Source organism: Meriones unguiculatus, chromosome 4, assembly GCF_030254825.1.
Source record: "Meriones unguiculatus strain TT.TT164.6M chromosome 4, Bangor_MerUng_6.1, whole genome shotgun sequence".
Classification (NCBI taxonomy): domain Eukaryota; kingdom Metazoa; phylum Chordata; class Mammalia; order Rodentia; family Muridae; genus Meriones; species Meriones unguiculatus.
Window position 1 is genome coordinate 17,909,564 of NC_083352.1, and position 111,992 is coordinate 18,021,555.

The following is a 111,992-nucleotide window of genomic DNA, read 5'->3' on the forward strand; positions in this document are numbered from 1 at the left end:
CTTGAAACAAACAAATAAATGTGGGGATCAGATCATTGATTAGTTACTTTTCTGATGCTATGAGAAAACGCCATGCAAAGATAACTTAAAACAAGAGGGGGAGTTTATTTTGATTGAGAGGTTCAGAGGGATAAGGGTCCACGATGATGGAGGAGAGAAATGGCAGCATGAGGCAGGCGTGGTGACTAGAATACAAGGCTGAGCTCACAGTCTTTTTTTTTTTTTTAATTTTAACTTTTATTAATTACACTTTATTTACTTTGTATCCTCCCATAAGCCCCTTCCTCCTCCCCTCCTAATCTTATCTTCCCTCCCCCTTCTTCACGCATGCCCCTCCCCAAGTCCACTGATAGGGAAGGTCTTCCTTTCCTTCCTTTTGATCCTAGTCTATCAGATCTCCTCAGGAGTGGCTGCACTGTCATCTTCTGTGGCCTGGTAAGGCTGCTCCCCCCTCAGGGGGAGGTGATGAAAGAGCAGGCCAATCAGTTTATGTCAGTCAGTCCCCAGAAGCAGAAAGACACACACGGTATATACTCACGCATATAGACATAATATAGGATAAACCTACTAAAATCTGTACACCTAAAGAAACTAATCAAGAGGGAGGACTCGCTAAAATGCTCAATCCCCACCCGGAAAGACAAAGAGGATGGACATCAGAAGAAAAAGAAAACAGGAAACAAGTTAGGAACCTGCCACAGAGGGCCTTTGAAAGGCTCTGCCCTGCAGACTATCAAAGCAGATGCTGAGACTTATGGCCAACTGTTGGGCAGAATGCATGGAATCTTATGAAAGAAGTGAAAAATAGTAAGATCTGGAGAGGACAGGAGCTCCACAAGGAGAGCAACAGAACAAAAAAATTTGAACACAGGGGTCTTTCCAGAGACTCATACTCCAACCAAGTACCAGGCATGGAGATAACCTAGAACTCCTGCACAGATGTAGCCCATGGCAGTTCAGTGTCCAAGTGGGTTACATAGTAATGGGAGCTCACAATCTTAACCAGAATCACCAGGCTCAGAGTAATCAGCTTCACTTTTCTCTTGTAAGCTTGGCCCCAAGGACATACCTCCTTCAGCAAAGGTGCACTTCCTAATCTTCCCAAAATGTCACACCAGCTGGGGATCAAGTGTTCAGATCCCCAAGACTATGAGGACATTTCTCATTCAAACTACCGTAGATCATATACTCCTTCAACAGTGAACTTTCTCTAAAGGTAGCTAGTGTGGGCTAGGAATGTAGCCTAGCGTGCAGAAGCCCAACATGACATAAACTGGGCATGGGAGCTTATGTCTGTAATCTCAGAACTGCCGAAGCGGAGGTAGGAAACCACAAATTCAAGATCATCTTTAACCACATAAAAGAGTTTACAAGGTCTAGGAAACATAAGATTTTTGTGTCAGAACCCCCTTTCCCTCAAAAAAAAGTTTACTATAATTTCTACTGATGAAAACCAAAGAGGGTAACTTGAAAGCAAAAATAAGGGAGCCATAACAGATCCTGCAACGGCTTAGTGGCAGAGTACTTGACTGGTATGCTTGAGGCTCTGGGTTCCATCCTCACCTCTGAAAACCAACCGCATATGGTGGCATAAGGTGAACGGTCACTAAATAGCTCCGTATACACATCTTGAGGCACTGGTTAATTTTAAGTGATGGTCCCAAAGTGATAGTACATTCTGTCAACAAAGAGATGCTTACCCCCCCTCATGAAACATTTTTTTCCTGTAAGTCACAACCATCTTCAGCCTTGAGTTTGAGCTCATTTAGTCTTTCACTACTGTGTGAATGGGGGCCTAGGTATTTTTTTTTAAGAATTTTTAAAATGTTGACTAAAATATAGTTATATTATTTCTTCCTTTTCCTCCCTCCAACTCCCCCATGCCTACAGCTTACCCTCTCTCAAATTCATAACTTCTTCTTATTATGTGCATATAATATGTACATAAAATGTGCATGAAATATATAATATAAACACACGATGTACATGTGTTACATGTTCATATTATATGTCCATATTATATGATGTATATGTAGGATACATTATATATAAATAACGTACATAAATATATATTTATATGTGTGTACATCTCTACATTATAGGTACATAAAATGTGCATAAAATGTATACATATAATATGTTGAGTCTATTTAGTGTCGTTTGCATATGATTTCAGGGCTGACCACTTGATATTCTATAACCATTAGGGGGTTTATCCCTAAGGAAGACTACTTTTCCTTCTCTTGCTAGTTATTAGCTCTCTGTAGTTGTTTAGAGCAGTGGTCCTTGAGATTTCCCCACTCCATGTTACATGTCTGTTAGACTTGCCATTGTTCGGGTCTTGTTTAGGCAGCTGTGTCGTGCTATCTTGGGACATTCCTAGTAGCCACAATCTCACAGCAAACTTCCCAGTCCTCTGGCTTTTACAGTCTCTCTGTGCCCCTCCCCCTCAATGTTCTCTGAGTCTTAAGTAGAGGAGCTGTGTTTTAGATATATCCACTGGGGCTGGGCACCCCCAATTAACCAATCTCTGCATTTGACTAGTTAAAACCTTCCCTAAAATATCTGAAAACTGAATACAGACATCCATAGAAGAGACTACCATGGCCAAGTAAATGGGCTTTATCCAAGAGATGCCAGGGTGGTTCAATATATGGAGTCAATAAATGGGATAAATCACATGACTGGCCGTAAAGACTGAAATCATACAACCATCTCAATAGATGCAGAAAAGTCCTTTGATGAAATCCATCCTGGGAAAGCAAGAGAGCGAGAGCGAGCCAGAGAAAGAGGCTGAGTTCAGGGAGAAGTGTAGTGTGCTTGTGGCATCAAGTGGGTAATGATCGTGCGGTTGCCAACCATCCTGCAGCACACAGAACCGCTCCCCCACAGTGTTAGTCTACTCAAAGTGCCAATAGGGCCTAGAGGGAGGAGCCCTGATCAACAAATGGGCTGTGCCCAGAGCATGGACAACTTACCAGTGACTACATCACTGAAAAAATTGCTTGCCTTATCACATTAATTGTATAACCATTAATTGTCAGTACTCCCAAGGAAGGGGAGGGCCTCACGAGCCCTTCCGCCACCCACGATTAAATGCTGACACGGCCCGATCTTGTGCAAGTAACCACAGCTACTGTGAGATTATGAGTTCAATGGCCATTCCGTGAGCAGAGGACACTGGGGACGCACGGGTGGTGGGAGGTGGGTATGTTATATAGCCCTTCTCCATTCAGAAAAGGGCTACAGTGCTTACTGGCATTTTTTTAAAAAGTAAATTAAATTTTAAATGAAGGTTGTGTGTGTGTGTGTGTGTGTGTGTGTGTGTGTGTAGGCAAATATGGAGGTCAGAGAACAATGTTTAGGAGTTGGTCTTCTTCCAACATGAGCCCTCGGGTATTGAACTCAGGTACTCAGGCTTTCTGGCAGGTCTTTTACTATCACATTCATGTTTTGTGCATGTGGGGGACAGTGCAAATGTGGGGGGCAGAGGACAATTTTCAGTACTTGGTTCTCTCTTTCTATTGTATGGAAATATGGATCCAGCAGTTAAAATTCAAGTTGTCAGTCTTGACATCAAAGCTCACTGGCTCTCTCTTCTGTTTACTTTCTCTATTTTCTTTTCTCTTTTCCTCTCCTGTCCTCCGCCTTCTGCCTTCTGCCTCCTTCCTTTTCAAACAGGCTTCACTATGTAGCTCATGATCCTCCTGGACCATACAGTGCTACCATACTTAACATAACCTCTTTTCTTATGTTTAGTTTTAAATATGCTCTTTAAAACATAGTGTGCCGGCAATAATTCTATCAAGTAATCATGTTTGACGTAAAATAAGACTGAAGTTAAAGTAGCTCGTTAGATCTTGCACAGTGACTCGACAGAAGGGCCGGGGCTGGAGCTCGGAGCTCCTAACACTTAGACGAGGGTGGTGACTGTGCCACAGCCCAAAGGCGGGTTTTCTAGAAATGACGGAAAAGCTGAGAGGAAGAACATAGAATGGTGGCAGCACTCCAGGAAATGCCTCCCTCTTCTCTTAGAAATAGTGTGCTATGGTAAACCAGTCAGGATGGGGAGCACATGTATCCCTAATTCTCATCACCTCATGTCAGACTGTCTTGGACTAGGGTGAGACAGGCTCACCACTGGAAACTAAATCCCACCTGTCACTCATACAAATGGGAAGGCAGCACATTTTTTATAGCCTTGAAATAGAGACAGTAAAGGGATTCGTCTCCTTCTGAGCTTTTTCTGTTGGACCAGAGGTTTTACTGACAGGGCAGAGATAAAAACAAGGAAGAAGAGGATTTAACAAAGATTAGCTGAGGGACTGGTTTGATGGTCTTGTGTCAAGAGACCAATGGCGTTACTAGAAGAAGCACTTTATATAATACTTATAATTTGCCACGAGCCATTCTTCTTTAACTATTTATACACATTTAAATGGTCAACTGTTATCAAACAACACACTTATCATTTCATTACAGTTACTGTGTGTGTAGGTGTGTGCATGTGGCAATGGATGTATGTCCAGAACACCCAGAATCTACTCTTTCACTGTTTTGGCAAAAATTTACAAATATATTTTAATATAACTAACCAGTCTTCATATAGCACCTTAGACATTTAGATGAATTTACTTTGTTTACCCACAACTTTTTAAAAGAATAAACAAAATCAGAATTTTGAGGATTTTTTTTTTCTTCTGAAGTTATTGAGAATGTAATATTGTCTCAAAAAGGTAGAGAACCAGTTTTGAGATCACCGGATATATTTCACCACAAACAAAACTTAAAGTTGTTTGGCCAAATAAACCAATTGAAATGGGTAAACAGCTACTATTCTGTGTCCCAGAGATTCCTCAAGATAATGGAATTCCTTACAGATAACGGAACAGTGAGTTCTAGCCCTCTCATCTACTGACTACCCTGATAGGTCCTACCATTTTCTATAGGCTGACAGCAGTCCGTGTGTTTTGCTATAGTTGTTGGAGGATTCTTGTTCCTTGAACTTCTCATTGGCTTTCACGTCAGATCCGAAGATGATGCAATACAAGGAAGCATACTTCCTGGAACTGTTGCCAGGTGACCATGACATCATTGACCAGACGAATAGTGTGGTCTCAAGATGTTTGATATATTGATAGAAAAATTAAATAGGAAAGAGCCGTCGAAAACGTCATGCACAATCGAGATCCAAGCAGCATTTATTTTCTCCTCCTTGGCAACTTTTGTGGTGGGATACGTCATCATAATGATTTTCAGAATAATCTTGGCTGTCTTAAACAAATGCCAAAGCATCAAGAGAGCAGAGAAAATCTTGGTCAGTTTCCTTCCCCGGGAGACCTGTATGTGATCAGTTCTACGTTTGGCATATGTCTGTGTTTAGCAAGAAGTTCAAGCCTTATTTGATTTTCTTCAGGCTGATGAATGAGCTTATGATGCTTCATAAAGGGCAGGAAACTGGGCCCAAGCCCAGTGCGAAGTTTGTTGACCATGGACAGTGATGAATGTACCAGAGTCTCTGTTCTGAAAAACAAAACAAAAAAAAAAATTCTATAAACGTCGACAACGTTCCTGTTTCTTAAAAAGACAGTCAAATGTGGTACTTTATGGATTAATCCCAGTACTTGAGGCAGGAAGATTGCTGTAAGTTTGAGGTCAGCCTAGGCTACTTGGATAAATGAGACCCTGTTCCAGAGAAAGAGAGAGAAAGTATATATATATGTAGATATAGATATATACTATATATATGTGTGTGTGTAGATATAGATATATGTAGATATATATACATATTTTAAAGAAGAACATAATGGTCTACATAGTGAGTTTCAGGCCACCCAGAGCTTCATTGTGAGACTGTATCTATTATGTGAGCTTAAGATCAGCCTGAACTACAGGAGACCCTGTTTTAGAGAGAGAGTTTTGTTAAATACTGTAAGGGACCCACAAAGGCAAGATATTAACTTAGCCTTACTTTTGAATATCTTTTGTGCATGATTCATATGTGTCCATATGTATACATTACTTTTATGTGCTATCTACACCAGCCACAAACACAGGCATTTTTTTTTTGTAGCCTAACTAGCTTTGCATAGGTTGATGTTGTGAGTAACTGCTGGCAAATGATGACAGTGGGAACAAATGGGGCTTTATGAAGATGACATATTAGTAATTTTGAAATTTCTTCAATTCTACATGACTGTTCTGTTTTGTTGTTGTTGTTGTTGTTTGCTTGCTTTGAGTCAGGGTGTCACTATGTAGCCCTGCATGGCCTGGAACTTGCTATACAGCCAGGCTGGCCTTTAACACGTTTGTCTCTGCCTCCTGAGTGCTGGGATTAAAGGCATGTGCAACCACAATTGACTCAACAGAAGAATTTTATCAAGCCCTCTGTATTTAGTTTTAATTCATTTAGACTTTGTTTCTTACTGAAATAGATTATAGTAGGTTTTTGTAATAGAATACTTTTTGCTTGTGTATCATAATTAAGATGCAAACTTTCCTTAAATATGTCTACTACTGTTAAAGTGGCATAAGGTGACATGACTTGAAATAAGAGCAAAAAGTTAAGGTTATTAGTAATATGGACTTTATATTTCTGTATTTGAGAGTATCTAGTATTGAAGTTCATTGCTTTTATTGATAAGTTAGTTTACTCTGTAATTGTTTCTACTTTAAAGACTTCAAACAGGGTTGGAGGAATGGCTCAGTGGTTAAGAACACTGTCTGCTCTTCCAGAGGACCTGGGTTCAATTCCCAGAACCCACATGGTGACTCACAGCTTATCTGCACTTCCAGGTCTGATGCCCTCTTCTGGCTTCCCTGGGCACCAGGCACACACACAGTGCACAAACATGCCATTCAGGCAAACCAGCAATTTACATAGAATAAAAATAAACAAAAGTTTGAGATCAAGACTTTAAACGTCATAGAACTATTGGGGAAAGATTTATAAGACTGTGGATTATTGGGGATGATGAACATGAGCTTTCTCTCTCTCTCATGTGTGTGTGTGCGTTTGTATCATTTAGAGATCTCTTTAGTTGACTGCTTTGGTCTTCACAATGATTGTTTCCTGGGTTGAGCAGGGCAGAATGATTTCTGGCTAATATTATGACAAGAGCCTCCCTCAACCTGAAGTGGACTTCTTCTTTAGCTGCTGCTCACTCTGTCAATCCTTTTTGTTTATTTGTTTTTCACAGGACTTATGTTCATCAAGCAAAATAAAGATTAATCCTTTAAGAAGATTTAACTTTCACGGGGAATTTCGTGAGCGTGTTGAAATGTTGCTCTCTGCACAGACCATTGTGGGGCAAGTGCTGGTGAGTGGGCGTTCACGGCTCTCTCACGCTGAGGAGCTGTGGCCATGAACATGGTCGTGGTCTCCTCCTGTACTTTACTCACACAAGCAGGCGTACTCATTTCGTGGTGCTCTTCGCGACATCAAGCCCTGTATGTAGGGCTTTCTAGTTGTCATGCTGCGTTATTTATCCCTAAGTGAGCAAGATTACTTAGATTTTATACTTACTGTTGGCTACTCTGCCACAAGGAAAGCTTTGTGAGTACAGAGTTGTGTAAATTTTGTGCTTCACGGATATATGAGTGCCTGCCTGGAATACACATACCAGAAAAGCATGTATTTAGAGAGCATTGTATGCTTTGATTTCCTGTGGAGGAGAGGGGTTTAGATTAGATGGCTAATTTTTCAGAAAGAAAGCCATGATCCAGTGATTGCTGTTTTTACCACTGCAACTGTTGGTATTTATTTACTTATTTATTTATACTTTATTGGGGTTTCTTATGCCTCTGCCTCCTTCTTTACCCCAATCCCTTCCAATACCCTAATAAAAAATAGGAGAGAAAAAAGGTTAGTGGGGAGAAGAGGCATAGTTCTCTTTAGCTACTTCCTGTTGGTTAGGGTTGCTGGATTCCTTGGGGCAAGTCCAATCTTCCTTTCAGGATATCTCCAGCTTCTTCTTGGCAAACTGCATCAACAGGAACCAGCAGCAGGGGGGGAAGCAGCAGTAGCCTTCTTTCCTAGGAACCCCCTTCCCTCTCTCAGCTCTGGTATTTATTTTCTCTCAGAGTCCTCAGAATTAAACTATGCAGCTGGCAAAGATCATGCCCATTTCAGAGCCTGCATGAGGCAAATAGTCTGCTGCTGTTGAATAATCTAAAGTAGCCCTATATCCCACACCTAGGACTAAAAGAAAAACCTGTTTACATAACATAACTGAGTTTTTACAGAAACCAAAACTCCCACTACAGACACTTCGTAGAATACATGAGAAATATATGTCATTACCTAGCACACAATCACCTTCCACTGCCATTTCATAGATTTTGAAAGAACAGTGTTGTCTGATACCCAGGCAATACTGTGTTATGTGTATCTTCCTCCTCTTCTACTTTTTATTGGTTCTTTGTGAATTTCACATCATGCATCCCAATCCCACTCACTTCCTCCTATCCTTGTATCCACCCTCCACCCTTGCAACCTTCCCCACAACAAAGAAAAAAAACTTGCTGTGGAAGCTGTAGTGTGTCCATGTGTCCCACAATATACCCCTTTGTCCACACTTCTTTACTTGCAGATGTTCATTGCAGTAACTTGTTGGTCTGGTATGAGGCCTCTGGCTTCTGCTCCCTCTATCAGTAGTGGACCCTCCCTGGGACTCCTCTCAGATATCCTGTTGTTGCCCTGTGTCATGGAAATCCTGTAGTTTTGGATCTGTAGGACCAGCCCTTTCATTCAGTCCAGCATTTATTGATGGAGTAGATGTTGGGGTGAGCCAATTCAAAGCCCTGGGTCCGGGTCTGAGGGGTGTCTCAGCTGGTGAGCCTTCCAGCTCACTCTCCTGCTCTCACACCCTCGGGGCTGCTCACCAGTAACCCCCACAAACAGGGCCAGCTCCACCCTGTAGCCCAGGCAACACGCAGGGCCCGCTCTCCTGAGTGTTGCAGCTGGTAAGGGACAGGGCCAGCTCTCCCACCTGCCTATAGGTGGCAAAGGTTTCATATGTGTTTTCAGTCTTCTAAGTTATTGCCGAATGACTGAAAGAGACGTGTCAAAACATTCATTTATGTTTTCTTGACTGTCTTGCATTCCCAACAGAGTTTGAATGATATATTCTTACTTGCAAAGAGTCACTTATTAAACGATCTTGTAGTGAGACAGCACTTCAGAGCAGATGGATCTCTGTGAGTTGAGGCCAGCCTGGTCTACAGAGAGAGAGAGAGAGAGTTCCAGGACAGCAAAAAACTACACACAGAGAAACCTGGTCTCGAAAAACCAAAACCAAAAAACAACAAAACAAAACAACAACAACAAAAAATAACACAACACAACAAAACAAAAACCCTGTCTTGTTAGTGTCCTTATCCAATATGGAATATGTGTTCTTCTGGCATACCTTACAATATAGTATCAGCATAATAAGAATTCTGTTTTTGTTTCCTTTCATCGCTTCTGTCCCCTTTTCTGAACCGTGGAAACGTCATAGCGCTGGATTCCTGTTCTTATCTTCATTAGAGCACACACTTTTTCAGTGGATGCTCACAGGCCCAAGAGGACCATAAGCCAATCCTGGCCAATCCATAGCATCTAAGTGGTAGTCAGTCACCTGTTGTTGCTTGGTTCCCATAGTCTTCTCAGCTGTCTTCAGTGCCACAGCCTACATGTGCTGATCCTCTTTCAGTCTCTTTTGGGTTAAGCCCGATCTGGCAGGTCAGTGCTCTCAGGCCTTCGAGGGATACAGGGCAGAGAGCAGAGCTGGGGAGGCAGCTTGGGCCAGAAAATGTTAGCTGGGAAGAGGCCATAGATGGCAGGGGTGGTTCTTGCCCCAACCTTGAGGAGCAAGGGGTTCGTGTAGGCTTGGGATTCGCTCTCCACATTCAGCCTACTGATTTTTGTTTTGTTTTTCAAGACAGGTTTACTCTGCGTAACAAGAGCCCTGGATGACTTGGACTCACTTTGTAGACCAGGCTGGCCTTGAACTCACGGAGATCCACCTGCCCCCGCCTCCTGAGTGCTGGGATTAAAGGCCTGAATCACTATGCCCAGCTGCTTGCTGACTTTTTTTTTAATGAATTTTTTATATTAATTACAGTTTATTCATTTTGTATCCCAGCTGTAGCCCCCTCCCTCATTCCATCCTAATCCTATTCTCCCTCCCTCCTCTTCTTCTCCCATGCCCCTCTCCAAGTCCACTGATAGGGGGAGGTCCTCTTCCCTTTCCATCTGACCGTAGCTTATCAGGTCTCATTTGGATTGGCTGCATTGTCCTCCTCTGTGGCCTGGGAAGGATGTTCCTCCATCAGGGGATGGTGGTCAAGAGCCTGCCACTGAGTTCATGTCAGAGACAGTACCTGTTCCCATTGCTAGGGAACCCATTTGAACACTGAGTTGCCATGGGCTACATCTGAGCAGGGGTTCTAGGTTATATCCGTGAATGGTCCTTTGTTGGAGTATCAGTCTCAGAAAAGACTCCTGGGCCCAGATTTTTTGGTTCTGTTGCTCTCCTTGTGGAGCTCCTGTCCTCTCCAGGTCTTACTATCTCCCCCTTCTTTCATAAGATTCCCTGAACTCTGCCCAAAGTTTGGTTATGAGTCTCAGCATCTGCTTTTATACACTGCTGGTTAGAGTCTTTCAGAGGCCCTCTGTGGTAGGCTCCTGTCCTGTTCCCTGTTTTTTCCTTCTTCCAATGTCCATCCCATTTGTCTTTCTGAGTGAGGACTGATCATCTTACCCAGGGTCGTCCTCCTTGCTTAGCTTCTTTATGTGTATAGATTTTAGTATGTTTATCCTATATTATATGTCTAATATCCACTTATAAGTGAGTATATACCATGTGTGTCTTTCTGTTTCTGGGATACCTCACTCAGGATGATCTTTTCTAGATCCCACCATTTACCTGCAAATTTCATGATTTCCTTGTTTTTAATTGCTGAGTAGTATTTCATTGTGTAAATGTACCACAGTTTCTATATCCATTCCTCCATTGAGGGACATCTGAGTTGTTTCCCGCTTCTGACTATTATTACGAATAAAGCTGCTATGAACATAGTTGAGAAATGTTCTTGTTGTATACTTGAGCATATTTTGGATATATGCCTGGGAGTGGTATAGCTGGATCTTGAGGAAGCGCTATTCCTAATTGTTTGAGAAAGCGCCAGATTGATTTCCAAAGTGGTTGTACAAGTTTACATTCCCACCAGCAATGGAGAAGGGTTCCCCTTTCTCCACATCCTTTCCAGCATATATTGTCACTTGAGTTTTTGATCTTAGCCATTCTGATGGGTATAAGGTAAAATCTCAGGGTCATTTTGATTTGCATCTACATGATGACTAAGGACATTGAGCATTTCTTTTATATATATATATATATTTACTTTTATTAATTACAGTTTATTCACTTTTTATCCCCCTGTACCTCCCTCCCTCCTCCCCTCCCAATCCCACCCTCCTTCTTCCCCACCCGTGTCCCTCTCCCAGTCCACTGAAAAGGGAGGTCCTCCTCCCGCTTTCTCTGATCCTAGTCTGTTAGGTCTCATCAGGAGTGGCTGCGTTGTCTTTTTCTGTGGTCTGGTAAGGCTGCTTCCCCCTCATGGGGAGGTGATCAAAGAGCAGGCCAATCAGTTCATGTCAGAGACAGTCCCTGTCCCCATTACTATGGAGCCCACTTTGATACTGAACTGCCATAGGCTACCTCTGTGCAGTGATTCCAGGCCATCTCCATGAGTGGTCCTTGGCTGGAGTATCAGTTTCAGAAAAGACCCCTGTGCCCAGACTTTTAGGATCTGTTGCTGTCCTTGTGGAGCTCCTGTCCTCTCCAGGTCTTACTATCTCCCACTTCTTTCATAAGATTCCCTGTACTCTGCCCAAAGTCTGGCTATGAGTCTCAGCATCTGCCTTGATACCCTACAGGGTAGAGCCTTTCAGAGGCCCTCTGTGATAGGCTCCTGTCCTGTTCCCTGTTTTCTCCCTCCTCTGATGTCCATCCTCTTTGCCTTTCTGAATGGGGATTGAGCATCTTAGCCAGAGTCCTCCTTCCTGATTAGCTTCCTTAGGTGTACATATTTTATTATGTTTATCCTATATTATATGTCTAGTATCCACTTATGAGTGAGTTATATACCATGTGTGTCTTTCTGCTTCTGGGATACCTCACTCAGTATGATCTTTTCCAGTTCCCACCATTTACCTGCAAATTTCATGATTTTCTTGCTTTTTTATTGCTGAGTAATATTCCATTGTGTAGCTGTACCACACTTTCTGTATCCATTCCTCAACTGAGGGGCATCTGGGCTATTTCCAACTTCTGGATATTACAAATAAAGCTGCTACAAACATGGTTGAACAGATGTCCTTGTTGTATACTTGAGCATCTTTTGGATATATGCTTAGCAGTGATACAGCTGGATCTTGAGGAAGCACTATTCCTAATTGTCTGAGAAGGCACCAGATTGATTTCCAGAGTGGTTGTACAAGTTTACATTCCCACCAGCAGTGGAGAAGGGTTCCCCTTTCTCCACAACCTCTCCAGCATGTGTTGTCACTTGAGTTTTTTATCTTGGCCATTCTCATGGGTGTAAGGTGAAATCTCAGGGTTGTTTTGATTTGCATTTCCCTAATGGCTAATGAGGTTGAGCATTTCTTTAAGTGTTTCTCTGCCATTCGATACTGCTCTGTTGAGAATTCTCTGTTTAGCTCTGTTCCCCATTTTTTAAGTGGATTACTTGGTTTGCTGCTTTTCAGCTTCTTTAGTTCTTTATATACACTGGATATGAGTCCTCTGTCAGATAAAGGGTTGGTGAAGACTCTTTCCCAATCTGTAGGCAGGCGTTTTGTTTTGATGACAGTATCCTTTGCTTTACAGAAGCTTTTCAGTTTCATGAGGTCCCATTTATTGATTGTTGCTCTTAGAGCCTGTGCTGTTGGTGTTCTGTTCAGGAAGTTGTCTCCTGTGCCAATGAGTTCAAGGGTATTCCCCACTTTTTCTTCTAAGCGGTTTGGTGTGTCTGGTTTTATGTTGAGGTCTTTGATGCACTTGGACTTCAGTTTTGTGCAGGGTGATAAGTATGGATCTATTTTCATTTTTCAACATGTAGACATCCAGTTAGACCAGCACCATTTGTTGAAGATGCTGTCTTTTTTCCATTGAACGGTTTTGGCTTCTTTGTTGAAAATCAAGTATCCATAGGTATGTGGATTTATTTCTGGGTCTTCTATTTGGTTCCCTTGATCCACCATTCTATTTCTATGCCACTATCATGCAGTTTTTATTACTATTGCTCTGTAAAACAGCTTGAGATCAGGGATGGAGATATCTCCAGGTGATCTGTTGTTGTATAGGATCGTTTTTGGCAATTATGGTTTTTTTTGTTTTTCCATATGAAGTTAAGAATTGTTCTTTCCGGGTCTGATGCTCTTTGGGTGGATGACACCTAAATGAACATCTGTACAAAGTCCCAATTTATTTCTAATATCAGAGATCAGACCTCTACTCTTGCCTGATGCGTCTAAAACAAAAAGGGGGAACTGTAGAGAGCTGCGGAATGCTATGCCTTAAAGATGGAGCTGGTTTCTGCCTTCCACCTTCCCGATGGTGAGTGCTCTCTGTCACGAACAACTCCACATTTGGCTAAGGCCGAGGATCTGGCTTGCTTCCATGTATGTGGACCTATCTGCATTGCCCCCGTGGCAAGCCTGGGTTGGCTACCCAGAGGCTATTTAAGCTGTGGGCTGGCTTTCCCCAGGGTCCGAGGATTGTTCATTGTTCCTGAATAAACTGCATTGAAAAAAAAAAAAAAAAGAATTGTTCTTTCAAGGCCTGTAAAGAACTGTGTCGGTAATTTGATGGGAATTGCATTGAATCTGTAGATTGCTTTTGGCAGGATGGCCATTTTCACTATGTTAATCCTACCGATCCATGAAAGCGAGAGATCTTTCCATCCTTCTGATATCTTCTTCAGTTTCTTTCTTCAGAGACTTGAAGTTTTTTTTTTTTTTTTTTTTTTTTTGAACAGGTCTTTCACTTGCTTGGTTAGAGTCATACCAAGGTACTTTAAGTTATTAGTGGCTATTGTGAAGGGTGTTGTTTTCCTAATTTCTTTCTCAGCCCTTTGGTATACAGGAGGGCTTCTCTCTCTTTTTTTTTTTTTTGAGTTAATTTTGTATCCAGCCACTTTGCTGAAGGTGCTTATCAGTTGAAGGAGTTCTCTGGTTGAATTTTTGAGGTCACGTATACTATCATATCATCTGTGAATAGTGACACTTTGACCTCTTCCTTTCTGATTTGTACCCCCTGATCTCCTTCAGTTGTCTTATTGCTCTAGCTAGGACTTCAAGCACTATGTTGAAGAGATACGGAGAGAGTGGGCAGCCTTGCCTTATACCTGATTTCAGTGGGATTGATTTAAGTTTCTCTCTGTTTAGTTTGATGTTGGCTATAGGCTTGCTGTATATTGCCTTTACTATGTTCAGGTATGTGCCTTGTATCCCTGCTCTCTCCAAGACTTTAAACATGAATGGGTGTTGGATTTTGTCAAATGCTTTTTCAGCATCTGAGGAGATGATTCTGTGGTTTTTCTCCTTCAGTTTGTTTATATGGTGGATTACATTGATGGATTTTTGTATATTGAACCACCCCTGCATGCTTGGGATGAAGCCTACTTGATTATGGTGGATGATATCTTTTCTGTGTTCTTGGATTTGGTTTGCAAGTATTTTATTGAGTATTTTTGCATCAGTGTTCATAAGAAAGATAGGTCTGAAGTTCTCTTTTTTTTGTTGGATCTTTGTGTGGTTTAGGTATCAAGGTGACTGTGGCTTCATAGAATGAGTTTGGTAATGTTCCTTCTGTTTCTATTTTGTGGAATAGTTTGAAGAGAATTGGAGTTAGCTCTTCTTTGAAGGTCTGGTAGAATTCTACGTTGAAACCATCTAGCCGTGGGCTTTTTTTTTTTTTTTTTTTGGAAGGGAGACTTTTGATGACTGCTTCTATTTCCTTACGGGATATAGGACTATTTAATCTATTTACCTGATCTTGATTTAATTTCGGGAAATGAAATCTATCAAGAAAATTGTCCATTTCATTTAGATTTTCAAATTTTGTGGCATATACAGACCTACTGAGTGTTTGGATTTCCTCAGTGTCTGTAGTTATGTCCTCTTTTCATTTCTGATTTTGCTGATTTAGATAGTTTCTCTCTGCCTTTTAGTTAGTTTGGCTAAGTGTTTGTCTATCTTGTTGATTTTTCTCAAAGAGCCAGCCCTTGGTTTCATTGATTCTTTGAATTATTTTATTTGTTTCTAATTTATTGATTTCAGCCCCAAGATTGATTGTTTCCAGCCATCCACTCCTCTTGGGAATGTCTGCTTCTTTTTTTCCCCTAGGGCTTTCAGGTGAGCCATTAAGTTGCTTGAAGAGATTTTCTTTTTTTGGGGGGGGGGGTTCACCTTTTGTAATACCTTCTCAATTGTTTATTTATTTTTGTGAGTAGTTTCCTGGCATGAGTTATATTACATTCACATTATATGTAACTTATATTTTAGTTTTATTTCCTTAGATTTTCAAAAATTATTTTGATATATTGTCTCTTAACTTGGCTTTAAGTATCACTGATTAATTTTTCTTTTTTTTTGCCTTTAAGATTTTTTTAATATTAATTACACTTTATTAATTTTGTATCCCCCCATAAGCCTCTCCCTCCTCCCCTCCCGATCCCACCCTTCCTCCCATTTCTGCATGCATGCCCCTCCCCAAGTCCACTGATAGGAGAGGTTCTCCTCTCCTTTCTGATCTTAGTCTATCAGTTCTCGTCAAAAGTGGCTGCATTGTCCTCTTCTGTGGCCTGGTAGGGCTGCTCCCCCCTCAGGGGGAGGTGATCAAAGAGCAGACCAATCAGATTATGTCAGAGGCAGTCCCTCTTCCCATTACTAGGTAACCCACCTGGACACCGACCTGCCATGGGCTACATCTGTGCAGGGGTTCCAGGTCATCTCCATGAATAGTCCTTGGTTGGAGTATGAGTCTCTGGGAAATTCCCTGTGTTCAAATTTTCTTGTTCTGTTGCTCTCCTTGTGGAGACCCCGTCCTCTCCAGCTTCCACTATTTTCCACTTCCTACACAAAATTCCATTCACTCTGCCCGAGAGTTGGCCATCAGGCTCAGCATCTGCTTTGATAGTCTGCAGGGCAGAGGCTTTCAGAGGCCCTCTGTGGTATGTTCCTAGTTTGTTTCCTGATTTCTTCTTCTGGCTTTCAGAGGCCCTCTGTAGCAGGTTTCTAGGTTGTTTCCTGTTTTCTTCTTCATCTGATGTCCATCCTCCCTGCCCCTCAGGATGGGGATCGAAAACTCTAGCCAGGGTCTTCTCTCCTGCTCGGCCTCTCTAGATGCACAGATTCTGGTGGGTCCGTCCTACGTTGCATGTCTATATGAGTTGAGCATATACCGTGTGTGTCTTTTTGCTTCTGGGACAACTCACTCAGGATGATCCTTTCCAGGTCCCACCATTTACCTGCAAATTTCATGATTTCCTTGTTTTTTATTGCTGAGTAGTATTCCATAGTATAGATGTACCACAATTTCTGCATCCATTCTTCAGTTGAGGGGCATCTGGGCTGTTTCCAGCTTCTGGATATTACAAATAAAGCTGCTACAAACATGGTTGAGCAAATGTCCTTTTTGTGTACTTGAGCCTCTTTTGGATATATGCCTAGGAGCGGTATGGCTGGATCTTGAGGAAGCGCTATTCCTAGTTGTCTGAGAAAGCGCCAGATTGCTTTCCAGAGTGGTTGTACAAGTTTACATTCCCACCAGCAGTGGAGAAGGGTTCCCCTTTCTCCACAACCTCTCCAGCATGTGTTGTCACTTGAGTTTTTTATCTTGGCCATTCTCATGGGTGTAAGGTGAAATCTCAGGGTTGTTTTGATTTGCATTTCCCTAATGGCTAATGAGGTTGAGCATTTCTTTAAGTGTTTCTCTGCCATTCGATATTGCTCTGTTGAGAATTCTCTGTTTAGCTCTGTTCCCCATTTTTTAAGTGGATTACTTGGTTTGCTGCTTTTCAGCTTGTTTAGTTCTTTAGATATACTGGGTATGAGTCCTCTGTCAGATAAAGGGTTGGTGAAGACTCTTTCCCAATCTGTAGGCAGGCGTTTTGTTTTGATGACAGTATCCTTTGCTTTACAGAAGCTTTTCAGTTTCATGAGGTCCCATTTATTGATTGTTGCTTTTAGAGCCTGTGCTGTTGGTGTTCTGTTCAGGAAGTTTTCTCCTGTACCAATGAGTTCTAGGGTATTCCCCACTTTTTTTTCTAGCCGATTTAATGTGTCTGGTTTTATGTTGAGGTCTTTGATCCACTTGGACTTCAGTTTTGTGCAGGGTGATAAGTATGGATCTATTTTCATTTTTCTACATGTAGACATCCAGTTGGACCAGCACCATTTGTTGAAGATGCTATCTTTTTTCCATTGTATGGTTTTGGCATCTTTGTCAAAGATCAGGTTCCATAAGTGTGTGGGTTTATTTCTGGGTCCTCTGTTCGGTTCCATTGATCCACCATTCTGTTTCTATGCCAGTACCATGCAGTTTTTAAAACTGTTGCTCTATAGTACAACTTAAGATCAGGAATAGAGATACCTCCAGAAGATCTTTTATTGTTGAGGATTGTTTTAGCAATTCTGGGTTTCTTGTTATTCCATATGAACTTGAGAATTTTTCTTTCCAGGTCTGTAAAGAATTGTGTTGGTAATTTGATGGGAATTGCATTGAATCTATAGATTGCTTTTGGTAAGATGGCCATTTTTACTATGTTAATCCTGCCAAGCCATGAGCATGGGAGATCTTTCTATCTTCTGATATCTTCTTCTAATTCTTTCTTCAGAGACTTGAAATTTTTTTCATACAAGTCTTTGACTTCCTTGGTTAGGGTTACTCCGAGGTACCTTATGTCATTTGTGGCTATTGTGAAGGGTGCTGTTTCCCTAATTTCTTTCTCAGCCCTTTTGTCTTTTGTATACAGGAATGCTCCTGATTTTTTTGAGTTAATTTTGTATCTGGCCACTTTGCTGAAGGTGTTTATCAGCTGTAGGAGTTCCCTGGTGGAGTTTTTGGGGTCACTCACGTATACTATCATATCATCTGCAAATAGTGATAATTTGACTTCTTTTTCAATCTGTATCCCCTTGATCTTCTTCAACTGTCTTATTGCTCTAGCAAGGACTTCCAGCACTATGTTGAAGAGATATGGAGAGAGTGGGCAGCCTTGCCTTGTCCCTGATTTTAGTGGGATTGCTTTAAGTTTCTCTCCGTTTAGTTTGATGTTGGCTATAGGCTTGCTGTATATCACCTTTACTATGTTTAGATATGTGCCATGTATCCCTGTTCTCTCCAATACTTTAAACATGAATGGATGTTGGATTTTGTCAAATGCTTTTTCAGCATCTAGGGAGATTATCATGTGGTATTTTTCTTTCAGTTTGTTAATATGGTGGATCACATTGATGGATTTCCGTATATTGAACCACCCGTGCATACCTGGGATGAAGCCAACTTGGTCATAATGGATAATATCTTTGATGTGTTCTTGGATTCGGTTTGCAAGTATTTTGTTAAGTATTTTTGCATCAGTGTTCATAAGGGAGATTGGCCTGAAATTCTCTTTCTTTGTTGAGTCTTTGTGAGGTTTAGGTACCAAGGTGACTGTGGCTTCATAGAATGCGTTTGGTAATGTTCCTTCTGTTTCTATTTTGTGGAATAGTTTGAAGAGAATTGGAGTTAGCTCTTCTTTGAAGGTCTGGTAGAATTCTGCGCTGAAGCCATCTGGTCCTGGGCTTTTTTTGGATGGGAGACTTTTGATGACCGCTTCTATTTCTTTGGGGGATATAGGACTATTTAGTTGATTTACCTGGTCCTGGTTTAGCTTTGGTAAGTCAAATCGATCAAGAAAATTGTCCATTTCATTTAGATTTTCAAATTTTGTGGCATATAGACTTTTGAAGTAAGTCCTGATGATTGTTTGGATTTCCTCAGTGTCTGTAGTTATGTCCCCCTTTTCATTTCTGATTTTGTTGATTTGGGTGGTGTCTCTCTGCCTTTTAGTTAGCTTGGCTAAGGGTTTGTCAATCTTGTTGATTTTCTCAAAGAACCAGCTCTTGGTTTCATTGATTCTTTGAATTGTTTTATTTGTTTCCAATTGATTGATTTCAGCCCTGAGTTTGATTATTTCCAGCCATCTACTCCTTCTTGGTGTGTCTGCTTCTTCTTTTTCTAGGGTTTTTAAGTGAGCCATTAAGTTGCTTGCATGAGCTGTCTCGAATTTCTTCTTGAAGGCACTTAGTGCTATGAACTTTCCTCTTAGCACTGCTTTCATTGTGTCCCACAAGTTTGGGTATGTTGTGTTTTCATTTTCATTGATTTCTAGAAAGACTTTACTTTCTTTCTTTATTTCTTCCCTGACCCAGCTGTCATTTAGTAACAAGTTGTTCAGTTTCCATGTGTGTGTAGGCTTTTTGCTATTTCTATTATTGTTGAGGTCCAGCTTTATTCCATGGTGATCAGACAAGATACAAGGGATTATTTCAATCATCTTGAATCTCTTGAGGCTTGCTTTGTGACCAACTATATGGTCTATTTTGGAGAAGGTTCCATGAGGTGCTGAGAAGAAGGTAAATTCTTCTGTGTTTGGGTGTAAAGTTCTGTAAATGTCTGTTAGGTCCATTTGATTCATGACCTCTGTCAGAGACATTGTTTCTTTGTTTAATTTCTGTTTTGTTGACCTGTCCTGGGGTATTGAAGTCTCCCACTATTAATATGTGGGGATCTATATGTAGTTTAAATTTTATCAATGTTTCTTTAACAAATGTGGGTGCTCTTGTATTTGGGGCATAGATGTTCAGGATTGTGATGTCTTCCTGGTGGAATTTTCCTTTGATGAGTATGTAGTGTCCTTCCCCATCTCTTTTTATTAATTTTGGTTGAAAGTCTATTTTATCAGATATTAGAATGGCTACTCTTGCTTGCTTCTTGGGTCTGTTTGCTTGGAAAGTTGTCTTCCAACCCTTTACCCTCAGGTAATGTCTATCTTTGTGTCTTAAGTGTGTTTCTTGTATGCAACAGATTGCTGGGTTTTGTTTACGTATCCATTCTGTTAATCTGTGTCTTTTTATTGGAGAGTTGAGTCCATTGATGTTGAGAGAGATTAATGAGCAGTGGCTGTTAGATCCCTTGATTTTGATGTTGGCTGTGGTCATCAGGTTGTGTGCTTGGTTGCTTTTTGTTTTACTGTAGTAAGGTTATTTATTTCCTGTGTTTTCTTGAAAGAAGATATTTTTTTGGCATTGTATTTTCCCTTCTAGTGTCTTCTGTAATGCTGGATTTGTTTGTAGGTATTGTTGAAATTTGTTTTTGTCATTGAATATCTTGCTTTCTCCGTCTATGAGGACTGAGAGTTTGGCGGGGTATAGTAGCCTGGGCTGACATCTGTGTTCTCTTAGGGTCTGCATGATATCCGTCCAGGCCCTTCTGGCTTTCATAGTCTCTGTTGAAAAGTCAGGTGTTTTTCTAATGGGTTTGCCATTATATGTTACTTGGCCTTTTTCCCTTGCAGCTTTTAGTATTTTTTCTTTGTTCTGTATACTTACTGTTTTGATTATTATGTGGCGGGAGGATTTTCTTTTCTGGTCAAATTTGTTGGGTATTCTGTAGGCTTCATGTATTCTTATTGGCCTCTCCTTTAACTTGGGGAAATTTTCTTCAATGATTTTGTTGAAAATATTTTCTGGGCCTTGGAGAAGGGAGTCTTCTTTTTCCTCTATACCTATTATTCTTAGGTTTTGTCTTTTCATATTGTCTTGGATTTCTTGGACAGTCTGTGTCAGGAATTTTTTGGATTTAACATTTTCTTTGACAGATACATCGATTTCTTCCATTGTATCTTCTACACCTGAGATTCTTTCTTCCATCTCTTGTAGTCTGTTGGTTATGCTTACCTCTGTAGTTCCTGTTTTCTTTCCTAGATTCTTCCTCTCCATTATTTCCTCCATTTGTGTTTTCTTTAATTTTTCCAATTCTATCTTCAGGTCTTGAGTTGTTTTGTTTACTTCCTTCACCTGTCTGATTGTACTTTCCTGTTTTTCTTTTAGTTCCTTCAACTCTGTTTCTTTTATTTCATTCAGTGCTTTAAGCATTTCCTTTCTAAAGGCCATAAACTGTTTGGCTGCAGCTTCCTCTATTTCTTTACGGATGGCAATATTCTGTTTCAGTTTATCTTCCTCTATGTCTTTACGTATCTTATTTGTTTCCTCTGTTATCATCTTCATGAGCATAGTTGTTAGGTCATCTTCTTGGATTTCAGTTATGCTGGGGTGTCCAGGGCTACTTGCCCCTGGGTAACTGGGTTCTGGAGATGCCATATTGCTCTGCCTTTTGTTGCTTGAGCTTTTACGCTGGCCTCTACCCATTGTGCTATCTTAGGTGTTTGGGGTTATTTTCTGGTGGTTCCTGGGGATCCTGTGGTGGAGAGAATCCCCTTTGCAGAAAGCTGGTTTTTCCTGAAGGATGTCTTCTCAGCTTTTTGGGTATAGTCCCTGGAAGGCTGGCGTTTTTTCAGGGGTTGCTGCTGCTCACCTCAGGGATAGAGACCTGAGTGGTAACTGTGGTCTTTGTTAGTCGAGAGGGTTCTCCTCTCACCCAGGGAAGTTCTGAGGACAGCTGCCCTGTTTCTGGGTTTCTTGCTGTAAATTTAATGATCAGCTGCTGTGACCCAGTTGGAATCTGGCGCACAGCAACTGTTTGTGCCTGTGTCTAGAGCACAGCTGAGTGAGTGATGGCGGCTCGGCCCCGCTGGTCTTTGCTAGACTTTTTCCAGGGAAGGATTGGTGATTTAAGTCAGTACAGTTTCCTTCCTTCCTTGTGGATTCTCTGGAGAAAGGGACTCTCATTCTCTCTTTTTTTTTTTTTCCCCTGGTATGCACTGCTCCTGCTCGGTCTCTGTCAGCTGGCTGGCCGCAGAAACTGCCTGAGTCTGGAGCACAGCTGAGTGATGGCGGCTCAGTCTCCGCCTTTCCGGCCTTTGGGAACCTGGGTGTTTGCCTAAACTGGGTAATTTTCCCGAGACTTTTTCGGGGTGGGGGTGTCGGCTGAGTGCTCTGAGATCAGACCAGCCGTTTCCCTCCCTGTGTGTTTGCACCGGACAGTGAAACTCATTCGCTGGTGCCCTGGTGCCCACAGTTCTAACTCAGGCGGCGAATCAGGCTCAGGCGGCGAATCAGGCGCGCAGGCAGGCAGGGCTTTGTGCCGGAGCCTGGATCCCCGGCTCTGGCTCCGGGCTGGCTCCTGAGGCGCCCGTGGAACCCGAGTACTTGAAGAGATTTTCAAATTTCTTCTTGAAAGCACTCAGTGCTATGAATTTTCCTCTTAGCACTGCTTTTATTGTGTCCTATAAGTTTGGGTATGTTTGTGCCTTCATTTTCATTGACTTCTAGGAAGTCTTTAATTTTTTCTTTATTTCTTCCCTAACCTAGTTTTCATTGAGTAGTAAGTTGTTCAGTTTCCATATGTGTGTAGGCTTTTTGCTATTACTGTTGTTGAGGTCTAGCTTTTATAGTCCATGGTGGTCAGATAGGATACAAGGGATTATTTCAATCTTCTTGTATCTGCTGAGGCTAGCTCTGTGACCAACAATATGGTCTATTTTGGAGAAGGTTCCATGAGAGCTGAAAAGAAGGTATACTCTTGAATTTGGGTGAAAATTTCTGTAGACATCTATTAGGTCCATTTGATTTAGGCCCTCTGAAAGTGCCATTATTTTCCTATTTAGCTTCTGTCTGGATGATCTGTCCCTTGGTGAGAGTGGAGTGTTGAAGTCTCCAATTATTAAGGTGTTGGGATTAATGTGTGATTTCAGCTTTAATAATGTTTCATTTAAAAATGTAGGTGCTCTTGTATTTGGGGCATAGATATTCAGAATTGTGATGTCCTCCTGGTGAATTTTTCCTTTTAGAATGAAGTGCTCCTCCTCATCTTTTTTGATTAATTTTGGTTGAAGGTCTATTCTATTAGATATTAGGATAGCTACCCCAGCTTGTTTTCTGGGTCCATTTGCTTGAAAAACATTTTTCCAGCCCTTTATTCTGAGGTAGTGTTTATCTTTGTTGCAAAGGTGTGTTTCTTGGATGCAGCAGAATGTTGGATCCTGTTTCTACAACCATTCTGTTAGTCTGTGTCTTTTTATTGGAGAGTTGAGTCTATTGATGTTGATAGATAATACTGACCAATGAATGTTAGTTCCTTTTATTGTGAAGTTGGTGGTGTTACTGTGATTCATTGCCTGTTTTCTTTTAATTTTTTTGTGCAGTTATCTGTATCCTATGTTTTCTTGGGTGTAGTTGTTTTCTTTGGATTGGAGTTTTCCTTCTAGTGTCTTCTGTAGGGCTAGGTTGCTATGTAGATATTGTTTAAATTTTGTTTTGTCATGGAATATTTTGTTTTCTCCATCTATGTTGATTAAAAGCTTTGCTGGTATGGTAGTCTGGGTTGGCATCTGTGGTCCCTTAAAGTCTGTGTGTCATCTGCCCAGGCCCTTCTGGCTTTCATAGTTTCTGTGGAGAAATCTGGTGTGATTCTGATAGGTCTACCTTTATATGTTACTTGGCCTTTTTCCCTTGCTGCTTTTAATATCTTTTCTTTGTTCTGTAGATTTAGTATTTTGACTATGATGTGACTTGAGGAGTTTCTTTTCTAGTCTAGTCTATTTGGTGTTCTGTAGGCCTCTTGTATGTTTATGGACATCTCTTTCTTTAAGTTGGGAAAATTTTCTTCTATGATTTTCTTGAAAATATTTTCTGGACCTTGGAGCTTGGAATCTTCTTTTTCATCTATTCCTATTATTTTTAAATTTCATCTTTTAATGGTATCTTTGATTTCTTGGATGTTTTGTGTTTGGAACTTTTCTGATTTTTCTTTTACTTGAGGGAAGTATGAATTTCTGCAAGTGTATCTTCAGCACCTGAGATTCTCTTTTCCATCTCTTGTATTCTATTGGTGATGCTTACCTTTGTGGTTCCTGATCTTTTCTCTAAGTCCTCCAGCTCCAGGGTTTTCTCTGTTTGTGTTTTCTTTATTGATTCTAATTCTGTTTTCATGCCTTGCACCATTTTCTTCATCTGTTTGAATGTGGTTTCCTGTCTTTCTATGATGGTCTCTTTTTTTTGTTTGTTTCCTCTCTATATGCCACTAGTTGTGCCCCTACTTGTGCCTCTATTTGTTTGGCTGTATTTGTCTGTATTTCTTTGAGAGCTTTGTTTGTTTCCTCTTTATTTGCCTCCATTTGTGTGGCCCTTTCTTTGAGAGATTTGTTCCTTTCCTCTTTATGTCCCTCTAATAACTGGATAAGCATAGCTTTAAAATAATTTTCCTGTTTCTGATGAATTGGAGCAATTGTTGATTTTGGGGGTTGCTGGTGAAGCCAGAATATCCTGATTTTCGTTGGATGTATTCTTATGCCGACCTCTGGCATAAGAACCTGTAACCTTCACTGTTTGTTCCTGGAGTCTGTACTTCAGACTGGGTCTGTCTTTTGCTGGTGTCTGGAGTATTCTTCAGGAATATTAGAGAGGTCCACTACTTTGAGAGTATGTGTTGGAGTTTCAGCTGTACCAATTTTGGTGTTTTAGATCCTCTGCTTCTCAGATACAGTGTGTGCTGGTCGCTGCCATCTTGGATCCCCCACTCGCTTGCTTTTTATCAGTTGATTTTTTAATTTTTCTTATATTTTTTATTTTTTGAATTTATTTATTTTTTCTTTCTTTTTCTTTCTTTCTTTCTTGCTTGCTTTCTTGCTTTCTCATCCCAAGGGTCCCTCTTCCTCCCTTTTCCTCTCCCTTTCCCCCCCAGAAAAGGAGAGCCCCCCCCCATTCTCCATATCAACCTTCTCCAGCACATCAAGGATGGGAGCATATCCTCATCCCTTGATGCCAGACAAGGCAGCTCTGCCAGGGAGAAGTCAGCTAAAAGCAGGCAGCAGAGGGCATGTTAGAAACAACCCCCTCCCCTTGCTAGGCAACCCATCTGAAGACCAAGCCACCCATCAGCTACATGTGTGCAGGGGGCCTAGTTTCAGATCACTCATGCTCCTGGTTGATGTCTCAGTCTCTGAAAGCCCCCTGGGACTAGGTTATCAGTTGATTTTTGTAAATTGAATTTCAATCGTATTCTATGACTATAAAGGAGATTTGTAACTCCTCTTGGAGAATATTGTAATTATATAATAATATGTGTAAACCACTCAGGGCATATTAAACATTGAAAATTAGCTGATATGTGCATTTTTAATTATTATTTATTGTCTTTTTGCTATCTTCTAACATGAATAATTCTTTTTCAACAGAAATATATATATATGTATACATATATATATGTGTGTGTCCTGTTTTATTAGAGAATATACTTAGTCTGTGGACATTTTCTTTTTCTTTTCTTTTTTCCCCCCTTTGGTTTTTAGAGATAGGGTTCCTCCGTGTACCCTTGGCTGTCCTGGGCTTATTTTGTAGACAAGGCTGGCCTCCAACTCACAGCAGTTTACCTGCCTCTGCCTCCCAGAGTGCTGGGATTACAGGCATGCACCACCACACCGGGCTTTTTGTTTGTTTGTTTTTAAGATTGAATTTTAATTACAAAATTTCTCTTTATTTTTAATTAAAAAAATTCCCTCTCCAACCTCCAAACTTCTCATTGCTCTTCTTCAAATTCATGGCCTCTCTTTTCATCAGTTGTTAGCATTTTCCTGATTAATGATTGATGTGAGAGGGCCCAGCCCACTAAGGGTGGGGCCACCCCCGGAAAGATGGTCCTGGGGTGTATTAGAAAGATAGCTTTTCTTTAGACAATTCAATGCATGCATGCAATGTATTTCTTATAAACATGCTCCTCTCCATTACCCTCTCTATCCCCCCAACTCCTGCTGACCCCATTCTTCTTCCCCACTACTCCCTTCCTACTTCCATGCCATTTTTGTGTGCAGGTAGCCACAGGTGCTGGGTGCTCACGATTGTATTGGCTAAAACATAGATTAAAAAAATATTTGAGGCAAGGTCTTCACTGTGTACCCTGGCTGCCCTAGATCTCTGTATATAGACCTGGCTAGACTTGAACTCACTGAGATCCACCCCTATCTACTTCCCAAGTAGAATTAAAAACATGACACCAAACCCTTCTTAAATTATTATTCATGTGTCTGTGGGTATCCCAAATGAAGGGGCTATTGGATCCCTTGGGCCTGGAACTCGTGTAGTTGTGAAGCTGCCTGGGTGCTGGGTGCTGGGTGCTGGGTGCTGGGAACTGAGCTTGGGTCCTCAAGTACTCTTGAGCAGCAAGTACTCTTAGTTGCCAACCCATCTCTAGACTGTAAGGGAGATATTTTGTTTTTGCCCACTGATGAACTAAATAGTGTGTGGGGGAGTCAACAGAAGATCTAGAGATATATTTGGTGAATACCAGTAGAACTTGACTGAAATCTCCAAACATCAAAGAAAACTATACATGAGGGTGTTGATTCAAAATGCAGCTCTTGTGGAAGGGGAATAAAAGAGTGTTTGTAAAGGAGCCTAGTAGAGGGGTTGTAAAGATAACATCTTTAATTTCAGTCACGGGAGGTAAAATCTGTCTGCCACCAAGATTTATATTCTGGGAAAATTATTTCTGATCTTTATTCTGAACATAAGAATAAATTTAACTGAAGACAGTAAGAAATAATTTTTGTTGAGCCATTAAAATTTTTTTAAATTAAAAAATGAGAAAAAGGTGTTTATTTTGAGCCAAATGTAAGTACAGCCTGGGAAATGGATTCTGGGTTCAGAATGATGTGTTCCATCATGGAAATAGTTACATGAATTAAAATTTTTTTCTCAATTCTTTTTTTAATTGAAAATAAAAATTTCATACCGCATATTCTGCTCACAGTTTCTTCTCCCCCAACTCCTTCCAGATACTTCTTCCTACCTCTCACCCATCCAACTCCAAACCTTCTTTTTCTTTAGAAAGCAGTTAAATAAAAACAAATAAACCAGAATTTAAAAAGTAACTAAAACACTGCATGTGTTTTATTTATTTTTTGTTTTTTGTTTGTTTGTTTGTTTTGAGACAGGGTCAGCTAGCCAGGCGTGGTGGTGCACAACTCTAATCCCAGTGCTAGGGAGGAAAAGGCAGGCAGACCTCTGTGAGTTTGAGGCCGGCCTGGTCTATATAGTGATTTCCAGGACATCCAGGGCTATGTAGAGACATCTTGTCTCAAAGAACCAAAAACAAAACAAAATTAATTTAGATAGGGTCAATTGTCTTGGAGCACCCTGTGTAGACCAGACTGACCTTGAACTCAGAGATTCTCCTGCTTCTGCCTCCTGAGTGCTGGGGTTAAAGACATATGGTAATAAGGATCTTTACCTAGATGGCCTTACATGAACTTCTGATAGTCACAGAACAACAACAAAAAAGTCATATGAAAGCTTTTCCAAAAACAGCTGGGAAGGTCAGGTAGGCGGGTTATAGCAAAGTGGGAAAATCCTCTCTGTTAGGTTGATTTCAGTTCACATCTCAGCTATAGTTGATGAAAGCAAGTTATCTGCTAAGTAAATATATTAAAAAAGCTTTACTTGAGTCAAAAGGATGTTAGGTTGGGTATAGAGGCTGGTGCCTAAGATAATTTTGGCTCTGGATTTCAAGCCTCTGCTATGGCAGGGCTCTAATTAGCTTTATATGATTCCCCCTGACTCTGTTCACCGCCCTCCACCTCAGACCCTCAGTTCACAGGAGTAAACACTAAATACCTTATGCTCTGAAGAAGAGCTCCTGGGCTGGGTGTCATGCTCTAACACCAGTCTGGTTAAGAGTGCTCTCATCCCACACCTGTAATCCCAGCACTCAGGGAGGCAGAGGCAGGTGGATCTCTGTGAGTTCAAGGTCAGCCTGGTCTACAAAGTGAGTCTAGGACAGCCAAGGCTACCCAGAGAAACTCTGTCTTGAAAAACAAAACAAAACAAAAAAGTGTGCTCTCCTGAGGACCTCTTCGTCCTTAAGGCAGCAGAGAGAGGAGTCCCAGAAGGCAAGATGGCAGTTCCTCTCATCACAACTCAGTAGCCCCGGTTGGCTCAAACTTCAAGAGTCTGACCCCAGGTGGTTTATTTTAGGTGTATGTAAGCACAGAACAGTTAGGTGACATGTGTACAACAAAGCTCACATAAATCGTCTTGAGGAATAAAGTAAGCCAACACAGGTCAGATGTTCATAAAGATGGACAGGCGCTATAAATTGACTGATTGGTCTGGGAAAGGATCTGGTGCAGGAAAAGCCTCTGGCTACACAGAGCAAAGGTCACCAGACTAGTAAACCGCCTTCTGGGTGGATAACAGGCATTGCATTTCTTCACTTGACGGAACAACCGGGTGTGCTATTTTCCCAGGTTCCCCAGTGCTTGTCTGTGAGCACAAAGCAAAGACCCGCATGCCTTCTACAGGAAGACCACGATGAGCCTAGCTAGTGAGAAAGTAAAAATAGCCATCAGTACTAACACAAATGGATAAGAGAAAAGAATATGAGAGGCCTACCCAAACAATATCTGAGCCAGAGGGGAGCGGAAATTTCATTGTAAATAAAACTCTGAATGTTGTCATTACAACTATATTGAACTAACCATGCCGAAAATCTATTTGTTGAGACAGGATCTCCCTGAGTAGCCAGCCCTGCCTCTCCTCAGACCTGCAGAGATCCACCTGCCTCTGCCTTCTGAGTGCTGGGATTAGAGGTGTGCATCACCATGCCAGACAAAAACCTGGTGGTTTGCAAATTAGAAATTGCCAGAGGAATGCTTAATTATCTAGAGCCAACCTAAGAAAAATGATGGCGCTGACAGCGATCTCCTCCAGCTCCACTAGGGGCTTTGCGTTTGGCAGCTTCTTGGCTGTGTTTCACTGGATAGCTTTGCTTCAATACCCGATAAACTGCCATAGGAAGAGCACTCACTTTCTTCTCACATAACACTTTCCCATGTGGGGAAATGTGCCTATGGACACACCACAGGCAGTTCAAGTCCAAGACTGTTATTTAGTAGCCCTTATTTCTGTCATGGAACAGAGCATGTGAGACATGCCAAGCACTTGGTAAACATTCGCTAACCTCTAGGAGGAGCAGGAAGGGTACTCTGCTTATTCTAAAGTGTGTTAGAGTTAAACCTAGGTAAGTAAAAATGGCGAGTTAGTGTGTAGTCTGCTTTTTGTCAATGACCAAGTGAACAAACACAGGCATAGATGAACGTGTGAATGTGTGTGCATAGGTAAGGGAAAACCCCTCCCGCCTGTACACAGTAATAAAAATACACAAGAATATTCACTTCATTTTAAATAGAAGACAGTTTTGTGGGCTTAGTTATTCTATGTCAATAAAATGGATTTGCATTTTGTCTCTGTCCCTCTCTGTTCTTAGGCGATCCTCGTCTTTGTGCTAAGCATCGGGTCTCTTATAATCTATTTCATCAATTCAACAGAGTGAGTAAAAACCCCAGTCATGCTTGGCTGCTTTATCAGTAACGTAACTGCTTTAGAATTTCCTCTTCAGGGATGCCAAATAGAGTTTTGCTCACATGCATGCACCCTCCCACCCCCCTACACACATACATTCACACACACACACACACACACACACACACACACACACACACACACACAGCTAATCAAAACGGAAACCATATAGCTGCCCCCCCACCCCAGTGCACACTAACTCCAATTCTGTGATGAATGCATGTGTTTGTCCTGTATCTTGCCACCTCCAATGCTAGTGTTGGGGTGGGGTGTACAGCTGTACCGCAGACCTCCAGCTTTTGCTTCCTCACACAGGACCACTTACGAAGGCTTCTGAATTTCTCTGGTGTTGACACAGAGGTCCTGCGGTCTGTCAGAGCCTCTCATGCTTCTTTGTGAGACTTCAGCCTTGGATGGCTTCTCTGAAGCCATCCCCTTCTTATGTAGCTCAAGGCTAGGACAGTATTTTAAAAAAACTAAACCCAGTGTGATTTAAACCTCATGCCACACTGTATAGCCAGTTGGGGTAAAATTAAGAATTCCTAACACATCTTTTAGGAAATACCTTTGAGTTTGTTTCAAATCCATTCATTTGATCTGGAGTAGTGGTGTCTCAAAGGGGTAGATGAGCTGAAAGATCTTATCTAGATTTTTTTTTTCACCCACAAAGGACTAATCTCTGAGGCTCTGGACCCCCACTTAACAAAACTGAAGTGGAACCCAGGGATCCTGTAACAGAGTGGTGGGCCATTCTCCCATTGTTCTCCACGCCATTGATGCCCTAGTAGCTTCATTCGTGGTTCCATCCCCAGCAGGAAGGGAATTCTCTCCAGATTCGACCATGAGGCTTGAATGGACCACTCTCATTGAATGTGTACATTGCCTGCCCTGCCTTCATCTCTCTGTAGACACCGGTTTTTAAAAATGTTTATCTTTGCAAAATGTTCCCATTTCTTTCCAGCCCCGTTGGAAAATGTTCTTCACACAGAGACAACACTCTTCATGTGGATTTGAGTTTCAATACTTTCTTTACTTTCTATTTTGGGTTGAGGGTAAGTACCTAGGTGAAATGGTAATAACTACTGTCCCCCCCCATCCACAAACAGAAGCAAAATAAAGAGACCTGTGTGCTCCTCAGCTCCTCAATCTCCCTTGCTTCTCAGGCTCTAAAGGTAGAAGACCACCTGTGCCCCAAGCTGTTAAATACTTAATGAGACCTAAACCCGCATCTCCTGTGCTTGAAAGTGCAAGCCGGGTCCAGAAACCCAACCAATGATCCCATTATCAGACACCCTGTCGGCAACCCTTACTGGCTTCTGGCCTTCCATTGGGGAAGCTTCACTGCTTAGAAACCAGAAGCTGGCAGAACTTGAGTGTCAGTGTTCCATGAGTGACGCATGTACCATCCTACTTTTTGAATTTTTTATTTGCTTTTCGAGCGTTTTCCTGTTAAAGTTCTATTTCTTTTATTTCATGTGTACGGGTGTTGTGTCTTCATGTGTGTCTGTGCACTAGCTTATGGTGCCACAGATGCTGGAGGAGGGTGTCAGAGCCCTTGGAACTGGAGTTACGGATGGTTGTGAGTCACCATGTGTGTGCTGGGAACTGAACCTGGATCCCTGCAAGAGCAGCCAGTGCTTGTAAACACGGAGCCATATCTCCAGCCCCAAACTGAGTGTACTTGAACTAAATTAGGAAGCTCAATACACAATGGCCTGACAAGCTTTCTGCAAGCTGTAGATTTTTCACTGGACACTGTCCTATATCATATATCTTCACCAATCACATATAATAAGCTCTATGTATATGACAGTTATACACATAGATGTATAAAAGGAAATATACACATAGAAGAATTGTATCTTGTATTAATGTATATTTTATATATAGATATAACAAAAAACTCTAGGAGCAATGAAAGCTCAAAGTATTTAAACGTGAAAGCTAGGGTCTGGGAAGTAAAATGATTTATTTGCTCATTGGTAGAACACTCATTAAAATTATGATTTCTCTCTCTTGCTTTAGTTTGGTTGCTTGGCTGGTTTTGACACACCACACTATATCGCTCTGGCTGACCTGGAACTCTCTTTGTAGACCCGGCTGGCCTCAAACTCACCGAGATCTGCCTGCCTCTGCCTCCCGAGTGCTGGGATTAAAGGTGTGTATCACTATGCTCAACCCAAGTACAATCTCTTTATGTAATATGTATGCATTTGTCTATTTTTCTAAGTGTCTGTGTGTTAAATAACATGTAATTAAAATGTCAGTTAATGAATGAGATATAGCAGAACAGTAATCATCCTTCAGAGTCATTTCAAAATTCTAAGTGGTAGGTAGGGGGATGGAGAAGTAGCTCATCAGTTAAGACCACTTGATGCTTTGATAGAGGACCTGCATTTAGTTCCCTGTTCCTATACCACAGCTCACAGCTGTTGTAATTCTAGTTCCAGAGGATCTGACACCCTCTTCTGTCCTCTGGTTTGCACATGGCACACACACATACAGGCTAATATACATATAAAACACTTATATACATAAAATAATTTAAAATCTTTTTCTAAAAAATCACAAGGGCAATATAATTTGGGGGTTTTGTTTCTATTTCAGTTTTGGGCAGCTGATGACAAGATCAAGTTCTGGTTGGAGATGAATTCAATTGTAGACATTTTTACCATCCCACCAACCTTTGTTTCTTATTATTTGAAGAGTAATTGGCTAGGTAAGTGTGCTGTGGCAATACATAATCAGTACCAATGTTGTTTTAACCCCAAACTTCTCAACATAATTTAGAATATTTAATACCTTTTAAAATACCTCACGGTCATTTCAAAGGCTCCTCTCTTGACTGTAGAGTTTTGTATTATATTTACAGAAACATTTTGTTTTAAGATTGGATCTCAGTGTGTAGCTCTGGCTGGCCTTGAACTCATGGAGATCCACCTGCCTCTGCCTGGGAGGTGTCACCACCAGAATGACCAGAATCATTTCTTGATCCCAGCATGTAGCAATGTACCTGGTTCACGGCAGGTGTCCAGTAGTTGTTGATGGAATACCTGTGGACCCTTACACTAGGATCTCATATGAACTCAAAGAATGGCCTCCCTTGGTTTCTCAAGGCCCATCATCAGGTTTAGATATGCTGGAACTGGGAATTTTTCATTACTCATTTTATCTTTAAGGTGGCCATATTGACAGTGCATGGGCTTTTTAAAGTCAGTTTTTATAAAATTCTGTCTTCTATTTATTGTTTATAAGATACACACCAATTCTATTTCTTGCTGTTGTTAACAAAAAAGTAAAACTCAGATTATTGAAAAGTTATAACCAGGAAGCTTAACGGACCCATGTAAAATTTTCTATACATTCTAAAGGAGAGTTAGAGTAAAATGAATAGTGCTTATTACACAGGTCAGGATCTACATGCTTGAGATTCCATCTACACGCTGTAAGATGGATCCTATTATAACTGTCATTTTCTGGATGAGGAACTATGGAAGTGGGTACCCTAGGTCATGGTAGTTGACTTTCAGGACCAGGGTTTATGCTTCATGTCCTTAAACCTGTGACATTACAACACATTAACTTTAAGTGGCTCAGTGCGTGCATCCCAATCCTGTTATGTTTCAGGCTATCTTCTCCTGGTTTCTTTGTAGGTTTGAGGTTTCTGAGAGCCCTGCGGTTGCTTGAACTCCCCAAAATTTTACAGATCCTCCACATCATCCAGACCAGGTAACTGCAGGACTCCCTGACATGCCCGCTTGGCAGTTTGGATCAGGAGATGAAAACATTAACTGGTCCTCAAGCAGCCCACATCTCATGGGAATTGCAGTGTAAAAAAATCAGGCAATCTGTCAGCATCTGTGATGTCACCCTCTCACCCCCTCCATGTATTATGTAGCAGTTTGGCCAGAAACCTTTCAGTCCTTGTACAGAGATTGCTTAGTCCTTGTTTTACAGAACGACAGAGTATGTAAGTCCACTTTGATTTTAATTCCAGATCTCCCTTTCCAAAACAAAAACAAAACAAAGCAAAAAAACAAAAACAAAAACAAAAAACAACAACAACAAAAAAACCCAGCCAATACAGAGGCTTTGGTTTTGTACATTTGTTCTTGAGAATTGTCTCTCTTTGCATGGCTGGATGAAGCTGCTTGTAGAAGCTGTGGATTGCTAAACCCCAGTGCCAGACTTGGGGTACCTTCTATAGGCCCCCAAACAATACCAGCCACTTGTCACTTCTCTCACTCCTTATTTATTACCCACAAGTAATAAATGATAAACCCAGTTGCTGACGACATCACATACCTTAGTTGTATAATATGGAGAAACCTATCCAGAAGTAAGCTGACGGCTTCCTGCCTGCTGTGTAGCTTTCATGGTCCCTCCCTGAAGATGCTCTGCCTGCTGCTGGGGTAGAAAAAGGCATCAATGGTCTCAAGTTGTGAACCCTACAAGACCAACTTACCAGACAAGAGGTGCCCATTTGTTGTAACAATGGCACTACTGTCATGGGCCTAACCAACTGCTCTCTGCTTGGACTGGAGACCTGTTCCATAGGAGGGAACCATGCCTGGTACTGTGAACCTGGTTAAAACCCCATGCCAGGCACCAGGCAAAGTCATAGGCACTAGGGGAGGGCAAAGGGCACATGGATGGAATACTATTGTTTACCTCTATTTCATAGTGTAAAACTGTCTTCTAAATACTTACGTTTATACCCATAGACAAATGCTACTCTCAGCCCTAATCAGAGACACTGTCTTTTCTAGTGATTGGTGGTGAATGCAGAGACTCAAAGTGCTCATAATAAGTGACATATGAGTGTTCAGCCCTAAACAAGACATGTATTCCATCCCCTCTAAGGTTCAGGGAATGCTACAAGAAGAGGAGGCAAAAAGAATGTAAGAGCCAGATGTAGGGAGATGGGCTGCAAAAGCTGTCTTCTGGGCAAGACGCAGCCATTGCAGTTTTGAAGTCACGGTGGCTGTGGATGTCCGCTGTGGGGTGGCACCAGAATGTGCCCATTGACAACCAGGCACAGAGGGAGGGAGGGCCTCAGAGGGCACAGACTCTCACTAATGCACTACTGGGTACTGATAGATTCAGGGAGACCCCACTGGGTTCCAGTGGATAGTTCCAATCCACTGCTCAGAAGGTGGTTCTGGTTAAAGCAGGTAGGGTGCAAGACAAAACCAAGAGTCACGAGTCTGGGAAAGGGACTGGTAGGGACTGACAGGATGGTGAACGAGGCTTGCAGGGGAGGGCAATCAAAGTGCATTGAATAACATGTATGCAACCTGGCATGGTGGCACACACCTGTAATTCCAGCATCAGGGAGGCAGATGCGGGCAGATCTCTGTGAGTTCAAGGACAGCCTGCTCTACAAAGTGAGTCCAGGACAGCCATGGTTACACAGGGAAACCCTGTCTCAAAAACCAACCAACCAACCAAACAAACAAACAAAATACATGTATACAATTATGAAAGAACAAAAACAATCAATTAAAGAAAGAATCACTTCTGTTGGTTAGTAAAATAAGAAACATTTCTTCAGGGTAAGAGATATAACAGTTCCCCAGAGCATGAGAAATGTCCAGCAGCAGCAGTGAACTATTATTGCTTAGAGAAGTAGAGCCATGAGCTCAGTGGGAGAGTACTTACCTAGCATATGCAAGGTCCTGGGTTCAAACTCCAGCATTACAAAAATTACAAAAACCCTGGCATTATAAAAATAGTGCAACTTAAATATCTCCAAAGGATAATAATTCAAGTCCAAACTATTTTTCCCCTTCGACACTCTTCTTAGAGATATCAGTATTATGGTCTAGGTGCAACTCAGCAGTTAAGTATGCATTGTGAAGAAGTCAAGGATGGAAATACTATTTGTGCATGACAAATGGCCAGGCCAGAAACTGAAGCTACTTCAGCTAAACTCTAAGGCTTTCCTTGATAGACATCAGCCTCTTTGATACTTTGCCTCAATGACCCTGGTATGAGTTCAGAGTATGACAAACACTACTTCCCTGTAATACACTCACATCTTATTTTACAAGTCCATACCTGACTCCTGCCATTTTGGTATACTACCTGAGCTATAACCTTACAACTTGATTGAGTGTTGATCCACATGTATACCTCCAAAAACACCAGGCTGATGGACAACACAGTAAAATCTAAACCATTTGAAGAAACACATGACACTGGGTGAGTTTCCAGCCATGTTTCTCAGGCTCTTAACGCATACGTGAAGGATATAGAGGCCCTGTAGCCACTCAGACTGGAAGGTGAGGGCAGAGCTCCAGGTAACGCTGTACGTTCCAACCTATGGGCCACACAGGGAGCAGAAAACTGGGCCCCAGAGGACTGTGTCTGTGTTGATTCAGAACCTGCCTGCAGAGACCTAACAGCTCTTTGTCCTGTCCTTTTAGCAGTTCACTGAAGCTCTCCAAACTGTTGTCAATAGTTCTCAGTACCTGGTTCACAGCTGCAGGATTACTTCACCTGGTAAGCAAGTCATCTCCCCAATGGCGTCTGCCAGTGTGAGCGTCCTTGCAGTCCCCAGTGGCATCCACAGGTGTGAGCATCCTTGCAGTCCCCAGTGGCATCCACAGGTGTGAGCATCCTTGCAGTCCCCAGTGGCCTCCACAGGTGTGAGCATCCTTTCTTTGAAACTGGAGAGAGACCAGACCAGAGATTTATCTTTTTATTTCTACCTTTTTGGTTTTCCTTTTTAATTCCCACCCTCATAATTATCATAAATTTTGCATCTCCTGCCATCAAGATAACTTTGTATCCTCTTCCAATATTTTGAAATCTGGTCTTAGTGAAAATCTTATTAGGTTTAAAAGTGTAAGACATATACGACATGAGATTTATTGATAAATCCTCATGGAGGTTTGAGGATGCTTAAATTTTAAATAAATATGTAAAGGTGAAGAATGAAGCTAGGATTAGAGTGTAGTTCAGTGGCCAAGTACTTGCCTGGGGGTGGGGTTAGGAGTCAATTAAAGAATTCCAGACTTACTAAAGCTGGATAGTTGCTGGGGAGGGATTGAGCTGCTATCACAGAAGGGAGATTGGGGCCACCTACTGTCTTACGTTTTCTATCGCTGCGATGAAACACCATGACCAACAAGCAAGTTGAGGAGCAAAAGGCTTAAGCTTCCACAGCACAGTTCATCACCAATGGAAGTCAGGGCAGGAACTCACACAGGGCAGGAACCTGGAGCAGGAGCTGATGCAGAGGCCATGGAGGGTGCTGTTTACTGGCTTGCTCTCCCAGCTGTTCAGCCTGCTTTCTTACAGCAACGGGACTACCAGGGCACACATAATGGGCCAGGCCCTCTAACATCAATCACTAATTCAGAAAATGCTCTACAGACTTGCGGACAGCCAGATTTTCCAGAGGCATTTTCTCAATCGAGTCTCCCTTTTCTCAGATGACTCTAGCTTGTGTCAAGTTAACATAAAACTAGTCAGCACAACTGACCCTTTGTCACCTTGACACACAAGCCCATCCCTTTTCAGTTAGAACCTTTTCTTTCTCATTTATCCCTAAGAGGGCACATTATTAATATTAACATCACAATATAAAACACTAGTAACTTTAAAAGCCCCACTGCCCTTACAAATTTAAACACATTAAAACTTAAGTTTCCTTAAAATACCCAATCTCTAAAAATCCAAAATCTCTTTTAAAAATTCAAAGTCTTTCAGCTGTGTGCCACTGTAAAAATAAAAATTAAACACTCTTTTCACATCAAGAGGGAAGAACGGGGCACAGTCACCATCAGTTCAAAACAAAACTAAACTCTAACCGTGTAAATAACTCAGTTTCCAATGTCTGGGATTCACTCACAACTTTCTGGCTCCTCCAAATGGCTTGGGTCACTTCACTGATTCTCCCCTCTGCAGCACACACAGCTTGTCTTCTGAGCTCAGGCAGGCTCCACTCCACTGCTGCTGTTCTTGGCGGTCATCTCATGGTCTTCTGTAGCAGCTGGGCTGAACTTTTGCCTCTCCTGGGATCTCTCAGGGTGCCAAGCCTCAGCTGCTCTCCATGATCCCTTCATGCCTTCAAAATCTGCAACACCTGGGTGACTCTTATATGACTTACGGTTCAGCTGCCAGTCCGAGGTACAACTTTGTCTACAGAAGCTGGAATACAGTTTCTGTGTGCTGACTCTCAAAAAAACAAAACAAAACACACAAAAGAACCAAACAACAACAACAAAAGACTTCCCAGAAGCTTCACCTCAGTGATGCTGGTCTCTCCTTAATCACTGCTAATTTCTCAGCTCCAACTGACCAACAACAATTGTTCTGGTCTCATGTCAGTCACAGCCAATTCTTTAGCCCCAGCTGACCAGACACCAGACTTCACACAAAAGGCCCTGGAGAGTCTGTGCTTCCCTCTGAAAGTCACAGGCCAGGCCTCCATCTTCTGCGCTGCTCTCAACATTCTTACCTTCCAAGCTCCTCCAGAACAGCTCACTGAACTCACAGCACTCAGTGGATTTTCCAGCCCAAAGTTCCAAAGTCCTTTCACAATATCACATCATCCTACAAAATAGTATGGTCAGCATACTGTCAAAGCAATGCCCTACTCCTAGTACCAATTTGTTTTAGGGTTTCTATTGTTATGATGAAATACCATGACCAAAAAGCAAGGTGGGGAGAAAAGGGCTTATTTGGCTTACACCTCACCATCATAGTTCATTACCAAAGGAAGTTAGGACAGGAACTCACACAGGACAGGAACCTGGAGCAGGAGCTGATGCAGAGGCCATGGAAGAGTTCTGCTCACTGACTTGCTCGGCCTGTTGTGTTTTTTTTTTTTTTTTTTTAATATTATCCAGGACCACAAGCCCAGGGATGGCCTTCCCCCGTCAATCACCACTAAAGACAATGCCCTACAGGCTTGCCTACAGCTGGATCTTATGGAGGCATTTTCTTAGCAGAGGTTCCCTCCCCTCAGATGACTAGCTTGTGCCAACTTGACATAAAACTATTTGGTTACACCCCACATGTAAACATAACTGCCAGACTTTTGTCGTTGTCACAAAGTACATGGACAAAACAGGTTAAGAGCAGAAGGATTTATTTTAGCTCATAGTTCCAGGAGTTTCAGTCCACCAGGATGGAGGGGTCATGGCAGGGCCAAACAAAGCAACCAAGAAGCTGAGAGACAGAGTAAAAGAGAGGGTGAGATGGAGAAAAGGACCATGCGTTTGTTAGTGGACTCTGTCTTTTTTTGGCCTTTATTCCACTGGACAACCCTCACATTTGTAATGGCTATTTTCCCTTAGCTGTCTCTGGTCATGCTTTCACAGACATAGGTAGAAGTTTATCTCACTTACTTCATAGGCACTTCTCAGTCCAATCATCTTAGCAACCAAGATCAGCTCTCACAATAACTAATGTAAATGTTGTTGAGGAGATGGATGCCCTTGCATCTGTCTCCTTCCTAGTATATCCTGTCTGAAGTTGTAACGTTAACTTTGAAAACGTTTAAGTTCAGTTTGAACTATGGAGGTGAAGTAGATTAAAAACTGTATGGGCACTTGTCTATAATTCTTTATCATAAATTCAGCTTACTCCACCTCGACTGATGGCTTGGTGCTACCATGGTAAGCAGAGGAGCAGAATAAACATGGAGACCAGTCCAAGGCTGTAGACTCTCTCTCTCCCTGTCAACCTGAGGGCAGCTCAGAGAGAGGCTGAGCCAGTGAAAAGGGGTTTGAAATGCTGAGCTAATACTCTCAAAAACAACAAGTTAAACTCTCTAAGGTTATTTAAATTGTTGCGAGGCTCTCAGGATTGGAGTTAGTTTAATTTCAGCCTGTATGTCCTGTTAGTCAAGGACACTACTGATTTCTGTGTTGACATGTTTCCAAAGATGCTATGGGACTTAAGCTTCAATGCACTGTCTCAAAATATGAGAGCCAGGCAGTGGTGGCGCACACTAATCCTAGCACTTGGGAGGCAGAGGCAGGCAGGTCTTGGTGAGTTTGAGGCAGGCCTGGTCTACAGAGAAAGTTCCAGGACAGCAAGGGCTACAAGGAGAAGCTCTGTCTTGAAAACCCATATATATTATATATTATGCTATATATATATATATATATATATATATATATATATATGAGATATCTGTGGTTTGCTGGTTACTTTGTTTCGTTTTGGTCTTTTTCATAATTTTACCATTTATTTTATTTTTTCCTCAGAGTAACAAACCCATAATATCGTCCTTGTTGGCAAGTGCTAAAGCCACAACCCCTCAGTTTAAACAAGGTTTAAACTTGTTTATTTTTAGATGTACACAAGCCTTAAAAATGAGTGATGACGCTGGTCTCACCGTGTTAGCCCGGTGCATAGAGCGCTTACCCAGCATTCACAAAGCTCTGGATCCGAGTCCCCAGCACCATACACACTATGTGTAGTGACACATGCCTGTAATTCTCCTGCTGGGGAGACGGATGCAGGAGGAGTAGAAATTCAACACCCTCCTTGTCTGTAGGGAGTTTGGGGCCATCCTGAGCTACATGAGACCCTGTGTTAACAACGCTCAAGACTCATGGAGATTGGGAAAGGGCACACCACCTATACAGTGATGAAGCACCTGAGAAATGATGCAGTTTCTATCTTCCATTCCAGTCCTTTACAAGTTTCTTATTTTCTTTATTTTTAATGTATAGTGTTTTACATACATGTATGTGTGCACCACATAGACAGAAGATGGCATCAGAGCCCCTGGAACTGGAGTTATAGAAAGTTGTGAGCCACCATGTTTGTGAGCCTGGTCCTCTGTAAGAGCAACAAATGCTCTTAACTGCTGAACCAACTCAACTCTCCAGCTCCCTCCATACCTGTTCTGAACTGGAAAACAGAGTAAATTAATTTCCCCCGATAATAGCCAACAGTAAATTGTTGATAAGTAGAAATAAATATATACACTATGGGGGAAACATGTAAATATGGACAAAAGAAAGTTAACTCTAAATATACACCTGTAAATTATGCATTACTATGAACATACAAACAGAAGTCTGTACATAGGTAATCACTTTCTCATTGCTGTGGCAAACGCACTGACTGGGATCACTTAAGGAAGGTTGATTTTGGCTCGTATTTAAGGATCTATAGATGCTTTCACGGTGGGGAAGTCATGGAGAGTGAGGCAGCTGGTTATGTTAGAGAGATAAAGGTTTCTGCTTAGCTTGCTTTCACCTTTCACTCTGTGTGGGACTCCACCCCATGAGATGGTCTGGCCACATTCGAGTCAGTTTGGGAATTTTGTTTTTCTTAGACACCGAGGTCACGTGCTTATGCCTCACTGAAACCCACACTTGCTTTCTTAGTGATTTCCCCCATCTTCTTAGAAAATGAAAATGAATGGTTGTTGCTGGAGACTCCTGGCTCCAGCATGTAGTTTTGGGCCTTAAGAGAAGCAGGAAGCCCCCCTCTATAGGGTGTTCCAAATCTATGTGTTCCAAATGTGGCACATGCCACATTCCCCCACGGATGTCAGTGACAATCATAATTGTGGCGATAAGACTTTCTGATCACCATCTGCAATAGTAGGGCCTTCTCAGCAGCTGCAGTCATTTGCTCTTGTCTTTGGATTGAACTGGGGGAAATTGATGCACTGTTTGCCTTCTTCTTCTCTTGTCTTCTATTCACAGACCTTTCCTTTGCCATCTTTCTTTGGACAGGTGGAAAATACTGGTGATCCCTGGTCTGATGGTGACAATAAACAGAGTATGACATATTTTGAGGCTATTTATCTGGTCATGGCAACAATGTCGACTGTTGGCTTTGGGGATGTGGTGGCCAAGACATCCCTAGGACGGGTTTTCATCGTTTTCTTCACCCTTGGAAGTTTGGTGAGGAATATTTTTATTATCTTTTGAGTATTTAAAACAAAGTCTGGCATTGTGGTGAATGCCTGTAATCCCAGAACTTGGAGAGGCAGAGGCAAGCACATCTCTGTGAGTTTGAGGCCAGCCTTGTCTACAAAGTGAGTCCAGGATAGCCAAGGCTACACAAAGAAACCCTGTCTCGAAAAAACAAACAGAAAAACAGAAACAAAAGCATTTAGTTAATGGTGAGAAAACAATATCAATTTGAAAGTGAAGTGAATGTTGCTTTATTCAGTGTGTGTGAAAATGAAATGATGCACAGACCCCATATTCTACAAACCATTTACTCTAGAACCTGGTGCTTGGTTCCCAGGGATGAAGAGAGGTAGATTCTACATTGAATCAAGCAAGCCCTTCTTCCTCCATATTTGCCCACGAGACTAAAATCTTCCTCTAAAGAGGAAGAACACTTGAGATGTGGTTATGTGCCATCATATATCTTGCAACCACTCACCACACTACACTACAGTTCGAGGTAAGCTACAGATAAGTTAGTATTTATGCTTGGTTCAGGAGAGCAAAGGAAGCCTCGTTTTTTTCTTCCCTTCTCTCTCTCTCTCTCTCTCTCTCTCTCTCTCTCTCTCTCTCATTTTTCTTTTTCTGAGACTGGGTTTCTTTGTGTTGCTTTGGAACTAGCTCTGTAGACCAGGCTGGCCTCAAACTCACTGAAATCCAGCTGCCTCTGCCTCCCAAGTGCTGGGATTAAAGGCAGGGGCCACCACCACCTGGCTCTTATTTTGATCTCTTAAAAACATTGTTCTTCATAACATTGTTCTCCACTCCACCATTTTAAATTCCCTACAACCAATGCCACCTTCTGACATTTCAGTCATCACGTCTAGTCCCCTTGGTGGCATATGAAAGGGCTTGTTTGTCTCTTTTGTTTTGTTTGATTTTTTTTTTTTTAAGATAGGGTTTCTTTCTGTAGTCCTGGCCATTCTGAAATTTAGAGATTCGCCTGCCTCAGCCTCCTGATTGCTGGATCAAGGTTATATATCAGGTGTACCATCGTGCCCCCACTGCCAGGCTTTCTTTTTTAATTTTTTTTAATTGCAGTCTAAACAATGTGAAGTCATAATAAAAAAGAAGTTAGAAGTCATAGAGTGAAAACTTTGTAGAGAAGCTAATATTTGTGTTTATCATTTTGAAAGCTTGTCAATTTTAATCAAAATCTGGACTCTTTAAAAAACTCATAAAAATATGGTCTCTGTTTAAAACTGCAGTTCACTGTTAGAACCTTCTGCTAGTTCTGTGGTTCTCAACCTGGAGGTCATGACCCCGTTGACAAACCTCCATCTCAAAAAAAAAAAAAAAAAAAAAAAAAAAAAAAAAAAAAGAATTACATTATGGGTGGAGAAATGGCTCAGCGGGTAAGAACACTGACTGTTCCTCCAGAGGACCTGGGTTCAATTCCCAGCGGCATCTACATGGTGCCACACAGCTGTCTGTAACTCCAAGATCTGACACCCTCACACAGACATACATGCAGGTAAAACACTAACGCACATAAAATTGAAAAAGTTTTCATTACGGTTCATAACAGCGGCAAAATCACAGTTATGAAGTAGTGACAAAAAATTAACGTTATGGTTTGGGGTCACCACAACATGAGGAACTATGCTAAAGGGTCGCAGCATTAGGAAAGTTGAGATCCGCCATACTAGATGAAAGGCATGTATGTATGTAGTTGTCTTTTTCTTTATAGTCTTGTAATTTGGGAATATCTGTCAAAATGATGAGCCGTGGGTAATTTTTTTTTTTTTTACTTATTATTTTAGGTACTATTTGCAAACTACGTCCCAGAAATTGTTGAACTTTTTAGCAACAGGAAGAAATACACCAAGGCCTATGAAGCAGTAAAAGGAAAGAGGTAGGGAGCTTTGCTGGCACAGTCTCTACCATGTAAGACATTCTTGTGATCACGTGTCTCGCTTTGGCACGTGCTGCTGCCATTGTTACGGGCCTCGGGAATGCACTGCCGGAGTTCTCCATTTACTGGAGAAAGCAGTGTTAGCAAGAATGCCAAACAGGATGTTCACTGCTTGACACACATTATCATATCAATCTGTTCATACAAGTACTTAATCTACTTATGTCAACCTAAATAAGAGAGAGGAGAGGAAGAGAGAGAGAGAGAGAATAATGACACGTGTGAACAGCAGAGTTTTGCAAACATAGTAGGTAAGTCTATTATAAGTGATAAATAACCATGATGACTGTAACAATAACTTTTCTATAAATCTCTGTAGAGTACAACTGTTTGGAGATGTGAGATGAGGCAAAAGACTTCAGAACTGGATGCTTCCTTTCTGCTTTGGAGTCCTTTGTGTTTATATTGCTGAAAATCTAAAGGATTCAAAGACAAAATTTATTCAAAACAAGTTTAGGCTAATTTCCCTTCTCTATGTTTGACAGGAAGATATAGCCAGATGCCTCAGATTCTGGGGGTCCACCTAGCCTCAGAGAGAAAATATTTAAAAACAAATTGCACAGTGCTGAACCTGCGAAGACCGTTTTTCCATATCACTATTTCGCAAACACCACACACGGTGACCGCTGTACACATCACATTTCCATTGCATTAGCCTTCACAAGTAATCTAGATGTGACTTAAGTTGCCAGGAGGTTCATGTGTAAGTTCCACAAAAGCTTAGGCTGTTTAGCTGAGGACACTGAGCACCTATAGGTTTTGATGTTTCGGGGGCTTTGGGGGTCCCTCGGACACCATGGGAGAGCTGTTCTTTTGTTCCTCAGATGATCCGCTTCCTCGTTCTTGCTGCCCAGGTTCATCGTGGTCTGTGGAAACATTACAGTTGACAGCGTGACTGCCTTCCTGAGGAACTTTCTCCGCCGTAAGCGAGGAGAGATCAACACTGAGATTGTGTTCCTGGGAGAGTAAGTGTGTCAGTGTTGCTCAGTGTGCCGTAAATTAGTAGTTGAAGTATGTGTGAGGGTTTTTTTTTTTTAAATGTGTGAGTTTTTAATGGAGGGAAATTTGTAACATTTATAGAAATGTTAGGAAACAATAATAAGCAAAATAGTAAAAGAATTACTTTGCCTTTCCAGTAAGACCAGCTGCAGAAAAAGAACAGTACCAGACCTAACCAGTGCAAATATTTTGGAATCTACCTTTCCAGATGTTTTTCTGTACATCTGCCTGCATTATTTAAGTGACACTTAGGCACTATGAAAGCTAGCTGGTAGGGATGAAGCTGCCAGGTCAAAACCAGCTTGATTTTTCCATGTCCTATGGCATAAGAATGTGGTGTCTTTAGCAATAGGGTCTTACCTTCAGGTTCTGGTGGGTAATCAAAAAAATGATATTTGCCTGTTTTGTTTTGTTTTGTTTTGTTTTTAAATCTGTGAGACCCTTTTGATCAGTGATTCAAAGACAGGAAGCCCATACCTGGATACCAGTGTTTTGTTTTTTGTTTGTTTGTTTGTTTGTTTTCCTTTTTTTCATTACCACTATAGCTCTATAATATAACTTGAAATCAGGTATAGTAAAACTTCTGACTGGGTGGTGGTGGCACACACCTTTATTCCCAGCACTCAGGGAGCAGAGGCAGGGGAACCTCTGTAAGTTCAAGGCTAGACTGGTCTACAGAGCGAGTTCCGGGACAGCCAGAGTTGCAGAGAAAAACAAACAAAACAAAACAAAACAAAACAAAAACTTCTGTCATTATTTTTGTTCAGGGTTACTTTGGCTATCTAGAGTCTTTTGTGTTTTCCTAAGAAATATAAGATTCTTTGTTGTTGTTGTTGTTGTTGTTGTTAGGAATGATGCTGGAATTTTGAAGATTGTATTAAATCTGTAAATTGCTTTTGGTGGGGTAGCCATTTTATTTACATATTTGTTTGTTTATTTTATTGAGACAGGACATCTCTATGTAGCCCTGGTTGTCCTGGAACTATGTAGTCCAGGCTGGCCTTTAACTCACAAGAGATACACCTGCCTCTGCCTCCCAAGTGCCAGGATCAAAGTTGTGCACCACCATGGGTAGCCTAGGAGGCGTGGGATATACCAGTCTTTTTGTTTGGTTAGTATTTTTATTTGTTTGTTTGTTTGGGGATATTGTGGAATGAGTTGTTTCTCTGATTCCTTTTTCAGTGTGTTTGTCCTTGAGGCTACTGAGGGTTTTTTTGTATGTGAATCTCATGCCCTGCCATGTTGCTGAAAGAGCTTTATCGGTTCTAGGGATTTTCTGGTGGGGTCTTAAGGGCCTTTCATACAGCATTATACTGTCTGCTCCTTTTTCGGTTTGGATTCTTTTTGGTTCCTCTCCTGTTTTATTGTTCTAGGTAAATCTTTACACAGGAGTGGAAAGAGCGGGCATCCGAGTCAGCATTTAGTGGTACCACTTCGGGCATTTCTCTGATTATTAGCAAGATGTTGACTGCAGGCTTGTTGTGTCCGGCTTTCATTGTATTGAGATAGTTGTCCTCATCCCCAGTCTCCCCAAGATTTCTGTCATAAAAGGATACTGGATTTTGTCAAATTCTGTGATTTCTGCAATTGAGTCTGTTGGTGTACTTAATTAAGCTTATTGATTCCATACATTGGTCCATTCCTACATCTCTGCAGTGAAGTCATCTTGATCATGGTAAGCAGTCTATTTTGATGTTTCCTTGAGTTAGGTTTATAAGTATTTTATTAAGAATTTTGTTTCAGGGCTGGAGAGATGGCTCAGAGGTTAAGAGCGCTGCCTGCTCTTCCAGAGGTCCTGAGTTCAATTCCCAGCAACCACATGGTAGCTCACAACCATCTATAATAAGATCTAGTGTCTTCTTCTGGTGTGTAGGTGTATATGCAGATAGAACCTTGTATACATAATAAGTAAATAAAAGAAATAAAAATAAATTAAAAAAAGAATTTTGTTTCTCTTTTCACCAGGGAGGTATATAGCTTTTATTGTTGTGTTTTATGTGATTTTGCTATCAGTGTAATACTGGCTTCATAAAGTAATTTTGGAAATCAGTTTTCTATTTGCTGGAATAATTCTGGAAGGATTAGTGTTAGAGTTCTTCTTTTAGAGTGTAGTTAAGTTTTGCATTCAAATCTGATTCATTCTGGCTTTTTTTTTCTCCATTGGAAGATTTAAACTAATGCTTCAGTTTCATTGCTTGTTGTGTATTTGTTTAAGTGGTTCATTTCACTTTGACTTAACTTCAGTAGGTCATGTAAGTTTAGAATTCATCCATTTCTTTTAAACTTTCAGGTTTAGTAGAATACAAAGTTATGTCCTTAAGAATTTCTGAATTCCCTTGGTTTCTGTTATAATTCCTTCTGATCCCTGTTTTATTAATCTGATTTTCTCACTTTTTATTTTAGATATTTTGGCTAAGGGCTTATTGATTTGATTTATCTTTTAAAAAAACTGTTCATTTTATATAGATTATTTGTAGTTTCTGTTTCAATTTCATTAATTTATATCCTGATCTTTAAAAATAATTATTTATTATGATTGTGTGTGTGTATGAGCGCGAATCATGCTATGGCATACATGCAGATGTCAGAGGTCAAGTTGGAGAAATTACTGGGTACAAAGAGAAGTATTTAGAAAACAGTTAGAAATTGTATTGACTTAGGAATGGCAGTAGGAGGCTTTCCCACAGGGTCTGTGATCTTCGTCCTTTTTGAATTCCATTTCCACCCCTGCATCCTGTTCATTATTTTATACATCTGTGTTGTGTTTTCTTAGAAGTGATTCAGTCATTTAGTTAGGTCCCCATTCATTTTCCCAAAAATTTTTGTCATTATTCTTTTGTTCTAATTTTCTAACTTATCAGTCTGTCATTGATCTAGTTTGTACTCTGTTGCTATGACAAACAGCGCAACCAAAAGCTACACGGAGAGAAGCAGGACCTCGAGGCAAGACCTTGAAGCAAAAATCAGGGAGTAACCATAGCTTACTGGCTTGCTTTCTTAAAAGAAAAGGTGCATTTAAATATACTTTAATCAGAATAACAGAGCCCTGGACCTAGGTTGGACTGCAGAGGCTGATGCATCAACCGAAGACCATGCATAGAAATGACCTAGACCCCCTGCTCAGATGTAGCCCACAGACAGCTCAGTCTCCATGTAGGTTCCCTAGTAAGGGGAGAAGAAACAGTCTCTGACATGAACTCGGTTGTCTGCTCCTTGATCATTTCTCCCTGGTGGGGTTACCTAGCCAGCCCACAGAGGAAGAGGATCCAGGCAGTTCTGATGGGACATGGTAGGCTAGGGTCAGCCTGTAGGGGAGGAGAGCTTCCCCTATCAGTGGGCTAGGGAAGAGGGATAGGGGAGAAAGAGTGACAGAGGGTGGGACATGGAGGAGATGAGGGAGGATGGGATACAAAACGAATTAACAATAATAATAATAATAATAATAATAATGGAGCTAAGTGTGGTAGTGCATGCACACCTTTAATCCCAGCACTGGGAAGGCAGAAGCAGGTGGATCTCTGTAAGTTCAAGGCCAGTCTGGTCTACAAAGTGAGTCCAGGACAGCCAGGGCTATACAGAGAAACCCTGTGTTGAGTCCTCCCCCCCAAAAAAAAAAACCCAAAACAAACAAATGAAGCAAAAAAAAGAATAACTAAACCCAGACTCCAGGACTTGGAAGAATAGTAAATTCTCTTAATTCCTGAATTGTCTCTCCAGTCCTGTTTTTCAAATAATGACTTTTAACCTTGTAGAGAATATCATCTCTGAGTTTATCCTAATAATATTAGTATACAAAGCTATAAATTTCACCTTAAGCACATCTGTTGTGGTATCCAAAAGCATGTATATATTTAATGTTTTTTAACATACCATAATTTATTTCTAAAAATAATTATAAGGAACTATTGTCATATTTTCAGTCCCATAATACCTTTATGAGTCTTGTCTTTTAATATTAAATATTTACGAGCATGGGATGTTTTATGGATGTTCGTGTCACCTTTGAGTACATTTTATGCTAACTTCCTCTTATTATTCCAGTTTTAGCACGTCTTGCTGCAGTGAGCAACACAGTACAGTTTTTACTTATTTTTGGTTTTTAACTTTTACCTTAATTGTAGGTCATAATATGTGCTACAACTATTTTGTTTTGCAATATGAAATGTTTTCGGAAGTTGGGTAACTTGCTATTTTGCTAAATATTGTCTGCCCTCTTCGAACACTTGCCAGTCATCATTTACAGGTGTGTGGAAGTTTCTCATACTAGGGACAGGTTTGAGTCTCACGTTCTGCCTACATTGACTCCATATATTTAGAGCCCATCTTGTTAAATCATAGCTTGCGAATGTTGTACCTTTTTCTATTTAGGATTTTATTTTACATTATGTGTATCTGTATATGTGCACTGGAGTGTAGGTGCCTGTGGAAGACAGAGGAGGGTGTTGTCTCCCCTGTAGCTGTAATTTGCAGATGATTGTGAGCCACCTTATGCAGGTCAGAGGAACTAAAATCAGGTCCTCACTGAGAGCAAGTCAGTACTCTTTACCATGCCATCTTTCCAGCCCTAGAGCGCTCTATCTCTCTGAGTGCTTGAATTGTTTTCTTTACATAGTGATTCCTTTTTGCACAGCATTATTTGATTCATGGGTTTTGTTTGGTTTTGGTTTTATGTTACTATGATTGCTCAGGTCTAATCTACAGACCCATTTATGGATGGGATTAGTTGTGTCAACATCCTCTAGCTATATGGACTCATAATGGAATACAGATGTCTTCTGACGGAATTAGGGATTTATTAAATGCACTGTCAGCTAACAATCATCAAACAAGGCCAGCCCCTGTGTTCCCACCTCTGCCACTGAACTCTTTTTCCCTAGGGCTCCTCCTTGCTTGGAACTGGAGACCTTATTGAAGTTCTACTCCTCCTATACAACGTTTGTGTGTGGCTCTGCGCTGAGGTTCCAGGACCTAAAACGAGTTGCAGTAAGATCTAACTCTTTCTCTCTCAGTCCCTTCCCTAAGCCAAGAGAGAAAGCCATGGCCTGTGTTGCTGTGTCAGAAGCTACTAGCCTGATTCCTTTGACTGGAGGAAAACTCAGCTTTGATTTTAAACACTGATCAGGAAAATAATATAACAAATCCTTGATGCGTAGCAAGTCGACCTCAGTGCTGAGCTATACTTCTTTAAAACTTTTCTTCCATCGAAATTCTCTATACAATTTTATTTTATTACTTAAGAGGTCTGGGGAAAGTTATAGAAAACAGGAATGTGTGTACTTTTACCTCTTTTCTTGTTTAAAATTTAATTTAAAAACATTTGTTTGCACAGCATATGATTCAATCTCCTCCACCTTTTATTTTTATTTATCCTTTGAGAGTTTGGTATATGCATAGCATGGTTTTACTTTTAGTCACTCCTCTCTCCTTCCAGTTCTTTCTGGATTCCCCTATGATCCTCCCAACTTGATATTGTTCTCTCTCTCTCTCTCTCCCTCTCTCTTATTTTTTATAACCCGCTGAGCCCAATTAGTGCTGCTCATATCCCCACGGACATGGGCCCCTTGATCTGAGCATGGTCACCCTACCAAGAACCCCACCGCTAAGAAAAACTGACGCCCTCCCCTAGTAGCCATAACTTTCAACAGCTCCTCAGCTTTTGGCTTACATGCCCCTCCCCAGTCCACACTGGAATGCTGACTGGCTTCATGTAGTATAGGTCTTATGCAGGCAAGAAAAGCCACTGTGAGTTCATAGGTGCAACAGTCCCATCATGTCCAGAAAATACTGTTTTGTCCCAGAACTCAACTTTTGGCTCTATGAGTCTATGTCCCCTGAGCTTTAGAGGGAAGAGATGTGATACAGATGTCCACTTTGTGTCTAATCATTTAATGGACACCTAATTACATAAAGAAGCTTCTCTGGTGAGAGGCTACACTTAACTATCGGTATCATTTATTCAGAAGGTGGTTTGATGGTGTTTCCGTTTAGCAAAATAAAAGTAGTAGGTTCTCCCCTAGTGCCTATGAGCGTCCCAGCCATGGGTTTGGGTTTACAGTTCCAGGCATGAGTTTCTTCTATTCTCAGGTCTTAAAATCTAATCAGAGTTGGTAATTTCTTTAGCATTCATGCTGCTATTACATCCATGGGCATAGTTTACTAGGCCAGTTGTTACTGTACCTTGAAAAGTTCACAGCTGGGTAAGACTTCTGCTGATGACTTTCCTCCCCCAGCAACACAGATATAGCCAGACATGGTCTTGACCATGGGTCCATCGACTCACCAACTTCCCTTCTTAAATATTCGTATGCCTTTGATAAGATAAACATTAAGACAAATAACAGGAATCACATCAAGGCTCAGGCTATAAATAATGACCAATGGCCAAGTGGGTGTTAGATCAAAACTGGCTTCCTGGTATCTAAGTAAGGAACCTGAATATTTCAATTTAAAGCAAAGGTCTAAAATAGTGCTTCTCAACCTGTGGCTTGCGGCCTCTTTCACAGGGGCCACCTATGACCATCAGAAAACATATATTTACATGATGGTTTGTAACAGTAGCAAAATTACAGTTATGGAATAGTAATAAAAATAATTTCATGGTTTGGGTCATCATACATGAGGTACTGTATTAAAGGCTCACAGTGTTGGGAAGGTGAGGGCCGCTGGTCTAAAGAACTAATGTAAAGACTCCAGGCAAAAAATGACAGACTCAGCGTAATCTTTCTTTGCCTTATAATTTGGTACTGCAGGAGTATTTTCAATAAATTTCTGGCACTTTAAGATTCAGAACCCAAGTGTCGAGTTGATTCTTCACTATAGGCACGTGTGTTCCCAGTTCTCCCGTTGTTTGGGTCCTTGAGGTGGACAAATGTACTGGCAGCTGCTGACAAAGGTCTTATTGCTCCTTAGCAGACGTAGACTAATGGGCAGCATGGGAAAGTAGAACTTTAAACTGTACCCCTATAAAGCAACTTTAGATTTCTGAGGAAGTCCCTGGCCTGGCCCTCAACTGCAGCCCTCAGAGCATTTGCAGGAATGTGGTCCTGACATGAAGATGTCTGGCTCGTAACTCACTTCCTGCGTGTGCTCTTTTGGTTGGTGGTAGTCTGATGAAACTATAAAAAAAGCCCTAAAGAGGAAACATGAAAGTATTTCCCACGTAATTAGCCTGACAGCTGCTGTTTAATCTGAAGAATAGGTGGAGAACGCGGAAGCCTGCCTGATTCTAGCCAACCCCTTGTGCAGTGACTTGCATGCTGAAGACAATTCAAACATTATGAGGTAAGAGGCTGGCATTGTTTTGCTTTGTGTGTTCCTTTTGTCATTTTTCTCGATACACTAAAATGAAGCTCTTCACACAGGACTGAAGGAGGGGAGATGGTATCTCTAGTTCACTGGGCTCATCACAGCAGAGCAGGTTTCTGCCTATTTTTCCCAAAACAGTGAATGCAAAGGGAAGTGAAAACAAGCATCCTAACTGTGTATGACTTCCTTCATATTTCCCCCTGACGTTTCCTGTAGAACAGAACAATACACATCTGAAAAGCAAGCATACCAGTTCCATTTGTAAGTAAGACCCGCTTCAGTCAGAGATGATGATGGTATTTGTGAATACAAAGATGGTATTTGTGAATCCTATTTGCATTCTTTATTTATCTGAATTTATCTTTGGTAGTCCTAGGGAAAACTTACGCATGGTTGGGTGTGACATGTCTGTGCGTCCTGGCAAGCGTTCTCAAGTGAATAGAGTTAGTGTTCCCAATTACTTATTAAAAATCTGTGAGTAGGAACCTTTCTTGTGGTAACAGAAACTCAAAATATGATTTTCGTGGCTCGGTTCCTAGAGCAAAACAAATATGTACATTTGAAGATGACTCTACACAGAGCCAGAAACAGCTGAGAAATCACACCATGCATGTCACATCGAATAGGACATATGTTCTAAGCTCTTCAACTATAAGCTGAGAAAACTGAATTAGACACTCTATTAGCCACTTTAAGCTACACGGCACAAGCCTGTTTATTTCTTCTTTGTCGTGGATTCCAGTTCTCTAACACTAAACCCTGGCCTGTCCCTAGATTTGGTTACTTGGTGGCTTAAGCTGTTTGCTTTTCTGTGCTTGTCAGAAACCAATATGTGGGGCTGGAGAGGTGGCTCAGCAATTAGGAGCACTCACTGTTCTTTTTCAGTACTCAGGTTCAGAGCCTGGGACTCCCATTCCAGGGGCTCTGGCATCTTCTTCTGGCCTTGTGGTACACACACATATGTTTGAGCAGAACATTCATATGTACAAAATAGAAATAAATACATCTAAAAAACCCCCGAAAACCTATAACTATAAAACAGAATGTTTGTAGAAACAAGCTAACAATTTTGTAATGTGCTGAGTCCCTCCACACCTACTGACAAAGCAACTTAAAACTCTGAATTGGATTCCATTACAAAGCCAATGTGATGCATGACCACTGAGCACACTGTCGGTTTTTTGTTTTTTGTTTTTTTCAGGGTGCTGTCTATCAAGAACTATTACTCGAAGACAAGGGTCATCATCCAGATCCTCCAATCCCACAACAAGGTATCGGGGCAGCTCAGAAAAGCTGCTTTTCTCATCTTTAGATCTCTTCGTGGATCTACAAATGAAATTAAATTTGTGGTCTCTTTAAAATGGTGGATCACTTAGGGACACAAACAGGGGACAGAATTAGTGAGTTCAGCCATTTGAACTGATTTTTTACAACTCCAGCTCTTTGTTTATTTGTTTGTTTATTTGTTTGTTTCAAAAGTGAAGCTGGAGGCAGGCTGACCACTTTCAAATGCTGACTTATTCCAGCCATGTCCGTTGACCTTGTTGCTACCTGTATTCTCAGGATCGAAGAGGAAATTAATTAAAGAAAATGTACACCAAGAAGAGGTTTCTTGGGGTGTCTACATTTTTAATGCCTGACTCACTTTCTACCATAAAATAGATTTTCCTGTCAAAAATCCCCAACTGGAACTGGAGTTCTGGAGACAATATCATCTGCTTTGCAGAGCTGAAGCTTGGATTCATGGCCCAAGGCTGCCTGGTGCCAGGACTGTGTACCTTTCTCACGACTCTGTTCATCGAACAAAACCAAAAGGTAACTTTACAAGCTGATCTTGGTTCTTGGCTCTTAGTCCACATTCCCATAATGGGATCCAAAGTAGAAAAAAAAAAAACCTGAAGAATGCAAAGTCTCCAAGAAATGGGATTTGCCTCTTGGGTAGGGAAGGATTGAAAGATCCGGATTTAAGTTCCTGGTGCCTTGAAGAAGCATTTGCAGCACCCATACGCAAAAGAGAAACTAATTCTGCTTCCTCCCTACATTCCAGCATGCTGTGATATAAATGTTTTCATAAATTCAGAAGTGCTTTGAGTTACTGAGAGTAGAAATGTAAATAGTTTTCTTCTTAACAGAGAAGTAATAGTTAAATGTAAATAAATAGGAAGAAATCAGTACAATGATCATATTAATCAAATGGAAATGATATAAATAATAATTAAAATCTAACCAACTTGTAGGTTACTTTAGGGAAAATCCACTCAGTAATAGAAGTAGAGGTCATAAGACTTACTGTGCTCTAATTGCTTTTCAGTGGTGTTTCCAGGAAGTACCCAGCAGGGGCTGGAATAGCTAACCAACCAAGTTGTATAGTAAGCCGGTGGGGAGCACAGAGGGGTCAATCTTTCCACCTGGGAATCAGCCCATCGCTTCCCACCTTAGGCCATAAATCCTTTTCTGGAACAAAATAAGAGCCAAGGAGGGACTGCGTTTTTTTTGTAATCCTACTGGAGTGGTCATCAAATATGTTTTCCATGAAATGTTCCTGGGGTTAGGTGGCAGGGTTTGTTGTCCTTTACTGAAGATCCTGCAGAGAGTGGCAGACGCTGTCTGAGAAACTGAGGAAGAGCTAGAGATTCACGTGGCTCTCAGGATGGGGGAAATGAATGCAAAGGGCGCAAACTATCAGAAGTAGGTGACCGGCTTTAGCAGGGCAATGTTCAAACCACAAGATGACCATCAGGAGAATGTGTGAGTTCACCATTTCTCTGCATAGCAAGGGCTGCTGTAACTAATCTAGAAATTTCTGTCTTTATCTATGGCTTCTGTCATGCTCTGTGGACACAGCACTGTAGGGCTGTAGGGAGATAGGAACTGCCTTACACGAGCCTCCCCCAGGTGGCCTTCAGCCTTGTTAAGAACATGCCAGAGCTATGGGGTAGCTTAAGGGGAGGGTGCCGCACATGCAAGGTAGCGCTAGAGAAAAGCCATCTTTTGTCTCTCTCACTTCTCTAGACACTTCTGCTGGCCTTGGTTTTTGTATTATTATCAAACCTGATTGATCAACTGCATCTTGGATTCCTAGGAACCTGTAAGCGGTTCTCACTCTTAGCAGAAGTCACAGCTATTTTTTTTCCTTTGGTGTATGTGATTTTTCAGTAGAAAGTAATTTAGTTAGTCAAAGTCGATCCTAAGCCTTCATAGTCACAGAGGGACACCTTGGATTCCACATTGTCCCTCCCACATTTCTGTTACTGTTAAAGTCTCAACAAAACAAAACAGTAAATCTACTGTGCTAAAGTTAGGAATGGGCCAGAGAAAATAATTCTAATTCTGACATGGAAACTTAGATGCTGTTAGCTTTAAAATGTAGCTCTTATCTCAAAGGAAATAAAGAATAGTTTATTCTGTAGCCAAATTTGAGTGCCTAGGGCATGGAAACGCAGATTTCGGTTACCCCTAAATCTCATGTTCCCGCATGGAAGCAGTTTTCTGAAGTTTTCATAGTAATAGAACAAGGGAAGTCATAAATCAAGACACCTTCAAAACTCATCAATAGACCCATCTGAGAGTCAGAGCGATCTCCGCTATATGCCTTAGCTTCTATCTGATAGCATTCCGAGCCCCTTGATGGATGGAGAACAGGGCTCTATTAAGTTAATACATTCCGAAGGTTATTTATTTATCAGGAAGTTAGGAAGTAAGGCATGGCTCTTTCAGTAGTGTGAGCTACTGTATATAGGCTGTGGACCTACAAGCTTCCAGACCCTCCACGGGTGCTGAATTTTTAGGCAATCAGCCTTTGCAGACACAACTTCTTTCCAGTTCTTGACAATGCCTTCTGGGAGGAAACTGAATGGGGAGGTGTCCGGATCATCTTGGGATCCACTGAAAACAGATGAGTCCCTTTTTTAACTTTGCTCCCCATGAACACTAGGATATACCTCCTCCCTGTGCTCCTCCCGCCGTGGAAACTGACTCCCGCCGTGGAAACTGACTTGGCAATTAGCAGTCTAGGAGCGTGAGTTTCCCTTAGTAACATACTCTATTTGGTATGATTGTATTTTCTAGGTTTTTCCTAAACATCCTTGGCAGAAATATTTCTTGAATAGCTTGAAGAATAAAATTGTGACCCAGCGCCTCTCTAATGACTTCGTTGGGATGACATTTCCTCAGGTCTCAAGGTATGTTGACTGAAGTCCTTCCCCCATTCTCCATGCCCTCATCCCACCCTGTTGATGGAAGGTTCCCTGAGATGGGCTTCAGTACCAACCCTAGAGAGGAAAGACAGTTAACTCAGAACTCTAGAGCAGGCATTCTCAACCTTCCTAATGCTGTGACCCTTTCCCACAGCCCCTCATGTTGTGGTGACCCCCAAGCATAAAATTACTTCGTTGCTACTTCATAACTGTAATTTTGCTACTGTTATGAATCGTAATGTAAATATCTGACATGCAGGATATCTGATGTGTGACCCCCATGAAAGGGTCACTTGGCCCCCAAAGGGGTCATGACCCACAGGTTGAGAAACACTGCTCTCTACACTAGCACTTTCCATTGCGTATGGGCCAGTTTCACCTCCATCCCACCTGGCATTCTTGCTAACATTTATGCCAGGTGGACTCCAAGTGGAAATCTACAGTTAGGCACTCCTTCCTCTGCTAAGCCACTGGTTTTCTCCCCAAATAAAGGGTTGGTTCTGTTCATAGAGACCAGCCTCCTGCTTGTCTCTCTCCTCATAACTCCTTTGTTTTCCTTCCTAGGCTCTGCTTTGTAAAGATGAATCTCATGCTGATAGCCATCCAACACAAGTCACTCTTTCACAGTTGTTGGTATTGATAAAGCTTTCCATTCCTTCTGTTTCTTCTTCTTCTTCTTCTTCTTCTTCTTCTTTTTTGGGGGGGTTATGTTGTTGTTGTTGTTGAGGGGAGTTTAACTGTTGTTGATAGAGCAGATGGAGTAGAGAAGGGATATTATCAGACCACTGGCATTTCGTAAGAACTTGTAAGTTCCATGTTTATAGCTGACTATGGTATCATTGACTTATAACCCAAGCACCCAAAAGGTTGAGGCAGGAGGATCACTGATGGTTTGAGGCCAGGCTAGGCTATATAGCAAGATCCCACCTCAAATTACAGAAGCGAAAAACAAGACAACAAAACAAAACGAACAAACCCAAGACAAAATAACTTTGAATTCTTGCAAATACAGTCAGGTACATTATTGTTATTTTTGTACCGCTTTTCAATTTTTGGTTAGGGCCAAGTATCTATCTATTCTGTGACAGTTATCTTTATAACTAGATAGTTACATTTGACCTTTGCCAAAAGGCCAAGAAGAAATAAACAGACGTCTAACATGAATCAGAGATCTTCTTTCGTCTCCACTCCCCCAGAAAAAGGAGCTGAAAAGCCCGAGACACATTAGACAAATGCGGATAATGGTGACATTTAGAGGCCACAAATCCATGTTCTTCTCTTCGAGAGTCAAAACCAGCCACACCCCTCATTAATAGTCTCAGTAAACAGCACCAAATGCCCTAACACCATTTCAGGTAGAGATCACTAAGACAGTGCTCTGCCTGTCTTGCAGAAGTGAAAAGCTTTTGTTTTGATTCATAAGGATTCTCTCACACTCCCAGTTTACTTGAACTGTCCCAACCACAGAATAAGCCAGAATTAAATTTGACTTCATTCTAAAGTGAACAGAAGAAAAGTAAATTTGTTTATTTATTTGTTTTCATTTTTTTTTGAGATAGATTTTTAGGTGTTTTTTTTTGTTTTTTTTTTTGTTTGTTTGTTTGTTTGTTTTTTCCCCCCAAGACAGAATTTCTCTGTGTAGCTTTGGCTGTTCTGAACTCAATTTGTAGACCTGGCTGGTCTCGAAGTCACAGCAATCCACCTGCCTTTGCTTTCCTGAATGCCGGGATTAAAAGTGTGCTCCACCACGTCTGGCCTGAAACTTGTAAGGTAGACCAGGAGGGCCTTGAGCTCACAGAGAGTCACCTGCCTCTGCCTCATGAGTGCTGGGATTAAAGGTACACACCAGCAAGCCTGGCAAAGGTAAATTTTAAAGAAAATTTTAAAGAAGGAGAGAGATACATTATCAGAAATGAAAGAATTTAGGTGAGTTAGAAAGTTAAGGGTTTCAGCATACCGTATGCCTCCATGAAAAAAATTAAAGACGGCATTCTGATAAACAGGGAACACTGTGGGAAAGTGAGTGTTCTTAGTTTGAGTTTCTGTTGCTGTGAAGAGACACCATGGCCACAACAACTTTTATGCAGGAAAAGACTTCATTGGGGCTGGCTTACACAGTTCAGAGGCTTAGTCCAGTATTGTCATGGTGGGGAGCACGACAGTGTGCAGGCAGACCTGGTAGAAAAGGGGCTGAGAGTTCTACACCCAGATTGGCAGACAGCAGGAAGAGAAATGACACTTGGCCCCCAAAGGGGTCATGACCCACAGGTTGAGAAACACTGCTCTCTACACTAGCACTTTCCATTGCGTATGGGCCAGTTTCACCTCCATCCCACCTGGCTCTTCCCTGGCTCCTCGGGGTTAATTTAGTAGCAATCAAACAACAGCTTAAGTGTGGTCAAATTCACTTTGCCACTGTGTTTGGCAGTAAAATAGCTGTAAGTCTATTAATGTGGTAACTTGGGGAACCCCTTGTTAATGACAGCATGAAACATGGAATACAGATCTCAACGGGAAAGCGTACTGTCTTTATTCTTTCATTTCTAGTAGTCTGATACTAAATCCGTCGGCACAAGTGAGGCTGCACAGAGACACGTTAGGGTTCTTTATTGCGGAATCCTCACAAATTGTCAAAAGGTATGGCGTTCCAATTCACGTGTGGGAGGGAGACAGAGTAGAGCTCAACGGGAGACAGACAACGAGACCATCATGTCTTCTTACTGCCATTCTTTATTTACTCTCACCGTTCAGAGCCTTCTTCTACTGTGCCAACTGTCACAGTGACGTGTGGACTCCCGAGCTAATTTCAAAATGTGGCTGCAAAAACAGGAATCAACATGTTGAAGGTAATTACATTTTATGCCTGTCATCAGCCTCTCTTCTGGGGGTCTGGTCAAGGAGGGGAAAGAGGCTCCCCTCCCTGAGGAGATAGGAGCGGGAAAACGTGCTGTCTTTATTCTTCCACTTCTAGTAGTCTAGTGGCCAAGATAAGGCGTGTGCTTCCTACGGAGGAATCCAAGACCTGATAACTGATCTTTTAAAGCTGGAAAATAAAACAAACAAAAAATATGTAGTTGTCCAGTTCAACTCCTTTACAGGTTAGGAGAATAAAGTCCAGTCACATAGCCAGCAAATAGCATCATCAAACTCCACCCCAGCTGTGCTGACTTCCAGCCCACTGCTCCTTCCTGGCAGCACACCATTTTCCTAACATCAGCCCAAATGTTCTGCCATATTTGCTAGACTGTCCATGAAGGTACCACCTTCTGACTATTCCTTTTGCGTTCGTTTCCCTTGTGTTTGGTGGGAGATTTAAACTTTATCTGTCCTTACACAGTGATGCAAGAAGGCCACTCTGCTTGGACTCAGTGGCTCACTAGCAACTCTTTCCACTTTGATGCAGGAAGAGAAAATTTACCCCTAAGTATTCATGATAAGTTAGTCCCTTCTACTTTAAAAATGTCTCTTCCAGGTGCGTTCATTGTCTTTGGATAAAACTCTAGTGTCTTAAAACATAAGCTCCATCAATGGCAGAAAATACACTTCATAGACTAAACTTCCATATCTCTTTTTCAATCTGGTGCTTTCCCTTTATTTTATTTACCTACGCAATTCTTGAGTCAAAACAATTACATACCAAGCGAAACACCACAAGCTGGATAGTTTTATGTCAACTTGACACAAGCTTGAATCATCTGAGAGGAGCGAATCACCACTGAGAAATGCCTTCCTAAGACTGACCTGTTGGCAGGTCTGTGCATCTCTGTCATTGATTGATGAGGGAGGGCCCAACCCTCAGGAGGTGATGCTGCTCCTGGTGATGAGTTAAACATGCTAAACCTGGAAGCACAGAGATAAGGTATTATACCAGATATATTATACAAGGGAAGTTGTATTTATAATGTAATTAACAAACTATAAATCTCAAGATGTATTCATATATCTTTAAGCAAGTTGATATTTTTAGAAGTATTCTAATTTTTATTTATGTGCATGTGTCTGTATGAGTGTATGCCATGCCTGTGTAGGCCAGGAGAGAGTGTGAGATCCCCTGGGAGATGGGGTTACAGATAGTTGTGAGTTGCTTAATGTGGGTGCTGGGAACCAAACTCAGATCCTCTGAAGAGCAGCAAGTGCTCTTAACCATGGAACTGCCTCTCCAGCCTCCTGATCTCTTTTTTCCCAACAATCATTCTGGCCCTGGAAACAAACAAACAAACAAACAAACAAAATAAAAAAATCCATAATGTTTAGCAGCCAAAAATTACATCTTCAACACTTGTTTTTAGTGGTCTAGTTTTTCTTTTTTCTTTCTTTCTTTTTTTTTTTCACAAATGTGCTACTGTTTTATTACCCAGTCCTAATTATCTAAAACACACATTGCAAACATACAAATATCTAGTCTCTCCACATGTTGCCCATTCTTTATGGCTCTGGAAATGAGGAGAATAGATTTCTCCTTAAATTGCAAGTCAGTAGGTGTTTCTTTAGCAAAATTCATACAAAATAGTAATTAACAATGATCTTCTTTACTTGTTAACTCACAAGGAAACACCTTCAAAACTGCACTTTGTTAAAGTTTCCGTACTAAAATGTAGAAAAACTGAACTACACAAATCCTGAAAAGTTTAAAATTTCTTAATTTTTTATTCCTGCTACCACTACTACAATTTACAGGGCACTATACCTGATGTAATAAAAAGAAAAAGAAAAATCTACAACAGATAAAAGACCCCAGGAATGTGCATCTAATTGACACTACATTGCAATAATCAATAGCTGCACTTTTTGCAAACTGTGGCTATGGCAGTCCTGACAAGAAGGGTTTCCTGTTTTAGCTGCAGTAACTTTTCTGGCTATGGATCGTTGTTCCTCCTATGGCAGATTTTCACAGTTCCTCTAATGATTTTGGGATGACTGTCTCAAAGTAACCTGCAGCTTTCCTGACAACTCCTCTCTCTCTCCTGCTAAGAACTGTTGCCTTTTCTGCTATTTAAAAAAAAAAATCTTCTGCTGCCATATCCACCACTTCCTCCAGCACATCCATAGCCATCACCATTGGGATTGCCTGAGCTTCTGCCACCAAAACTTCCCCCCTTCATGGGCCCAGAACTTGATTGCTGTTGTCCACTATAGTTTCTAAACTCATTATAGTTCCCACCACCATAGTTACCTCCTCCAAAATTACCTCCTTCACTGTAACCATCATATCCTCCTCCACCATATCCAACACCTTGGTTTCCATATCCTGGTCCAGCACCACCATAGTCTCCTCCACTACTGTAACCAGGGCCACCATCCTAGTTGCTACCATCACCTCCAAATCCATTATATTCACCATCACCACCTCCTCATACATCTCTTCCGCCAAAGTTTCCACCACGACTAAAGTTACCACCACCACCTCCAAAGTTTCCACAACGACCCATAACGTTGCCAGATCCACCTCCATGACCTCTCTGTGATTCAGCAGACTGCATCTCTTGTTAGAAAGGGCCCTTTTCACCTCACAGTTCTGCCCATAAATGCTGTGGTATTTCTGAACAACAATTTTATCAACTGTGTCATGATCATCAAAAGTTACAAAAGCAAATCCTCTCTTTGTCCCACTCTGCCTGTCTTCCATAACTTCTGTGGTTTCTTTTCAGAGTAGTCTTTCAGATTATATTCTTCTGTATCTTCTTTAATACCAACCGACAAAAACTTTCTTCAAGGTTAAATGTGCACCAGGCTTCACAGAATCCTCTCTAGAAACGGCTCTCTTTGGTTCCACCACACGCCCACCCTCCTTGTGGGCCCGGCACACATTGCAGCTTCCACCTCTTCAACACCAGAGTAGGTCACAAACCAAAGCACCTGGAAAGTTTTGTTTGGGGATCTCTCATTACCACACAGTCTGTTAGTGTGCCCCATTTCTCAGAATGTTCTCTTAAACTATCACCTGTGATTTCAAAGCTCAGACCACCAATAAACAGCTTCCTCAGCTGTTCTGGTTCCTATGGATAATCCCCCTCCCCTGTGACAGCGGCGGCGGTGGTGGTGGTGGCGGCTGCAGCGGCCACCAGGCGGCGGTTCTACCCAGGTTTTATCTTATAAACGTTTGTGTATATACACATGCCTATCTATACATGTACATATATCTTAAAATTAGGTACATTTTAACAACACTGATCAATAACTCGTGGTGAACTGTAATTTTTGGCTGTGGGCTTGGTGAGGCAGCTGGCTACATGTTTGTAATGAGGACCCGGAGAAGTGATGGATGCTTACATTCAGCTTGCTTTCTCCTTTTTAATAATCAGTCCACAGCCCCAGCCCACAGCAGGAGGCCACCCATAGTTAAGGTGGCTCTCCCCATCTCAATTCTCCTAATCTATATGACTGCTCACAGCTCTGTCCACAGCCTTGGTGAGCTGAGATTCTGTTAAGTTGACAATATTAAGCATTATGCATGTATTTTAGGAAACTCAAAATTTCTCTATTGAAACCTTTTAGAAAATAATTTCTCAACCAAGAAAAAGAAAGATACTAAAATGTTGGTCATGAATGGTAGGCCTTTGATTTCTTTCAGTCTTCACAGGTCTTCGACCTATTTCACACACCCACCTACCCCCACACACACCTTTTTGGTGTTTAATTATTGTCTTGGGGTTTTTATTGCTGTGAAGAGACACCAAGACCACAGCAACTTGTATAAAGGAAAGCATTTAATTGGGGTTGGCTTACATAGTGGGGAGCCTGGCGGCACACAGGCAGACATGGTGACGAAGAGGTAGTTGAGAGTTCTGCATCTGGATTTACAGGCAACAGGAAGAGAGTGTGACACGGGGCCTGGCTTGAGCATCCAAAGCATCAAAGCCCATCCCCAATGACACGTTTCCTCCAATAAAGCCACACCTAGTAACAGTGCCACTCCAGGGTGACCGAGCATTCAAATCTTTGAGTCTATGGGGGCAGTTCTTATTCAAAACAAAACAATGGTTTATATAGAAACCTTCCTAAGGTATCCACTGCAACCCCCTAGCAAACTGTGTCATGACATTAGCAATTTACCTTGAGAACATGAAGTCATTCCACTGCTTCTGTCCTAAAATATGGGAAAATAATTAATTGTACTATCAGCCATAGAAAGGAAGATAGATGGATGGACAGAAAGATAAATAATATAAATTAATAAGGTTGGATGGAATTTCAGAAGGAGATTGGCATAGTTGAGTGGAAGCATGTGGGTGCAAGAAGACTGTGTCTTATGTATCATTTTCCTCATCTTACAGCATCTTAATACTGTTCATTTAATCTACTGCTTTCAACTATTCTTGCATTTATCCTCATGAACATCCTTAAAAGCCATAAGGTGTTCCTTCTCATTTTTTGCAGAAGAGAAAATTATTAGTTTTTTGTTGTTGTTATTTCAATATGTGGAAATTCCCAAGTGGTTTGAGACCTATCCTTGGAAGATCAAGACTCTTCAAAAGTCTAAATTAATCCTGATGGTGGTGGTGCACACCTTTAATCCCAGCACTCAGGAGGCAGAGGCAGGTGGATCTCTCTCTATGAGTTCAAGGCTAGCCTGGTCTACAAAGGTAGTTCCAGGACAGGCAAGGCTACACAGAAACCGCATCTGGAAAAACTAAAAATAAAAGAAACCAACTGACAAACCAAAGGTTTAAGCTAGTAATAAAAGGAAACCCGAAGGGAAGATCAAATATGAACTAGTGATGCCTGACCAGTATGTGCATGTGTGCGTGTGGGGGGGTGTTGTGTAGTTAAGCTCTCTGGGTAACGTCAGACTCTGCCCCTTGGAAGACATGCTGAGGTACAGGAGTACCTCAGAGATACTTAGTCTCCCTTGCCAGATGGATTTGCAGCCTGTGCAGTCTGAGTCTGTAGAGCAGTGGTCCTCAACCCGGGGGTTGCCATCTCTTTGGGGGTTGAAGGACCATTTCTCAGGTGAGTCACCTGAGACCATTTGCATATCAGATATTTACATTATGATTTCTAACAGTAACAAAATTAACAGTTATGAAGTAGCAACAACAATAATGTTAGGGTTGGGGGTCCCCACAACATGAGGAATTGAATTAAAGGGTCGCAGCATTAGAGAACCTGCTCTAGATGGAAACCAAAGACTTTGCCATAATTTATCCTTTTCAGACTAGCTAAGGCTTCCCAGATTCTGCCTAGGCAGGATCCTGGAAATGACTCAGTCAATGGAAAGTAGTCATGAAGCCCCTGGTAAGGAGGTGACAGATGGCTGACTTACTGAGGTTGCTGTGCTCTTGCAGGACCAACCATCAGGGTGATGAAAGACAACGCTGATGAATTCCCCTGCAGTTCAGAATTTATGGAAAATATTTTAAGAGAACAGGTGAACTCCACTGTCATAAACTTTGCCAACAGGTAAAAACCACGGACCATGATATCTTATGCCTCTCAGCAATACAAATTCAACTTGGATTAAAATGCTTGCTTTATTACTTCCTCTATAGACCAAATAAATTCGTGTGGACTTCCGCCCCATATCACATACTTCTTCCTACCATTGCTCAGATTTCTATGCCAGTAATAACTCAATGCTGTGCACCCAATTTTCTCTCAGGTCATCTTTCAGGTACTCTATAAGTGAAAGTTAGAGCTAAGTTTTAGCTAGCTCCAAATAGCGATTTTGTTATTAATCCAAATAATAGGAGATTTGTCTAATCTGAAAAATGGGACCAAAGAATTCTCCCTCTTCTGCTTTCTTTCCTCTCTAGCTTTTTAGCGTGTTAAAATCACTCCCTGGAGATGCATCTAAGGTTGAGCTATGCATCTCTAGTTCAAATCCCCAGGCTTGGTTTCCAGCACCACATAAAACTGGACATGTTGGCATTCGCTTGTAATCCCAGCATTTGGAAAGATCAGGAGTTGAGGTCAGCTCATTCTTGCCTACACAGTGAGTTTGAGGTCAGTCAGACTACACAAGACCCTATCTCAAGGACAAAGAAAAAATTTACTAACCAGAAATCAAGGTGGCAGGAGATTTGTTTAGTTGATTAAAAAGCAAAACAAAACAAAACAGGTCAATCTAAAAGATTTATCATTCCTAACATTAATGAAAACAGCTCTGTATTATGTGAGCAACCTTTCATTTACCAAGAACAATAATCTAGGAAGATATTTAATGATAAGGAATTGTGATCACCTAAAGGTAAACATCATATTATCAATGGAACATAAACTATTATGATGACATTATGTAATATGACCACCATGATAAATTTTTAAATGGTTGAATGACATTAAGTACACAAGTACTTCATTAGTAAAGCCTTGATATAAAACAGTATGAAAGTTTCTCAAAAAATATACATGTGATCCAATAATCTAATTTCTGAATATTTAGCTAAAGTGAATGAAATTGGAATCTCAAAATGATTCCTAAACTCTCCTTTTGGTTGTAGCCTTCATTATAGTAAGCAAGCTGTGGGAAATGTGGTAAAATATGAAAGGATGAAAAAAGCGACACGTATTTTCATATATTCCCACAGGTGGCCAAAGATGTGTGCCACCTCACCCAAAGCGATCCACATCCTATAAAGAAGACAGTCCTACCCTCTGGGAGAAAATGAATGTACCTCAAGGATGTGTAAATGCTTACGTACATAAAAAATCTAAATCAGAACTCAGAGAAAACCAGAAGGTGATAGCCAGCTATGGTGGCATAAGTGAGTGGTGGCCGTGTGTGGAACAATAAGAAGAAAACAGCGTACAAGCACAATTCTCACTAGATAGTCTTGTTTGTTTTGTTTTAAGACAGGGTTTCTCTGTGTAGCCCTGGCTGTTCTGGACTCACCTTGTAGACCAGGCTGGCCTTGAACTCACAGAGATCTGCCTGCCTCTGCCTTCCAGAATGCTGGGATTACAGGCGTGCACCACTGTTCCCTAAATATTCTTTAGTGTTGTAATACATTTTCTCCAGGGATTGAAGTCTGGGTCTTGCATATTCTAGACAAATGCTCTACCTTTTAGCTATATTCCTGGCCCCTTTTAAAGAAGTACTTTTTTTCTGGTCCCCTCCCCCCCACCATTTCTCCATTATTATTTTTTTTTCACATTCCTACTTCAATTTCCCCTCTCCTCCCTACCCTTTTCCCAACCCACCCTTTATCCCCACACCCACCCCAACCCATTTTTCCTCCATTTAAGGAGACACTTTTTATTTGAGACAGTGTCTCACTGTTCCCCTGCCTGGCCTTGGAATTATAGTCCTACTGCCTCACTCAGCCTCCCAAGGAGCTAGGATTACAGACCTGTATCATCAGGCCTGGTGTAGCAGTCAGTTTTATACTTGGGAAAATATGTTAAAGGGATCTGAATTAATAATAATGTGTGTCAGGTTTCACATACCTCAGACACCAAAGAGATCATCTTCTCAGAGGAATGCAAAGCTGTGGGAACTTTCTTGCCTTCTATTCTAGGAATTTTCTAAAACTGGATGAGATAGTCAGTGAGGAAGGACCAAGGATTAGATGAAGGAAAGGTGCTGTGTCATTGTAGGCACTCAGGTTTCCAACAACCCAACAGCTACGGAATTATCCCATTGGGAAGTGGATAGTTCAAGTGGGGATTTCACTCTTTAGGAATAGTTGTTATGCAGGTGTTTGTTGAGTACCATCTGTGCCAAGTAGCCTTGTGTCTGGTGCTTTCTGGACATAGAAAGCACACTGTAAGCAACCCTGTTGGATTAACAAGATGTAGGTATAAGTTAAAGGATAAGTAAAGAAGTATATGTTCAGGCACCACACCGAAGGGTCCAGCAGAAAGTTATAGGAAGAGGCCGTGCTCCGTAGACTTTTCCAGAAAGTCCCATATGAGAGAGGGGGTTTGAAGAGGTGGGAAGAGTGTGAAATGGACAAGCCTTGGGGGAAGGAGGTGCCTCTGTGTGCAGCTAGCCATTCCAGCGGAGTGCTGGGGAAAACAGCATCTCTGAGGGGGCCAAAGCACATTCCTGGCTACTGGTATTATGCACAGCGTGCATGCACCATGAGCACACCTGCAAAGCTGCTGGAAAGCGCGACTCAAGCTTGAGGCTGTGGTTATGAGGGCAGCATACGGGACAGTGCCCAAAGATCTGTGAAAACAAATAACTCCACTGCTCTATTGTCCTTAATTCTTTCTTTCTTTCTTTTCTTTTTATTGATTCTTTTTGAATTCTACATCATGCACCCCAATCCTATTCATCTTCCCCTCCCTCCATATCCACCCTCTGCCCTTGCACCCTCCTCCCCAAGAGAAAACAAATGGACAAACAAATCTCGATGTGGAAGCTATGGCATATCACGATATGCAGCATGGGATATTTTTGTGCCCAAGTAGCTTCACTTGCAAATGTTCTTTGCAATGAATTTTTGGTCTGGTTTGAGGCCTCTGGCTTCTGGACACTGTCACTACTAGAGCCTCACCAGGACTTTTTCTCTGATGTCCCGTCATTGCCTTGTGTTGTGGAGATTTTGCAGCTTTCGTTCTTCATGTGCTCCAGCAATTTATTGATTGGGTATTGGGGTGGACCAACTCAAAGCCCACAAAGATCTGGGCCTTAGTGGTAGCTTAGCTGGTCAGCCTTCCAGCCCTCCTGCATCCGGGGCACCAGGGCCAGCTCTCCTGCTTTGCTGAAGCAAGGAGTGGGGCCAGCCAGCTCTCCTGCCTGATACAGGGGTCAAGGGGCAGGTAAAGGGCCGAATGCTACCACACAGCTGGTGAGGGCTGGGGCCAACTCTCTGGCTTTCATGCCCTCAAGGCCAGTTCTCACTGCCCAAGTGAGCAGCAGGGCCAGCTCTCTTATGCTCAAGCCCTGGGGGTGGCTTACCAAGGCCAGTGGTATAGTACTGTGGGCCACTCTCCCGAGTGCTTCAGCAAGGAAGGAAGGGGGCCAGCTCTCCCATGCTGCCCAGGTGAAGGGCAGGGCCAGCTCTGCGTAGCCCTCAGCATCGACACAGCCCCATGTGACAGCCCAGACCAGGATGTCCACGTGGTCTTTGGTGGCAGCATGGACCTGGACATCACTATGGCCTCAGGTGGCAGCAGAGGCCACTCCCATCAGGCTGTTCCTCCTTATGCTCACTTTTTCAGTTCCGCCCCCTTCACTGTGCACCCACCAGTCCACTTCTCTTTCTCTCTCATCCCTCCACCGCTTACTTGTTCGTCTTAGTGACACCTGGGTCTCTGGGTGACTTCCACCTGATCCATGCTGTATGCCAATGGGCAGGAGTCCTCTATCCTTAATTTTTCCTTTCTATGTGATGAACAAGGAAATAGTCCAAGGCACACATGCAAGAGGAGGTTTGGTGGAAGTGTCCTTATCCATCTGTTCTGTATCATATGTCCTGAATATATCTAACTCTCTGCTCCAGAGAGATCCACAGGCCTGATACTTGTTTTGTTTGTTGTGTTTTTTGAAACAAAGTCTCACTGTGTTGACCAGGCTGGCCTTGAACTCACAGAGATCTCCCTGCCTCTGCCTCCCAAGTGCATCACTATGCTTGGAAAAGGACAGATTATGTTTAAAGTTGATATTTAGTTCATTTTTGTTTATGAACTTTAAAGCAAGATATGATCATATGAAATGCAGAGCTTAAGCATGAAAATGACCCTGAGATTTCACCTTACACCTGTCAGAATGGCTAAGATCAAAAGCTCAAGTGACAACACATGCTGGAGAGGATTTGGAGAAAGGGGAACCCTACTCCATTGCTGGTGGGAATGTGAACTTGTACAATCACTCTGGAAATCCACCTGGTGCTTTCTCAGACAATTAGGAATAGCGCTACCTCAAGATCCAGCTATACCACTCCTAGGCATATACCCAAATGCTCAAGTACACAACAAGGACATTTGCTCAACAAATGTTCATCGCTTTATTCCTAATAGCCAGAAGGTGGAAACAACCCAGATGTCCCCCAATGGAGGAATGGATACAGAAAGGAATAAATACTCAGCAATAAAAACAAGAAAATCATGAAATTTGCATGTACATGGTAGGAAACTAGAAAAGATCATCCTGAGTGAGGTATCCCAAAAGCAGAAAAGACACACATGGTATATACTCACTTATAAGTGGATATTAGACATATAATATAGGATAATCATACTAAAATAAATTACACCTAAAGAAACTAATTGAGAAGGAGGACCCTGGGTAAGATGATCAATCCTCATTCAGAAAGGCAAACAGGATGGACATCGGAAGAGGGAGAAGACAGAGAACAGGACAGGAGCCTACCACAGAGGGCCTCTGAAAGACTACCCTTCAGGGTATCAAAGCAGATGCTAAGACTCATAGCCAAACTTTGGGCAGAGTGAAAGGAATCTTATGAAAGAAGGGGGACAGGAGCTCTACAAGGAGAGAAAAACAAGCAAGCAAGCAAACAAACAAACAAAAACCAAAACCTGGGCCCAGGGATCTTTTCGGAGACTGATACTCCAACCAAGGACCATTCATGGAGATAACCTAGAACCCTTACACAGATGTAGCCCATGGCAGCTCAGTGTCCAAGTGGGTTCCCTAGTAATGGGAACAGGGACTATCTGTGACATGAACTCAGTGGCTGGCTTTTTGATCACCTTCCCCTGAGGGGGAACAGCCTTACCAGGCCACAGAGGAAGACAATGCAGCCAGTCCTGATGAGACTTGATAGACTAGGATCAGATGGAAGGGGAGAAGGACCTCCCCTCTCTGTGGACTGGGGGAAGACCACGGGTGGAGAAGAAGGAGAAAGGGTGAGATTGGGAGGGGATGAGGGAGGGGGCTACAGCTGGGATACAAAGTGAATAAAGTGTAATTAGTAAACACTTAATAAAAAACAATAAATAAATTTAAAAAAAAGAAGTATCCTAGCCTGGTGCGTATCTCTGGATGTCGTAGATAATGGTATAGAAGCGCACTTCTGCTGCTAGTCCCAGCATGTGCTGTACACCCTGTGCCCCGCGCTCTCCCCTCGGTCCTGACGCCTTGTACATCTTGGACGTGGTGGGGTAGCAACGGTGGGGAGCACTGCCGACCTCATAGCGTCAAGCTTCTGTTCTCGCTTCCTGGCATCACCACCACTCTCCTCACTGGTGCACTGAGTTCAGTCTTTACCCCTCAGCCGCCTCCTCTGTGTGCTCCCCGCAGTTAATACTTGCCTGGGCATGGCAGGGCTGGGGAGATAATGAGCAATGCAGATGACCTGTCCACATCAAGGTCCTGTGGCTCTCTTTTGTTGTAACATCCGTAGGTTGCTGCGCCTGCTCGCTCCTCTCTCGACTGCTGGGTTCTGTCTCTGCTGCATCCAGTCCCTGCGGGGCTCTTCAGGTCCAGACTCCCCATCTCCTCCGTTCCTAGTGCTGGGATCATGGCTTGCTGAGTTCCACTCTCTGCTCTAGGTACTGAATTCAGCCTTGACTGTGGTTCCAGCAGTGCAAACTCCCACAGGGGCATCTCACTACCTCAGTCCTCGCTTCTCACATTCTGTTGAACTTAACTTGCTGTGTCCCACTGGTCCTTACATGGGAGGGAAGGAAAGCTGGGTATTTCACGCAAGAGTACCCTCAAACTAAGCCTTAACTAGAGGCTTTACAGTTTGCTAGCTGTTGCCTTCCGACCATAAAACACAGGAAAAGGCCTTCAAAGTCTCTGGGAGAGATGGAAATGTTATGTACCTTAAGGGTTCTACTTTTGGGTTGGTAACTTGTGTTTCTCATTGGAAATACAGCAGTATTTCCCCAGCTCCTTGAGTGGTAGCAGGAACTGTGTGAATGATCCAGGCCAATGAGCTATGGGCTGTGACCTCAGTGTTAGATTATTAAAAAAAGATGATGCTGTCAACCTATCTTCTATGCAAGAGGTTTATTAGGTGGGTATGGAGGGAAGGGGGGAACAGAACATGATGGGGAGAGAGAGAGAGAAAGGGGGAGGGGCGCCCCGAGAGAGAGAGAGAGAGAAGCAAGAGTAAGAGACCACGTGTCAGAATGTCCCTTTAAGGGGCAAGGTAACCACACCTTCCAGGTGTGGCCACCTGGCCAGTGACTCATGATGACATAATAGGTTGCTAGGTAACCCAGAAGGAGGTTGTGTTCCAAAATACTAATATTCCTCCCTTTTTCTATGATTAAAAAAATGAGGAACTTGGGCTGCTTTTTATAAGGTAAGTTAAAGTATATAAATTTAGGTTCATTGGAAGCAGCTTTTGGTTGTCATTGCAAAGGGTTAAGAGAGAGAAGAATTATAGCAACAAAATGGTCAGATTACAAGGTCAAGAGTAAGGGAAGCCTCTGCCCTGGAAAATTTAGGGTAGAGGGTTGTCAATAGAGAGTTGCCAGCCATGGCAAGGCAGCAGGTAGGGACTGGGGAACGCTGGGAGAACCTGGAGCTGCTTGTCCTGGTCCTGAAGCACATCACTTCAGCCTTTTGTTAATGAAAAGTGAATAAGGGGCGTAGATTCTCTTCTGGCTACTTCCTGCTGACACTGGGGGCGCTGTAGGGAGGTCAAAAGGCTGAAATGTTGGCCAAGTCCAGGACGAACAGGCTGCCTTGATGCTTTCCAGGGTCTGTGAGAACATCCATGGCTGGGAGGGAAGGTGCAGGTCCAGCTTGTTGGAAGTCTGTGAGGTCAGAGTTGAACATTTGTAGCTGCTTTGGCACTGTTGTGGCTATAGGAAACATCTGTGTCTGGCAGGACACTGAAACACATATATAGGCAAAAGATAAAGTTGAGTAGGTTATGGAGAAAATCCTTTAGGTATACATTGAAAACTTTTGGAGAGCAAACAGAAGTAGAAGGTTTGAATTGATGAGACTTGAACATGGGAACCTCTGTCTACCTGGGGGGACCTTTATTTACCCAATCACTGGCAGTATTTAAAGAAGGCTTTGTTTTGGATCTGTCATTGAGGTGAGGTTTGGTTACAGAAGTGTTTAAACTTAGAGTCCCTGGTGCTAGCTGGCACTAGGTGTAGAAACTTAAAATTCTCCAGAGGATATCCTATCTGGAGGGATGGGTGTCTGGACGTCTCCCATTGGGGGCAGAAGTCAGCAACCTTCCAGAGGTGTCCCAGTGGCAAGGTGTGACTTGAGTGAGAGGTGCTACCTGGTCCAATAGCTCATCAGCTTTTGGCCAGGGACTGGGGTGCAGATGCCCAGTGGGGCATGGCCAAGGGCACGATGCTTTGCCTAGTGCTAGGTCTTCCCACAAGCGAGCAAGTGAGAGGGAGAGAAGGAACTGTGTGTGAGTGGGGACGTACCACCCAAGGGAGAGTGGGGCCCTAAAATGGAGGTCAGCATAGAGGGTCAACTCTAGACAGTTAAGGCTATGGCTGAGGGGGGGGGGGAAATCCCTCCATCTCAAAAGATAGTACGAAGTTGCTGGAGATCTGTGGTCAAGCTTCCCCTACCAAGAGAGGCATTTTATACTGAAAAAATGGAGTGAACTCACCAATCTAGTGGCTGGTCAATAAGGAGAACTCACCAATCCAGCCAGTGTTGCATGCAGTAAATAGCAGTCTGGTAGCCAGGAAAGGAAGTCCCAAAACCAGGGAAAGGGGAGGAGTCCCACCTTTTGAGATAGGCAATAAGTTCAATTATCTGGAGTCCAATTGACCTGAGAGGTGGATTTAGGTGGACTTTCTGCAGCTTACAAGAATTACTTTTAAGTTTTAAGAAGGAGGTAAAACTTTAGACATGTTAGTATCACAATTGTACTCTGCATTGGAGAAAAAGGCAGTAGACATACACATTTGTGTTAATAGCATAAGTATTTTTTAAGGTGAGCTCTGAAAAGGCAAAAGCCTTTTATGAAGTAAAAGGAAAACTTACTTGATCTTAACTTTTAGTATAAGCATACATATTATGGAGGCTTACAAACTTGAGCTTAGAACCATAATAGTATGTGGTATAGTGGAATGTTTTTGTATCAGAGTCGGATTAATAAATTAGAGCCCTATTGATAAAGGTTAAAACTCTGGACAGTCAATACAACAGTAGCATAGCAACAGGAGGAAATATTAAGCTTTTTTACCTATTTAAGATACCTTAACTCACCTTAGACCTCGTAACCTTTATAACTTGCACTTACCAACCTTAAAACACTTTCTTATACCCTCAAACATTTATAAGCTGCATTACCAACCTTAAGACACATTTTTAGACTCTCAAACATGTATAACTTGTATTAACCTTAAGACACCTTTTTAGACTCTCAAACATGTATAGCTTACATTTATCAACCTTAAGACATCTCTCAAATATGTTTTTTGAGAGGGACCTTTGTATTTAGTTATTTACCATGAGACATAGTTGAAACTGCTCTGAACATTTATTGTCCTTTAGCTAAAGAGATGGTAAAAGGTTTTATTTAAGCCTGTTTTTGAGTCTAGCAACAAGGCATATTGTGTCTAGGCCTGAAAATAGCAGCTCTAGGACTTAAGCTTAAGGCCTGGTCTCCTGCATATGAAGAGAACTGGGAAGGTATCTGAAGTCTCCCAACACAGAAGTTGGCAATATGTCCGTGGGACCTCATTGTGATGTCAAAAACAGACCTGTGATATTGCTCAGGGCTAGGCAAGAGTTGTGGAGGTTGCTGGGTCAAGGAGCCATTTGTCCTCTGCCAGGCCAAAGAGCTAGAAGGCTGGAAGTGTCTGTGGCTCTTGTGCTGGTTGAACCTCCATGGCTGGGCACAGAGGACAAGCCTGCTTGGGAGCATTTTGACTTCCAGAGGCCAGTCTGCCAGCAGCCAGCTTTGGCATGTTGCATCAGCAGCGGGACCAGCATCCATTTGGCTGCATTTGAACACGTCACCTGGCGGAACTGACTTTTGGCTATGCAAACCTCTTGCCTTTTTTACAGGAATGCTAGCAGCCTCAGAGGTCTGGAGCCAGTCGAGATGGCTCACTGTAGACCTCCTGTCTTTTGTACGGAAATGCCAGTAGCCTCAGCACAGCCAAGGTCTGGAGCCAGTCGGGATGACTCTTACTATTTTTACCAATTCCTATATGGTGACTCAAGGACCATCCTCAGCTGTTTATTAAAAATTGCAGTGAGACCATGTTTGCAATTGTAGGACTATAAATATGTATCTATGAAATGACCATTAACTTGCATTTGTTAACCATTAAATATTAGGACTTTAGGTTTTGTCCCTGCTAGGTTGGAACCTTAAAAGTCATGAATAAAATTTATTGGAGAGCACAAGAGTTTTTGTATGGTTTCGTATATAAATGTTTATAGCTTATAATAGTCTAAGGCTATACTATAGATTAAGAGAACAAGACCAAGCATATTTTAACTTTTTGATAGTAGAGGTACATCAAATTGACCCAGTTTTAACATAAATATATATATATTTTAAAATTAATAGATCTTAATTTAGAATAATGGTAAACAACTTGTACATAATAATGAACCCTTGAGCTATAAGTTTAAAGCCAACAATTTAGCAGAACAGTATAAAGCAATCTTAAAACTAACCACGCATATTTTAACCTTTTGATAGTAGAGATACAGCAAATTGACCCAGTTTTAACATAAAGAAATACCTCTAAAATTAATAGATCTTAATTTACAATATTGGTAAACAATTAGTATGTAATAATGAACCCCTGAGCTATAAGTTTAAAACCAACAATATAGTAGAACAGTATAAAGCAATTTTAAAATTATATTTGAGCAACATATAGCAGGAGACAGTAACAGCCTTTATTAGTTTAGGAACTGAAAAGACATAGGTGTTTAGATTTATATTTTAAACCAACTTAATTTGAATAAATATTTATAACTTTGAAATTTTGTTATTATATAAAATTTATTTTGAAGCAGGATTGAATCATAAGATAGTAAAATGTAACTTTGAATTTTTATAAAAGTCCATACCAGTTTGAAATGAGGCTCATTGTTGTGGCCTAGTGTAAAAGATAAAATAAACAGTTAATTATGGTTAAGACTTATAAATGTAAACCCAATGAGAAAATTATATCAAGCATTAGATAAGGAATTTAAAGTATAAGAGTAAAGTATACAGAAATCAGGGAGAAAAGATTTTTTTAAAGTTTGGAAATAGCCTCTTAGTCAGATGAAAGCACGGAGCTAGAAGTGAAATGAAAACAGCTTAGTGGGGGAGAGGGAGCGCACAGCAAGGCGGAGCCCATTTGCCTGAATTCAAAATGGTGCCACAACCACGTGAAAGTCTATGGTGAGGCTATGGTTCTGCCCACTTCCTCCCAAAATCAACATGGCACCGGAGGTATCACGGGAAACTTTAAAATCTCCGCGGCTATGTTGGGTTTTTAGAAATACCTTATCTAAAGCAGTGCGCCAAATTTTCCAAAAGTTGATTTTTGCGTTGTGTGAGTCTCCGCGACTTGGAGCACTGGCCAGGGCAGAGTGTCGCTGTCAGCTGCCAGCTGGAGCTGCCAGGCGCAGTAGCAGGAGTGGACCATGGGCAAGTTTTCCAAAGTTGACTTTTGCATTGGGGCTCGCAGCACTTGCTGGTAGGCGGGCGCCATTGTGGGAGTGGAGTGCAGGTACCGCAGTGCTGCCAGAGCAAGTGTTTGCATGAGAGCAGTGAAAGTAGGGTTTTTTAGGTATAGAGCAGAGAAAATCGGTTGAAACCATCCTATTAGATTACAGGAGTTCGAAAGGGGTCCTAGCAAAGCCAGGAGAGACCCTTTCCCAGCCACATGCACAAATGTTAGTTAGCGTTGGTGGTATAGTGGTGAGCATAGCTGCCTTCCAAGCAGTTGACCTGGGTTCGATTCCCGGCCAATGCACCAATGTTAGATCATTAAAAAAAGATGAGGCTGTCAACCGATCTTCTATGCAAAAGGTTTATTAGGTGGGTATGGAGGAAAGGGGGGAACAGGACATGATGTGGAGAGAGAGAGAAAAGGGGGAGGGGCGCCCTGAGAGAGAGAGAAGCAAGAGTAAGAGACCACATGTTGGAATGTCCCTTTAAGGGGCAAGGTAACCACACCTTCTAGTGTGGTTACACATGATGACATCATAAGTTTCTAGGTAACCCAGAATACTAACACTCAGTTTTGCTACACCTGTTCCCTGACTGACTCTCCATTCTCTCTGTTCAGGAACATAACAAATGAAGCAGATGATTTTGACCTGCTGGACAGCAGTGGTATGTTTCACTGGTGCAGATCGACACCCTTGGACAAGGTGGTTCTGGTAGGTGACTGCACCTTAGAGTTCCAGTGACAGAAGTGGTTTGGAGGGTGAAGGATGATGTGTAAATCACAGGAAGCACCCAGCTCTTTTGTAAACCAAGGATCTGACAGAAGGATACAATAGCCCCACACATCACTGACCATGAGCCATGTGGCACATCAGGAAAACTTTGGGTAGCGTGCTGGAATTTAAAATGCCGGTCACTTCACCTATGAGGTCCCTCTTGACCATTGAATCTGAAATAACTTTCCAACAATGCTTTCTTAGAACCTAGCAAATCTAAAGGTGCCAGATAAACATATTTACATATGTACAACCCAACACATTAACTAAAAGAAATGTAACTGTTAAATGCTGCCTCCCCTGACTCCCAGCCTTGTAGACATTGTAGTTTTGTCCCTCTCTCTGCTCTCAAGCAGAAGATTTTCTCCCCATCTAGGACTATTCAATAATTATAAATGGGCTGGAGAGATGGTTCAGAGGTTAAGAGCACTGGCTGATCTTCCAGAGGTCCTGACTTCAATTCCCAGCAACCACATGGTGGCTCACAACTGTCTATAATGAAATCTGGTGCCCTCTTCTGTTTTGTAGGCACACATGCAGGCAAAACATTGTACATGTAATAAGTAAATAAATCTTTAAAAAAAGAGAACAATTATAACTATTTTCCTGCTTTTCAAAGCATTTTAGTACACATACCTTTCCTCCTATACCCTGCCTTTATGGTTCAATGCCAGTCTCCTGACAGAATATGTTCCAGTATTTGTAAAACATGACCACTCATTTGCTCAGAATCATTAATTTCTTAGAGCTGTCATATCAGCTGGAAGACATGCCCAGCTGCCAAAGCACTGTTTCAGCACTTCTCTCCACGCTAAGTAAGTATCTGCTGACCAGAAGCCTGGTGTGTTTTCAGCGGGAGGCCAGTCTTTAGTGGCTACACTTTCAGTGAGAAGCTAGACCCGGAGTGACACACTGAAGTGCTGCAAGGAGTTAGGTGGGAGAGAGGAGTTTTATTAGATCATATTTGTTAAGCATGCAAACAAGTCTTTGTACCACTCTTAAAATACCAGTTATAGAATAAAATATTAGTTATGCAAAAAGAGCAGGCCTCAACATCTCCTAGATCCAGTCTGCCATGGATCGTAATTGTTCAGTTCTTCTCAACAAAGCAACTGCTAGACTTCAGACATGCTGCATGAGATTTCCTCAGAGGCTTCGTTATTCGAGTTAAAACTAATTAGATTAAACAATCATTTAATGATTTAGTTAGCATTTGTATCACTCTCTAGGCAGCTATACAGAAAAGTAGTTTTATATCACTCAGAAAGCAATCCCTGCAGAAAGTGAGTGTACCCAATATACTTTAGATATATTTAACTTGGCCTTTGTCAACATCTAAGGGTCCTCTAAAATTTTCTGAGCTTTGAGCAGTGAGTGGTGGCGCACATCTTTACCTCCAGCACTTAGGAGCTGAAGTTAGATGGGTCTCTGTGAGTTGGAGGCCAGCCAAGGCTACACCCCAAGATCCTATCTCTGCACACACACACAGAGTTTAGAAAGGTAACTTAGCAGTTAAGGACACTGGCTGCTCCTCCAGAGGACACAAGTTGGATTCCTAGCACATGTCTGGTATCTCACAACTGTCCAGAGGATCTACTACCCTGTCCTGGCCTCTGTGGGTCTAAGTCACATTATGCAGCCAATATACCCGTACACATAAAGTAATAAAATAAGTTTATAAATGTTTTAAATAAACAAAATACTAATAAACCATCCCCAAACAACCAAATAAAAACAGTCTAGGAGCTCAAGAAAAATGAAAATTGATTAACACTGTTGAATAGCACTCTACTTTCAATATTATTCATTTTCCACAGAAAAGATTTTGAACATTTAAACATAAAGAAACTGAAAGTTATGAGTTGGGTGTGGTGGTGCATGCCTGTAATCCCAGCACTCTGGGAGGCAGAGGCAGGCAGATCTCTGTGAGGCCAGCCAGGTCTACAAAAAGAGTCCAGGTCAGCCAAGGCTACACCAAGAAACCCTGTCTCAAAAAAACAAACAAACAAACAAAAAAAAACAACATAAAAACTAAAGAAAAACATAACAGAAAACAAAACAAGAAAGAAATTGAAGGCTATAAAACTTAAAATAGTTAACTCATTTACACAGCTAAGACAAAGTCAGGATACAAAATGGAGCCTGCTGCTGCACCATCACCAGCTCTCTGTCATTCCCACTGCTGCAAGAGATGCCGGTTCTCTGGAAGAAAGTATCTTTGTTGTTCTTATGTGTGTCTGTGACTATGGGAAAAATTCTATCTAATGTGTTTCTTACACGTCCTTTTGTTTCCCATTTAGAGATATAGAGAGCTTGACTGCTGATAATAGCATGAAATATATTAAATGTTTGGGATCAAATGGAGTTTTAAAATAAGATTTATTTGTGTGTGTGAGAAACAGACAGACAGACAGAGCATGTACTATATGTGTGTGGGTACCCATGGCAGCCATGGGCATCAGAAGAATTGGGCATCAGATTCCCTGGATCTGGAGTTACAGGCAGTTAGTTACGAGCAACCCAAGGTGGCTCTGAACTCTGATCCTGAAAACATCCAGTGGTTTTAACTTCACAATGAATTCCCTCAACTTGGTAAGCAATTTCTCAAGTCAGTTCAGTGTGTCACATGCAATCATATGAACTTGCCAATAGTCAACCATTCTTGATACATGAAAAGGAAATTTCACTGGTTCCAAAACTGTATGAGAATCCGCTGAATACCACAACACAATGTACAACAATGTAATTTTCAGGACTCTCTTGAAAAGGTAAGTTTAGCGATGGTACTTGGAAGCCTCCATTTTTTATTTAATCATACTATATTATATGGTATGTGTTACATACACACACATATATATGTGCCATAACTGCGCCATTTTGCGTGAGCAGTTGAAAGAGTCTATTGGGCTATAAAAGTGCAGCTCTGAGTGCTTCTAGAGACTCAGGGTCAGAAAGAGGTGGGGGTACCGCGGAACTCCTGCCTGACTCTGGCGTGTGTCTCCTTAGAAAAAAGGCGACAAGTCGAAACATGAGTTTCGGAACCACATTGTAGCCTGCGTGTTTGGAGACTCCCAGTCTGCCCTGGTGGGGCTTAGGAACTTTGTGATGCCCCTGAGAGCCAGCAACTACACCCGGCATGAGCTGAAAGACATCGTGTTTATTGGGGCTCTGGAGTACCTACAGAGAGAATGGCGATTTCTCCGCAACTTTCCCAGGATATACATCATGCCTGTAAGAAACACGTGAGGATAATGATGATAAGCTATATTATAGTGATATATATAGTTTATAGTTATATAGCATCTATTGTGTGACAGAGACCAGTTTATCTATATTACTTCATTTAATCTTCTAAATAATCTTGTGAGGTAGTGTATAAATACACTGAACCTTTGGTGTGGGAACAGTAGGTTTCCAAATAGACAGCTTATCCAAGATCACAGAGCAGCTGAGTGGAAAGAGTGGGATTTTTTTTTTCAAGAGAGGGTTTCTCTGTGTAGCCTTGGGCTGTCTTGGACCCGTTTGGCAGACCAGGCTGGCCTTGAACTCACAGAGATCCACCTGCCTCTGCCTCCCAGAGTGCTAGCATTACAGGATACACCACTACAGCCCTCAAGAGTGAGATTTAAATCTAGATGTTACAGCTCCTGACCTTGGTTCAGACCACCATGTTTTATGGGCTGTGTACAAAGTAGAATTTTTCCATGTTTTTGAGTCTGCTTCTCCTTTATTGGTTAAATCTGAGCTGGTGCTGCCTGGGCCTTCGGGCTCTAGCTTTCTCATCTTTTCTGGTCACATCTTAATGGAACACAGCTTCACGTGGGCACTCACAGGGAGGATATGCAGAGGAGGGGCCGGGTCTACCTATTGAAATGGACCTGTGGATGGGATGCCATTTTGCCATTGTGACTCTGCTGAGAGGTGGGACCTAAAGGAAGTGATCAGGCATGAGGACTCTTCCTCATGTGTTAATGGTGTGACCACGAGAATGGGGCTAGTTGCTCAGGGAGTGGGTTCCTGATGTAATGGGAAGTTGGCCTCATGCTTTGTCCTGTGTGTGTCAAGTATCCCCTCCCCTGCCACACTAAGATGCAGCAGAAAGGCCTTCATAAGACTGATCCTTCAATCGTGGATTTCCTAGACTGCAGAATTATGAGAACTGAATTTCTCTTCTTTATAAATTACTCAGTCTGTGGCATTCTGTTACAGAAGCAGAAGGATGGGCTAAGGGGGAAGACTCTGTGTGTGCGTCCGTGCACACATGTAGTATTCTAGATGATATTTTATTTGTCTCTAACTTTCATAGATTTCTATCCCAAGCTATGCCATTATTTCTCTGGATAAAAAGCCCATTATATACACTGCAAAATGCACCAAAGCATTTGAATTTTGGTGAAATAATACTGGCAATATGTGAGAAATGTTGATTCTCAAAAAAAAGCGTATTGGATTTTCTGTTTTTAAAAAAGCCACCATAAAGTTCCCTGCTCCTGTCTGCTTCTACACGACAGGAGAGAAGGGGCCTAGAGGTCTCCAGCTTTAGCTAGTGTTGTGAATGCTCAGTGTTAGATGCCATCACAGGGTGTTTCTGTGACAGACCTGATTTGGGGGGGAGTGAGGAAGGACCTTGGAACTTTGGGCTAGAGAGCCATTGAGTGTTTAGAGCTTAATGAACATTGGTTGAACTTCGAGGATAATGCTGAGAGCAGCGTAGAAAATGAAGGCTTAGTTGGGCCAGGCCTGTAATCCCAGCACTCCAGGAGGCAGAGGCAGGCAGATCTCTGTGAGTTCAAGACCAGCTTGGCCTTCAAAGTGAGTCTAGGACAGCCAAGGTTACACAGAGAAACCCTGTCTTGAAAAACCAAAAGCCAAAAACAAGGAAAGAAAGAAAGAAAGAAAGAAAGAAAGAAAGAAAGAAAGAAAGACAGAAAGAAAGAGAAAGAGAAAAGGAAAAAAAAGAAAAAACCCACAAAGGCTTGTAGAGTTTCAGAAGGAATTTGGAGAGTCCATTAAAGACTCCATCAGTGCTGTTCAATATTTTGACCTTTAAGGTAGATGGGGTTGAAGAATTGGCTGTGGTTAAGAAGAGTACAGAACCACTAAGGTAAATGTCTGCTTTACTGGGTCAATTGACCCTGGTTTGCTGGAACTGAGAAATAAGTGTTGATTAAGAAGAGAGCAGAATCACTGAGGATCATAAATTTGGGGGCATTTTCTCAGGCTAATCACTTACCAGGGCTCCACCTTATGCTAGCAATTGAACTTGGTAATATGTAAGATTCTTCTTCATGATATCAGTTTGGAGGCATGGAGGAGTCATAGGGAGCAGCTGAGACTTGTCATTGTGAGAGGCCAGGAAAGGCCACTGGTGAAGGTGCAGCCTCAGCTGAAGTAGAAGTCCCAGGACTGAAGGGGTCATAGAGAGAAGTTGAGGCTTGGCACCGTGTAGCAGGGTTAGTGCCCCCAAAGAGAGCCTAGGAGGGGATATTGGCAGAACTACGGCCCAGTGGCAGGAGGAGGAGAACCCACGTTGGAAATTCTACCACCTGAGACAACCACCAAGGACAGCAGCAGCTGTGGAGTGGAACTGGTCTGAGCCTATGACATAAGCTATGTATTCTATAGGCCTCTTGGAGCCTAGATTGGGTTTGGACCCCAGAATTCTGAGACCGAACAAGATACTGTTGGGGTTTGCTTTACTCCACTTTGATTCAGACTCTGACCTGATTCTTCCTGGAGTAAGAAAGTATTTAACTTTTTTTTTAATTTTATAGGATCTCATGATTAAGAGACATTGGAGAGTTTAGAAAGATTGGATATTTTGGGGAGGCTTTGAACATTGACAGAGACTATGGCTGTTTTAGAGAGACTGAATTTTTAGAGACTGTGGGACTTTTTAAAAAGTATTTGTTTTATGTTGTGATGTATGAGTTTGTGGGGATGAACAAGAAAGGAAAGGTCATGGATTAGCAAGTGACAAACTGTGTGTCAAATTGATGGGTGGTCAATTGTGCTGGCTAGTGCTATATCAGCTTATCACAAGCTAGAGTCATTTGGGAAGAAGGAACATCAGTTGAGAAAATGCTCCCAGAAGACTGGCTTGTGGGAAAGCCTGTGGTACATTTTCTTGGTTGTTGTTTGATGTGGGGGGAACCACCTCTGGGCTGGTGGTCTTTGGTGCTGTAAGAAAGTAGACTGAGCAAACCTTGAGGAGTAAAGTAGTAGGAATCATTCCTGTTGGCATACTTTTTAAACTATTTTATTTATGCTTCTTACACTCCTAGCCCCTTCTCCACCCAATCCCTTCCAAAACTTTAGTACCAAGTAGGACAAAAAGGAGGTTAGTGGGGAGAGGAGACATAGTTCTATTAGACTATTTCCTGCTGGTTAGGGTTGTTGGGTTCCTTGGGGGCAAGTCCAATCTTCATTTCAGGATATCTCCAGCTTCTTCTTAGCAAACTTCCTCAACAGCAACCAGGAGCAGTAGGGGGAAAGCACCAGCAGCCTTCTTTCTTTGAGCCCCCCCGTCACTCTCTGGGCTCTGGCATTTATTCCCTCTCCAGAGTCCTCAGAATTAAACAATCTGCTGCTGATGAAGAGAGCCTCTCAGAGCCTGCATGAGGCAAACAGTTTGCTGCTGTGGACAATTTGAATCAGTGCCATATACTACACACCGGGATCAAAACAAAAACATGTTTACATCCACAACACATTCCTCCATGGTTTCTTGCTTCTGTGTTTCTGCCCTGCTTGAGTTCCTACCTTGACCTCCTTTTGTGATGGACTGTGATGTGTTACTATAAGCTGAACTAAAGATAACCCTTCCCTCCACAAGTTGCTTTTGGTCATGGTGTTTCATCACAGCAATAGAAATGCTAAGACAAGCCTCCAGGCAACTAAAGATGGGGCTGCACTGATAGCTATTTGGAGAAGAGGAGTGAGGAGGGCTACTTGCAAGAGTGGGTGATATAGAATTCACTTTTAGCTCCATGATGTCTTCTTCCTTTAACTTTTTCTCATCATGTCACCTTTTGCTTTCTTTTCTCGTACTTGAGTTGTCAAATGGATTTTTGTTTGTTTGTTGAGATAAGGTTTCACTGTGTATCCCTGGTTGTCCTGGAACTAACTCTGTAGACCATTTGGCCTTGAAATTAGAGATCTGCCTGTCACTGCCTCCCGAGTGCTGTGTTTAAAGGCCTGTGCCATCACCCCTATTACTAAAATGGGTTTTAGCTCCCCCTGACTCCCCTTCATCTCATCCAAAGTTGTCTTCTGAGAGGGGTGTAGTAGGGCATGTGTTTTTCCTCCCAGCCTGAAACTCCTGGAATAATGACTCATGAGACTCAAAATATATTTATTTACAAGTACCTAGGCCATATAGCTAGGCTCCTCTCTGACTAGCTCAGAACTTAAAATAACCCATTTATACTAATCTACATTCTGCCACATGGCTGGTTACCTCTGCTCAGGTACCATGTATCTGTCCTTCTCACATATTCCCTGGGGAATTATGCCTGCCTGCTCTATCCCAGAATACTGCTGGATGTCCCTCTTTCTATTCTACCCTTTCCTATAGGACCTAGATTTTTAAATTGACAGACAATGCATCCATACAATACACAAGATATTATCTCTATTGAGAGGTCTGTCTGTTCATAGTAAGATATTAACTATTGATCAGGACAGTGTCTCAGACAACTGATAACTAAGTTTTAGTCAAGCCAGTAGAGGCTTTAACTAAAAACTGTATCACCCCCCCCCAAAAAAAAACAAAACAAAACCCACCACCATGAACCATGATACCCATGTGACAACCCCTTCACCATGTGGAATTCTCTCCTTAGGGATCTGCACTCTATACTGGAGACCTGCATGCAGTCAACATAGAACAGTGTTCCATGTGCGCTATCTTAGCCACCCCGTCCAAGCCACTGAGCAGCCAGTTCCTAGTGGACACTGAGACTATCATGGCCACCCTCAACATCCAGTCCCTGAGGATCAGATGCCATACCTCAGTGCCTTCAGTGCCAGGTCAGAACTCCTGAGAGGAAGAGCCTAGGGAGGGTGGGATAAAGAAAGATAATTAGCCTGTCCACAAATACTTGAGTTGTGAGGAGGAAGAAGGATTAGGACAGATGTCTCAGATTCTCTGACTCTTACAATACTATGGTAGGAATAATCCAGTTATTTCCTCTGGAATTCTAAGTCAAATGAAAACCCATATCAATCTTCCAGGTGGAATTCATATAAACTGTTTTTTTTTTATTTTAAGGGGAAAATACACTGAAATGTAAGAGACATTATTTTTGCTATTATTAAAAAATAATTTTATTCATTATTGGGAAAAATTTGCTAATATTGGAAAGCATAGGAACTACTGTATTATTGCAACAAGAGATATTATTAATCAATTCTCATTGACTCTTACAGATGCTATTCAGTTATTGTTTTATTTTTTTTATTTTTATTTTTTTTAATGTGCATCAGTGTGAAGGTGTCAGATCCCAGATCCCTTGGAACTTGAGTTACAGACAGTCGTGAGCTGCCTTGTGGGAATTGAACCAGAGTCCTTGGGAAGAGCAGACAGTGCTCTTAACCACTGAGCCATCTCTCCAGCCCTCAGTTATTGTTTTAAAGCCTTAACTTCCTTTATAGGTTAGAAAGATACTAAAAATTGATTCTAATTTTTTTTTTGAGACAGTGTCTTACTATGTCCTGGAACTCTGTATGTATTGTACTATTGTCCTGGAACTCTGTATGTATAGGCTGGCCTTGAACTCACAAAGATCCACCTGCCTCTGCCTCCTGAGTGCTGAGGTTAAAGGTGTGCCCACCAAGCTCAGCCAAATGTTATTTTGTTTTGTCTTGTTTTTATAGCTAGTGATTATCCATCTTTTACTAATTCTGGGAAAAGATACTGATTTTCTGTGATGTATTAGGTCTCTGTCCAGAGCCAGAAGTTGGTGCATAATGGACTAATTGATTGTTGGACAGGCTTCTTATTCTTTCCCTAGGTCAGTGGTGACAGTTTGGTTGTCTTAACTGGAGAGTTCCTGCCAGTTTAGTTGGTAGGATCACACATGCTGTTTGTTAAGCAGCTTTCAGTACACAGGGCAGCCCCACATGATAAAGGTCAGTAATTCTGAGATTGAGCAAGTTTGTCCCTTGCATCTGGTGAGCCTTTGATGGAGTCAGGAGATCTTCCACATCCTGACGTTCTGCTAAACTCACATAGGAAGCCAACTTAACTGTAAAATACAGACTCATTCCAGGATGATGGGCTTGGGTGAAAAGAAGTGAGGACTCCATAAGGGCATCCAAAGGAGCCATATGAGCACCAGGCCTCCTGGACACGTACATGGGAGGCTTGAAGGGTCGCCAGTGATGCCCTGGTTAGTACCCTGTCACACTGCAGGGGCAACAGTTAGCAAACCTAGGCAGCGAACTAAATCATTTGAACATAGATGATAATTAAGTTTCTTATCTTGCAGGACTCTGCTTGTTACCCTCCCCACATCAAAGACTATTCTTTACAGAATCCCAAGGCATTCCAGGCAGAGACAGGGTTCTCAGAGCAGGGTGCCACTAGGTTCTGAAGAGTGGAAAGAAGACATGAGCAATATACACCAGAGGCTCTTGAAGCGACAGATAACACAGAGCTAGGAGCCTATTGCAGGGTCTCTAGAAGCACTCACGAAACAGCAGCACCAGCTCATCAGCAGTCTTCTAAAAGTTCTCTGAGAATGTTAACGTGGCTGTGATAGCACTCAAACACCTTGCTTCTCAGAGACACCACACCACACCACACCATCCCTCCCAAAAAGAGAGGAGACCAAATATACATTCAACTCTCTGTACCAAAGGTTCTTCATCTATTGATTCAAGCCAACCACAGACAGAATGAATTCAGGGGAAAATACATCTATATCAACCATCTAAGCATTTACAGACCCTACTTTGTTGTTCTTCAAACCTTAGTATTATAGATATTTACACTATATTAGGTATCATAGGCCCTCTGAGGTAATGTGAGGTCCTTGGGAGAATGCCCACTGGTGATATGCAAGTAACTATGAAAGGTCTTGAGCATCCAAGGATTGATAGTTATGGGGACTCCAATTTCTGTAGCTATCAAGGGACAATTATAACATCTTTTGCTAAATGCAGAAATGAATTTGGGATTTGGACCAGAAAGTAACTTTGCATTGGATCACATTGTGTTACTGTATATCTGACCGACTTTGACTTTTATGAGCTGTTTATTTGCACTTGTTGTCTCTTTGTTCTTTGTAGGAGAAAAGAATGCAAAATGCTTTCTTAAAAAAAGTACAAAAGAAAGCTACCAGCAGATCCCCATTCTCACTGAACTAAGTAAGTTCTGTTTCAAGCTGAATGTTCAAGGGAGAGACTTCTAGTTGATGCCTCAGGTTCTTTCTAGAATCTGCAGGCAGGGGCTACAGAACAAGAATGGGCTCCAGAGACCTTATGGGGCTGTTTGGATACTCTGTTGGCCTTCTACTCAACTAGAGACATCATGCATTGAAGCTTGTTCTAAGCATCTAAACCTATGCCTGTCAGTCTATTGCAACCACCTTGAAGCTTAGATGGCCACAAGTTTAATGTGTATCTTAATTGTTTCTTCCCTTTTAACCATCTCTAACTTCCAAGATATAATACATTACATGCATAGTGAGAAGAAATGGTTAATTAAGTTGGTGGGCAGGAGATGAGGTGTGTCTAGCCGCTTGGCAGGGACCACAGGATTTATTCAGTTAAAGACCTTCTGGAAACAGACACCCACCATCACATTAGCTAACAAAACATCTTCCAGACCATCCCCTCTTTGCTCCTCTTTGCTGGAAAGGGTCAGGGTGAAATAGGGGCGCTATGGATCTATCTAGCTTTGGTATAACATATGCAACCTAAGGGAGAATGGATAGGAATTTTGAGGCCAATGGTTTAAATGACCTAGCAGAATTAAGACAAAGTTTTATGGTATGTATATGTATAAGTTAGAGGACATGGACAGTTGGTTTTCTCCTCTAACCACATGTGTCCCAGGGATCAAACTCCGGTTATCAAGCCTGGAAGCAAGTACTTTTACCCATTGAGCCTTCTCTCCAGACCCCACTTTATTTTTTGAGACAGGGTCTCTCATTGGCCTGGAGCTCACCAAGTGAACTAGTGTGGCTGGTAGTGCTCCAGGGTCCATCTGCCTCTTTATCCCAGCACTGAGACTATAAGCATGGACCACCAACCCAGCCTCTCTTTGTTTTAATTTTTAATTATATTTTAATTGATGTTTATGGGTGTTTTGTGTGAATGCCTGTATATCATGTGACTGCCTAGTGCTCACAGAGGCCAAAAGGAAATATGGGATCCCCTGGAACTGGAGTTTCAGACAATTGTGAGCCACCATGTGGATGCTGGGAAATGATCCTAAGTCCTCTGGAAGAGCAGCCAAATGCCCTTAACTGCCGAGGCATCTTTTTTTTTTTTTTTTTTTTTTAGTCTTGTAGCTTTTTAAACATAGATTCAGACAACTCTTCCTGCTGTGTGGTAAGCCATTTACTGACTGAGCTATGTCTTTATGTCACTCCATAGTGACATGGGACCCTCTCCCCCACAGAGCTTTGCTGTGCCAGAGAGGATAGGGTTTAAGAGTATAGACAGCAATCTCTCATTTCCCATGTGTGCTGTCCCTGCCTTTCCATCTTGTTGCCTTGCAGAGAATCCCTCCAACATCCACTTTATTGAGCAGATCGGTGGACTGGATGAGAAAGTCAAAGGAACTAGCTTACATCTCAGCACTGCATTCTCCACGGGCACCGTCTTTTCAGGAAACTTCTTGGATTCTCTCCTGGCTACGGTAGGTGCAGATGAGCCAGAGACCCCAGAGCAAGCCCTCCTGGAGAGGCTGCAGCTCACAGTTCTAACCTCATTTTAATTTTCCAAAAAGGCAACTCTGCAAGCTTTTCATTTTTTTTAATGTTTTCACACTTTCAAGATTATAATCTTTCAGTCCTGGTGCAGAGATCCTAGATGCCTGGGGACATGGGTACCGAACTTGGATCTTCACATTCATCTGGGAAGACTAGGCCTCTTGGTGACAGAGCTCTATAGATCATCCTAGTAGCTCATATAAGGAGACACAGGACTTTCAAGGGAAAAGGTTTGGCCTTGGATAGGAGCATGAGGTTTGTTGAGATCTAAGTCAAGTCTTCCTCTGCATTGCCCCTCTCTTGGGCTCCATTTTAAGCACCTGGTGATGGCTCAGGAAGTCTATGGCAGTAACCAGATGCCTGGCATGCATTATAGGGATTCCCATAGATAGAGTCATGTTGTATAAAATATATTAAGACTCTTAAAGGCTTCTCTACCCTGGCTAGTTCCCAAATAATTCACTGAGAGACTGTAATTTGTTTTATAAGCTTTAAAGCGCTAGAGCTGGGCAGATATCCACCCTCTAAGCTATTTTACTATCTTCCAGCTACATATCCTAAGTTACTTGCCAATAAGTTATCCTGTCTGGGCTGGATCGCTCCATCAGTCTGTACTCATGGCCACATGCTCATGGTTCATTCTGTCCCATGGTTACTTCCTTCTTTCTTGTATCCTCTCCTCTTGCTGCATCTTCTCTTTCCTCTCCCTCATGATTTCCCAAGCCCTGCCTACCTCTTTTCTGCCCAGCCCAGGCTGTCAGCAGCATTATTAACCAATCAGGAATAATTGGGAGGCAAAGTTACATAGCATCACTTGTTGTATGTGAGAATGTGCTTGTCTGGGGTGTAACCAGATTAACCAGATCTTGGGGGCCAGTTATTAGCATTAGAATACATAGTACCTGACCAACCCAAACAGAGTCCACTCTGAAATAGCAGTTGAACATCCACATTGTTCTGTGCACTGTGCAAGGATACAGCAGTAACTGGCTTAAACATGGGTGACTAGTAACATAGAAAAAATGTATACAAGGGCAAAGGTCAGGGGAGATAGGAAATATGGGACTTCAGGAAAGGGGTTTCCATTATGACCAGGGAAGGGGATGACAGATAATGACACATGGCAAGTCATTATCTGGAGGAGAGTGGATGCCACTCAGAGCCTTGTGGAAGAATGTTCTATGCAAGAGTAAGGTAAGAGCTTACCCAGGGTATCTGAGGAATTTGAATTTATCTTAGCCCCAGAGAGTCTATGTGCAGCCGTTTGTGAATGAATGACTGTACAAACTCCTGAAAGGAAATCACACAATCCATCACCTCACAGATTCCTCCCTCTAGGATATTTCAAGAGAAGGTTACAAAAAGACCAAACATCAATATACAGATCTTAAATGCACAAGGCTCTGAGGAAAGTTAGGGAAACACTCTGCTTTCTGTAATTCCACATGGAGAATTAGGCATTATTCCTGAAGTGTGTGGTTGCCTCAAACTGCCTCAAAGGCAGTTTGCACACTTAGGATAGCATGGCTGGTACATGTACAAGTCTCTTCATGGCCTCCATGCTCTTTAGTCCTGAGGAGATTACATGGCTCTATTCCCCTTAGCCACAGGGAACATCACAAAGACCCCATTGAGCTCTCAGATAAACACCATCACCTTGGTACTGTTAGACGAGCCGACAGGCCATCCTGAAGGGTAAGCAACATTAATCCTGTCCAAGATGCACATGTTTGCATTGAAGGGAGTCAATTCAGGTTACTTTTCTGAGCTAAGCCTTGGTAGCTTTGTAACTGGATGCCACCAAGGTGTCAGTCAGCCTTCTAACAGTTAAACTGGCATAAGAGGCAGAAGGTGACTGTTGATAAGCTTGACCTGTTGGAGAGAGATATTGTAGAAGGGGTGCAGTTCTCTGTTATCTTCAGATTCTTTTAGGCTGTGGACAGCCTAAAAATTGAGATGTAAATCACTGTCTACTAGTCCACACACTCACAGCAAAAAAGCCAAAAGTTCTATTTAGTTGTCAAAAGAACAGTGTCTTAGTGCATTTTTATATTGTGATAGCAAAATGTGTGTGGCTGAGTAATTTGTAAACAACAGACTGTACTTGGCTCAGAGTCTGGAGGCTCCGAAGCCCAAGGGCAGTGCTGGCATCACTTGGTATGTCGTGCAGGAGCTTCCTGCTGTGGTTTTCACTGTAAAGAAGAGACGAAGGGGTGAGGGGTCAAGCATCCTTTTCAATCAAGAGTCTATTCCTCTGGTAAGTCACACTCCAATTAGACGATGGATTGACCCGTTCATGGGTGTTCTGCACTCATAACTAATGAGGCATAAATGTCCCACCACTTAACACCACTGCCTGGTGAATTAAGTGTTCCACGCATGCTTTTTGAGGGATATGTTGTAACCATAGCTGGAAGGATAGATGGAAAAAGAGCTGGAATTGTAGAAATTAAAAAATAACAGGCTGGGTGTTGGTGGTACACACAGCTTTAATCCCAGCACTCAGGGAGGCAGAGGCAGGGAGATCTCTGTGAGTTTGAGGCCAGCCTGGTCTACAGAGTGAGTTCTAGGACAGCCAAGGCTATACAGAGAAACTCTGTCTTGAAACAGAAATAAATAAGTAAATAAATAAATAAATAATGAGGAAAAGAAAAATAAATAAAAATAACACATACTATAAGCCATCATAGAAACACATTTTCATATAGTCTTGAACTAGATGTTGGCACTATGACTTGGTGATGCCTCCCGTCTACTCCCTGTGTAAACTTGAGCTTGGTCATGTACAGTCTGAGTGCCACATCCTCCCAGCATGTCTTTGTTTACTGGACAAGTGGGTTTTTGTCAGTGGAAGATGCCGACATCTTCCTAGGGAGGAAAATAAGCTACATAAAACCTCAGAAGAAGATGGGAAAGAGACAAGGCTACAAAGGTGTGTCCTTTAGAGGAGTTTCTCACATGAGTTGAAAAGTAAGGCTGGCCATCAACTAACCACTAAGACACCTTAGTACTACATGTTCAACTTAGGGCTGTGTCTTGGTTAAATGGGTAAGAGCCTGGGTAGCAATGGAGCATCAGTGGAAGGTACCCTTATTCTATTGGATCTTGGACTGCTAAACACTCACCCAGTGCCTTATGCCCCAGCTATTCAATCTCAGTGATGTGTGGCACAGCGACATGAACACACTGCAATACAGTGATATGATGAGCTGAACCAAACCCTTGAAAATAATCAGAGAGAGTGCTGTGTTCTCTTTTCTCCTTCCCACTAGACTTGCCAGCCTCCTAGTGCTATGGCTTCTAATCACCTCATCCACATGGAAAAAGAAACAGCCAAGGCTCTGATGGCCTTTTTCCCAAGCCTCCAGTTCCATTGACTCCTCTCTTCCTGGTACCATTTACCTTTTCACATTTTTTTTTTTATTCTTATCTCTTTGTGTATGTGTATGGCTGCTTGTATGTACACCATATGTGTCCAGTGCTCATGGAGACCAGAAGAGGGCACTGGATCCCCCCTGGAATTGGAGTTACAGGTGTTTAGCAGCTGCCAGATGTGGGTGCTAGGAACTGAATCTAGGTTCTCTGCAAAAGCAGCAAGTACTCCTAACAGCCAAGCCATGTCTCCAGACCCAAATTACACTATATTTTTAAAAATATTATGTCTAAATATTGAGGTAAGGGTTGTGCACATGAGTGCAGATACCCACAGATATCAGAAGCAGGTGCCAGATCCCCTGGAGCTAGAGTCACAGGTGGTTGTAAGTCACCCAAGGTAGGTGCTGGGGTACTCAAGTCCATTTCTCCAGCCAAGGTACCATCTCAGAGAGAGAAAACTATTTGCCATCATCGAGGTGGTACAGTAATAAAGGTTCTTTCTAAGCGCCATTTTGTTTCCCCATTCACATGTGACTTCTCAGCAAGATTGCTGGAGGAAGACAACATCTTATTCCTTCCAGTATAGTCCAGGTGGCATCAACGTGCCCTGTGGCTGCCATTCACTCCAGCCTGTGTCCTTGACAGACATTGCTGATGCCCCCGGCTCCCCTCCTCTATAGTGTACATACATGCCCAGCTTCCTCAGGCAGTCTTCTAGGCAACTTGGCCTCACAAATTCTTTTTTTTTTCTTAAGGCTTATCACATTACTTTTAGTTATGTGTATATGTCTGTGCATGGATATATGCACCTGAGCGTTGGAGCCCGTGGAGGCCAGAGGTGTGGTTTGCAGGCCTCACAGCTAGGTCAGACCATCTACTGCTTTCCTCCCTTGAAGCTTGTACAGCACCTTTGGATACCCCAAGAACTCGTCCTTGGGGAGGAGGCTTCTAGGCCAGTTCTTGCTTGTTACCTCCTCATCCTGTGTCTGAAATGTATGGTGTCTTTGGCACTAGGTTCTAACCTTCTACTTGTGGGAGGCAAGCATAGCAGGCATAGCCTACATTGTTTTAGAAACTCCTGAGTCTCCAACCACTCCATTCTGGGCACTGGGGTTTGTTAGTTATGATAGTGGGGAGTATAATCACCCTGTGTGGCATAATTCCACTTAAACTTTGAGCTTTTAGTATATTCCTCTCTGGCTTTTTCAAATATTCTTAGTATTACTTATCTCTTCTCCCCTCTTTTCTCTGTTTTACCCTCCTTTCCCAGTTAAAATCCTCTTCCCTAGGATATCTTTTTTTTTTTTTTTTGTCATAAGGCATGTTGAAATTTTTCAAATTTCAACATTTTCTTGAATCATATTCTGCACCTATTGAAATTATCATGTGATTTTTGTCTTTGGGTCCATTTATATGTTTTATCATATCTATTGACTTAGGAATGTTGAAACATCCCTGCATCTCTGGGACAGATTTTATAGATGATCTGTTTATGTCTGCATTTAGTTTTTTAAGTATTTTGAGAATTTTTGTATCTGTTCATCAGGGATATTTGTCTGTACTTTTTTTGTTTGTTTGTTTGTTTGTTTCCTGTTGCGGTTCTATTTGTTTTGGCCTTCTGTCCCAGAATTGAGTTCTTGGATTAAAGGCACGTGCCACCATTCCCAGCTTCAGTTTTTATATAATACAATAGTATACTTTTTGTGAAATTGGGTCTGCCAGAGTTTGATGCATCTGTGTTTAGGATTATAATGCCCTTCTAATTTTTCCCCTTGACTCGGATAAGGTGACTTTATTTCTTCTGATTGGTTTTGATTTGAAGTTTCTTTTTTCAGATATGAGGATATTTATGCTTGCTTGTATTCTGGTCCAGTTGCTTGGAGTACTTTTTCCATCCTTAGACTCTAAGGTGATGCCTATCCTTGAAGATTAGATGAGATGCTCATAGACAATAAAATGATAGGGTTTTTTCTTAATTTATTCAACTAACCTGTGTCTTTAGACTGGGACTTGAGGACATTAAGATTTTAAAATATTAGTATTGGCTGCTGTTATTTTGTTTGTTTGGGGCTGTTGGCATTCTTAGGTATAGTTTGTGTTTGGGTAATTGTGTCTTCTTTTTCTTTCTACAGCCTCTTGGATATGCTCATTCCTCCCTTTGCTACAAAGCATTTCACTAGGATAGATGCGGCCACAGTTAGGGCTGGGAATAGATCTCCGCAGCTGAGAATTGCCCTGGACTTTTGATAGTTATCAGCATGATGTCAGCAGGTGGATCAAATTCGGAAGCCATGTGTTTGTCCAGTGCTGTAGGCCCAAGGGTATACACGATACATCTTTGTCCCTTGAAGGTACAGAGGCAGTTCCCCTGCTTGGACCTATACCAGTGCCTGTTGGCTCCTTCCTACATTCCCAGCACACTTGGGAGAAACTGCTAGCTAAAGCAGCTACCCAGATATCCAATCTGAGAAGTTTCAGGATAATAAGAAACTTCCCAACACACAAAATGCAAAGCTGGGTGTGGCCAGCAGAGGCCACTGATAAACCAAGAAGGAAATGGGTCACTCAGAAGATAGATAAGGTGGACCTTGTACAGCATAGACCAAGAGACAGTCAGTTCACATGTCCACTGACTTCCCCATGCATGTAAGTCTCCAGTTTTCCAGGACCCAGAAAGAAACCACTGCAGCACCTCATCTTTTTACCCTTCACGTGATTGTTTTCCTACATGGTTAACAGGATTTCTATAGTTCTAGTTTTCAATTACTTATATTTTTGCTTTGTATACTTTTCTAGTTTTGTTTATACGTATTTCTATTTGGGGGCAACTATGACCTCTATGTTTCTTCACCTTATCTACGTTTAGAGGTATCTTGACATCACCTTCTTATCTTTTAATACACCCTGTTTCTACTTTTTATTCTCCTTCTTACATTTATCTAGTTTGTTTTTTTTTTTTTAACTTTTTCACTACTGGAATTTTTTTTTTTTAATTTGACTATCTTTCTCCAATCTCATGTTTTTTTTTTCTTGTTCACTCCTTCGTGCCATTATCTTTCACTTTCCTTCTTTCTGCTTTCGTCTATTTACTGTGACTTTTCTTCTGCTTCATTTACCATTCCTGCACTTGCCCTAGATAATGTTTAACTTCATAGCACATTCTACAGCCATTTTGTTCTTTTCAGATCTGTGGTCATTGATAATATACTATTAGGCTATAAATTATTCAAGCGAGTGTTTCTACCTTGTATGACTTGACGATATAGCTGCTACAGCACTTTGTTCCCTTTTTGCCGCTGTGTGCTGGAGCTGAGCTTTCGAAGCTAGACTGCTCAGTGCGAAGAGCCACATGAACAGGAAAGGCATGGGAACCAAAAGATGTACAAAACCGCAACACAACCACAAGAGAGATGAGGCCTCTACAGTATCAGAATTCATCAGCTGAACTCAAAGACATCTACTGAAATTCCACATGAGGATGCAAGAGTTCTCTGGTGAAAAGATCAGTGACTGGAACGAGGACACACGTATCAGATGAATCCGACCCTGGGTCCTTGAGGGGGAAGCAGCATTGCGAACAAAGCCAGCGGACTGAACAAGAGGGTCAAAAGGATGGACTAAAAGTCAGCCAGATGAAAGAAAGTTTAGTAAGAAAATGGACATTTTGGAAAACAAAAACAAAAAACAGATAGAAATGTGGGAAGCAAAAAATAAAATAAAACATAACAATGGAGACCATGTCCATCAGTTCTAAAACAACCTCAGCCACCAGGGAGAGGAAGATTAAACTGCACTGAGATTCTGTCTCATGCAGGGCAGCATGGCCATCAAAACAAATGACAACAAAGGCTGGCCAGGGTGTAGGGTACTGTGGACCTTAGTCACAGCTGCTGGGAAGGTAAATTTCTATAGACACTGTGAAAATCTAAAACTTTGGCTGGAAGATGACCCAGCGGTTATGAGTGCTTGCTGTACAATAACAGGGTGTAGAGTTTAGATTTCAGCACCAAATGACAGGCCGAGTGTGGACCTGTGCACACCGGATGGTGATGGAGGCAGGAGAGTTTTGCTGGCTGCTAGCCTAGCCGAAGTAATGCAAGATCCAGGGACACAGACCCTGCCTCCACACGGACCGTGTACACATACATGCACACAGAAAAAACTTTTAATGAGCTTTATTATTCTTTTAAAAAACTTGCCTCAGGAAGCAGAGGCAGGTAGATCTCTGTGAGTTCAAGGCCAAACTGGTCTACAGACTGGAGTGCTAGGACAACCAGGGCTACACAGAGAAACCCTGTCTCAGAAAATAAACAAACAAAACCCTTGCAAATTAAAATATCACATAAATATCCAAAGATTATGCAAATTAAGGAACTGATAAACAGTTAGAATTGACATTCTAAAAAAAAGTAAATATTTTTTAAATTGACTTTCTTCTAAAAATGGAATTTGTAAGTAAAAAATTAAATAAGAACTATTATGTGATCTACCTCCTAGGCATATATTCAAAGGGCTCCAAGCCAACATACTACAGAAGGACTTAGACATCTGTATTTACAGCTGTGCTGTTCACAACAGATGAGAAACAAAACCAGCCAAAAACCCATCAACATGGAAACACATAAAATGTGGTACATAAGCACAATGGAATTTTCCACAGTCATAAAGAAGAAGTCATGAGATTTACAGGAAAATGTATACACCCACAAATCATTATGTTAAGTGGAATAAGGCAAATGCAGAAAAACAAATACCATGTTTCATTCACATGCAGAATCTAAAGTTTTATATATGCATTCATGTGTGTGTGTGTGTGTGTATATGTGTGTGTGTGTGTTATTTAAAGGAGGTGGGGAATATGCAGAGCAGTAGAATGTATGCAATAGGAAAGTAGAGGCCAACTAGGGCGATAAAGGGAAGCAATTGGATGGGGGAGAACAGTGGGGAGGGGAGGAAAATATAAAGACACAAACACACACAGATACCATCATGAAACCCATTACTTTGTTTTGTCAACTTCAAAAATAAATAATGAATAAAAGTCTTAGATACTATTTAATTGTCTTAAGAAAATCAGTGGCCTTCCTGTATACAAAAGACAAAAGGGCCAAGAAAAAAATTAGGGAAACAACACCCTTCACAATAACCACAAAGGACATAAAGTACCTTGGTGTGAACCTAACCAAGCAAGTCAAAGACTTGTATGAAAAAAATTTCCAGTCTCTGAAAAAAAAAAAAGAATTAGAAGAAGATATTAGAAGATGGAAAGATCTCCCATGCTCATGGCTTGGCAGGATTAATATAGTAAAAATGGCCATCTTACCAAAAGCAATCTACAGATTCAATGCAATTCCCATCAAATTACCAACACAATTCTTTACAGACCTTGAAAGAAAAATTCTCACCTTCATATGGAACAACAAGAAACCCAGAATTGCTAAAACAATTCTCTACAGTAAAAGATCTTCAGGAGGTATCTCCATCCCTGATCTCAAGCTGTACTATAGAGCAACAATATTAAAAACTGCATGGTACTGGCATAGAGACAGATTGGTGGATCAATGGAATCGAATAGAAGACCCTGACATAAATCCACACACTTATGGACACCTGATTTTTGACAAAGATGCCAAATCCATTCATTGGAAAAAAGACAGCATCTTCAACAAATGGTGCTGGTCTAACTGGAAGTCTACATGTAGAAAAATTCAAATAGATCCATACTTATCACCCTGCACAAAACTGAAGTCCAAGTGGATCAAAGACCTCAACATAAAACCAGACACACTAAACCGCTTAGAAGAAAAAGTGGGGAATACCCTTGAACTCATTGGCACAGGAGACAACTTCCTGAACAGAACACCAACAGCACAGGCTCTAAGAGCAACAATTAATAAATAGGACCTCATGAAACTGAAAAGCTTCTGTAAAGCAAAAGACACTGTCCTCAGAACAAAACGACAGCCTACAGATTGGGAAAGGATCTTCACCAACCTGACAGAGGGCTAATATCCAGTATATATAAAGAACTAAAGAAGTTAAACAGCAAAAAATCAAGTAATCCAAATAAAAAATGGGGTACAGAGCTAAACAGAGAATTCTCTGCAGAGGAATATCGAATGGCAAAGAAACAAAGAAATGCTCAACCTCATTAGCCATCAGGGAAATGCAAATCAAAACGACCCTAAGATTTCACCTTACACCCATCAGAATGACTAAGATGAAAAAGCTCAAGAGACAACACATGCTGGAGAGGTTGTGGAGAAAGGGGAACCCTCCTCCACTGCTGGTGGGAATGTAAACTTGTACAACCACTCTGGAAAGCAATCTGGCGCTTTCTCAGACAACTAGGAATAGCACTTCCTCAAGATCCAGCTATACCACTCCTAGGCATATATCCAAAAGATTCTCAAGTACACAATAAGGACATTTGCTCAACCATGTTTGTAGCAGCCTGATTTGTAATATCCAGAAGTTGGAAACAGCCCAGATGCCCCTCAGTGGAGGAATGGATGCACAAATTGTGGTATATCTACACAGTGGAATATTACTCAGCAATAAAAAACAAGGAAATCATGAAATTTGCAGGTAAATGGTGGAATCTGGAAAAAGATTATCCGGAGTGAACTATCCCAGAAGCAGAAAGATACACATGGTATATACTCACTCATATAGACATATAATATAGGATAAGCCTACTAAAATCTGTACACCTAAAGAAACTAATCAAGAGGGAGGACTCTTGCTAAAATGCTCAATTCCTATCCAGAAAGGCAAAGAGGCTAGACATCAGAAGAAGGAGAAAAGAGGGAACAAGTCAGGAATCTGACACAGAGGACCTCTGAAAAGCTCTGCCCTGCAGACTATCAAAGCAGATGCTGAGACTTATGGGCAACCTTTCGGCAGAGTTCAGGGAATCTTATGAAAGAAGTGGGAAACAGTAAGATCTGGAGAGGACAGGAACTCCACAAGGAGAACAACAGAACCAAAAAAATCTGAACACAGGGGTCTTTCCTGAGACAGATACTCCAACCAAGGACTATGCATGGAGATAACCTAAGACCCCTGCACAGATGCAGCCCTTGGCAGTTCAGTATCCAGTATCAGATGGGTTCTATTGTAATAGGAACAGGGACTGTCTCTGACATGAACTGATTGGCCTGATCTTTTATTACCTCCCCCTGAGGGGGAAACAGCATTACCAGGCCATAGAAGACACTGCAGCCACTCCTGATGAGACCTAATTGGCTAGGATCAGAAGGAAGGAAAAGAAGTCCTCTCTTATCAGTGGACTTGGGGAGGGGTATGCATGCAGAGGGTGGAGGAAGGGAGGGATTGGGATGGGAGGAAGGAGAGAACCACAGGGGGGATACAAAGTGAATAAAGTGTAATTAATAAAGAAAAAAAAAAAGAAAACCTACTATGTAAGAAAGATTGTGGCAGTAATTCTGGAGAAGGGAGTTTATGAAGACACCTCAGAATGTATTGACTCAAGCTTGTTTCAGTGTGAGAACTTGTCCCCATTTTCTCTTTTGGTTTTATCTGGATGTCAGGTGTCTGGTTTGAATAAGAATGGCCCTTTCAGGCTCACGTATTTGAACGTTTAGTCATCAGGGAGTGGTGCTATTTGAAAGGATTAAAAGGATTAGTAGGTCTAGCCTTGCTGAAGGAAGTGTGCCACTGAGGGGTGGGCTTTGGGTTTTCAAAAGCCCACACCAGGCCCAACATCTCTCTCTATCTCTCATCCTGGCCTATGGACCAGGATGTAGAGCTCTCACTACTTCTCTGGCCCATATCTGCCTGTTGCCACTATCCTCCAGCCATGATGATGGAGTAATCTCTGAAACTGTAAGCAGGTCCACACTAAACGCTTTCTTTCACATGCATTGCCTTGGTCATGGTGTCTCTTCACAGCAACAGAAGAGTGACGAAAACAGCAAGGATTCTAAAACTCTTCTTATCTGACACCTATAACTGTTAGGATGCTGAAAAGAACTATGGCACCTCTATGTGTTCATGCGTGACATCACTGTGTGGCTTTAAGTAGGTCATTATTCAAAGGCATGTAAGTAGATTCACATCCAAAAGACCTCAAGTGTAGTTGACAGCAATGTCAGTGCAACGTTAAGGAAAAATTCTGTCTCAGTAGGTATATATACATTTACAAAATGCACATTGGTGATCCTTAGGGTATTGTGGCTTGATACACTGCTCTGGTCGTAACAGAGGGAGAGAGCTCAGGGTTGTCAGCATTGTTGCTCACTTTCCAGTGTCTGCTCCTTGGGAACAAGCCCTGCCTCACTGTTTTGTTCTCCTTGCTGTGACTAACCTGGCTCCCTACCCAAACTGCCAACTTGCACTTGATTTTGATAGTGACAATGAAAGGCAGTGTTCTGCACCATCCAGCCGATCTCAAACGGTGGTGCTCACTAAATCTTCATGTCTCAGCACCTCTGCCATTCATGGGTTGGCCCTTCTGATTTCACACATGGCTTACTCTTGCTTTCCAGGCCTTCTACAACTACCATGTCCTGGAATTACTTCAGATGCTAGTGACGGGAGGCATAAGCTCTCAGATGGAACAGTATTTAGTTGAGGACAAGTACTGTGAGACTCAGGACGGCGGTGCCACAATCCAGTCTGCGAGGATGCGGTGTAAGCTGGGACTTCTCTCTTTAGACCAAACTATTCTGTCAGACATCAAGGTAAGTCTACTCTTACCATAATGCATCTTCCTACTTCCTTAACGCTCCGAGTTCCTGAAAACAGTCTAGGTTGCTTGGTTTCATAACTGACTTACAACACAGAAATAATGATTGGTAAATATTTAATACAATAAAGTGTTACAGCTTCAGAGTGGCTGTACACAGTACATTTTCATCGATTGTGTTTATTCTTTGCAAAATCTCAAAAGACAGAGAAGGCAGTTGTTTCTCTACCCTCCAGCTGAATCTGCAGGCCACATCAGAAAGGCCCAACGCTATGTCTGAATGTGCCCCCTAGAGATCCTGTACTGGAAACTCAGCACCCCATGCAAACGTGTTGAAGAGTGAGCCCATTAAAAGATGATTACTTGATGTGATGGACCAGATGTCAGGAGCAGGAACAGGTTTTCAGTAGAAGGGCGGGCTTGACCTCCTCCCTTCTTTCTCATGCATGGCCTTTCTTGCCCTTTCACCTTGTCATGAGACAATGCCGCTGTAAGGTTGTTGTCACACGTACTCCCCTTGATCTCAGCCTTCCCAGAAGTCCTAGATCCCCTCTGCATTGATTTTAGTCTTCTGGGTCTCATCCAATGACAGCGTGAGTTAAGTGACTTTTTCATTTAGCAGACCAGGAAGCTGAGGCTCCCCCGAGGCCAGCACAGTCTCGACCGTGTTGCAGCAAGGCTGCAGCCAAGGAGTGTGGTCCATGTTCTCACTATCTATCGCCTCAGTACCCAAAACGCTGAAGAATTCTGGTCAGGCTAGCTGTACTCAGGCAGAGCGTTGTGACTGAGTCAAAGAAGGCCTCTGGTTCGATAAACTATGCTGACTTTCTTAACCCAGGGAGCTTGTCAAAGGTGGACTACAACCAGATAACAAGTTGGACAATGTGCAGTGGCTCATTTCTGCATTCAGGAACCAAAGCAGAGTGCAGCCTGGTCACAGGGAGCCTACTTCTCCCTCCGTGTTCTGTTTTTTGTTTTAGTTTTGATTGCCACTATATCCACTCATCCAGTGTTATGGTCAGGGTGCACGTGAACAAGGAGACATGTTTTATAGATTCAGTGGATATCAGCAGAGGTCACCTCAAAGGATTGCTGCTCTTTAGACCTCTGTGCTGCACATGTTTTGATACACAGTGTCAAAATGAGCGTGGCCTGTGTTTGGTGCCTGGATATTCCAGGTGCAAATACCATTGCCATTTAGGTGGTTCTGGATTCTCACCGGCAGTTGACAAGCGAGTACTAAGCCTGGAGAGCTGCTGCAATATCTCCTGTTGGTCTCCGGGGCAACAGCAGATGGTTGTGCATTTCTGTCCTAAATTTGACCTTTCCTCAGGAATCCCAGAACTGAGCAGCTGTTTACCTTGTCTTTCTGGATGCAGATAACCTATAAGGTTATTGTGTAATTCAAATGCTGATTTTTATACTCCTCATATCTGGTTGCAATCCTTGTTCTGAGAATCTCCTGTCTCAATGTTGTGTGAACACTGCTCCCCAGTTGTCCCCTGATGTGCCAATAAAGCAGCTTACAGCCAGTCACTGAGCAGGGGAGAAAATAGGGTTGGACTCCCTGTCTTCCAGGGGAGGAGGAGTTAGAGACAAAGTAAGGGATTCAGCCATGAGCAAAGGTCCAGGAGCCATCAGGAGAGATTCAGCTGGGCAGAGAAAGCCAGAATATGCAAGTGTCTCAGGGATTTATACTGGGAGGGAGCCAGACTGCCAGAGAAGGTTAAATATAGAGTAATAACTGCTGAAGATTGTGCTGTAAGTCTTGATAAATAAATGCTGTATTAAGAGACTTGATTATTTGGGTGATAGCCAGGTTAGGAAAGAAACTAAGAAACAAACACAATTTTACTAAAATAATTTTAACGCCTACCTGCCACTGCCTTTGAACTGTGACCTTGCTGACCATAGCTTTAGAGCAAGAATGCTTGAGATTACCAGCAGTTCACCTCTAAAACTGAAGTTCTGGACCTGCTGCTCATTATTAATTCTTAATTGTGGCCAGAAAAGCAGGAGTAGATGAATGTGCAGGAGCACATGTCACATTCTGCCCCCCAGATGCTCTGGAGAAAACCAGAAGGATAAAAGGATAAGGGTTCCAAAGTAACCATAAACTTCAGTAACCTCCCACCTTCCCCTGCTACCCCAGGCCTTCCAGATGTCTACAGCTCAAGGGCCAGCAACCAAAACTCAGGTAAGTTCTTGCAACTGTTTGGTTAAAGTGCTTAGCAAACACCTGTTACTCTGCTCTCTTCCCAGCCAAGAAAAACCTTTGGCCAACTGTTCTGTGGCTCATTGGATACTTATGGGATCCTGTGTATTGGCTTATACCGTATGATAGATGAAGAGGAGCACAACCCAGAACACAAAAGGGGAGTATGATATTTTGAAAACTGCTAGCCACCTTTTAAATGTGAGAACCAAGGCCACTTTCTCTCTGTGAAAGCCAAGTCCAGAGCTCCAGAACAGAATGCAGGAGGATAGATAATGATGTAATAATAAGGAAGGCTAGGTCTAGACAGCAGGAACGGTGTGACCCTATGAGCGCTGACCTCGAAAGGAGAATGGAGATTCTGTTCCTATTGAAAACTAAAGTGTAGCCTTTAAATAAGAACTCTGTTATGACTTCCCCCATCCATGAAGCCACCGGGCACATCAGGGAGACACCCTGATTTTCTGCTAGATTCACTGAGAAATGTTAATGAATGTTCTCCCTAGTCTTTGTGGTTTGTATTCTGAAATATCAGTGTACTTTGTTCAGTACACTTTAATTTTATTAAAAGATCATTCTGCTAGCTGTGGGAAAGAGAGAAGATATCTATCTGGATCAAAGGGAAAGAAAAAAGGATACAATCTAGAACAGCACTATTGTGCAGTTCTAAGCCAGGAGTGTGAGCAGTTAGTGGACATGGAGAAGGGGAAAAAAGTGAAAGAGTAGAAATAGGTTGTCCCATTCCAGGCAAAGGACAAATAAGATTACTTCAAGTAGTGGGCTCAAGCGAGGAGGAGGAGGAAGAGGGGGAGGAGAGGAAGAAGGAAGAGAGGGAAGAACAGTGTATTAACAAGAGAAAAGGGATAAATGAACAGTGTATGGTAAGGCAGGTGTGTGTCTGGGGAGTGTTCTTAGCACTGATTTTTTTTAGTGTGTAGCCAGTGCAGAGAGGAGAGGGAAGAAGTGATGTGCAGAGAGATGGAGGAGTGATGCAGTGCAGAGAGGAGAGGGAAGGAGTGATGTGCAGAGAGATGGAGGATTGATGCAGTGCAGGAGGAGATGGAGGAGTGATGCAGTGCAGGAGGAGATGGAGGAGTGTCACAGCATAGAAAGAAGATAGAAGGAGTAACACAAGGAGTTGAGAAGAGGTAGAAGTTCAGATTGGCTGCTGGGTGGTTGTCATGGATACATGAGGCAATGGGAGACTGTACACTCAAAGGATCAGGGACTTGAAGTCCTGATGAAGTTAGGGAGGAGATGCACTCAGAGTAAGGGAATGGAGAGAAAGGGATGGTGGGAGGCTGTGGGTGGGAGTGATTTACTGAAATTTAGGATTTCTGACATGGGACAGTGTCAGGGACTGGTAACATTCTGGATGTGCCAGCAAAGTGGTCTGGAGATGGAGGACCTTTGGGTAGCAGATGTCAGAGAAGTGAGCCTGAGTGACACAGTTGTAGACCACACAGACACTGTAGTATGAACAGGTGTGATGCAGCTAGAGTTAGAAGAAAAATGTTATCCAAGTGCCAAAGACCTAAATAAACGTGGCGGCCTGAGTTGACACTGATGGATTAGTTGGGGGCGATAACTGGCTTTAAAACATGAACCTTTAGGACAGTGGGGGCGAGCCGTGCTCTGATTTCAGCACCAGAAAATAGCAATGAGTTCTATGTAAAATATATTCCTCTGCCCCACTCTTCCCAGCTCTAAATCCTGCCCCTCACACATCTGGAAAATCTGTAGAATATGGTTTTTGGAAGAATACACAACTTATATTTGAGAGGTCCTCAAGGAAGGAGGTGGGATTTCTCCTCTAAAAGGAATGTGAGGTTGTGTTAAATGCGAGTTAGAACCAAGCAGGGTCACAGAGGACTGGGTGGGGAATGGTGACTAATAGATTACCCCCTAAGGAGGGGCGGGGGCGAGCTGGCATGTTAAGAGAGGACCTTTGGGGAAAGCCATGCAGGAGGGCAGATGAAAGTCACACAAGGTCAGTCTGCCTACGCTTTGGTCATCTTCTCCGTATTAATTCACACCTGTTGAAGTCTGCCTTAAACTTGCTATCTCGTGAAGGTGTCTTCTAGGGAGTGAATTGTATCCTTTAGTTTTTCCAGTCAAAGGAGCATTTCCCCAGTCAAGCACTGAGCTTGCTTTCGTCTGCTTGCTGCTCTAGGGGTGGAACCCAGGGCCTTGAGCCCGTGAGGCGAGTGTTCTGCCATTGACTCCCACCTCCCACCACAGTTTGCCTCGGTGTTCAGAACTGTACTAACTGAAAGGATTAGTATATTTGTATTGAAAGCAGGTGAACCTGGGGTCAAAAAAGCCAACAGAGGTGAACTGTCCCAGAGCAGTCCCTTTTCTCTCTAAGACGTGAGAAAAGCTCCTCCCACAGAGCTGGAACACCAAGTCCAAGGTGGGCGTGTTACAGAGAGATGAGAGTCAACCCCCTCATTTCTACTCCAGGACCTCTCCTGTTATTGTGCGCCAGAGAAGAAAAGAAAAGCCAGATTAAAGTGTCCTCTTTGTTGGGGGCATTGCTGTAGCCACACTGTCAAACTGCAGTCTCAGAATCCATCCTTGGCTTCCCTCACAGGTTCGTCATCACCAGGCCGGCTAATGAGTGTAACCTGCTGCCCTCAGATCTCGTGTTTTGTGCCATCCCTTTTAGCACCTGTTGCAAACCCAAAACTGCTTCTCCAAGTCAGGCTCTTGATGACAGTACAAAAGTGGTATCATTGTCTTCGGAGACACAGCCAACCGACACCCGAGATCTTTCCAATGTCACCCCAACGGGAAAGAAAATGTCTCCGAAGAATTAACCCCAAGTCTCTCCTTTGGAGCCATTAACTGCCAGTGATTTTGAGCAAACAAAATAAAAACAGAAGCGTGCTGGTTTTGTGCCCATTGCTTAGTGGCCGACGAGTCAGCAAGCCCGCGCTGCTGTGGAAAGGCCGTCTCACCCCCTGGATCTGCTGTGGTGAATAAAGATGTGCATAATAAATGGTATTCAAAGTCATTGCTCTCTTTTTCTTGAGCAAAAAAATGGGTTTATTTGAGCTGAATTAATCAGTCTGCCTGGAACTAATTTGTCTATGACTAAGACGTAGGTACAAGCCTGAGACAGGGCAGGTGTTCATTAAAAATGAGCAGTATGATATTTTGGGATGCTGAGGTAGGGGAATCAGCGGAATTTGGGGCTGACCTGGGTAATAGGATGGATTCCTCTTAAAAGGACCACTCCTTGCTCCCGGGACTTTGCAACTATTACGGACTGCTAAGCCTGGGGAGACTACAAAAGGTCCTGTTAGTTTTGTGTCAGGCAGCTACTCCTGGACGTGGGTCTCAGGGTGCTCAATACGCTCAGTGACCTGCCATTGGAGCAAACTGATTTTTCATTTGCCCATAGGTCTCAGTTGCAGATAGTTAGGCTAGGAGCCCGTGCCCACCTCCCTCTCCCAGGACCCTGTCTAGCTTGAGCCTGTGCCAGTCTTCTATGGGTGCCACAGTCCCCATGGGTTCGTGAGAGTCAGGCCTGTTGCGTCAGGAAGACACTTGTTTTATTTTGGCATTTTTTGTCTTACTGGTATTTTTGTTTTGTTTCGATTTTCATTGTTGTGTTTTGTTGGAAGAGAAAGAAAATCGAGGCGGGTTAGGAAGTGGGGAGGATCTAAGAGGGGCTTGGGGAGGGGATGAACATGATCAAAGTATGTTGTATGAAAAAAAGTCATATGCAGAGCTCAGGTGCACTCTCATATCTGGAGCCCCTCCCATACCCTCTTGATGGAAGCTATTTTTCTGTTCTTTAAAAACATATATATTTATTAATTTTTGTGTGCTTTGGTGTTTTGCCTGCTTGTCTGTCTATGTGTGTGAGATTGTCAGATCCTCTGGAGCTGGAGTTACAGACAGTTGTGAGCTGTTATATGGTTGCTGGAAATTGAACACAGGACCTCTGGAAGAGCAGCCAGCGCTCTTAACCTCTGAACTATCTCTCCAGCCTCTATTTTTCTGTTCTGATGACATAGTTCTCCTCCTCCTCCTCCTCCTCCCCCTCCTCCTCTTCTTTTCTCCTCTCTCTCTCTCTCTCTCTCTCTCTCTCTCTGTGGCTGGTGCCTCTCATTTATGCCTCAGACTCTGCTTGCAGCGTCAGCTGCCCTTGGGCTCTGGACCTGCCCCTTCTGTTGGGGATGCTCAAGATCTCTGCTTCTTTTACTCTTCGAAACCTACAGCTTTCCTGTCCTCACTACAGCTCTCTGGCTGTCTCTGTCTCTTTTCTCTCTCTTAGCCCACCATCCTATCTAAATGGATCTTCTTTCCAGGAGGTACAGTCCTTTGCCCACTAGAATGAGCTCAGCAGTACCCCTAGAGGAGCACATTTAAGACCCCATAACAAGTCCTCGGGGTGTTTCTGCTGCTGTGATGAACATCAGGACAAAAAGCAACTTAGAGAAGAACGTTTTATTACAGTTTAGAGCTTATGTTCCTCACGAAGGGAAGTCAGGGCAGGAACTCAAGGCAGGAATTGGCACAGGGGCCATAGAGGAATGCTGCTTACCGTCTGTGTCCCACTGCTCCCTCAAGATTATTTACTTATATGTCTCAGGACCTCCTGCCTAGAGTAGGCAGTGTCTCTTGAATCAATCAAGAAAATTTCCCATGCACTCATCTATGGGACAATCTAATAGAGACATTTCTCAGTTGAGGTTTCCTCTTCCCAGATATGCTGGCTAATTTTATGTCAATCTGACACAGGCTAGAATCATCTGAGCGCAGAGAACCCCAATTGAGAAAATGCCTCCATAAAACTGCTGTAGGCAAGCCTGTAGAGCATTTTCTTAATTGGTGATTGATGGGGAATGGCCCAATCCACTGTGCATGGGGCCATCCCTGGCCTGGTGGTCCTGGGTTATATAAGAAAAACTGAACAAGCCATGAGGAGCAAGCCAGTAAGCAGCACACCTCTGTGGCCTCTGCATCAGCTTGTCTCCTATCCTGACTTCCTTCGATGGCGAACAGTGATATGAAAGTGTAAGCCAAATAAACTTTTTCCTCTGCAACTTGATTTTGGTCATGGCATTTCAACATAGCAATAGTAATCTCCAGTAAGACACCAGATGACTTTAGCTTCTATCAAGTTGACAAAAAAAAACAAAACAAACAAACAAACAAAACCTACCAGGACACAGGGCTTCTGGGGGAAGTACAGTAGCTTGAAATAGACAGCTCTTAAACCCCCTAAGTTAAAAATCAAGGTCACAGAGTTTTAAAACTTTCCCCACTTTGTGCTGTCTCTGGCACCCCACTCCATGTCCAGACTTTCCACATCCTCCTTCAGGGGCTAGCCTAGTAAATACCCCCACCACCTAATACTTATTTTTCCAGAAGCTGCTGGGTCTAGTCCAGGGCCCTCCGACAGTGCCCTGGAAGTCTGACCACCTTGCAGCAGCAGAACTCTAGGCTTCTGCAGGGTAACACGCCCTCCTTCGAGGTGCCCAGCATCTCGCCTTTCAGCAGGACTTGCCTCACCTGCATCCACCCACCTGACCCTTTGTGTCACCTCCACCACCCAACTCCATACCCACCGAACATCCCCTACCCTTCAGGATCTAGCCCTGGAGAACCCCTGACCTCTTCATCCAACCTTTTCCGAAATCTACCTAATTTAGCCTGAGTCCCAAACCAGTTCTTCAGCCTGGTCTGGTCTTCCTTGCCTTCACTGTGGAGGAGCTCTGGGAATGAGCCAGTGTCCCTCCTCTCCATCTGACAAGCCACTGACTCTTCCATGTCATATCCAAGTTTTCAGCTCAGACCTGTCTACCCTTATGTTCTTGGCTTGGAACAGGAGGGTATCCCATCCCCGTCCACTCTGTCCACCTGACATCATTCCACCCAAGCCATTTCCAAACTCTAAGCCCAACTCGTGCCCACATCTCTTTCTCTCCCAACCTGCCTCATCATTACAAACTCAAAACTAACAAAGGAAGTCCTCATACTCAGATCTCATTGCAAACATATCAATAATAGGAAAGATCAAACTAGTGTCTTTTCTCCAAAAACTACCAGTCAGTCCTGTAGAAATGCTTGCCAATGAGAATTACCAAGATGAACTCCTGGACATGCTAATTAAGAGAATGATTATAAAAGTTCTCAAAGAATTCAAGAAGTTTAAGGAAGACACAAAGGAACAGCTCAGTGAAATAATGAGAAAGAGCTAAAGGAGAATAAATGCCTAAGCAATGCCCAAGAAAACACAAACATTAGGACTGATGAAAACGACAAAGACAATTCAGGACTTGGAAATGGAACTCAATAAAGAGGTAGAAACACTGAAGAGCACTCAAGCTGAAATGAAGATGGAGTTGAAAAACCCAGTAGTCCAACTAGAAAACTCAAAGGAAAGCCTTACAAGTAGAACAAATCAAGCAAAAGACAGAACATCAGGTTTCAAAGATAAAAGTAGAGATCTAGACCAAATAAGCAAGGCACATGAAAAAAAATTAAAATCACAATAAAAAACATACCGGAGATGTGGGAAATGCTGAAAGAAGAAGAAGGAGAAGGAGAAGGAAAAGGAAAAGGAGGAGGAGGAGGAGAAGGAGGAGAAGAAGAAAAGAAGAAGAAGAAGAAGAAGAAGAAGAAGAAGAAGAAGAAGAAGAAGAGGAAGAAGAAGAAGAAGAAGAAGAAGAAGAAGAAGAAAAAGAAGAGGAAGAAGAAGAAGAAGAGGAAGAAGAAGAAGGAGGAGGAGGAGGAGGAGGAGGAGGAGGAGGAGGAGGAGGAGGAGGAAAAAAGGTTTTGGCATAGATAAGAGAGAAGAATCCCAACTTGATGGCAGAGACTAGATCTTCAAAATCATAGAAGAAAACGTCCACACCCATACAGATACAAGAAGCACACAGAATACAAACTAGAGAAGATCAGAAAAGAACATCTCCATGGCATTTCATAGTTAATACACAACAACATATACACAACAAAGAAAGATTATTGAAATCTACAAGAGAAAAAACCCACAACATATATAGCAAATCATCAGACTAACAGCAGATTTCTCAATGGAAACCCTGAAAGCCAGGAGATCCTGGAGCAATGCATTTCAAGTTGTAAAAGAGTATGCATGATAGCCAACACAGAACAATGTATCCAGCAAAGCTGATATGTTTGAAGGAGAAGGAAAAACTTCCCATGATAAAAAATACCTAGAAAAATTATATCCAAGAAAACAAACATAAGAAAAGTACAGAAAATATTATTTCGTGATGAAAAGAGGAACAAGAATAACACAGAGACAATAAGAAATATGAAGCCATAATTATTAAAGCACAAAGTAGTAATGAGATGGCAACAACACAAAAAGTCAACAATCTGCTGACCACAACTAACACATTTCAGTAATGACTAAATAGCAATGGCCTCAATTCTCCAATCAAAAGATATGGACTAACTGAATGAATCAAGAAGCAAAACCCACCTACCTGCTGCTTACAAGAAGCACATCTTAATTTTAAAGATAGGGACTATCTTTGAGTAAAAGAATGGACAAAAGAACTCTAATCAAATGGGACCAGAAAGCAAGCAGATGTCAGCATCCTAATATATGGACTTCAAACAAAAACCAATGAGAAGAGATGAAGAGGGACAGTGCAATCTAATCAAGGGGAGAATTAACCAAGAAGACATTGGTATCCTTTACATTTTTTATTTTTAAAGTTTTTAAAATTTGAGATTTATTTTATCCTCTAGAAATGGAGTTACAGAGGATTGGGATGTACCATGTTGGTGCTGGGAACTGAACCTGGGTCCTTTGTAAGAGTAACGGGTGCTCTTAGCTGCTGAGCCGCCTCTCCAGCCACAACATTACAATCTTAAATCCATCCCCACCAAACTTCAGAGTATCCAGTTTCATAAAAAATTTACTGTGAAATTAAAGACACAGATTAACATCAATCCATGATTAGCAGTGACCTCAGTACCTCAGTTTCTCTAGTAGGCAAGTCATCTGAACAACAAAGGAACAGAGAAACACTAGAATTAATTGATCCCATACATCAAACGTATGTAAGAGGTATCTACAGTCTGTTCTATCCAAATTCCAGAGCACACCCATTCTCAGGTGCACAGGGGAGCTTTTCTAAAACAGACCGCATCTTGAGACACAAAACAAATCTTTACAAGTTCAAAAAGATTGAAATTCCTCTTCTGTCCAATCTGACCACAATGCGATAAAACGTAGTTTACAGCAAACAAACTTCTAGTAAATATGGAAACTCAAGGAGGTGAAACAATTCATTATTAAATGATGAATGGGTCAGAGAAGAAACCAAGGGAAAAAAAACTTCCTGGAATTAAGTGAAAATCAAAACTAAACACATAAAAACTTTTGTGGTGCACAAAAAGCAGTCCTATGAGGAAAATGCAGAGCTCTAAGTGCCTATGTTTACAAAATGAGAGCATCTATACATGGCTTAATGATTCAACTAAAAAAGTTGGAAAAACAAACCAAATCCAAACCCACTCGATGCTGAGAAATAATAAAAACCAGAGCAGAAATCAATGAAATAAAACAAAAGAAACAATACAAACAACCAACAAACCTACAAGCTGGTACTTGGAGAAGATAAACAAGATTGACAGATCCTTAGCCCAACTAATGAAAGAGAGAGATGAGCCAAATCAGCAGAACAGAAATGAACGGAAAAACACCACAACAGACGCCAAAGAATTTCAGAGGAACTACTTTTAAAAAAAAAAATCTGTATTCCATGAAGCTGGAAAGTCCACAAGAAATTTGGTGATTTTCTAGTTTCAGCCAAACTACTAAAATTAAACCAAAAAGAGACCAACAACCTAAATAGAACCATAACAAATGAAATTGAAACGGTAGCTAAGTTTTTCAGCTAAAAAGAAAAAAAAAAAAAAGTCCAGGGACAGATGGATTCACAGCAGAATTTTTTGGTTTGCTTGACAGAATAGTATATTATGGCCAGGTGTAGTAGTTTAGTCCTTTAGGAGGCAGAGACAAGAGGATCTTTGTGAGTTTGAGGACAGCCGGGTCTACATGCTGGATTCCAGAACACAGCTACATGATGAGAGACTGTCTCAAGGGGAAAAAAACAAAACAAAACAAAACAAAACCCAACAAATTTTATAATAACTACATTTTCACGTTCCTTAGATATACCCGTCTCTGCCAGGAGTACAACTGTTCTGTTTGTTTGTTTTTGTAGGGAATGAGATCATTTCTTGTGTCTTGCAGCATTTTGATTAGTTGGATTATGGAAGAAAACAAGCATAATAATCCTGGAGGGAAGTCTCTGGCACAGCTGCTTTTTGCAAACGATTACATATGTTTTCATAATTATTCCAGTGCTTTCGTGCAGGGAATTTTACCGTTTAAGTGGAAAGGTTTGCCTTCATAAAAGCCAGCAATGCTCAGAAGCTTTGATACAGCATTCCAATTCTTGGCGCAATATCCTAGTGAGTCCTCCCCTACCAGGTTCCATACGCGCTTTTTTTTTTTTTTTCCATACGCGCTTTTTAGAAGGATGGATTTCGGCTTCAATCTGTCACACTTGAGCTACTTCCTGA

At 42.1% G+C, this 111,992-nt stretch overlaps 1 protein-coding gene and 1 non-coding gene across 2 annotated transcripts; both read left to right on the forward strand.

Moving 5' to 3' along the window:
- The first annotated feature begins 5,122 nt into the window (after positions 1-5,122).
- Positions 5,123-105,394, forward strand: Kcnu1 (potassium calcium-activated channel subfamily U member 1). The gene is made up of 27 exons (XM_060381357.1): positions 5,123-5,317; positions 7,200-7,319; positions 29,475-29,536; positions 30,531-30,621; positions 32,177-32,288; positions 33,223-33,298; positions 35,998-36,073; positions 41,281-41,451; positions 43,266-43,357; positions 44,272-44,382; positions 49,294-49,399; positions 51,615-51,697; positions 52,923-52,992; positions 53,384-53,536; positions 55,790-55,902; positions 56,482-56,550; positions 58,465-58,554; positions 58,669-58,763; positions 64,203-64,317; positions 76,009-76,102; positions 79,172-79,396; positions 84,010-84,196; positions 86,459-86,536; positions 87,895-88,034; positions 99,993-100,187; positions 102,455-102,565; positions 104,999-105,394. The coding sequence occupies exons 1-27, from the start codon at positions 5,123-5,125 to the stop codon at positions 105,224-105,226; spliced, it is 3,258 nt and encodes a 1,085-aa protein (XP_060237340.1). The 3' UTR covers positions 105,227-105,394.
- On the forward strand, positions 75,622-75,693 carry Trnag-ucc (transfer RNA glycine (anticodon UCC)). Its single transcript has one exon. It is a non-coding gene; the product is annotated as a tRNA-Gly (tRNA).
- Positions 105,395-111,992: the final 6,598 nt, after the last annotated feature.

Excerpts from the sequence above, each read along its gene's own strand:
- Kcnu1 (XM_060381357.1), top strand. The coding sequence starts at position 5,123 with ATGTTTGATATATTGATAGAAAAATTAAATAGGAAAGAGCCGTCGAAA. Across the intron at positions 44,383-49,293 it reads GAGATTGTGTTCCTGGGAGA|GGCTCCTCCTTGCTTGGAAC; the intron begins GTAAGTGTGTCA and ends CTTTTTCCCTAG. Across the intron at positions 53,537-55,789 it reads TCATCGAACAAAACCAAAAG|GTTTTTCCTAAACATCCTTG; the intron begins GTAACTTTACAA and ends TGTATTTTCTAG.